At 37.6% G+C, this 108,153-nt stretch overlaps 8 protein-coding genes across 8 annotated transcripts; 4 read left to right on the forward strand and 4 right to left on the reverse strand.

Annotated features, from left to right (window-relative positions):
• Nucleotides 1–36,675: 36,675 nt before the first annotated feature.
• Nucleotides 36,676–44,579, reverse strand: LOC104227171 (uncharacterized). Its single transcript, XM_009779346.2, has 2 exons — nucleotides 44,160–44,579; nucleotides 36,676–37,037 (listed from the first exon to the last, which is right to left on the reverse strand). Exons 1-2 carry the CDS (start codon nucleotides 44,577–44,579, stop codon nucleotides 36,801–36,803), a joined length of 657 nt encoding a protein of 218 aa, XP_009777648.2. The 3' UTR covers nucleotides 36,676–36,800.
• A 1,607-nt stretch (nucleotides 44,580–46,186) lies between these two features.
• LOC104227172 (uncharacterized) lies at nucleotides 46,187–47,044 on the reverse strand. The gene has a single exon (XM_009779347.2). It carries the CDS (start codon nucleotides 47,042–47,044, stop codon nucleotides 46,187–46,189), a length of 858 nt encoding a protein of 285 aa, XP_009777649.2.
• A 7,978-nt stretch (nucleotides 47,045–55,022) lies between these two features.
• LOC138890600 (uncharacterized) lies at nucleotides 55,023–55,733 on the forward strand. Its single transcript, XM_070173998.1, has one exon. It carries the CDS (start codon nucleotides 55,023–55,025, stop codon nucleotides 55,731–55,733), a length of 711 nt encoding a protein of 236 aa, XP_070030099.1.
• A 2,221-nt stretch (nucleotides 55,734–57,954) lies between these two features.
• On the forward strand, nucleotides 57,955–58,493 carry LOC138890601 (uncharacterized). Its single transcript, XM_070173999.1, has 2 exons — nucleotides 57,955–58,231; nucleotides 58,333–58,493. Exons 1-2 carry the CDS (start codon nucleotides 57,955–57,957, stop codon nucleotides 58,491–58,493), a joined length of 438 nt encoding a protein of 145 aa, XP_070030100.1.
• Nucleotides 58,494–69,038: 10,545 nt separating this feature from the next.
• LOC138890602 (secreted RxLR effector protein 78-like) lies at nucleotides 69,039–69,398 on the forward strand. Its single transcript, XM_070174000.1, has one exon. It carries the CDS (start codon nucleotides 69,039–69,041, stop codon nucleotides 69,396–69,398), a length of 360 nt encoding a protein of 119 aa, XP_070030101.1.
• Nucleotides 69,399–74,561: 5,163 nt separating this feature from the next.
• On the forward strand, nucleotides 74,562–78,081 carry LOC104227163 (ATP-dependent zinc metalloprotease FTSH, chloroplastic). Its single transcript, XM_009779330.2, has 5 exons — nucleotides 74,562–76,142; nucleotides 76,731–76,977; nucleotides 77,052–77,235; nucleotides 77,468–77,639; nucleotides 77,728–78,081. The coding sequence occupies exons 1-5, from the start codon at nucleotides 74,844–74,846 to the stop codon at nucleotides 77,947–77,949; spliced, it is 2,124 nt and encodes a 707-aa protein (XP_009777632.1). The 5' UTR covers nucleotides 74,562–74,843; the 3' UTR covers nucleotides 77,950–78,081.
• LOC104227162 (serine/threonine-protein kinase BSK1-like) lies at nucleotides 78,045–83,421 on the reverse strand. Its single transcript, XM_009779329.2, has 9 exons — nucleotides 82,770–83,421; nucleotides 82,425–82,560; nucleotides 81,730–81,863; nucleotides 81,476–81,581; nucleotides 80,724–80,809; nucleotides 80,076–80,264; nucleotides 79,548–79,712; nucleotides 79,349–79,462; nucleotides 78,045–78,470 (listed from the first exon to the last, which is right to left on the reverse strand). Exons 1-9 carry the CDS (start codon nucleotides 83,079–83,081, stop codon nucleotides 78,219–78,221), a joined length of 1,494 nt encoding a protein of 497 aa, XP_009777631.1. The 5' UTR covers nucleotides 83,082–83,421; the 3' UTR covers nucleotides 78,045–78,218.
• A 9,523-nt stretch (nucleotides 83,422–92,944) lies between these two features.
• LOC104227164 (uncharacterized) lies at nucleotides 92,945–94,828 on the reverse strand. The gene is made up of 2 exons (XM_009779331.2): nucleotides 94,354–94,828; nucleotides 92,945–93,810 (listed from the first exon to the last, which is right to left on the reverse strand). Exons 1-2 carry the CDS (start codon nucleotides 94,792–94,794, stop codon nucleotides 93,301–93,303), a joined length of 951 nt encoding a protein of 316 aa, XP_009777633.1. The 5' UTR covers nucleotides 94,795–94,828; the 3' UTR covers nucleotides 92,945–93,300.
• Nucleotides 94,829–108,153: the final 13,325 nt, after the last annotated feature.

Consider the following 108,153-nt stretch of genomic DNA (forward strand, 5'->3'; position numbering starts at 1 on the left):
TATACAACACAACTTCTCAGAATCTAATACACTATCCCAAAACCCAAAAACTCACGGAGCCACAAGCCTTTGAATCTCTAACAGTGTCTAACTCTAGAATATCTAACAAGGAGAAGAAATACAGAAGGGCAAATGTTTAAAAGCTAGAATAGAAAGGGACTACTCGGTCTGCGGACGCGGCAGATATACTTCGAAGTCTCTTGAGCAGTCGCCTCGCCTCACGGGTGGTAGGACTGAGTCGACGTACCTGGATCTGCATATGAAAAATATGTGCAGAAAAGGCATGAGTACACCACAGCGGTACTCAGTAAGAGCCAAGCCTAACCTCAGTCGGGTAGAGATGAGGAAGGTTAGGCTCTACTGAGGTTAAATGAAATATAAAGTTCAACAGTATAGAACAGAACAATATAAATAAGTGCAGCAGTAAAAGTAATACAAGATATAAAGGGCATCAACAACTATTACAGAGACAAGGTAAACACAGAAGAAAATATGGTCCAACACCACAATAACAATCGGGGATCTCCCAGGATACCGTCCTGTAGTCCCAAAAGTATACATATCCAATGGATATCTCGGGATCCCATCCCGTAGTCCACCTCATAGTGCACGGGGATCTACCGAAATCCCGTTCCGTAGTCCCAAATGTAAATACCCAGTATTGGGGAAATCTACCTGGTGCATTCTCGTAGTTCCATATAACTGTGCAGGGGAATCTACCGGAATCCCATATCCGTAGTACCAAAATAAATAGACAAGGGGGAGCTACCGGAATCCCACATCCGTAGTCCCAATGTAAATACACAGCAACAACAGGAAAATATACAGAAATGGCAAATTTTATATTAAGGCAAACAAGTGATTCTAGCCTAGCATGTTGTACAGAATCCAGGTAAGGCAGTTTGAGCAAATAAAGCATTTAAGTCACTTAGACATGTTTTCCTAAGCTAACAACAGGCTTAATAATGCAAGTAATAAAAACAGGAAAGGAAACATACTAGTAATTACTTAATGAAAACCGAACTTCCAACAATTAGCACAAGTACACACTCGTCACCTCACGTACAAAGCATTTCAATTACCAAATATACCAAATCCTAAGGGGAAGGTCCCTCACACAAGGTTACACAAGCGACTTGCCTCGAACCGGCTCAAAATCAACTCGAAACCACGTTCTTGCCACGAGTACTCGACTCAAAATGGCCCAAATCCAATGATCTCCTCTTGAATTTCCTCTCAAAATTGCCCTCTCCCGAGCTCTAAATCGAATTTCCAACTTTTGAAACTAAACCCTCAAAATTTCATATTTCTGCCCAGCTGTTTCCGCATCTGCGGTCCCGCATTTAAGGAACAATGGTCGCATTTGCGACATTTCACTTAAGGCCTAGATTTTCGCATCTGCGGCTATCCTTTCGCAGATGTGGGGCCACTTCTGCAGGCCCCACTTCTACGTTCCCTGTTGCCTTTCCTCCTTTTTCGCTTCTGTGGTAGATCCACCGCTTCTGCGGCTCCGCACCTACGGTCCCACACTCGCAGGTGCGGTTATGACAGAAGAACAGCTAAAGCTGCAATTCTAAAGTCCCAAAATCTTTCCGTTAACCATCCGAAATCATCCCCAGGACCCCCGGGACCTCAACCAAACCTACCAACATATCCCATAACTCCATTCAAACTTGTTCCAACCTTCGGAACGCTTAAAACAATAACAAAACACCTATTTTACATCGGATTCAAGCCTAAGAATTTCAAAAACTCAAAAAATACACTTTCTATCAAAAAGTATATCAAACCTCATCCGAATGATCTGAAATTTTGCACACACGTCACATTCAACACTACAGAGCTACCCCAACTTCCGAAATTCCATTCCGACCCTCGGATCAAAATCTCACTATCGAACCGAAAACTTCAAAATTTGACCCTTCGGCATTTCAAGCCTAAATTAGCTACGGACCTCTAAAATACAATCCGAACATGCCCCTAAGCTCGAAATCACCTAACGGAGCTAACGGAACAATTAGATTTCCATTCTGAGGTTGTCCTTACACTGTTTTGATTACGGTCAACTCTCCAACACTTAAGCTCTCATTTAGAGACTAAGCGTCCCAAAGCTCTCTAAAACTCAAAACTGAACATCCCAGCAAACCAAAATAGCAGAAATAAACAGGGGGGAAGCAATTAATAGGGGATTGTAGTGTTAATTCTTAAAACGACCGGCCATGTCGTTACAGACAGCCTCTTTCCAAAATGCTGAATTAGAAGACGACATAGCTGCTTTAAAAGTTTGAGGCTCATTTTCAAGCAAAAATGTCACAAAATTTGGTCCAAAGGAAGTAGATTTTCTTTGATGTTTACTGCTCCTTGGATCTTCTATACTTGGAGTATTTTCCTTTGGTTCTTCCCGAAGTCGTTTAGGTCTTTCACTTAACGACTCGCATTAAGTTTTATACGGATATATGCTTTCAAAGAATTCAGCATTATCCGATTCCATTACCGTATTAACATGAATTTCGGGATTATCGAATTTATGAACCAAAAATCGGCATGCTTTACTGTTTGTAGCATATTCAATGAAAACACAATCTACTATTTTTGGTCCGATTTAATCCTTTTAGGTAAATGAACTTGTACCTTTGCTAGACACCCCAACACTTTGAAATATTTTAAGTTGGGTTTTTTTTCCTTTCCATTTTTCATATGGAATAGATTGCGTTTTGTTGTGGGGTACTCTCTTGAGTATTCGGTTAGCTATAAGGATAGCTTCCCCTCCAAAAACTCTGCGGTAATCCGGAAATTATTAAAAAAGAATTCATCATTTCTTTTGATGTCCGATTTTTCCTTTCTGCAATTCCATTGGATTGAGGTATGTAAGGTGCATGAGTTTGATAGATAATTCCATATTCCGAACATATTTCTGCAAACGAAGATTCATATTCTCCACCTCTATCGCTTCTAATCATTTTGATCTTTTTATTCAATTGATTTTCTACTTCATTTTTGTATTGCTTAAATGCTTCAATTGTTTCATCCTTACTATTAAGCAAATAAACATAACAATATCGAGTGAAATCGTCAATAAAAGTAATAAAATACTTTTTCCCACCTCGAGATAATGTCGACTTCATATCGCAAATGTCAGTATGAATTAAATCTAAAGGATTTAAATTTCTTTCAACAGACTTATAAGTATGTTTTACAAACTTAAATTCAACAAATATTTATTTCAATGTATTACACTCGAATTTAGGCAATACTTCTAAATTAATTAACTCCCGCAAATTTTTATAATTGACATGTCCTAAACAAACATGCCATAAATCATTTGACTCCAATAAATAGGAAGAAGCAGAAATTTTATTCATACTATCAACAACCATTACATTGAGTTTGAAAAGGCCCTCCGTGAGGTAGCCTTTTCCAACATACATTTCATTTTTGCTTACAACAACTTTATCAAAAACAAATACACATTTGAATCCATTCTTAACAAGTAAAGAAGTAGAAACTAAATTCTTCCTAATAGTAGGAACATGAAGAACGTTGTTGAGCGTTAACACCTTGCCGGAAGTCTTCTTCAGGAATATTTTCCCATAACCTTCAATCTTGGCTGTTGTATTATTTCCCATGGAAATCTCTTCTTCGGGACCAGCAGTAGAGTAAGTCGCAAATGATTCTTTGACAGCACAAACATGTTGAGTGGCTCTAGAGTCAATCCACCACTCCTTCAGATTTCCAACTAGGTTACATTCCGAAAGCATTGCACAAAGATCACTAATGTCATCATTCTTCTCCACTATGTTGGCTTGTCCCTTCTTCTTATCCTTTTTTGGGAGATGACAATTAGGGCTTTTGTGACCAACTTTTCCACAATTGTAGCAGTTGCCCTTGAATTTCTTTTTGTTCTGCTCCTTAGTCTGTCTGTAAGACATCTTCCTCTTCTTACTTTTTGGAGCAGTCTCCTTAATGATATTAGCTCCCATGATCGTTGAATTTACATGAGACTTCTTCTCGGTTGTTTTGTTGTCTTCCTCAATCTTTAGACGTATCACAAGATCTTCCAACTTTATTTCTTTGCGCTTGTGCTTAAGATAGTTCTTGAAATCTCTCCACGAATGAGGAAATTTTTCAATCATTGCAGCCACTTAAAATGCTTCATTCACGATCATACCTTCAGCAATAAGGTCGTGAAAAATAAGTTGAATCTCCTAAACTTGGGTTCCCACAGTTTTGATGTTTATCATTTTATAGTCTAGAAACTTGGCAACCACAAACTTCTTCATGCATGCATCTTCCGTCTTGTACTTCTTCTCAAGTGTGTCCCATAATTCTTTCGAAGTATTCATCGCACTGTACACATTGTACAAGTCATCCTCTACAGCTCTTAAGATATATCCTTTGCAAAGAAAATCTGCCTGCTTCCACGCCTCAACAATCATGAACTTCTCATTGTCCGGCATGTCCGCAGCAGGCACTGGAGGCTCTTCACTAGTGAATTTCTGCATACCAAGTGTGGTAAGCCAGAAGAACACCCTTTGCTGCCATCCTTTGAAGTTGGATCCAGAAAATTTTCCCGGTTTCTCGGTCGGAGGAACAACAGTGCGGCTTGATGAGGCTATCGTTGTTGCAGTAAAAGCCGTAGAAGAATTTCTGTTATCAATTGTCATTTCTCACTGTCAACAACAGAAGAGTTCAATTAATAGAAAAAATCAGAAAAGTAAACAATACTATTGTCACGGCCCGGATTTCCCACCCTCGGGAGTCGTGATGGCGCCTACTAATGTGAGCTAGGCAAGCCAATCCTTAACTGCTTACTTCATTAACAATTACTTCTTTTAACAATTATCAATGATAACATGAAGTAACGGAATTAAATAATTATGCGGAAGACTTAAATTAAAGAAGACAAAACAATAATGCGAGAATCAACATATGTCTCTACCCAAGAACTGGTGTCATACCTCCTTTTTCACCTACACCCCGGGAAGGGTATAATAAAGGGAGTTTTTTCCAATTTAAGTGACAATCGAAACAGGATTATTTTAATTAAAATTCAGAGCCGTCACTTGGGATAATTAATGGTGTCCCAAGTCACCGGTTCAAATCCCGAATCGAGGAAAAGATTGACTCTGTATTATAGTCTGCGAACACAGAAATCCGGGTAAGGAATTCTGTTAACCCGGGAGAAGGTGTTAGGCATTCCCGAGTTCCGTGATTCTAGCACGGTCTCTCAACTGTTATAATTGGCCTATTATTTGATTTTAGTACATGTTTAAAACACGTCTTGAACCTCGTCACATAAATGCACCTGCGGTCCGTGACGTATTTTATCCAACATTGTTGAGATTTAGATTTGGGTCACATAAATGCGCACCCGAGTTTAAGAAGATAAATTATTAAAATAACGCGCCTAAAGTAACTACGCACTTTCAAATTTGCGAGGGCCATGGAAAATTCAACTAATGGCGCGCCTCAATTTCTAAAGTAATACAAGATATAAAGGGCACCAACAACTATTACAGAGACAAGGTAAACACAGAAGAAAATATGGTCCAACACCACAATAACAATCGGGGATCTCCCAAGATACCGTCCTGTAGTCCCAACAGTATACATATCCAATGGATCTCTCGGGATCCCATCCCGTAGTCCAACTCATAGTGCACGGGGATCTACCGAAATCCCTTTCCGTTGTCCCAAATGTAAATACCCAGTATTGGGGGAATCTACCGGGTGCATTCCCGTAGTTCCATATAACTGTGCAGGGGGATCTACCGAAATCCCACACCCATAGTCCCAAAATAAACATACAAGGGGGAGCTACCGGAATCCCACATCCGTAGTCCCAATGTAAATACACAGCAACAACAGGAAAATATATAGAAATGGCAAATTTTATATTAAGGCAAACAAGTGATTCTAGCCTAGCATGCTGCACATAATCCAGGGCAGTTTGAGCAAATAAATCAATTAAGTCACTTAGATATGTTTTCCTAAGCTAACAACAGCTTAATAATGCAAGTAATAAAAACAGGAAAGGAAACATACTAGTAATTACTTAATGAAAACCGAATTTCCAACAATTAGCACAAGTACACACTCGTTACCTCATGTACAAAGCATTTCAATTACCAAATATACCAAATCCTAAGTGGAAGGTCCCCCACACAAGGTTAGACAAGCCACTTGCATCGAACCGGCTCAAAATCAACTCGAACCACGTTCTTGCCACGAGTACTCGACTCCAAATGGCCCAAATCCAATGATCTCCTCTTCAATTTCCTCTCAAAATTGCCCTCTCCCGAGCTCCAAATCGAATTTCCAACTTTTGAAACTAAACCCTCAAAATTTCATATTTCTGCCTAGCTGTTTCCGCATTTGCGGAACAATGGTCGCATTTGCGACATTTCACTTAAGGCCCAGATTTCCGCATCTGCGGCTATCCTTTCGCAGATGCGGGGCCACTTCTGCAGGCCCCGCTTCTGCAGTCCCTGCTGCCTTTCCTCCTTTTTCGCTTCTGTGGTAGATCCACCGCTTCTGCGGCTCCGCACATGTGGTCCCACACTCGCAGGTGCGGTTATGACAGAAGAATAGCTGAAGCTGCAATTCTAAAGTCCCAAAATCTTTCCGTCAACCATCCGAAATCATCCCCAGGACCCCCGGGACCTCAACCAAACCTACCAACATATCCCATAACTCCATTCAAACTTGTTCCAACCTTCGGAACGCTCAAAACAATAACAAAACACCTATTTTTCATCGGATTCAAGCCTAAGAATTTCAAAAACTCAAAAAATACGCTTTCTATCAAAAAGTATATCAAATCTCGTCCGAATGATTTGAAATTTTGCACACACGTCACATTCAACACTACGGAGCTACTCCAACTTCCGAAATTCCATTCCGACCGTCGAATCAAAATCTCACTATCGAACCGGAAACTTCAAAATTTGACCCTTCGGCATTTCAAGCCTAAATTAGCTACGGACCTCTAAAATACAATCCGAATATGCCCCTAAGCTCGAAATCACCTAACGGAGCTAACGGAACAATTAGATTTCCATTCCGAGGCTATCTTTATATTGTTTTGATTACGGTCAACTCTCCAACACTTAAGCTCTCATTTAGAGACTAAGCGTCCCAAAGCTCTCTAAAACTCAAAACCGAACATCCCGCCAAACCAAAATAGCAGAAATAAACACGGGGGAAGCAATTAATAGGGGATCGGAGTGTTAATTCTTAAAACGACCGGCCATGTCGTTACAGATAGCCTCTTTCCAAAACGCTGAATTAGAAGACGACATAGCTGCTTTAAAAGTTTGAGGCTCATTTTCAAGCAAAAATGTCACAAAATCTGGTCCAAAGGAAGTAGATTTTCTTTGATGTTTACTGCTTCTTGGATCTTCTATACTTGGAGTATTTTCCTTTGGTTCTTCCCGAAGTCGTTTAGGTCTTTCACTTAACGACTCCCATTAAGTTTTATACGGATATATGCTTTCAAAGAATTCAGCATTATCCGATTCCATTACCGTATTAACATGAATTTCGGGATTATCGAATTTATGAACCAAAAATCGGCATGCTTTACTGTTTGTAGCATATTCAATGAAAACACAATCTACTATTTTTGGTCCGATTTAATCCTTTTAGGTAAATGAACTTGTACCTTTACTAGACACCCCAACACTTTAAAATATTTTAAGTTAGGTTTTTTTCCTTTCCATTTTTCATATGGAATAGATTGCGTTTTGTTGTGGGGTACTCTCTTGAGTATTCGGTTAGCTATAAGGATAGCTTCCCCTCCAAAAACTCTGCGGTAATCCGGAAATTATTAAAAAAGAATTCATCATTTCTTTTGATGTCCGATTTTTCCTTTCCGCAATTCCATTGGATTGAGGTATGTAAGGTGCAGTAGTTTGATGGATAATTCCATATTCCGAACATATTTCTGCAAACGGAGATTCATATTCTCCACCTCTATTGCTTCTAATCATTTTGATCTTTTTATTCAATTGATTTTCTACTTCATTTTTGTATTGCTTAAATGCTTCAATTGCTTCATCCTTACTATTAAGCAAATAAACATAACAATATCGAGTGAAATCATCAATAAAAGTAATAAAATACTTTTTCCCACCTCGAGATAATGTCGACTTCATATCGCAAATGTCAGTATGAATTAAATCTAAAGGATTTAAATTTCTTTCAACAGACTTATAAGGATGTTTTACAAACTTAAATTCAACAAATATTTGATATTTCAATGTATTACACTCGAATTTAGGCAATACTTCTAAATTAATTAACTCCCGCAAATTTTTATAATTGACATGTCCTAAACGAACATGCCATAAATCATTTGACTCCAATAAATAGGAAGAAGCAGAAATTTTATTCATACTATCAACAACCATTACATTGAGTTTGAAAAGGCCCTCCGTGAGGTAGCCTTTTCCAACATACATTTCATTTTTGCTTACAACAACTTTATCAAAAACAAATACACATTTGAATCCATTCTTAACAAGTAAAGAAGTAGAAACTAAATTCTTCCTAATAGTAGGAATATGAAGAACGTTGTTGAGCGTTAACACATTGCCGGAAGTCATCTTCAGGAATATTTTCCCATAACCTTCAATCTTGGCTGTTGTATTATTTCCCATGGAAATCTCTTCTTCGGGACCAGCAGTAGAGTAAGTCGCAAATGATTCTTTGACAGCACAAACATGTCGAGTGGCTCTAGAGTCAATCCACCACTCCTTCAGATTTCCAACTAGGTTACATTCCGAAAGCATTGCACAAATATCACTAATGTCATCATTCTTCTCCACTATGTTGGCTTGTCCCTTCTTCTTATCCTTTTTCGGGAGATGACAATTAGGGATTTTGTGACCAACTTTTCCACAATTGTAGCAGTTGCCGTTGAATTTCTTTTTGTTCTGCTCCTTAGTCTGTCCGTAAGACATCTTCCTCTTTTTACTTTTTGGAGCAGTCTCCTCAATGATATTAGCTCCCATGATCGTTGAATTTACATAAGACTTCTTCTCGGCTGTTCTGTTGTCTTCCTCAATCTTTAGACGTATCACAAGATCTTCCAACTTTATTTCTTTGCGCTTGTGCTTAAGATAATTCTTGAAATCTCTCCACGAATGAGGAAATTTTTCAATCATTGCAGCCACTTAAAATGCTTCATTCACGATCATACCTTCAGCAATAAGGTCGTGAAAAATAAGTTGAAGCTCCTGAACTTGGGTTCCCACAGTTTTGATGTCTATTATTCTATAGTCTAGAAACTTGGCAACCACAAACTTCTTCAAGCATGCATCTTCCGTCTTGTACTTCTTCTCAAGTGTGTCCCATAATTCTTTCGAAGTATTCATCGCACTGTACACATTGTACAAGTCATGTGCCAGCTTCTACGCCTCAACAATCATGAACTTCTCATTGTCCGGCATGTCCGCAGTAGGCACTGAGGCTCTTCACTAGTGAATTTCTGCATACCAAGTGTGGTAAGCCAGAAGAACACCCTTTGCTGCCATCCTTTGAAGCTGGCTCCAGAAAATTTTCCCCGTTTCTCGGTCGGAGGAACAACAGTGCGGCTTGACGAGGCTATCGTCGTTGCAGTAACAGCCGCAGAAGAATTTCTGTTATCAATTGTCATTTCTCACTGTCAACAACAGAAGAGTTCAATTAATAGAAAAAATCAGAAAAGTAAACAATACTATTGTCACGGCCCGGATCTCCCACCCTCGGGAGTCGTGATGGCGCCTACTAATGTGAGCTAGGCAAGCCAATCCTTAACTGCTTACTTCATTAACAATTACTTCTTTTAACAATTATCAGTGATAACATGAAGTAACGGAATTAAATAATTATGCGGAAGACTTAAATTAAAGAAGACAAAACAATAATGTGAGAATCAACATATGCCTCTACCCAAGAACTGGTGTCACACCTCCTTTTTCACCTACACCCCGGGAAGGGTATAATTAAGGGAGTTTTTTCCAATTTAAGTGACAATTGAAACGGGATTATTTTAATTAAAATTCAGAGCCGCCACTTGGGATAATTAATGGTGTCCCAAGTCACCGGTTCAAATCCCGAATCGAGGAAAAGATTGACTCTGTATTACAGTCTGCGAACATAGAAATCCGGGTAAGAAATTCTGTTAACCCGGGAGAAGGTGTTAGGCATTCCCGAGTTCCGTGATTCTAGCAAGGTCTCTCAACTGTTATAATTGGCCTATTATCTGATTTTAGTACATGTTTAAACCTATGTGAAAATTTTAACTTAAACCGCTTTTCTTTATTTAATTTTTTAAGAAAAATTCAACGTCATCTAAAACACGTCTTGAACCTCGTCACATAAATGCACCTGCGGTTTGTGACGTATTTTATCCAACATTGTTGAGATTTAAATTTGGGTCACATAAATGCGCACCTGAGTTTAGGAAAATAAATTATTAAAATAACGCGCCTAAAGCAACTACGCACTTTCAAATTTGCGAGGTCCATGGAAAATTCAACTAATGGCACGCCTCAATTTCTAAAGGATTAAAATTAGTTATATGCGGGCTATGGATTATGAACAAAATATATTGTGGAAAACCATCTTCAATAGGAGAACTATTGTGGATACATCTGCGGTACATTACTGCTAAAGTAAACATTTGCTCCAATATGTGCAGAAAACAAGCATATCAAAATTGTTTGACATAGGTTCAGGTGAAACCAAAATAGAAGAGATCAAAAGATATTAAATTCTTTATTGACAAAATATCGTGAGAATATTCATAGGATTTAATAATATGAAACATGGCCATTTTACAAGTAGATATACGATACAGCACATCATTCAGGCATCTTAAAATTTAACCGCTAATATAATAAATAAAGGCACTAATTTGACAACTACATACAACACATCGTTAAAACACATCTAAAGGACACAATGATATAAATAGCAATACTTTTCAACTTTAGCTAACAATTTCCATAGCTTTTGTTGTTTACTTTCTAAATAATGAGTTTTAAATTCAAAGGGAAATCATGTACTTCTTCAGCAACCTTCAAATAAATCAAAAGGCCTTCAACTTAAACTCACGTTTCCAACTAACCAAAGATAATAAAATATTTTACGTCAAACAAATACAGGGATGCAAAATCGACAATAACCAAACTAGCTGAGAAGATCAACACTGATACAGTAGTATTATCAAAGTGATAGAAAATAGGAGCTGACCTTATCTTTCAAATTCAAACAAAACAACAGCGGCAAAGTCAAACAGGAACCGCAAGCAAAATCGAGACCTCGAACCGAAAACCTCAGAACTACATTCTTCGACGACCTCGAAACTCGCCGGAACAGTTTTGGAAGTGGACTATTTGGGGCGTTTTATGGGGTGTTTTTCAGGTGGAGAAGATGAGCTCTCATGGCTCTTTCATGGTGGATGTTAAGCTCTAAATGTAGAATTTTTAGGAGGAAGAAGACCCTCTTTTCGTTGGTTGTCCGTGTATATCCAGTGTATATCGATAGTATCTCTAGTGTATATAGAATATATACTGACTGTATATCGAGTGTATACCCCTGTCTCCGTTATATCGAGTGTATACCCCTGACTCTTGCTGCCTACCCCTGTCCGTGATGATCACTTTGGGGATCCCAAATCTACAGATGATATGGGAATGAACGAAATCCATCACTGCCTTCTTGGTTACCGACTTGAAAGTTTTAGCCTCAACCCACTTGGTGAAATAATCGATGGTGACCAGAATGAACCTATGACCGTTGGAAGCTGCCGGCTCAATCGGTCCAATGACATCCATGCCCTATGAAACAAATGGCCATGGTGCTGACATTGTATGCAATTCTATTGGCGGAGAATGAATCAAATCTCCGTGTATCTGACACTGATTGCATTTTCGCACGAAATTGATACAATCACGCTCCATAGTGAGACAATAATACCCTGCTCGAAGAATCTTCTTCGCCAATACATATCCGCTCATATGTGGCCCACAAACTCCCGCATGTACCTCTGTCAACACTGTCGTGGCTTGACCAACATCTATACATCTCAGCAATCCCAAATCTGGTGTTCTTTTGTATAACACTCCTCCACTGAGGAAAAATCCATTTGCCAATCGCCGAATGGCTCTCTTTTGATCTCCGGTGGCCTGCTCTGGGTATATCCCCATCCTGAGGTATTCCTTGACATCATAAAACCATGGCTCGCCATCCATTTCTTCCTCTATCATGTTGCAATAAGCATGCTGATCACAAACCTGGATATGCAACGGGTCAACATGAATTTTGTCTGGGTGGTGCAACATCGATGCTAAAGTGGCCAAAGCATCGGCAACCTCATTGTGAACTCTTGGGATGTGTCTGAACTCCACTGATCGAAATTGCTTACTCAGATCGTGCAAACATTGTCGATATGGTATAAGCTTCAAATCTCGTGTTTCCCATTCACCCTGGATTTGATGCACCAGGAGGTTCGAGTCTCCCAAGACCAAGACATCCTAGACATCCATGTCTGCAGCTAACCATAAGCCTAAAATGCAGGCCTCATATTCAGCCATGTTATTGGTACAATAGAAACATAGTTGTGCCGTAACAGGATAATGATGTCCTGTTTCAGAAATAAGTACCGCTCCTATTCCAACTCCTTTCGCATTTGCGGCTCCATCAAAGAAGAGCTTCCAACCTGGTTCCTTAGACAATTCCAACTCATCTATATGCATCACTTCTTCATCAGGAAAATACGTCTTCAATGGCTCGTATTCTTCATCAACAGGATTCTCAGCCAAGTGATCGGCCAATGCTTGAGCTTTCATGGCCGTCCTCGTTACATAGACGATGTCGAACTCTGTGAGTAATATTTGCCATTTCGCTAACCTCCCTGTGGGCATAGGCTTCTAGAAAATATACTTCAGTGGATCCAAGCGTGAAATGAGATAATTAGTATATGATGACAGATAATGTTTAAACTTCTGTGCCACCCAAGTAAAGGTGCAACACGTCTTCTCAAGTTGAGTGTACTTAACCTCATAGACTGTAAACTTCTTACTGAGATAATAGATGGCTTGCTCCTTCCTTCCTGTGATATCATGTTGCCCTAGTACGCAACCAAATGAATTCTTCAGTACCATTAGATAGAGAATCAACGGTCTTCCTGGTTCAGGTGGGACCAACACAGGAGGGTTTGATAGATACCTCTTGATTTGGTCGAAGGCTTCCTGACATTCTGTCATCCATTCTACCACAACATCTTTCTTCAGTAGCCAAAAAATGGGTTCACAAGTCGCTATGAGTTGAGCGATGTACCTGCTGATATAATTCAACCTTCCCAACAGACTCATTACTTCTATTTTGTTCTTTGGCGGTGGCAATTCCTGGATGGATTTGATTTTTGACGGGTCCAACTCAATGCCTCGCCGACTGACGATGAATCCCAACAACTTTCCAGATGGAACACCAAATACACATTTGGCCGGGTTGAGCTTAATGTCGTACCTTCGAAGTCTTTGGAAAAACTTCCTTAGGTCTGCCATGTGGTCTTCCTGACGCTTAAATTTTATGATCACATCATCTACGTACACCTCAATCTCTTTGTGTATCATGTCATGAAACACCGTAGTCATTGCTCTCATGTACGTTGCCCCAGTGTTCTTCAAGCCAAAAGGCATTACTCGGTAGCAATAAGTCCCCCACGGCGTAATGAATGTTGTCTTTTCTGCATCTTCTTCATCCATCAGAATCTGATGATACCCAGCATAACAATCTACAAAAGACCCGATCTCACATCCGACACAATTATCGATCAAGATATGGATATTGGGTAATGGAAAGTTGTCCTTGGGGCTTGCCCTGTTCAAATTGCGGTAATCAACACACACTCTGATCTTCCCATCTTTCTTCGACACTGGTACCACATTAGCCAACCAATCAGGATATCGAGTGACCCGAATAACCTTTGCCTGCAGCTGCTTAGTTACTTCTTCTTTAATCTTCACACTTATATCTGTCTTGAACTTCCTCAATTTCTGCTTGACGGGAGGGCACGCCGGGTCAGTGGGCAATTTGTGAACCACTAGATCGGTGCTTAAGCCCGGCATGTCATCGTACGACCATGCAAAAACATCTTTGAATTCAATGAGTGCTTTGATTAGTTCCTTCCTGATGTTCGGCTCAATGTGGATGCTTATTTTGGTTTCCCTGACATCATCTGTATCCCCTAAATTGACAGCTTCAGTGTCGTTCAAATTGGGCTTGGGTTTCTCTTCGAACTGGCTTAATTCTCTGTTTATCTCTTCAAAGTCTTCATCCTCATCGTATTTCGATTCATCATCATAATCGACCTCTTGTACAATTAGTTCAGAATCAGATTGATTTTTTAGACTAGGTTGAAGATGCGTTGTGCATGACATGTCATTAGAACCAGTATAAAGAGAACTGTTCAAAAAGAGAAAAGAAGAAAATAGAATTAAAACAAAATAAAGAGAGAAAACTTTCACTTTATTAAAATGTGGGATAACAGAGTTTCACGCTTTTGTTGAATACAAAAATAAAACAAAACTGGATTACAACTCTGGAATAATCCAGAAAACAAGAAAGAAAATCCAGAGCCTACTACCAAGACTCCCTCCGGGTAAGAAGAGGAGTAGCCGTCCAATTGTTGATATTAGCCCTAGGCCCCCACAAACTGTATATCTGCCCTACTGGAACCTTCTCCAGCTTCTATCACATTGACGTCGGCGAACAACCTTTCAAAACCCTGATTCAAATCTCCATCTGACCCAATCAGAGGTCCGAGAATTTTGGGGACTGACAACCTTCCGATACCTGCTCTGACAAAGGATCTGGAAAGACGTGGAACTGGCTTGGGAAGAACCCAAACTTTCTTCTTCAACTTTCGGGCCCGCCTTACATCTACTGCCGTAGGCTTGAATCCTAGCCCAAAAGTATCCAGGTTCTTGGGCAAAGAAACTGGCTGGACCATACCTTGCAGATCAACCCCCAAACCTTTTCCTGGTACAAACCCGTTGTTTAGCATTTCTGAGGCTACCATGAAGGTCGCAGCTGCGATCCTGGGAAGTGGAAGGTCCTCGCCTTCAGAAATTTTATCCACTGAAACCGCGTCGAAAACCTGGTACACCCATGTACCTTTGTCATCATCCATTTCTATGAATGGCACAACGGCATCACTCACAATTCTTGTACCGTCATCCCCGTGCACCACTATCTCCTGCATGTCCCATTCAAATTTCACCATCTGGTGCAATGTAGAAGGCACTGCTTTGGCAGCATGGATCCAGGGTCGCCCCAATAGAAGATTGTATGATACTGCCACGTCTACCACTTGGAATTCCATGGTGAATTCTACTGGACCAATGGTCAATCCCAGTATGATATCACCCACCGTGTCGGTACCACCTCCATCGAAACCTCGGACGCAGACGTTGTTCCTGTGAATCCGGTCATGATCAACTTTCAGCTTGTTCAGAGTAGTCAAAGTACAGATGTTGGCGCTTGATCCATTATCAATCAATACTCGGGTGACCACCGAGTCTTCGTATTTCATGGTCAAGTATAGGGCTTTGTTGTGTTCTGTACACTCTGCTGGCAATTCATCATCAGAAAACGTCACTCGATTTACCTCGAAGATTTTGTGCATTATCCTCTCCAAGTGATTTACAGAGATTTTATCCGAAACATGGGCCTCGTTCAGGATTTTCATCAGTGTTTGGCAATGATCGCTGGAATGGATCAGCAGTGATAGTAACGAAATCTGCGCTGGGGTCTTTCTTAACTGCTCCACAATGGAGTAATCTTGTGCCTTCATTTTCTTCAAAAACTCCTCAGCCTCTTCCTCCGTCACTGGCTTCTTTACCACCGCTGGGTTGGACCTTATTAACTCTACGGAAGCAAAATACCTTCCCGAACGAGTTAAGCCATGGGCCTCACATACTTCTTCCACAACCTCTTTCCCTTTGTACATTACCATCGCTTTACTGTAGCTCCATGGCACGACTTTCTCGCTGGTTATTGGCATCTGCATTACTGGCCTGATGACAACTGGCCCTATGCATGCTGGCTTGCTTGGTAACCCTCGCACCGTTACTTTGACCGGCTCTGGATTCTTTGCAACAACAGGCGAACTCTTCCCCATCACCACTACTGGCTTGACGCCTACCTTTTCCAACTGTACCACTTCTTCTCCACCTATCGACTTTTCTTTTGGGCTGGCACGGATCATCATCACCATCTGTGAGGGTTTCTTTAGCTCCCCTCTTTCGTGCACAAGCTCGATCATGTGGGTTTCGTGGTGTGCTGGCAACGGGTTCTGATTGATGTTGGGTGCCTCCGGTGTCTGAACCTCGATCTTGTTGGTGTCAATAAGATATTGCACTGCACGTTTCAACTTCCAGCACTTCTCGGTATCATGTTCGGGAGCCCCCGAACAATACTCACAGCTTACCGAGTGGTCCATATTTTGGGGAAGGGGATTCGGCAATCTGGGCTCAACAGGACTCAACAAACCTAACGGCCTTAATTTGTGGAACAAAGCAGTATAGGTTTCTCCCAACTCAGTGAATGTTCTTTGTCTCTGCACCCTTTCATTTCTGAAAGCTTGATTCCCCGGAAACCTGGCCCTGCGGGATTCCTGTAGGCCCTTGGTGGTGGATATATGTTTTGTGGAGGTGGATATGTATTCTGTGGAGGTGGATAGGTATTTTGGGGAGCCGACGCAAGCCATTGTGGGCAAGCCGGAGGCTGGGTATATGTCTGGGCTTGATGGATGGAGAAATGTGGTTCTTGTGGTGGGTAGTAGGGCTGTGGGGGGTAATTTAGAGTGTGTGGGTAATTTGGGTGATGGGGTCTGGCTTGGTAGCGGGGGAAAGGACCTCTCGATCTGGACCAATTAGCTGCCTCTATTGTTGCGACCTCTTCTCTTTTCTTCTTCTCGAGCGCACCTCCCGTGCCGCTCTGAATGGCCTGAGTTGTTGCTTTGATTGCCGAATAGCTCAGGATTTTGTTGGACTTAAGTCCCTCTTCAACCATACCGCCCATTTTCACCACCTCGTTGAAAGATTTTCCAACTGACGTCACCAAGTGACCAAAGTAAGTTGGCTCTAGAGTTTGCAGAAAGTAGTCCACCATTTCCCCATCTCTCATCGGAGGATCAACTCTTGCTGCCTATTCTCTCCATCGGAACCCAAATTCTCTAAAGCTCTCTCCCGGCTTCTTCTCAAGTTTCAGTAATGTGAGACGGTCAGGGACGATCTCAAGGTTGTACTAGAAGTGACCTGCGAATGCTTGTGCTAGATCGTCCCAGGTGTACCACCTGCTCGGATCCTGTCTTGTGTACTATTCCAGTGCAGACTCACTTAGACTTTGACCAAAGTAAGCTATTAGCAGCTCATCTTTACCACCTGATCCTCTCATCTTGCTGCAAAACCCTCGCAGATGTGCCATTGGATCATTGTGCCCCTCGTATAGATCAAACTTTGGCATCTTGAACCCTGCCGGTAATTGAACATCAAGGAAAGGACATAGATCTTTGTAAGCTACACTGACCTGATTGCCTAACCTATGTATATTCCTGAAGGACCGCTCCAGGCTTTTAAATTTTCGAAGCACTTCATCCTGCTCCGGGCCCTTAGCCGGCTTTTCAGTTTCCATCGGGATTTCAAAGTGAGGATTATAAGTATATGGCTCGGGTGCTTTGAGGGTAGGTTCAGGGGGTAATATTGGTTATCGTGAGCCTGAAACAACGGCCCACTGGATGATCTTTGTAACGTGGCTGGAGGGGGTGCCACGAAAACAGGAACATTTGGTGGGGGAAGGTTCTGATTGGGTGGTGGAGCTTGGGGATCATAGGGATTTCTTCCCTGATAGTAGTGGTGAATTGGGAAGCTTGTCGAAGGGCCGGGTGAAGGGTATTCCGGCGTGTGTCCTGGTGGGAGAGTAGGAGTAACGGGTGGTTCGGGCCCCTTTTGTACCCTAGCCAGGGCTAGCTGCATTTCGTTCATCTCCAGTCTCATTTTTTCCATTTTTTTCATTGCCTCTTTCAGCATCTGACTTTCCGTCCTTTCCTTTTCACCACTATTTTCTGAGTTAGTCATGCTTTTCGGTATGGGCCCTTTGGATCTTATTTGGTAATGGTAATCTGCCAGAACGTTCTAACAAACTAACTGGTTTGAAATCTCTTAAAAACAACAAACTTGTTAGCGTTAGAGTTTAACACATATTGCAGCAATTGCACGTTGGGGAATGCAATGTTCCTAGGCAGTTTAACCATTTCTAACATGTCTTTGCTCCGTATGCATCATCCCGGCTTATTTTACTTGTGCCTTTTAGGTGTTTCTGAAACTTTCCTTTATTTGCTTTCTCTTTCTCTCTTTTTCTTTCTTTCTTTTCCTTTCTTTTATTCACTTTTTCTTTTAGCGGTGGTCGAATCTTATGTGGATTGCCTACGTATCATATCCCCGCATGAATCAGGTCGTGTGTAGTTCTACCACAAATAAAGACACCAATTTTTGGTAAATTTATTTCATTACTAAAACTTCTATTACAAACTACCCATTTGGAAAAGGAAAACAAAATACAGACTCCGAAGTACTAACATAATTTGATGCCAAAAGGAAACACACGGACAGACAACAGACTTTTGAAAATAGAAAAATACAGATTTGAACTAGGAGTACATTAACGCTTTGAATTTTGGTGCCCACGGGGCATCGTTCAGCCTTTCCGCGGGCTTTGGTGCAAGGCCCCTTTGCAAGCTTTTCAATTCTTCCATGATTCGGTAGACGTAACCCATGACTGAAGCAAAAAGGGTATCACGGGGTATTCCCTCACATGCTAGGCACCTCATGGTGACGTAATGCCCAATCTCCTCAATTCTACCCCTGATTCTATCCCTTTACATGAACAGTTGCTCTATTCGTTGATTCTTTGCTCCCAGTACTTGAGCGTTGTCAGCGAGTTGATCTTGGAACCTCTCCATTTGTTCTTCCATTCGGGCTATTAAATCATAGCAATGCTTCCTGTCCATTTTGGCATCTCGGGCTTGTTTAAAGACCCGATCTTTAAGAGTGGAATTTGTTTCTCTTAATATTTCAATGCTCGCTTCATAATCCCTTCTCACTTGCCGTAAGTGCTTTGCTCGCGCTGTTGTACCTTTTGCCCATCTGGCCCGAATTCTTGCTATGCAGGCCTCTGATCTTGCCAAACCCTCTCGGCTTTCAATGACTTGGTTTCTCAACCCAGTTATCAGACCTTCGTCGGACCGGCTCCTTTGTTGGTTGTCGGCATCCATTCTGACTCGTTGGATTTGGGCTTTCAAGGCCTTTTTTGCTTGAGTCAATCTGTTTTTTTTTCCTGTGTCAGCATTGAGTTGCACGTTATTTTCATATTTCAGATCCTCAATTTGCTGTTTCAGCTTGCCAATTTCAACCCGATAGCCTTCTTCTCTTGCCAGCCAGCCTCATTGTTCTTGCGAGTCATTCGTGAATTGCTGGACATAGGCTCTTTTAGCAGGCCTTTGACGAATTCGTAACCTTTTCCCAAACCATGCATCATACTTCGGGTCCACCTCGCCTTTGGCTAAATCTCGCACCATAGTTTTGGGCTCTGCATTCATGCCACAATTTGCGAATTGTATCTTCCTGGACTATGGCATTCGGTCTTAGCTCGATGATATGCTTGCTCAAATCTTCATCATGAGGGATAATCTAGAACCTTCCCAATTGATGCAATACCCAATGGGGAGCGTATGGTTGGATACTACGGACACCCATCAGAAGAACATAACATTCTTTAGACGACATGTATATTGCTTCAGTAGCGGGCAACCACCCAAACGCCCATTCAATTTGGTCCGTCATTAGTGATCTCAATCGTATAAACCAATCTCCAGTACCCTCGGGGAACGCAACACCCGTTAACCACTTCTCAAACTTTTCAATGCAGTTTAAACCAGTCAGCCCGAAGTTCATATACCCCACTCGATGGCAGAGATGTTCCTGTATACACAACTGAAGTAATAGATTGCAACCTTGGAAAAAACTTCCTCCCTCCTTACACACGGTCAATGCTCGATATATTTCTGATAAGATCAGGGGAACTATAGTGTTGTCAGCCCTTTTCATTGCGACATCAACCATCCCCCCGAGACCTATCTCTATTTTCTTGTCGTCTCGTGGGCAAACCATGATTCCCAAGAATGCCGTTATGAATGCCAAGGTTCGTCTTGCTTCCCATTTACCTCTGTTTTCGGCGTGAGTCAGTCCCAAATTTAGCTCGTCAAAACCCCGCGGATTACCATAATGCTGATATAAGAACTGAAGAGCGCAACATCCTTTTGATAAATCATTATTTTGCATAGTCCGCCTGATATTTAACAAGTCCAGAAATCGGTGTGGCGATACTGGCCTTGGTGACAACAGATACTGACTTCTCATATTCCCATTCATACCCGCATAACCTGCTACTTCCTCCAGTGTGGGTGTAAGCTCAAAATCCGCAAAGCGAAATGCATTTTGGGTCGGGTCCCAAAATGGTATCAAAGCCTCGATGACATCCGTCCTTGCCTTGACATTTAGTAGACTGATGAGACCCCCAAGACTCTGACCACTATTTCTTTGCTGCTTTTTCCCAAATCGTCCTACCACATATGGAGCTGGAGAGGGACCTCGCTAAAGACGGTGAAGGGTTTGTTTTCACTTGTGCTCATCCTGCACATTTATTAAGGCGATTTAAACAAAAGCAAAAAATTATTTGACTCAAAAAATGATTTGACTATATCTTCAGAAAGAAAGATCCGATTTTCCGAACACAGCCTTTCAGCACTTCAGGGATGAAGCCTGTGAGGGTCAACCGATCAAAACTCTAAAGGATGATCAAAAATGGCCATTTATGCAAAGTCAGCCTTCCGGCGTCCCTTTCGGGAACATTTGGCTATTTTTGACAAAAACAGCATCACTTGATTCATTTAAGACTCTTTTCTGGTTTTTCCAAAATAGTAACCCGACATTGAGAACACGGCTTACAGAGCCTCAGGGACGAGGATTCTAAGGCTGTGTGGGCTAATTGATCAAAATTCAAAAAAAATGACCAAAAGTGGCCGTTTATACAAAGTCAGCCCTCCGGCGTCCCTTTCAGGAACATTTGTCTATTTTTGACAACAACGGCACCGCCCGACTTATAATAAAATTTTTGACATTTTCTGGGTATTTTTGCAAAAAGGGGAAGTTGGACCCGATAAGGGTTGCCTACGTATCTCACATCCGGTGAGAATCAAACCGATGTAGTTCGGGCAAATAAAATAGACTATTTTTTTCTAAATAAACTATTTTGAAAACAAGACAAACTAAAAATAAAGACTTTTTTTTGCTTTTTGAATAAAACAAACTATTTAAAATAAAAACTTTTTTTTTCATTTTCTCAAAAAAAATTGGCAGAATTTCGATACTATTCAGGCATTGGTATTTTCAAAACTAGTGATTAACTCTCTTAACCCTCTACACTGTTATTTCTCTTCTTCTTTTTTTCATTTTTCCCAATATTTAAAAGTCGGTCAGCATACGAGTCCGAAACATATAAATGCACATGTAACAAGTAAGATGCATCATGATGGTCTTTTTTATTTCAGGTATACCTGTCCTAGACAGACCCAACCCCTGTGTTGAGTCTCCAAAGTCAAATGCACATGATGCAAACAAACGTTCCTACTAGGGATCCGGCATGTGGTTTTGTCTACTAGGTTTAAAACCTGAGTGTATTGTTCTAAACCTGGCTTACCCGAGCGGACAACTCGAGCCGAGGAGGAGGCATCGTACTGGGAATACAGAAGCTTCACCGGCTTAACAACTTATCCGAACCTCGTTCTAAAAAAATAGGATTGACTCTAAACAGAAAAGAAGTCACACGAAGTGCACCCTTCTTCACGATTTAGAAGACTCAGAGAGAAGATGAGTTTCGTAACAATTTATATACAATTCACAGAATAACAAAGTGGTAAAAGCAACATTTAGCACATTAGATGAAAAAAATGTAATAAAATCAGATAATAAATAAAGCCAATATAACAATTATTCCAAGCTCAAATTTCTAACCTTGAACCAGTGGTTCTGGGTTAACGTCCCCAGCAGAGTCGTCAGAGCTGTCACACCTCCTTTTTCACCTACACCCCAGGGAGGGTATAATAAAGGGAGTTTTTTCCAATTTAAGTGACAATTGAAACGTGATTATTTTAATTAAAATTCAGAGTAGCCACTTGGGATAATTAATGGTGTCCCAAGTCACCGGTTCAAATCCCGAATCGAGGAAAAGATTGACTCTGTATTACAGTCTGCTAACACAGAAATCCGGGTAAGGAATTTTGTTAACCCGGGAGAAGGTGTTAGGCATTCCCGAGTTCCGTGATTCTAGCACGGTCGCTCAACTGTTATAATTGGCCTATTATCTGATTTTAGTACATGTTTAAACCTATGTGAAAATTTTAACTTAAACCGCTTTTCTTTATTTAATTTTTTAAGAAAAATTCAACGTCATCTAAAACACGTCTTGAACCCTGTCACATAAATGCACCCGCGGTCCGTGACGTATTTTATCCAACATTGTTGAGATTTAGATTTGGGTCACATAAATGCGCACCCGAGTTTAGGAAGATGAATTATTAAAATAACGCGCCTAAAGCAACTACGCACTTTCAAATTTGCGAGGGCCATGGAAAATTCAACTAACGGCACGCCTCGATTTCTAAAGGATTAAAATTAGTTATATGCGGGTTATGGATTATGAACAAAATATATTGTGGAAAACCATCTTCAATAGGAGAACTATTGTGGATACATCTGCGGTACATTACTGCTAAAGTAAACATTTGCTCCAATATGTGCAGAAAACAAGCATATCAAAATTGTTTGACATAGGTTCAGGTGAAACCAAAATAGAAGAGATCAAAAGATATTAAATTCTTTATTGACAAAATATCGTGAGAATATTCATAGGATTTAATAATATGAAACATGGCCATTTCACAAGTAGATATACGATACAGCACATCATTCAGGCATCTTAAAAGTTAACCGCTAATATAATAAAAGGCACTAATTTGACAACTACATACAATACATCGTTAAAACACATCTAAAGGACACAATGATATAAATAGCAATACTTTTCAACTTTAGCTAACAATTTCCATAGCTTTTGTTGTTTACTTTCTAAATAATGAGTTTTAAATTCAAAGGGAAATCATGTACTTCTTCAGCAACCTTCAAATAAATCAAAAGGCCTTCAACTTAAACTCACGTTTCCAACTAACCAAAGATAATAAAATATTTTACGTCAAACAAATACAGGGATGCAAAATCGACAATAACCAAACTAGCTGAGAAGATCAACACTGATACAGTAATATTATCAAAGTGCTAGAAAATAGGAGCTGACCTTATCTTCCAAATTCAAACAAAACAACATCGGCAAAGTCAAACAGGAACCGCAATCAAAATCGAGACCTCGAACTGGAAACCTCAGAACTACGTTCTTCGACGTCCTCGAAACTTGCCGAAAAATTTTGGAAGTGGACTTTTTGGGGCGTTTTATGGGGTGTTTTTCAGGTGGATAAGATGAGCTCTCATGGCTCTTTCATGGTGGATGTTAAGCTCTAGATGTAGAATTTTTAGGAGGAAGAAGACCCTCTTTTCGTTGGCTGTCCTTGTATATCCAGTGTATATCGATAGTATCTCTAGTGTATATAGAATGTATACTGATTCTATATCGAGTGTATACCCCCTGTCTTTGTTAATAAGAAGCCATCTTTTTTTCCTCTCTATCTTTTTTAACTTGCTCCCCCTCTTTTTCCAGCTCTCTAATCTCTAAATAGGCATCAAATTAGTGCATCTTCCATTACAAATTATACTTTTAACTTCTTTAATTATCCACTAGTTAGTGTTATTATTTAATTTTCATTAGTGTTAGTTTTACCCTACCAATATAGAAGCTTCCTAATTAGTTAGGTAAGACTCTTTTTTTTATTTTTTAAAAATAAAACCTAAATTAATTTCTATCCCCAAATTATCTTAGACAATTAAATTAATTAACCCTAATAATTATTACAACTAATAAAAAACCAAATTAAAAGAAAATTTCCAAAATTTGGAAATGAAAGAGTAAAATGTAACATGACTATTTTTTATGATCTTTTTTTATTTTTTCAACAACAACTTACTTAATTAATCTAAAAATGTAAAATAAAATCCAAAATGCAGATGCAATATATATATATATATATATATATATATATATATATATATATATATATATATATATTGTTTTGTATTTTTTCATAATCTGAAATACTACATAATGCATTTTAAAATAAGATAGAAATATTTTACAATACCAAAGTTAATCCTAATTAATTAAACTAAATATAAACTATTTTTGTGTTTTGAAATTATATAAATATAAAAATAAGGTACTATTTTTTTTAAAATTATTTTTTTATGAAAAGTACATAAACTAAAATACTTGTTTGTAATTTTTATTTTTCTTGTAAGAAAATAAAATAAAAAAGTTAAAATGAGTTGAAATAGCTATATTAGGCCTAAATTAAATATTTACGTGCTAAAAATATAAAATTTTTGGGGAAGGTCAAAAATCACATGTCTACAACTGGTGTCACATTACTCACGAACTTCTAAGAGTACTAAATACAACCGTTTGAAAGAAAATATAAATTGTTTGTCTCGAATACATGAGATAACAGACTTAAATAAAAGATAGAGGAGACGTCGGGCCTGCGGACGCCTGCAAGGCTACCTCGGTGTCTCACTGGACTAAAGGCTGGCTCCCGCGCTACTGTTGTTGTCCAAGACCTGGATCTGTGCAAAAGAGCACAGAGTGTAGCATCAGCACAACCGATCCCATGTGATGGTAAGTGTCTAGCCTAACCCCGGCGAGGTAGTGACGAGGCTAGGACTAGACTCCAGATAAACCTGTGCAGTTATACAATATATGGCGGAAAAGCAAACAAGTAATAAGTAGTTAAAGCTGGGGAAGGGAAACATGCTTCGGGGATAGCAGTTAAAAGAAAATAACAAGGAATAATAAGGAAGCTAGCAATATAACTTCTATCACAAATGAAGAAAATAAAGGCAACTTTCACTTTCAGTTTCATCTTGTTGCAGGCATGCAACCCGATCCCATTTCTCATATCTCGTGGTAGGCGTACCACCCACTCCCATTTCATTATTTCTCGTGGTAGGCGTATCACCCGCTCCCATTTCATTATATCTCGTGGTAGGCGTACCACCCGCTCCCATTTTATAATATTTTGTGTTAGGCGTACCACCCGCTCCCATTTCATAATATCTTGTGGTAGGCGTACCACCTGCTCCCATTTCATAATATCTTGTGGTAGGCATACCACCCGCTCCCATTTCATAATATCTTGTGGTAGGCGTACCACCCGCTCCCATTTTATCACACAATTACAAGAAATCCCAGCAAGGGAACATAAACGATATAATAACCTCCTGGCGAGGGAACAAAAGCAATATAATAGTTTCCCGGCAAGGGAACAAAGATATCGAAACAATCATCCCGGCAAGGGAGAATCAGCTATAATCAATCTTAACTTAGCTTGTACTCAGCCCAAATAATGACAATGCTCAAACATAAATAAGATCTGCGAGGATAGAACAATTCTTTGTGCAATATAGAAGATCATTAATTAAAGCATCTGAAATGTCATTTAAGGACACAACCACTTTCAATTTAAGACTCACGGTCATGCTCGACACCAACGTATAGATACTTGTCATCATGCCTATACGTCGTACTCAACAAGAAGCAAGTAGCAAATATGACTCCACTCCTAATCCCTCAAGCTAAGGTTAGACCAAACACTTACCTCGATGCCTTGAACACCACTCACGTCTCAATTATAGCTTTACCTCTTGATTCCACCACCAATCCGCTCGAATCTAGTCATAAGTTACTTAATTACATCAATAAATGCTAAATGAGTCAACCCCAATGCATGAAAATAAGTTTTACAAGGTTTTACCCAAAAAGGTCAAAAATGCCCCCGGGCCCATGTGGTCGAAACTCGAGGTTCGGACCAAAACTCGGTTACCCATCCCCCACAAATCCAAATATATGGTTTGTTTTGAAATCGGACCTCAAATTGAGGTCCAAATCCCCAATTTTAGAAAACCTAGATTCTACCCAAAACACCCAATTTCCCCATGAAAATCTTTGATTTGAAGTTGAAATCATGTTAAAAGATATTAAGAAGTGAAGAAAATGAGTTAGAAATCACTTACCAATCATTTTGGAGAAGAAAAGTTGTTTAGAAAATCGCCTCTTACGTTTTGGGGCTTTGAAAAGTGTAAAAATAACTGAAATTCACGAGAATTTATACCCCTCTGAAACTCCCTGTGCGGACCGCACAAAAAGGACCGCGGCCGCACAGGCCTCCCTGAAGACCTGCAGATCATAGCCCCGTGCGGACCGCACAAAGCCGACCACCGCCGCACAACATCCACCGCGGACTGCTCAAAGGCGACCGTGGCCGCACGGGATTTTTTGCGGACCGCGCAAGAGGGTTCAGAGACCTGCAATATTTCCTGAACCTGCAACATCTGATCTTTTTAAGCCTAAGGCATCCCGGAACCTACTCGAAACTCACCCGAACACTCGAAACTCTAACCCAAGTATATACACAACCTCAAAAACATTCTACGAACATATTCGTGCAATTAAATCGCCAAAATAACATCATAAACATCGAATTAAACCTCAAGATCAATGAAATTTTCAAAAACTCCATCAAGTTCAAATTTAGGAATTCAAGTCCGAAACACGTCAAACGACGTCCGATTTTAACCAAACTTTTCAGAAACCTCTTAAATCACATATAAGACCTGTACCGGGCGCCGCAACCAAAATACGGGCCCGATACCAACACTTTCTAATCAATTTTCATTTCAATTTTCCTTAACAATTTCAGAAAATAATTTTACTCAAAAATTCATTTCTCGGGCTTGGGACCTCGGAATCCGATTCCGGGCATACGCCCAAGTCCCATATTTTTCTACGGACCCTCCGAGACCGTCAAATCGCGGGTCCGGGTCCCTTTACCCAAAATGCTGACCGAAGTCAAATTTTATTCATTTTAATATCAAAACTTAGCATTTTTCACAGAATTTCATATTTAAGCTTTCCGGCTATGCGCCCGAACTACGCACGCAAATCGAAGTGACTCTAAATGAGGTTTTCAAGGCCTCGGAAGCACATAATGAGTAAGAAAACAGCTGATGTCCCTTTGGGTCGTCACAACGATAATCAGTAAACAGTATGTAAAAACTAAAGTTTTTATATATTGTTACACAAAAAACGATGAAGCTTTTATGTTCTTCAAATCATTTCCTGAATTTCAATATTTTGATGAAGTTTTTATATCTTCAAATCAGAATAGTAATATTCAGACGGAGTAGAAAACCACAAAGGTTTTAATCTCCACAAACAGAATACAGAATATAATAAAAATAATTTCCTTAAGATTGTTAGTGAAATATGTATTGTTGTAAAATTAATAAAATAATAAACTTTCTGAAAAAACAGAAACAGAAAGTTAGTAGAAATAAATTCTGAAAACAGTATAGTAACTTCAAAATAAATTCTGAAAAATAGTATATGAACAAATCGAGCCCACTGAATACACAGTATTTCCTTAAGGAAATTATTCCCCTCAAGTACCCAAGGTTCTGGAATATATCCTCCCAGGATAGAACGATTTAACTCACCAGCGTATCGGTACCAAAAACGCAGATGAGCAACGAACCACTCGAAAGCTGTAAAACATACTGGAATTTTTGTGCAGAAGAAGAAGAAGTAAGTCGGAAAATTTCGTAAGTAAATATTCTGGGATTTGAAAGAATATTTATAGCTAATTTGGTACTGTTTCTGAAAAGGTTTGCAATCTTTCAGAACAGCCATAGCTGTTGGAACGGGTTTGACACTATTTCAGAACATCCATAGCTATTGAAAATATTGTGGGAAAATAAAACGGATTTAAAATAATCCGAAAAAGAAAATGGGCCGGATCGGACCGGGTCGCGGGTCATGGATTATTTTGGATTGAATTTTTGTTAATTAATTTAATTAATTAATTAGATATTTGAAAAGAATTTTGTCCAAAAAGATTAATCAATCAATCTTTGACCAAATCCGAAGCCGAGCGACGACAACGCGAGACTTGCCTTCTTCTTAGCTCTTTAAGAGCTAAAAGATGAGTTTCTCTATATATACACAAAGATTTATTTTCCTTCTACCAATGAGGAACAATGTGCATTAGTAAAGTGAACTAATTCAAAATTTCACTTCCCTCCATTTCTTTTCCCACCTTCCATAAAATTGTTCATGATATGACGCATGAGGTAAAAATAAGAATAAGAAAGAAATTTCTATATATCCACATGCAACGCATGAGCAATCTAGTCACGTTATATTTCACGAAGATGATTTTACCCATGCATTACCATTTGGACGTTTCTACATGCATCTATTTGTAGCCAAAAACAACCTCCACTTCAAGACAAATCTAGACCATTGCTCTCTTGCACTTGTATTTATAGCTTGATCAATTTGTATTTCACCCTTGGGATAACGCAAACCTATGTAGATAGATAGATCACTTTCACTATTATATCAATCCATCCCTTTTTCTACCTCCAACCACAAACAACTCATCCACGTTATTCTCTTATAATTTTTGCTTCTTCCACTCATAAGGAGCAGCTTATACTTACTTCTCAAGCGAGTTCCACGATCTAGACCAGCAATTCCTCGAGAAAAGTAATAAGTGAAGGATTCGAGTTGCGAATTCGAGTTGTTTGAAATTTTATTCAAATTTTGTTAAGGGTTTTGAGGTTTAGAGCTAAGGCATATTCTCATGAAGAGTCCTACAAAGAAGTTAACTAACATTATAGCCAAATGGAGAAAAAGAAGAAAAGGTCAATTTGTTGTGTATACGAAGGAAGGCAAGAGATTTGTTGTGCCATTGTACTATTTAAATCATCCAATTTTCAAAGTTTTACTTGAGATGGCTGAAGAGGAGTATGGTTCTACAGTCAATGGCCCTTTGAGAGTTCCTTGTGAGAATGAATTAATGGAATATATTCTCTGTTTGTTGAGAACAAAACCTGATGCTGAAATAGAAGAAGCAATTTCCTCTATTTCTACATGTAGAGGAACACATGTTTCTTGTAATTTCTCACCTCTTCAATGCGATAATCTGGTTGAAATTATATCATAACATCCTTAGGTTTTAGTAGAAAATAGAGTAGAAGATGAAGATTGATGCAATTAATATTCTTGTATTGTGATACTTTAAGATACTTTACTAGTTGTAATCAGCAGTGGCGGAGCCGCCTTATAGGAATTCCTGGGGAACATACACTATGTAGACAGGTAAAAAAATAAATTATATGTATATATACTATATTGACTCCCCTTAATTTTCTCGTATATTTATTTTTATATATTTTGACACCTCATGACGAAAATTCTGACTCCGCCGCTAGTAATCAGCATGAGTTTCTTCTGTTTCCCTTATATTCTCCAAAACATTTGAGTAACATACTTACTAATGGAGTAGTTGTTGAAGACTCAATAGGAGTATATTACTCTAGAAGCCATTTATGAATATTAATGGGATCTTTCCACAATTAACCGCCGAGATTCACTGTTTACTTTTCGTAGTTAGTATACATAAATTATATACGATTATATACCTATTATATATAAATTATATATTTACAACTATTTTTAATTTAAACGATTGGGTAGGCGGCTATTTAAGTTAATTCTTCTGTTAATAAGCTAACTTCAACTTATGCTACTACAACTCGGTCACCATACCATTGATTCAAACTTTGAAATTTTTATTTTACAACTTTTTCCGGGAAGAATTCTTCAGGCTAAAGTAATAAGAGGAGGAAATCGACAAGGTTATTATATTGAATTGTAAATGTTTAAACTATTAGAAATTTGACATTTTTATTTATTTGTATTATTTATGTAACACACCCTCTTCACTTTTGAGCTTAATGTATTTCTCTTGCGCTAAGCATGTGAAAATATCGTATTGATGTAAGACATGATATACTATATTGTAGCCCACTAGGATAGATAAGATTAGAAATGAAGATACTCGGGAGAAGGTGGGCGTGGCCCCTGTAGATGACAAGATGCGGGAAATGAAGCTCAGATGGTTCGGGCACGTGCGGAGGAGAAGCTTGGATGCTCCAGTGAGGAGGTGTGAGCGGTTGGCTTTGGTGGGTACGAGAAGAGGTAGAGGTCGGCCTAAGAAGTATTGGGGAGAGGTGATCAGGCAGGACATGGCACGATTGCAGATTTCCGAGGACATGGCCCTTGATAGGAAGGTCTGAAGGTCGAGCATTAGGGTTGTAGGCTAGGATGGTAGTCGAGCTTCTCCTTCTCTATTCCGGGGGTGAAGCGAGTTTGAGTAGGTTGGTCGTAGACGGTTTGTGGTTAATGTAGCACTACCCTTACTGTTTTCCATAGCTCCGGACTTTAGTTGTTGGTTATTGTTATTGCATGTCATCTATTTTATGGTTTTTAGGATGATATCACTATTTTTATGGTTATGTTGACGATACTGATGAATTATCTTTTCTTATTTTATTTCCATCTTCCTGAGTCGAGGGTCTATCGGAAACAGCCTCTCTGCCCTATCGGGGTAGGGGTAAGGTTTGTGTACAGACTACCCTCCCCAAACCCCACTTTATGAGACTTTACTGGGTCGTCGTTCTTGTTGTTATATTGATGTAAGACATGATATACTAATAATTCAAATACTTTTATGCTTTAAAATACTATGTTCCTCCCATTAAATAGTTCAAACTAGGCAATATGTCTGTGCTTTGAAAAGAGTGGTTTAGCGATTAATATATGTAAATATTGTGCTCCAATATTTGAAATTTAAATATGATTTGAGAAGTTTTTAAAGTGAAATAGTATCCAAGGGTGTGGTCTAGTTGTCAATGAGCTTGGTTGCGAACCATTCGATCTAAGATTCAAATTTAATCGAAGGCAAAAACACGAGGTGATCAAAACGCAAGCTAGTCCGAACACCATAATTATATGAAAAAGTTTTTCAAATAAAAAATTTCAACTCACAAATCGCTAATTTTGACATACTTTTTCAAGTGAAGTTATGTCCAAACCGTAAATTAATTAGTATTTCTATTCAAATATTTATTTTTTAACATCGACCAAATAAGAGGGATATTAAAAGTAATATAACCAAAAGCGATGGATTAAATTGACTTCTTAAAATATTTCAGGGACTTGTAGTTAATTTCACTCTTTTGGAAGAGAAAACAGGCCCATAACCCGAATAGTTCTTCTTCTAACAGTTTATTCTAGAAGTCACCGATTCAGCCACTGAGAGAACTGAAGCATTTCGAGAAAGGAAGAGAGAGATGGGAGGTGGACACGGACATGGCGTGACCTACAAAGGAATTACAATTCATCAACCTAAGCGTTGGCACAGTGTCACCGGAAAGGGATTGTGTGCCGTCATGTGGTAATTTCCCCTAACCCTAGCCCCATTTCTCTTTTCATTTCATTTCCTCTTCTCGACTGAATTTACGAAGTATGAATTTGATATTGTAGTGTTGTTGGATCATAGATCTACGAATTAGATTAGACTGCTTGGAATTTGAAATTGGAGAACCTTATGGAAGGGGGAAAAAACGAGTTGTAGGTTTTTACCTTAGATACATATGATTTCTCGTTGTTGAAATGAAATGGATATAAAGGATTTATTTAGCTGGCGCCAACTAGTTTGAGATTGAGGTGTAGTTAGGTTGGTGGATTGATGTTTGATTTGTTGTTAATCAATCTGATTTCTGTTTGGTCAAAGGCTCCTAAAAATTGAATCTTTCTTTTATGGGGTTTATTGTTCTTCTCTGCATTGAACTATATATGTGGAAGTGTATAGCAACATGTGTTGATAGTTTTTGTTTTTGGTTGACATTTTGGGGTTTGATTGGCTAAGATATGATGCTGATTGTTTTGCATTTGAGTGAAGAATCCTCTTGCTCTTTAATCATCTCTTGCCAGTGTTAAAAATAGCGTGAAGCGAGGAAAAGCGGCAACCCCCATTTCACGAAAAGCGAGAAGCGAAGTGCCCACTTTTTTTAAGTGAAGCGGAATTTAAAAAAAAATTAAAATAAATAATTGGGCAGAAATTGGGCATAATTTTTCTGAAAAAAATTCGCCAGCATTTTGGCGTTTTTTGGACGTTTAGAAAGAAAAAGAAAAAGAAGAAGAATGAAAATAAATCTGGAAAACATACCTGGTGAAACTAAGTTGTTGTTGTACTGTTGAAATCTTGAAGAAGAAGAAGAAGAAGAACCCTAGTTTACTTGTACAAATCGCTGCTTGAAGTGAGGAAGAAATCGCTGGTTTGAAGAACCCTAGTTTGCTGCTAAAGAAGTCGAAGAAGTGCTAAAATAGAAACAGCAATTTGGGTCTTTTAATTGAAAAAAGACTGGGTCTTTTAATTGAAAAATCGTCCGCTTCGATCGCTTCTGCGCTTCACCGCTTCTCGCTTTTTAGAGAGAAGCGGTTGCTTATGCATACCTGAGCCGCTTTTAACACGGGTAGCGATACCCCTCCCGCTCCGCTTCGCTTCTCGCTTGCCCGTTTTTTTAACACTGTCTCTTGCTTCCTTGATGTGGGTGAAATTGTAATTTAGCTCCCAAGGTTTGAGATAACGGCATATTGGGTTGCTTTTCAAAGTAAAGAAATTGTCGGTTTTATCAGGTCAAGGGGCATAACAATCTACTGTTGGATGAGTGAGATAGAAGAAAAACTAGATTATAGCTTAAAGTTATTGGCTTTGAAGTATTACAAGTTGCTATCACAAGGACAAGCGAGGCGTGATTTGGTTATCTCAGAGTGTAGTTTACATGTTCTACTTATCAAAAAAGAGTATAGTTTACTGTGTTAATTATAGGTTTCATTCCCCCTTATCTTCTCCCTGGTCTGATTTATGCCCAATATTAATTTGCCGAATTGTTTATGTTCTAAAATTGAATCCTGGATATTACATAACTCTATAAACAAAAATGTGTTCAATTATAGTGATGGTATTGCGAGAGAAGTCGCTCTACATATCCAAACTTGGCTAGTTGTGAAGAAAAATTATATTCTATCTAATTTTTTTTCTTGATCATGCATGATTAAGAAATGCAGTGTACGATGAAGTGATTACCTCGTTTTCTTATATAAAATACATGTCTAAAAGGAAAGTTTATATTTTGAAATGTGTTTTTTCCAGCGTTGAGGATGACATTTACTCTGAACGAAGTTCAACTGATTTATCTATTGTGCTTAGCTCGAACTGTTTAAGACCTGTTAAATGTATTAAACTTAAAGACAATTACAAGGCTCGTAAGTGAGTGCATATGTTTAGCATTATATTGTCTGTAATGTGGCACGCATAAATGTACGCAAGTAGCATTGAGCATAAGTCTTCCTCACGAAAAAGTGTCTGGGAAAAAAGGATCAATTACAATACAACAATAACAATAACATCCCATGCTAGTTATGGTCAGCTATATGAATACTCTATCCGTTTTGCTTCATTTGGACAACCTGTATTCTGAGTGTCTATTGAATTGACACTAGTTCATGAGTTGGATATGGAAGTGATATTGTCTCTACATGGCCATGTGATGAACTTGGAATTATATTGAAGTGATACTGTTCGCTGTTCCAGCTTGTGTTCAGTGGGCTTTAAAGATGGAAAGGAATTGAAGATTCCTCGTGGGGATAACTCTGCCTATACATAGACTGAATTTTATATGCTTACAGAAGTTAGCTTTGCTGTAAATAAAAATATATATGAGAGAGATGATATGATTGGATTTGTAAGTACTCTATATGCTTAGCGTGTTTCCTGTGCATTTGTATATCAGTACTTCCTGTGTGCTGTTTTGTAGTAATGAAATATTTATCTTACCTATCAAAAGAAAAAGATTCATCAGGAATGGACTATTTTCACGCTGGCCATCAACCTACTACAACCCTCCTTCGTCTGGGGTTGAGATTGGCAATATGGCCAAGTTCACCCCATGCAGAGTTATACCAATTGCAATAAATAAATAAAATAAATAACAAACCCAGTGTAATCCCACATGTGGTGTCTGGGGAGGGGTAGTGTATACGCAGACCTTACCCCTGCCTTGTGAAGGTAGAGAGATTGTTTATGATAGATCCTTGGCTTAAGAAACAGTGAATAGGAAGCAACAACCAATAATGACAACAACAAGAAATAAACAAAAACACTACGTGTAATAACAAAGATCTAGAAATAAGAAATACAAGAATAGCACTAATACAGGAATACTACTGGTAAGAATAACACTACGTGGAATAACAAAGATCTGGTACTTATACCACTTGCAATATGATTTCAAAATTAATGTTCTTACTGCAATATGATGAGAGGCTTATACCAATTTGATTGGGGATTAACTTGTGAAATATGGCTTTACCTGACATTATCTGAACTGCTAATTTTGAAACTTTTGAAGCACTTTCCTTAAAGTTTTGCATTTTTGGTTTACGTTCATATGGTAAGCAATAGCCAGAAGGTATGCAGCAGGACAGATATCTTCAATGCTATATCCCTTAAGTATGAACTAATGTGCTAATATGCTCTGTAAATATTGGTAGGAAAACTCATTACTAATATATAGAGAACGGTGCATGAACTGTAGTCTGCATTTTTGTGGTATAATAATGGGAGAGCTTATATATTGGTATACTTGTTTACAAGGTTTGTATTGAATTACTTGGTATATACCTATACCATAATCTTTGTGTTGTTTCAGGTTTTGGGTTCTCTACCGGGCCAAGCAAGATGGTCCTGTAGTGTTGGTGAGCCTCAATATTGTTTCATCATTTCCGACCTTTTCGTTTGGTTATATACCATTTAGGTAATTGTTAATATGATTTTTGCTGCTTAGGGCTGGAGGCATCCCTGGGACGGCCATGGCCATGGTCATGACCATTAGGTAATGTTTTTGCTACTTTAGTTGTGACTATGGAATGTGGTTGGGTTTTCTCACATTATGCTGGCTGGTTAGATCCGTCTTATTTTTTTTGTGCTAAATGATGCTTCTCATCCAAAACCTTTTGTTTAGTCAATAACTTAACATTTATCTTCATCTAAATGACATTAGGAAGAAGTTTGCAAAACAGCAACTAGTTGGGAAATGGTAATTATATAAGCAAAGAGATTATTCCTTATTTTGTCAAAAAAATAATCATAGGGAGATTCATGTCAATATTGTTTTCTTCGAAGAATGACTGGTTCATCTGATGAGCTTGATTGCTGCCAGATCATATCACCACCACCAGCATATTCCCACCTTTTGCACAATCTCTACTTATTTGCTATGATCAAATGTTCACTGCTAGTATTGAGATGTTGTTATCTTCAAGTAGGATGCTATTAAGCATCAAAGTCTTGAGCTATCATCCACTTAGTTTAACTAAGCCGTTCTGCTGAATCATGCTAATTGATTTTGCAGATGTGCTGGGGAAGCTGTGGCAGGATTATAAACCAATATGCTCAATATCGATGTATTTTCTTGGAAAACTCTAATGAATATCTTTCAAAACAGTTGTGTTTTGTGTTCAATAAATCCTATAAACTGGAGAACTTTTTATGGATGTCACTTGATTCATAAGATGCTTGGTTTAATCAACTCTTGAATCATATTTTGCATTATGATTGAACTGCTTTGCTTCTTTTGCACTGTTCAGTTCTCTTTGTTGATTTAACATCAGAATGGTGCATCGTTGGGCGCCTTAACAGGGTGATGGTGTATGCCTTTTGAGGGATATAGAGAATGTGCATCGAAAATTCTAAGCGTAATTTCATGGATTAGTTTAAATAGAACTAGTTGGCGCTTTCTAGTATTTTATATTTGTAGCGTCAATTGACTCAATTCTAAAGAAGTCTTCTATCAAACATTAACAGTAGAAGATGATGTTAATATGAAGATTTAATTTTTATACATTACTAGTGCTCTGTACTAGTAGGTTAAAAGTTAAATTTAAGCGCGTGTGAGTATATAACTAGAATTTATATCAAAATGGATAAGAACTATGTAATTAAAAAAAAAAAAAAAAGGTAGCACGGTGCAAAAAGCATTTCGCATTTGGGGTTCGGGGAATGGTTGCACGTTTTTGCATTCCGCATTTAGGGTCCGGGGAATGATTGTATCACAAGGGTATGATATAGATAGTCTATCTTAATGCATGTTAGTGGCTAGTTTCACATGACTTGTAGGTCACACAGAAATAATTTTACCATTATTCCAAGCCTCCTCTTCGTAACCTAAATTTGAATTGTCCGCTAAAAATTTAAAGCCATTTTGGGACAACATCAAAGGCTCCTAAAGTAGTGATGCTTAATAAGAAATGAACAAAAGAGAGTTAAAGTTATAGTATCTTCAAGTTTAGAATTAAGAAGGCACAGGAAGGCGTTTAATATATGTAAAAGGGATTAGCTATATTTTACTGAGAAATAAATAAAAGAATTGAGTGATACAATTAGCTAAGTGTAATCAGTTACAATTAGTTTAATCTAAACTCTGAATATCAATCCAGTATTAGATTCACCATCTGCAGTCATTGCTTCAATTGAGCTCTGCAGTGATCTTATACTGGCATTTCTAATATGTGAGTATATTGAGAAGCGACACTTTTGTCCGAATAAGCCGTCGAATAATACACTCTAATTCTCCTTCAAGATCTTCGATGGCAATTTCCACTGCTAATTCCAATCTTTTATTCGCATATTGCAGAGTCATTTCATCACATGTAGCCCATGAACTAAAGCTGTTAACTCTCATTAACTTTGATCCAAAATATACTTTATTTGATTTCTTATTATTCGGACTTGGCATTGACATAAGTGGCATCGAGCATTTTTAACGATGTCTCAGAAACTTCGAGGACCCATTTTTCTTGTCCGTAGTACGCGATTTCTCGTTTGATCAGTGGTGAATGAAGCAATAAGTCGTTGGCTGAGTCGTGCATGTCTCTAAGAGCATCAAAATTTGCTAGTGCCATTGTATTTCTTTTCGTGCAATTTCTTGAAATAGACTAGAAAATGGCTAGGTTTGAACTTCAAGCTTTTGAATTGGGATGAGACTGGTTAGATTAATACTTTGCACTTGTACCCTTTTTATAGTTTATTATGTAGAAATGGATTAGAACGTGATTTCTAAAGGAAAAGGATAGGAAGGATCCTTCTTTGTACGGATACTACTTGTCTTCTAATTGGCAACAGCTAAGACAAAAACGAAGGAAGAAATATATAAATTCGCTGATTGATTAGTCCATAGTATATTTTGTTGTTCAAAAAGTAAGTTAGAACAGTTACTTTGGGCTCCGATTAACTCAGATTCACTCCGCGTATTATCGGACTCGAGATAAGCGCTCCTTGTCATTTTTCAATTTCAGGACTCGAATCCGACACTACTCGTTAAGGATGGAGGGATCTTATCTATCCCAACCCTTAATAGTGCTTGACTAAATTGTTGCATGCAGACAAATAAACATGTTTGCAAAAATATTGAAGACTAAATAGGGGGCATTATGAAATATTAATAATTAAGCAACATGATTAGCGAACTTCAACATGGTTTGAGAGTACATACAACTGTTAATGTTTTTGTTTTCTCTGTTAATTAAGACATGAAATCTTCCATTAAGATTATATTCTAACCATGCATGCGTGCGGACAGCTTCCAAGAAAACTCTTCCAACATCATTGACTATATTTTCTCTTGTTTTTTTTAGTGAAACGGATATTATAAGTTCTTGCTTTTCTTTTTATTTTCCTTTTCTCGAATATGATGCGTTGACTGACTTGGAATTCCTTGCTTATGAGGCAGGAGAGCAAAAAGAGTGATAAAAATTAAAGTGATGCAAAACAATCCAAACAACATTGCTATTATAGATATGTAGGGAGCGCTACCCCAAATGGAGCCTTACCCGGCGCGAATCTGGATATAGTCGGGCTCCAATGCGGGTACCGAACATCGGATGAGAAACCAAAAAAAAAGGAAAGCACCCTAAGTACAACTTCAATAAAAGACTTAAATACAACCTAAAGTTGCTATGTCGATAGTTGGAAGCTGGGACGGATTCAAGATTTGATTACTACGGGGGTCACTATTTTTACTGCAAACCTACTATTACCGAACGGGATTGAATTAGAGTGTATATTTTTGTCGGCTGAACTCATATTGATTTAGTTCGGTTCATTGTGATTTATTTTGAAATAATTCAATTTAATTTACCAGAGTTTTGGTGCATATAAATACGTGATCACCAAACAGAATAAGTTTTGTCCAACTCTATCTAATTTATTCAATTCAAATTCTATTGAATATGAATAAAAATATAAAATAAAAATAAAATTTAAGTTAGCAAATACACCTATTCAATCTACATAAAGCTAGATTAATATTATGTTTATCGATGTCGTCACTTTAAATATAGTAATGAAAATATAACATTAGATGAATACAACAACAATAATAACAAATTCGTATAACCTTACAAGTGGGGTCTGAGAAGGATTAGCGTGTACGCAACCTTACCCCTACCTTGTGAGATTGTTTCCAATTGACCTTCGGTTCGTTGTTGTTGTTGGTATTGTTGTTGTTTAGTTTCAACTTAAAATTTGGCCACTTAATACTAACAATTTTATGTTAAAAATCTTGAGTGGTAAAGTCATTCTTTCAAATCCGAACAACAGAAATATTGAGAGAGAACCAGAGAAACAAAGGTGCGAGAACAATTTTATGCATATTTGGCATTTCCTTGAATTCTCTATGATTACATTGTATAAACAAATATTGAGATACATGATTAGTGGTTGAGAAGGTTGAGGAGGGAAACTCTGGTTTTTACTGTAAGACTAGTTGAATGCCAAAATGTCCCACATCGGCTGAAGGAAGAAAGTTGTTGGGAATTTCACCCTATAAAAGGAGACCTAATGTTAGGATTTAAACATACCTCTCATTTGCATTCTTATCTTCTTAAGGTATTTGTATCTTTTCTCTTTAGTATTATTTCACTTGTATTTTGGAGTGGAATAAAATATTGATTGTGTCCGAGGAAGTAGGCAAAATTGGCCGAACCTCGTAAATTCTGGTATTCCTTTTATTGTTGTTTTATTATCTTATTTATTATTTGGTGGCTGCCATAATTTTTTGGTATAGTAGTTGTGACTCATTCACACTATATACATTTGGCTTCCGCAACAATTGGTATCAAAGCCAAGGTACTGTCTAAGTATGCTCTGTGGTTGCAACATAGTCTGATCTTTCACATCAGAAAAGATTTATCTTGATAACTGAGTTAAGGTTCTGTCTGAGTATGCTCTGTGGTTGCAGCTTAGTCTGATCTTCCAAACCAGAAAGGAAATAATCTTGATTTGTATCGTTAGCTATTAAATAATATTTGTGTCAAAGATGGGAGACAATAAACAAGAAGAATCTACATCAAGTGTCAACAATACCTCATCATTGGCATCTTCGCTTATGACAAGAATTGTGTCAAATGCGAAATTTGCGGTAACAATTTTTGACGGGTCATGACATTTTGGGATGTGGCAAGGTGAGGTTTTAGATGTCCTTTTTCAACAAGGGTTAGATCTTGCTATTGAAGAAAAAAGACCAGATGTTATTGGAGAAGAAGATTGGAGAATTGTCAACCATGTTGCTTGCGGTACCATTCAATCCTACCTTGCTAAAGAGCAGAAATATCCATACACAAAGAAAACTTCTGCAAGTAAATTATGGAAAGCGCTGGAGGATAAATTTTTGAAGAAAAACAGTCAAAATAAATTGTACATAAAAAAGAGATTGTTTCGCTTATGTTCCTGGTACCACGATGAATGAACATATCACCAATTTCAATAAGTTGGTCACAGAAATATGGATGCAACTTTTGATGATGGTGACTTGGCCTTGATGTTGTTGGGGTCACTTCTAATGAGTACGAGCACCTTGAAACTACTCTATTCCATGGAAATGACGAAATTTCTCTCAAAGAAGTTTGTTCAGCTTTGTACAGCTATGAACAAAGAAAGGGAGAAAAACAGAAGGGCGGAGAAGGAGAAGCACTGGTTGTGAGGGGTCGTCCTCAAAATCAATTGAGGACAAAGAAGGAAAGATCCAAGTCAAGATTTAGACTCAGCAAAGATGAATGTGCCTTTTGTCGAGAAAAGGAGCACTGGAAGAAAGACTGTCCGAAGTTGAAGAATAAGGCCAAACATAACAATGGAAATGTCATTATGGATTCAAATGTAGCTGATTGTGATGATTCAGACTTCTCATTAGTTACAACAGAGTCATCAACATCATCAGACATATGGTTGATGGACTCGGCTTGTAGCTATCATATGTGTCCCAACAGGGACTGGTTCGTGGAATTTCAAGAAGGAGAATATGGAGTCATCCACACAGCGGATAACAGCCCTCTTACCTCATATGGCATTGGTTCAATACGATTAAGGAACCATGATGGAATGATCAGAACATTGATAGATGTTCGATATGTACCGGATTTGAAGAAGAATCTCATCTCTGTGGGAGCCCTAGAATCAAAAGGGTTCAAAATCATTGCAGAAAATGGAGTGATGAGAGTATGCTCCGGTGCACTAGTGGTAATGAAGGCTAATCGGAAGAATAATAATATGTACCGCTATCGTGGCAGTACAGTTATTGGGACAGCGACAGTGACATCCAGTGACGACAAAGAGGCAGAAGCAACCAAGCTATGGCACATGCGCTTGGGACATGCTGGAGGAAAATCCTTGAAAACTCTATCAGATCAAGGATTGTTAAAAGGAGTAAAGGCTTGCAACTTGGAGTTTTGTGAGCATTGTGTCAAAGGGAAACAGACAAGGGTTAAATTTGGTACAGCGATCCATAATACTAAAGGCATTTTGGATTATGTACACTCTGATGTTTGGGGTCCTTCCAAAACACCTTCATTGGGTGGGAAGCACTATTTTGTAACCTTTGTTGATGATTTTTCCCGAAGAGTATGGGTGTATACAATGAAGAGCAAAGATGAAGTGTTGGGAATTTTTCTCAAATGGAAGACGATGGTGGAGAATCAAACAGGCAAGAGGATCAAGTGTATTCGCACAGACAATGGAGGTGAATACAAAAATGATCATTTCAATAAGGTCTGTGAAAATGATGGCATCATCCGACACTTCACTGTTAGACATACACCACAACAGAATGGAGTGGCAGAACGTATGAACCGGACCTTGCTGGAGAAGGTACGGTGTATGTTGTCCAATGCTGGCTTGGGCAAAGAATTTTGGGCTGAGGCAATTACATATGCATGCCACCTCATTAATCGTCTACCATCTGCTGCTATTGATGGCAAGACACCATTTGAAAAATGGTATGGAAAACCTGCTGTAGATTATAACTCTTTGCACGTGTTTGGCTCAACTGCATATTATCATGTGACGGAGTCAAAATTGGATCCAAGGGCAAAGAAGGCTATTTTTATGGGAATTACTTCTGGAGTCAAAGGATATCGCTTATGGTGTCCTATGACAAAGAAAGTAATATTCAGCAGGGATGTTACCTTTGATGAATCTGCTATGGTAAATAAGGTAACAGAAGATACCAAACAAAATGAAGGTGCTTCTAAGCAGGTGGAGTTTGAGGGAAAATTTATTTTTCCTACACAAGAAGCAGAGGAGGAAACAAATGAAGATTACCCTCTGGAAGGAGAGCCAGTAGAGGAGATTCCAACTCAGGAACCTCAACAACAACTTGAATCAATAGCAACCAGCAGGCCAAAAAGAACAATAACGAAACCTGTTCGTCTCATAGAGACAGTTGCTTGTGCAACCTCAATTGTAGCTGATGATGTTCCTACCACTTATAAAGACGCAGTCCAAAGTTCAGAAGAAGATAAGTGGAGGATTGCCATGAATGATGAAATACAGTCCCTTCATCAGAATCATACATGGAGATTGGCCAATCTCCCGAAGGGAAAGAAAGCAATTGGGTGCAAATGGGTATTTGCAAAGAAAGAAGGATTTCCTAACCAAGTAGATGTTCGCTACAAAGCAAGATTGGTGGCCAAAGGATATGCTCAAAAGGAGGGAATTGATTACAATGAAGTGTTTTCTCCAGTTGTAAAACATTCCTCCATTAGAATTATGTTGGCTTTGGTAGCACAATTGGATTTGGAACTAGTTCAGATGGATGTAAAAACTGCGTTTTTACATGGAAACTTGGAGGAGGAAATCTACATGACTCAGCCAGAAGGATTCAAAGTTGCTGGAAAAGAAAATATGGTGTGCAAACTTGAAAAATCATTGTACGGATTGAAACAATCTTCTAGACAATTGTACAAACGATTTGACAAGTTTATGTTGCGGCAAGGGTACAAGAGAAGCAAGTACGATCATTGTGTGTATTTGCGCAAGCTTAAAGATGGTTCCTTTATATATCTTCTCCTATATGTTGATGATATGTTCTTAGCTTCCAAGAATTCGAAAGAAATTGATAAGTTGAAGATTCAACTGAAGAAGGAGTTTGAGATGAAGGATCTAGGTGAGGCAAAGAAAATTCTTGGCACGGAGATAATAAGATATAGACGTTCAAAGAAACTATGTTTATCTCAGAAAGAATATTTGAAAAGAGTACTACAATGTTTTGGCATAGATGAGAAGACTAAGTCAGTTAGTACTCCACTTGCTCCCCATTTTAAGCTAAGTACTACTATGTCGCCAAAAGATGAAGCTGAACGAGAGTATATGTCAAAGGTACCATACGCAAATGATGTTGATAGCTTGATGTATGCAATAGTCTGTACGAGACCTGACATTTCACAAGCTGTTGGAGTTATTAGCAGATATATGCATAATCCAGGAAAGGAGCATTGGGAAGCTGTGCAGTGGATTCTACGGTATATTCATAATACTGTAGATGTTGGGTTAGTTTTTGAGCAGAAATGCAATCAGTCTGTAGTTGGATGTTGTGACTCAGATTTTGCGGGTGACCTGGACAAATGAAGATCAACTACTGGTTATGTGTTTACTTTTGCAAAGGCACCAGTTAGTTGGAAGTCTACTTTGCAGTCAACAGTTGCTTTGTCTACAACAGAGGCAGAGTACATGGCTATTACAGAGGCTGTGAAGGAGGCAATTTGGCTTCAAGGATTGCTAAAGGAGCTTGGTGTTGAACAAAAAGGTATCACAATTTTTTGTGATAGTCAAAGTGCTATTCAATTAGCGAAGAACCAAGTTTATCATGCAAGGACGAAGCACATTGATGTTCGGTATCATTTCGTACGAGAAATCATAGAAGAAGGTGGAGTCACGGTGAAGAAAATTCATACTACAGAGAATCCTGCTGATATGCTGACAAAGGTGGTGACTGCGGTCAAGTTTCAACATTGTTTGGATTTGATCAACATTGTTGAACACTGAAGATTGAAGATGAAGACACAACCAAAATTTGTTATTGAGAGAAAATTGAAGATGTGGAATTTTGCCAAGGTGGAGATTTGTCGAATGCCAAAATGTCCTACATCGGCTGAAGGAAGAAAGTTGTTGGGAATTTCACCCTATAAAAGGAGGCCTAATGTTTAGGATTTAAACACACCTCTCATTTGCCTTCTTATCTTCTTAAGGCATTTGTATCTTCTCTCTTTAGTATTATTTCACTTGTATTTTGGAGTGGAATAAAATATTGGTTGTGTCCGAGGAAGTAGGCAAAATTGGCCGAACCTCGTAAATTCTGATGTTCCTTTTATTGTTGTTTTATTATCTTATTTATTATTTGGTGGCTGCCATAATTTTTTGATATAGTAGTTGTGACTCATTCACACTATATACATTGACTTCCGCAACAAGACTAACTTCTTCAACTCCTTTGTTTAAGCTAATCGATGATGCTAAATCAGAGTCTTCTATCACTATTGTGTAATTCTTCTCTGTGTGGTTCAAAAGATCTCTGGAAATATTTACTGATTACTTTGTTTAGTTTCTTATTGGATGCCAAGTATGCATCAACTTCATTAGATAAGCTGGATTCTCCACCTCTTTTTCTACGGAGAGATGATTCGAGTAGTTGAACACGTCCCTTTATCTGTGAGAAAGCGTCTTTAACGACGCTACAAGTATCCAAAACATTGAGGGACACATCAGAGATTTGTTCAAGTAATTTGACATGTTTTTCAAGGGAGAGAACATGTTGGTTGATTGGCAAATGGAGGACATCATCAACGCATTCGTATAATTTTCTAAGACCGTCCAATCTTTGGAATATTTTAGAGCGAGAAGATGTGGAAGTTAATTCAGATGACTTCAACCTTTGCAACTGCTCCACTGCACTTGCAATAAGAGGATGAGTTGCAGTAGGCAAACTCGTGGAACGAACATGGTTTGTCGCCATTTGATTTTCCATTTGAAGCTCTTGTCTTAACTTTGCTAGTGCAGATTGATGAGTTTGAAGAATGTGGATGATGAAAGGTTGGGTCTTGGAATGGTTTGGATCAAGATGTTAACAATTTATATATAGCTAGTTGAAGACAGAGATAATAATTTTACATGTTTAGCCAAGTTGTCATGTCTCTGATCCTCTGAATGCTCCTTCTTTTATGTCAATATTGTTTTCTCATTCATGTACATTGTTTTGATAATAAAATACTTGAATATTCTTTAACCACCAGGGTTACCACTCAGTTTCCGAGCAAAACATTGCAGCATTATTATATGTCCAATATGTATGTGAGCCGAAGGGGAGCCTTGGAGCAACGGTCAAGTTGTCTCCGTGTGATCTATAGGTCAAGGGTTCGAGCCATGGAATCAGCCACTGATCAGTGTAGGCTGCCTACGTCACACCCCTCGGGCTATGGCCCTACCATGAACCGTGTATGAACACGGATGCTTTTGCATCGGGCTGCCTTTTTATGTATGTGAGCTGATTTTAGAGATTTGAGGGAGCAATAAGAATCTTGAAAGTCTGTCATATTTAATTTATATCAATATCACACGTTTGAGATATATGTAATCTGCTCAAATGCCAAGGGGCTAGATTTGTGTACGGTTCTGTGTACCAGTCCTTGAATCTATTCATTATATGCAACAGTAAGCTTGTGCGACTACAAACAACAACAACAAACTCGGTGTAATTCCACGAGTGGGGTCTGGAAGTTTGTGCGACTGTTTCTTGGAAATGGCATTATAACATGCTTAGGTCGAATGTGAAGTCTGATAAAATTGGAATTTTTTTTCTTTAGGATTGTCACACTTGCAGTGGAAGGTCCGTTTGGACTACCTTTTGAAGTTTTCCAGAAAAGCTTTGCAAGACAGGCCATAACACAGAAATGAGAAGAAATGACTGTGCCGTTGGTCTACTTGTGAGGAAACAAGTGGAATCCTTTCAGTTCAGTAACAAATGACAAACATTAATTAATTGATCTTTATGTTTTAGCAATAAGTATTAGCATACAACTAGTCAAACGTAACAGCCTCGTTTGTTCTGATATTTTTTGACTGCTATGGTGAAGTGTTGTCAGAGGCGGACCTATGCTATATAATTAGGGGTCACCATCACTCGTAAAGTACCGCAAAAACTACATATATATATGTATGTCTTTAGAAAATAGTAATATATAAGTAGTGGCACCCTATATTCAAGCAGATTTTTGCTGAATCCAAAAGTGCACCCACGAGCTTCAAATCCCGGATCCGAAAAACTCGACCTTTATAGTGAATGGCTATTATAAAAGGATGTTGTTATAAAGAGGTCTGACCGTAATTCTACAATAGTTTGTTTCCAAGGAGAAGGTTTGAAGATATCAAAAATATAAAATAGACTATTGATCAATATTATCTGCATAATTTTGAAGGATAGTTGCTGGCAAAATTTGTTACACTTGTTGTATTCCATATGACAAAATTATATATCCAAGACACAAATTTTTTACATTTCTAACACTCTCTAGGATAAAATAGTATACACAAGATTGGAATCCCATATACTAATCACAGCACAAATTAGTGACTGAGAATGTTGAGAAGGGAAACTCTATTTTTCAATAGAAGCCTAAAAATAGCTCCCAACCCATCCTCCAGTTCTTGAATGCTTGACTCAAATACCTGCAGTTTTTTAGCTGCATTTAGTATCTGTGAATGATCTATCTTCTCGTTTCGTAGAAGAAGCAACAACTCCATGTTTATCTTCTCTATTTCAATATCAATTCCTTCACATGAAACTCTCTTTGGCTTCAATAACTTTGAGACCAAAGACCAACTATTCTGTTTTGATATCATCTTTGTATGGGAAATGAATGATGAAGTTGACTCCAATACCATAAGAGTAACATCTTCAACTCCTTTAATTAAACTAACCAATGATGTAAGTTCAGAGTTTTCTACTACTATTGTCTGATCATTTTCTTTCTTATGCAAATTTCTGAATCCTTTGCAAATCACTTTGTTCAGTTTCTTATTAGATGCTATGTACACGCCGACTTCATTGGATAAGCTGAATTCTCCACCTCTTCTTCTACGTAGAGATGATTCGAGTAGTCGAACACGTTCTTTCATCTGTGAGAAAGCGTCTTTAGTGATGCTACAAGTATCCAAAACCTTGAGGGAACTGTTAGAAACTTGTTCCATTAATTTAACATGTTTTTCATAGGAGAGAACTTGTTGGCTAAGTGGCAAATGGAGGACATCGTCAACACATTCGTATAATTTTCTGAGACCATCCAATTTTTGGCATATTGTTGAATGAGAAGAAGAGGAAGTTCCTTCGGATGACTTCAACCTTTGCAACTGCTCCTCTGCACTGGCAATGAGAGGATGAGTTATCGTAGGCAAGCTCGTGGAACGAACGAGATTTGTCGCCATTTGATTTTCCATTTGAAGCTGTTGTCTTAACTTTTCTAGTGCAGATTGATGAGTTTGAAGAATGTGGATGAGGAAAGGTTGTTTCTTGGTGAATGGTTTAGACCAAAATGTTGGAAGTTTATTTATATACAAACTGCAAAGACAATAAAACAAAGAGTAATATTCTAAACTGTTTAGCCAAGTTGTCATGTCTCTGATCCTCTGAATGCTCCTCCTATTCCGCCTTTGTCTCATACCATGTATTTAGTTTTTAATAATGTCGTACTTTAATATTCCACAGCAACCAGGTTTTTTGAGATTTCATGGAGCAATAAGGGGTGCCTTGGCGTAACTTGTAAAATTGTTGTCATGTCATCATGAGGGCATGGGTTCGAGTTGTGGAAATAGCCTCTTACAAAAATATATAATAAGTCTGCGTACAATAGACCTTTGTGGTCCGACCCTTCTCCGAACCCGCGCATAACCGATGCTTAGTGCACCGCACTGCCTTTTTATTTTAGGGAGCAATAAGGATCTTGAAAGCCTGTCATATCTAAATTATATCAATTGCACACGTTTGAGATAAATGTGATCAGCTCACATGTCAAGGGGCTAGATGTTTGTACGGTTCAGTGTACCAATCCTTTAATCTAATTCATTCATTACTCCAATATACAACAGTTAGCTTGTGAGACTGTTTCTTGGAAATGGCATTAAAACAGGTGTGATTTAATTGGATTTTTTTTTTCCCTTCATATCTTCACACTTGCAGTTGAACATTGTCCCTATGCACTTATTCTAAAAACCTTGTAGGCTATATTAATGGACGAAGTGCACAAATAGCTGTTTTTAGGAAACCCCCCCCCCCCCACCACCACCACCACCACCACCACCACCACCACCACCACCAATTTAAAGAATAGCCTAAGTTTACAAATTTTTTATAATTTAGCTACCTTAGAATCAACTTCAGAAATACAGATATGAAAACTAGACTGATAGAAAGAAAGGACGGGGCAACAGGTACTTCTCGACCCTATCTCCAAGAGACAGTTGAACCAGCTACTCATGAATGCTGCCGGGTTGGACAAGCCAATAACTCGAAGGCGTTCGGTCTGTTTTTTGAGCAAGAATACCAATAATTCGAAGGCGTTCGGTCTGTTTTTTGAGCAAGAATACCAATAATTCAAAGGCGTTCGGTCTATTTTTTGAACAAGAATCATTGCCTTACCTTTTTTTCACCATGATACGGACTTCAAGTTATCATGGCAGAGTACAAGGAAGTTTTCAAACTCAGACCTTCAGGTCTAGAGTTGGGCTCTTCTCTGACTTTTCAGACTTCACACCTTCGGATATGAAGTTAGGATTTGGCTAGCCCAACTTCAAAAGGTTCATCTGAAGTTTGCCAAAATTAGGTAATGTTACATAGTTTTTAAAAACTGAATATGTTTTACGAAAAAGGTCCTAATATGCACTTGTGCTATATAAAATTGAGCACATTTTCCCTTCGTTAATATATTAGTACATATATGTCCTTATCGTCACATAATTGGTCCATATATGGCCTTGTACTATACGAAATGGAGCACATTTGCCCTTCGTTAATACTTTAGCCCATATATGTCCTTGTTATCACATAGTTGGTCCATATATGCCATTTTCTAAACGGAATCCACCCAAACTAATTAACTCTTTCGTTAACTATATTAAAGTGCATTACAAACACCATTTTCTTTTTATTAGTACTTTTTAATTTTTTTCTTTACCTTTCTTTTTTCTTTTCTTCTATTTTTTTTCCTTTTTCTTTCTTCTTTTTTCTTTTCCCATTGTTGATGTCTTCTCTATTTTTGTCACCAATTTCACTTGACAAAACTCATAAATTCCTGCTAATTTTACTATCACAAACCCCATAGATTCTTTTGACCGGAAGGAGATGAAAATTGTTGGAGAAATTTCTACCTTCACCAAATTAACCAAATTAACACCACTGATTTTTTTTTCTGGTGGTGCTAATTTTATTAATTTGGTGAAGGTAGAAATTTCTCTGACAATTTTTATTCCTTCCGGTCAGAAGAACCTGTGGGGTTTGTGATAAAAAAATTAACAGGAATTTATGAGTTTTGTCATGTGAAATTGGTGACCAAAATAGAGAAGGCATCAGCAATGGGAAAAATTGGATATGGGAGAAGAAAAAGGAAAAAAAATAGAACAAAAGAAAAAAAAAGTAAGAAAAGGGATAGGTAAAGAAAAAACTAATAAAAAGGAAATAGTATTTGTAATGCACTTTAGTATAGTTAAAGAAAGAGCTAATTAGTTTGGGTGGATTCTGTTTCGAAAAGGGCATATATGGACGAACTATGTGACAACAAGGATATATATGGGCTAAAGTATTAACGAAAGACAAATATGCTCCATTTCGTGTAGTACAAAGGCATATATAGACCAGCTATGTGACGGTAAGAGCATATATGTGCCAAAGTATTAACGAAGGGCAAATTTGCTCAATTTCGTATAGTACAAAGGCATATTAGGACTTTTTCCGTATGTTTTAAATAAGGATGCTACAAGCAGTGGCGGTGTCACATGTGTTTAAGGGGTGTCAACCGACACCTCTTTACGGAAAATTACATTGTTTAGTTAAATAATTTATTTAAATATATATATGATATATATTGACACCCATTGGCTTCTTATGAGTTTATTTCTTTATATTTTGGCCCCTCTCCCCCTAGTGAAAATTTTGGTCCCACCACTGACTACAAGTGGCTACTTGGTGTCATTTCTACTACATTAAGACGAGAAATATTAACTAGGACATAGTAACACAGATCCCTTCCCTTGGACTTGGGCCACTTTCTTATGAATGTTCCAATGCACCTTTGTAGGGAAAGTGCATAGATAGTCATTCTCAAGGATGCTATTTAGAGATTAGCTAGAACTTTGTTTACCCTCAAAATCGGATAAAAATTGAATTTGCAAGTGGTTTTAAGGATACGTAGATTAAATTGATACAAAGCAATAAATTAAATTGTGATTGAAATGAAGTATGATAAAGTAAATTCAAACCCCATGAATTGAACAGTTACAGCCTTGGGAGGTGAGCCATCCTTGAGTAAAATGTACTTCGATTAGTGTCAAGACACAATTGAACAAGAACTTTAAAAAGAAAATAACAGTATATAGCTTTTGAATGTGTATAACAATGTTCTTTATAAATAATCAGACCCCTTTTATATAGTAGGGGAGTCTTACTTTGGTTACAATTCTAAAAAAGATAAAAATCTGCTGATTTGCTGATTTGTCGATTCCTTATTGATACGTGGCGATATTCCCGCCGTAAAAATCGACCAGTCACGAATATTTCGGCCTTCTGTTATTTCTATATTCCGTTGGTTACACTGACAATGTTTTCTCGAGCTCGTTTGGGATCGGGGTCGATTCTGGGATCATGGATATAATGTTCTCGAGGACGGACATTCTAACCTTGTGTTCCATCTCGATAGGTCTTGGGGTCGATCTCCAACTCCTCATGTTCCGAGCCCGATCTCTCGTATAGTAGACGAGTTTTATTTCGACCATATATAGATAGTTCACTCATTTTTCAGAGAGTAAACGACGAGAAACAATATGAGCTGTCGATTCTTACCTCAGTACTCTGCGTCAGAAATGATAAAATGAGTGAAACATCTCGTTAGTCATGTCTTAATGGCATTAAATGCTTGTCATTTGTTGGTCGGCCACTCCTGTATTTGAACCGTCATTTGAAAGCTATAAATAACCCCTTCTTCATTCATTCAAACTTTACATTCAAACCTTCTCTACTCTTGTTCCTTAGAAATTTCCACATTTTCTATCACTTGTATCATGATTTCTTGAGATCTTTGTAAGAACTTTTGCTTGTCTTCGTTACAAACCATCAAGTGTATCCTTTTAACTTCCTCTTTTCATATTTTACCCTCCATTTAAAAGAAAATGTGAAGACTTTAAAAATAGTCCCCCAAAAAGAAATTGCTTCTACATCACGGCCGACAGGCGAAGAACCAGTGGCGGAACCTCCTCTTAGCACGTTCATTCCTGGCGGGTGCTCGATGACTGCAGATTTTAAGGTTGAAAAACCTTCAGCCGTACCGGGCCGGGGTGAGAAGGTCTCGAGGTAAATCTATTCGATCACTAAACAAATTCTCCCCACAATTAAAAGGGATTGTCAATAGGTCGGCAAAGACGTGGTGGTTCTCGGTCCCCACTACCCACATCGAGGGATACTTAATTGTTTACACTTATCCCTTTTTGCTGGGCTCGTTGGACCCGGTAATCATCCATTTCTGCGAAAGGTATAAGGTGGGCCTTGGTCAGATCCACCCTTCGTTTTGGAGAATCATCATCCTTCTCCGGTTCTTTTTGAGAAAGATCGACGGATGCTTGTTCACCGTTGACCACCTATTATGCCTATACAGTCCCCGATTCTTTCGGGGGAGGGGGAGGGGACTGATCGCTCAAGAAGGAGTGATCTAAACTCAAGGACAAAAAAAGACACAAAAGCTTAAAGTGTGGACCGCAAATTATGAAGAAAATCATATCAGAGATCTGTGCAAAGTGCGGTCCGCACATGAAATGTGCGGCTGCAGAATCTGGGCAAGAGAAAAAGTTCAGAGAACCTGCATCTCAAGTTCAATAGAAGTGCGGACCGCACAATTATTGGGCGGCCGCAAAAGATCAGCTATGCGGCCGCAGTCACATTTGTGCGGTCCGCAGAAGAGCCATGTGCGGCCGCACTCAAAAATGTACGGACCGCAGAAAGAGAGAAGTACCGTTGTACTTCAGAATTATGCGGCTGCAAGTTTCCAATCCTGTCAGGCCTAAGTAAAGTGCGGATCGCACGTAGAATTGTACGACCGCAGAACCTCCGAAAGGGCATTTTTGTCCGAAAATTCCAGCTGTGTATAAATAGAAAAATTTCACTTTTTTAGGTAAAATTTTGACATCAACAGATACAGTAGTCGTTTCTCTTTACTCCTTTTAGTAGTTTTTCATCTTTTGAGTTATTTTAACATAGATTTTCTCATTTTAAATTTACAATATGAGTTTAATTAACAATTTTTCTTCTATTTCTTCTATCTTAAGCATGAGTATCTAGATTTTCACTAGGGTTGTGACCCAACCCTAGAGTGTAATCTTAATAGGTGTTTGATTTATTGTTTGTTCATGGTTGGGCTTTTACTATTTAGCCTTGTTCTTGCTTTTTCTTGTAGAATTAATGGTTGCAAACATTAGTTCATGCCGATTTGACCTGGTCTCTACTTGAGAAAGAGAGACTTAGTCTAGGAAAACTTGGCTAACAAGAAATTGGGTAAATCAAGAGATTGGTAGTACGAATTAAAGGGTTGAACCTAGAGATAGTAAAACCCGACTTGAGCTTTGTATAAATCGCTTTGTTCAATACCCATTTGGACTTGAGAACGTCAAATTGGGCAAAATCACTTCCTGACCGAGAGGTATTAAGTGGGTACTCAAGTGTTGATAACTATAATACACCCTAACCAGTAAAATAAGCTTTAGAGTTTACAACCCGTTAGGTAAACACCTATGTGAAGGTCATAACCCTAGGCCATTTATATCGCTTGAAAAAAAAACAAAAACAATTTCCTAGTTTCATTTCTTAATCTTGCAATCTTAGATTAGAATAGACATAGAACAAATACCAATTTGTGGAAGTACAAATAGAGATAGTTCATACTCATCATGGGCGAAGCCACCTTTAGCAAAGGGTGGTCAACTGACCACCTTTCGCTGAAAAATTACAAAAAATTACACTGTGTATATAAGTAAAATATTAATTTTAGATATATAAAACCTATATTGAACACCCTTTGTCGGAATTTTTTTCTACTTCTTTCAAGTTTGAACACCCTTGGAAACATTTCTGTCTTCGCCACTGATACTCATACATTGCAATCTATACTCTAAATCCTACGTATAGCTCCCTGTGGAATTCGACCCCGACTCCTTGTTGGGTATTACTATTACAATCGACCATTTTATAACCTAAAATAGAGGTGTGAACTTGGACAAGATCAATTTTTGGCATCGTAGCTAGGGAGCTAAATATGGATTTGGCTATATATTTGGTTTTATGTGTGAATTGTCTTCTTTTCCTTCCGTGTTACTGATTTTTGTGAATTAATTGTAGGTGCAACAATGGCCCTCAATAATGATCAACTCGAAAACATGCCTTTGAGGGATGTGGACGTTGATGATGACCAAGTTGAAGAGGTTCCTCTTGATCCTCAAGCAAATAGAAGAGGCTGAGCGCCTCAAGACAACATCCTAATTCCATCTCCACCTCCACCAAGAGCTTCTCCACACTGGGTGTTGTTGAATGAAGGGTATGCATGTGCCATAGTCCCACCCCGTATTAGGGCGGACAACTTTCAAATCATGAATGCAATTCTCACATTGCTAGAGCAATAGGGATTCTTCATCGGGGCTCCGAGTCAAAATTCATACAAATACTTGAAGGGGTTTGTGGACACTTATTGGAGGAGTAAACAGAAAAACGTCTCCAAGGATGCTTTAAGGTTGAGGCTATTTCCTTTCTCTCTACGAGGGAAAACCTTGGATTGGTTAGAGAGACTGCCAAACCATTCCATCCATACATGGGATGAATTGGCGGAGAAATTTATTTCTAAGTTCTTTTCTCCCGGGCATATGGCTACTCTTAGAGACGAGATTCTACCATTCAAACAAGCGCCTAATAAGTTGTTGCGTGAAATATGGGCGAGGTACCGAACAATGGTCAAAGAGTAACCCAATAATGATATGAAGGAGGCTATGATTCAACAAATTTCTATCGGGTGATCAATACAACTAATCAATGCGTGGTTAATCAACTTTCTGGTAGAAATTTCATGACAACACCATATGCGAAAGCTTGTGAGATCTTAGATGAAATGGCAGATACTTCATCGGCATGGCAAAGCAGAGTAAATGTTCCTCAAGGTGATCCGAACTTGATTCACCTACATAAATAATTGCATGATCATGGGCAAGCCATTGCCGAGTTGACCACCACAATGATCAATTAGCCAAGGCTCAACTTTAACAAGTGCAAAGTCCTAAGCAAGTCAATGCCATGGAGGGAGTTAGTATGATGGCAAACAAAAGAAGGCCTAAGGGTCCACAAGTGCAAAACCGTGTGAAGAATTATGTGCAAGAAGATAGTAGGTTTGACCAAGATGAATTTTACAATGAATAAGATGAGGAAGTGCAATACGTGAACAACTTTCACGGGCCAAGAAACAACTCTCAAGGCCTGAATCAATAACAATGGCGACCTCAAGGTAATCAAGGTAATTGAAGTGGTGGCAACAACCAAGGGAATTGGAATAAAAATAACAACCAAAGAAATTGGAGTGGTGGAAATAACTAAGGCAATAGGAGTGGTGGAAATAACTAAGGCAATTGGAGTGGCAACAACCAAGGATATTGGGGAGGCAACAACAAGGGGGGATAGAACAATAATCAAGGCAATCGGGGGTCGGGTTTTCAAAGGCCCCCGATGTATCAACAATTGAGCAACCCACTTCATTATCCTTCCCATGGTCCAAGTTCTTCCAACAATGAGATGGGATGAATTGAGAGTATATTCAAACAAATGATAGAAAAGAATGTCGACTCCGATGCCCAACTAGCCTCACACAACACATCAACTCACAACTTGAAAATTCAAATGGGGCAAATCTCTCAAGATCTAAACACTCGTCCTAAGGGAGCACCAACAAGTGACACAGTGGTGAATCCAAAGGGTGGGAACAACACGGGACATGCCATGGACGTTACTACAAGGAGTGGAAAAGGTAGGGATGTACCCATCTCAAGTCAAAGGAAACTTGTGGATGATGAGCAAGTGGTACAAGAAGATGAGACCCCGAACAATATGGTGCAAGCAAATGATGAACTGCGGATTGATATTGATGACAATGTATAAGAGACTCAAGAGGAAATGAACCCATCTAGGGATCACATTATGCACATACTGGAACCGGTAGTGCAAAAGGCTAAGGCGCCAATGCCTAGGCCTCCTCCTCCATATCCTCAAAGGTTTTCCAAGAAAAATGGCGAAAATCAATTCAAAAGGTTCATTGACATGATGAAGAGTATGTCAATCAATGTGCCATTGTTTGAAACCTTTAAGAAAATGCCCGGTTATGCAAAGTTTATGAAGGATTTGGTGACAAAGAAGCGGTCGATTAATTGTGAAACTATAAAAATGACTAATCAAGTGAGTGCAATTGTGTATTCAATGGCTCCCAAACTTGAAGATCCCGGTGCTTTTACAATACCTTGTATAATTGGAAGTGGCGAGTTTGCTAAAGCTCTTTGTGATGTTGAGGCAAGTATCAATTTGATGCCCTATTCGGTTTTCAAGACTTTGGGAATTGGGCAACCAAGACCCACATCTATGATATTACAAATGGTCGATCGTACCATGAAGAGACCATTGGGAGTGATTGAGGATGTATTGGTTCATGTTGATAAATCCATTCTTCCGGCAGATTTTGTCATTCTTGATTGTGAGGTTGACTATGAGGTACCAATTATTCTTGGGAGACCTTTCCTTTCTACGGGGAAGGCTCTAGTTGATGTTGAAGCTGGAGAACTTACTTCTGGGTTAGTGATGAAAAAGTGGTTTTCCATATGTGTAAGTCTATGAGGCAACCCAATATCAATGAGGTGTGCTCTTTCGTGGACTTGGTGACCGATGTGATTGTGGATGAATCAAGTGCTGTGATGAATATTGATGATACATTGGAGTCCGTCTTGCTCAACTTTGATGATGAAGAGATTAGGGCTTCGTGGAATGTGTGAACTCTTTGCAAGTAATGGGGTCATACACTAATGAGCCCCATAAATTATCCTTGGATCTTGAAAATAGAACAACTCCTCCAACAAAGCCTTCAATTAAGGAGCCTCCCATCTTGGAGTAGAAACCATTGCCTCCGCATCTTCGGTATGAATTTCTTAGTCCTTCTTCTACTTTACCGGTTAATCTTTCCTCTTGTTTGACTAACGTGCAGGTAGACTCTACATTGGCAGTGCTACAAAAGAGGAAGAAGGCTATTGGATAGACATTGGTGGATATTCAGGGGATAAGCCCCGCCTTTTTCATGCACAAGATTAAATTGGAGGAAGGTGCCAAACCATCTATTGAACATCAAAAGAGACTCAATGAAGCCATGCAAGAGGTTGTCAAAAAGGGGATCATCAAGTGGTTGGATGTCGGGGTTGTCTATCCCATTTCCGCTAGTTCGTGGACTTCTTGGTTCAATGTGTCCCAAAGAAAGGGGGCATGACGGTGGTCGCCGATGATAAGAATGAGTTGATTCCTACAAGAATGGTGATCGGGTGGAGAGTGTTTATGGACTATCGTAAGCTCAACAAAATCACAAAGAAGGACCATTTTTCGCTTCCCTTCCTAGAGTAAATGCTTGATAGATTGGCCGGTCGTGCTTTCTATTGTTTCTTTGATGGATATTCCGGCTACAACCAAATTCTTATTGCTCTAGAGGATCAAGATAAAACTACTTTTATATGTCCTTATGGTACATTCTCCTTCTCGCGGATGCCATTTGGGTTGTGCAATGCACCGACGACTTTTCAAAGGTGTATGATGGTGATCTTCACGAACATAGTGGAGGATTACCTTGAAGTCTTCATGGATGAATTCTCGGTGGTCGGGAATTCTTTTGATGATTGTCTCACAAACTTAGATAAAGTGTTAGCAAGATGTGAAGAAACAAACTTGGTGCGCAATTGGGATTAATGTCATTTCATGGTCGAGGAAGGCATTGTCCTTGGCCATAAGATCTCAGAGAATGCATTGAAGTTGACAAGGCAAAGATTGAGGTAATTTCTAAACTTCCACCTCCAACTTCGGTGAAAGGCGTGCGGAGTTTCTTAGGTCACGCAGGATTTTACCAGCGTTTCATCAAGTATTTCTCTAAAGTGGTCAACCCATTGTGCAAGTTTTTGGATAAAGATGCTAAGTTCCATTTCAATGATGATTGCATGAGAGTTTTTAAATTGCTAAAGTTCAAGTTGACTACTAATCCCATTATCACCACTCCAAATTGGAGTGTTCCTTTTGAGCTCATGTGTTATGCAAGTGATGTAGTGGTAGGGGCTATTTTGGGGCAACACATCAATAAGATTTTCCATCCGGTCTATTATGCAAGTAAGACCATGAATAGTGACCAAGTCAACTACACTGTTACATAGAAAGAGCTTTTTGCCATTGTGTTTGCTATTGATAAGTTCCGCCCGTACTTGATGGGTGCAAAAGTGATTGTCCATACGGATCATACGGGACTTTGTTATCTTATGAGCAAGAAAGATTCCAAATCCTGTTTGATGAGATGGGTGCTTTTGTTGCAAGAGTTTGATATAGACATCCAAGATAAAAAGGGAAGTGAAAACCAAGTGGTGGACCATTTGTCTCGTTTGGAGAAGGAGGGGAGGCCGCATGATGACCTTGAAATCAATGAATCCTTCCCCGATGAGCAACTTTTGCCTATTTCAATGAAAGAGGTGTCATGGTTCGCGGATCTAGCAAATTTTCTTATAAGTGGCATCATCCCGGATGAGGTCTCTTCAAACTAAAGGAAGAAGCTCAAACGGGATTGTCAATACTATTATTGGGATGAACCGTACCTTTTTCGGACTTGTACAGATGGAGTGATTAGAAGATGCGTACCGGAGGAGTAACGATGTAAAATTCTTGGGGTTTGTCATTCTTCGTCGTATGGTGGTTACCATGGTGGAGCAAGAACAGCGGCCAAAGTTCTAAGTTGCGGCTTCTATTGACCCACTCTATACAAGGATGCAAGCATTGTGATGAATGTCAAAGGGCTGGTAGAATCTCAAAGAAAAATAAAATGCCCCTCACCACTATTTTGGAGATTGATAGTTTCGATGTGTGGGCTATTGACTTCATGGGTCCTTTTGTGAGTTCTTATGTAAACACCTACATCTTGGTCGCGGTTAATTATGTGTCCAATTGGGTTGAAGCCATTGCTTTACCTAACAATGAAGCGAGGAGTGTGGTGGCGTTTCTGAAGAAGAATATTTTCACAAAATTTGGTACTCCAAGGGCTATCATAAGTGATGGGGGTCGCATTTTTGCAACAAAACTTTCAATACCTTACTCACCAAGTATGGTGTCACTTATAAAGCCACGACTCCCTATCATCCACAAGCAAGCGGTCAAGTGGAAGTCTCCAACTGGGAGATAAAGAGTATTTCGTCCAAAACAGTGATTGCTAACCGGACGGATTGGTTCAAGAAACTTGATGATGCTTCATGGGCTTATAGGATGGCTTACAAAGAACCTATTGGAATGTCTCCATACCAGTTGGTATTCAGAAAAGCTTGTCATCTTCCGGTGGAACTTGAGCACAAAACCATGTGGGATTAAAGAAGTTGAATCTTGAGTGGGATGTCTCCGCCAACTTAAGGGTGGCACATTTAAGTGAGTTGGATGAGTTCCGATACCATGCATGCACAAGCTCGTCCTTATACAAATAGAAGATAAAATACCTTCATGACAAGTACATTTGGAACAAAGAGTTTAAAGAAGGTGATCTTGTATTGTTGTTCAATTTTCAGTTACGAATGTTTCCCGAAAAATTAAAGTCTAAATGTAGTGGCCCATTTGAGGTTGTGGTATGACACCCTTTGGTGCATTGGATTTGAAGAATAAAAATGATGAGGTGTTTAGAGTCAATGGTTACCGGGTGAAGCATTATCTGGGAAAAGTTGGTGATAGCCACGTCGTGGTAGTAATTCATTACAAGTGATGGTAACATACGTCGTTCCGGGACGTTAAATCAAGTGCTTCTTAGGAGTCAACCCATGTTTCTTTTTCTTTTTTTTTCTTTTCTTCTTCTTTAGAGAGGTCTTATTTTGTGCTAACTGGATTTGAAGTGTGTTGCAGGAATAAGTGTGATTTACAGGAACTGTGCTAAGAATAATTGGCTAAGTATGGAAAAAATGTGGACCGCACAATTTTGAATACTATATTATAAGGCAACTATGACCGCACAATTCTTGTGTGGACCGCACAACTTGAGATGGAAAAATGCAAACTCTCTGAAGTTTGTTTGTCAAGGACAAAAACAAACATAGAAGCTTAAAGTGCGGACCGCTGATTATCATCTGCTGCCACAGATTGTGAAGAAAATCATATCAGAGATCTACGCAAAGTGTGGTCCGCACATGAAATATGCAGCCGCAGAAACTGGGCAAGAGCAAAAGCTCAGAGAACCTGCATCTCAGATCAGCTATGCGACCGCAGTCATATTTGCGGTCCGCAGCAGAGCCATGTGTGGCCGCACTCAAAAATGTGCAGACCACAAAAAGAGAGAAGTGCGATGACAGTTCAGAATTATGTGGTCGCAAGTTTCCAATCCTGTCAGGTTGAAGTAAAGTGCGGATCACACATGGAATTGTATGGCCGTAGAACCTCCGAAAGGACATTTTTGTCCGAAAATTCCAGCTCTGTATAAATAGAAGAGTTTCACTTTTTTAGGTCAAGTTTTGACATCAACAGCTACAGTAGTCGTTTCTTTTTACTCCTTTTAGTAGTTTTTCATCTTTTGAGTTATTTTAACATAGATTTTCTCATTTTAAATTTGCAATATGAGTTTAATTATCAATTCTTCTTCTAGTTCTTCTATCTTAAGCATGAGTAGCTAAATTTTCACTAGGGTTGTGACCCAACCCTAGAGTGTAATCTTAATAGGTATTTTATTTTCTGTTTATGGTTGGGTGTTTACTATTTAGCCTTGTTCTTGCTTTTTCTTGTAGAATTAATGGTTGCAAATATTAGTTCATGCCTATTTGATACTTGAGAAAGATAGACTTATTCTAGAAAACTTGGCTAACAAGAAATTGGGTAAATCAAGAGATTGATAGTCCCAATTAAAGGGATGAACCTAGAGATAGTAAAACCCGACCTGAGCTTTGTATCAACCGCTTTGTTCAATACCCATTTGGACTTGAGAATGCCAAATTGGGTAAAATCACTCTCTGACAGAGAGGTATTGAGTGGGTACTCAAGTGTTGATAGCTATAATACATCCTGACCACTAAAACAAGCTTTAAAGTTTACAACCCGGTAGGCAAACACTTAGGTGAAGGTCATAGCCCTAGGCCTTTTATATTACTGGAAAAACAAAACAATTTCTTAGTTTCATTTCTTAATTTTGCAATCTTAGATTAGAATAGACATAGAACAAACACCAATTTGTGGAAGTGCAAATAGAGATAGTTCATACTCATACACTACAATCTATACTCTGAAATCCTACGTATAGCTCCCTGTGGAATTCGACTCCAACTCCTTGTTGGGTATTACTATTGCAATCGACCATTTCATAACCTCAAATAGAGGTGCGAACTTGTATGAGATCACGGCTCAAGTTCGAGCAAAGGATATCATCGAGTATGCAAAGCGGTAATCTCGAAGGGAGGCCCTCGAGGAAATCCATGCTCGGGATTTCGACTTATCAGCTGAGATTGAGAGTGCCAAGGAGCTCAAAGTCGAGGCCAAAAAAGTGGCCTATCCCGAAGATGATGAAGATTCTGAGGATTTGGGCGAGTTTGAGGGTGGAGGAGACCCCGAGGATGACGAGGCTTCCCCAGCGAAGATGTGGCCACGTAGGCTCTTTGCAAATGCTTTTGTTTTTTGTTTTTCGTATTAACTTTTGGTTGAGGCCGCTTGGACTCTTTAAAATTTTGTATCGAGGTCGTTTTGGCCCATGTAAAAATCTTTTGATATGTATATAAAGCATTTTCCCCTTCAGCAATTTCGGAGTTTTTTCCTTTTCTTTGTCATTTTATATTTGCAAATATTAAATGCCTTAGCATGAAATAGTTAGGTTATTCTCGGAGGTTCGAACAAGCCTGCCTTCAACATTATTTTATTTTTAAGGCATCGTGGGGTTTCGATGTGACCAAAAAAAATTCCCCAAGTACTGATACTTTTTTAGATTATAGCTTGTCGAGGGTAGCTTTTAGAACTGGTTAGAAAATTTTAAGTCCTTGTTGTTTTTGTTACGAGTGTCAGACATCTCTGAGCCATTAAAATTTGGCCATAGCCTCTTTAGTTCGGGTGCTTCACCCTGAGTTTTCCGGACTTGTCTAGGATAATAGTCCCCCGTCTTGTGCCCTCAAGCCTTGATAGCCCGGACCGTCCGAGTTTGTTCTCTGGCGGCAGTCCCTGGGTAACAGTGATTGTTCAAACTCGAGTTAAGGTGGCCCTTGGGATCGACACCTTTAGGGGATCAGATGTAGGAAATTTCTTGAGAAATGCAAAAAATAAAAAAATAAAGGACAAAATATTTATCGCAAGGAAGAGACTTGTTTTTATTCTTGTGCATAATAGTTATACATGTGTACATGCTTTGTTCTAGGGCTCGAGCAGTCTACGCGGGCACGGTTCATTTGACCATTTGGACCTTTCAATAAATCCTATCTATAAAGACCATTCAATCACGAAGTTTCTTTCCTTGCTAAAGTCAATATCCGAGGATAATTTCCCCTAGCATTTGAGGTTGATCATAGAAAGAAGGCATGGATACTATTGATGCAATCTTTAACATTGGTTCAAGAACGACCTTCTATTCTAATTTAGCATGATCCATTGTTGTTATTTTATTATGCATTTTTATGGTACTAATATATCGGCTCCTGTTACTTTTTTTTTTAGCCGAGGGTCTCCTGGAAACAGCCTCTCTACACTTCGGGGTAGGGGTAAGGTCTGCGTACATATTACCCTCCCCAGACCCCACTTGTGGGATTATACTGGGTTATTGTTGTTGTTGTTGTTGTTGTTGCATTGTTGCCTCGTTAAAAACCTTGGTGGAATACCTATTTGGGACAAAATCGGTTCAAGGGAAAAATAGTGCAACACGTGCTTTCAGACCTAAAAATCTATTTTGCTTCTTGTTGGTTACCTGCACATGTTAGTTCAAAAATAAATAAAAAGGAAATGAATGGGGACGTACATTAGCAGTAGTATCGATTCAAGTGAGTTATGTTCCAGTTATTCAGTAGTTGTTCATTGCCCTAAGTTTGTACGATCCTTTTTCGGTGATTTCGAGAATTTGGTACAGTACTTCCCAGTTCGGCCCCAACTTCTCTTTGTTCGAGTTTCGGGTGTTCAGTGTGGCCTTCCTTAGTACTAAGTCCCCGGTATTGAAGTGTCGAAGGTTGGCCCTTCGATTTTATTATCTCTTGACCTGCTGTTTTTGGGCGGCCAATCGGACAAGGGCGGCTTCTTGCCTTTCATCTAATAGTTCCAGACTCGTACTCATGGCCTTGTCATTCGATTCTTTGGTCGCATATCAAAACCTGAGACTTGGTTCTCTGACTTTGATCGATATCAGAGTTTCGGCGCCATAAACTAGTGAGAACGGGGTAGCCCCGGTACTGTGACTTCGAGGTCGTATGGTATGACCATAGGACTTCAGGCAGGATTTCCTTCCATTTTCCTTTGGCATCGGTTAACCTCTTTCTGAGGTTTTGGAGTATAGTTTTGTTTGTCGATTCTTCTTATCGGTTCCCACATAGGGTGTTGATAGGATCCTTTTGATATTATGATCTTCTAAAAACTTGCTCATTTTGCTACCGATAAATTATTTTCTGTTGTCATGCACGATCTCGGATGGCATTCCAAACTGGCATATGATGTGGTACCAAATGAAATCAATGACTTCCTTCTCCCTGACCTTCTCGTATGCATGGACTATTCATTCACAAACAATATAAATTGAGCCTTACCGGGCTCCCATGAAAGAGGGCCAACAATGTCCATTCCCCACTTCATGAATGGCTATGGTGACAAAACTGAATGCAGCAGCTCCTCGGGTTAATGAATCATCGGAGCATGTCTTTGGCATTCATCACATTTTCATACAAACTCCTTCGCGTCTTTTTCCATGTCGATCCAGTAATAGCCGGCTCTGATTACCTTTCGAACCAATGATTTGTCGCTTGAATGATTTCCGTAGGTGCCCTCGTGAACTTCCCTCAAAATGTACTCGGTATCTCCTGGTCCTAGACATATTGCTAGTGGGCCATCGAACGTTCTTCTGAACAAGGTTCCGTCTTCGAACAAGCTAAATCATGTTGCCTTTAGGGTCCTCAATTTTTTGGGGTTCGAGGGCAGTTTCCCAGTCTTCAAATATTCTACATATTTGTTTCTCCAATTCCAAGTCAAGCTTGTAGAGTTTATTTCGGCGTGACCTTCTTCCACTACCGATCTCATGAGTTGTACGACTGCCCCCGAGTTGAGCTCGTCGTCCTCGACCGACGATCCTAAGTTAGCAAGGGCATCGACCTTGCTATTTTGATCCCGAGATACGTGTTACAATGTCCACTCCTTGAACCGATGTAATGTCACTTGCAACTAGTCCAGGTACCTTTGCATTCATTCTTCTCTGACCTCGAATGTCCTATTAACTTGGTTTACCACAAGGAGGGAGCCGCACTTAGCTTCGATCACCTTCGCTCCCAAGTTTTTGGCTAGTTCGAAACCTGCAATCATGGCCTCATATTTGGCCTCGTTGTTAGTTAATTTCACAGTTCTAATGGATTGTCTAACTGCATTACCTATTGGTGGATTCAATACGATGCCAAGTACGGGCCCTTTTACGTTTGAGGCGCCATCCGTAAACGGGGTCCAGATCCTCGAAGGGGTCCCCAAGTTTACCAACAACTCTTTTTCGACCTTGGGTATTAGGGCTGGTGTAAGGTCAGCCACAAAATCTGCCAAAATTTGAGATTTAATGGTTGTTCGGGGTCGATATTCAATATCGTACCCGCTGATTTCCACGGTCCATTTGGCCAAATGACTTGAGAGCTCGAGTTTATGCATTATATTTTGCAATGGGTAAGTAGTCACAACACATATAGGATGACATTGAAAATACGGTTTCAGCTTCCTAAAGGCACTTAGCAAAGCGAGTGCCAATTTTTTTAGGTAAGGGTACCTAGTTTCGGCCTAACTTAGAGTCCTGCTAACATAGTAAATTGGAAATTGCATGCCTTGCTCTTCCCGGACTAGGACTCCACTTACCGCTATCTCCGATATTTCCAGGTATAGGTATAGTTGTTCGTCTATCTTCGTAATGTGAAGCGACGGTAGGCTTAATAGATACTGTTTGAGCTACTCCAAGGCCCATTGGCATTTGGAGGTCTATGATAAGTTATTCTTCTTTTTTCAACTGTGAAAAGAATCGGTGACTCTTATCGAAGGACCTCGAGATGAATCGCCCTAGGGCGGCTATGCACCCGGTTAACCTTTGCTTGGCCTTTACGTTGTCCACCACTGTGATATCTTTGATGGCTTTGATCTTGTCGGGGTTGATCTCAATTCTCCGGTTGGATACCATGAACCCGAGGAATTTACCTAATCCGACTCCGAACGCACACTTCTCTGGGTTCAGCTTCATATTGTATTTCTTCAATATACTGAAGGTATCCTGCAAAATGTTTTAAAAGTCCCTTTGCTCGCAGAGACTTAACCAACATATCGTCAATGTAAACTTCTATTGATTTTCCTATTTATTCCTCGAACATCCGGTTTACTAGGCGTTGATAAGTGGCACCAGAATTTTTTAATCCGAATGGCATTATGTTATAGCAGTATGTGTTGTACTTAGTGATGAAGGAGGTTTTTCCTGATCATCCAGTTTTATCCATATTTGGTTGTACCTGGAATAGTTGTCGAGAAAACTAAGGATCTCGTGGCCGACTGTGGCATCAATCATGCGATCAATGTTGGGCAAAGGGAAAGAATCTTTGGGACACGCCTTATTCAAATCCTTATAGTGTACACACATTCTCAATTTGTTCCCCTTTTTAGGGACTACCACTATGTTTGCTAACCAATCTGGGTATTTCACCTCCCAAATTGATCCTATTTTAAGGAGTTTATATACCTCATCCTTGATGAAAGCGTGTTTGACCTCGGACTGGGGTCTCCTCTTCTACTTGACAGGGTGAAATTTCGGATCTTGGCTTAACTTGTGAGTGGTTATCTCCGGTGGGATCCATGTCATATCAAGATGGGACCAAGCAAAAAATCTATGTTAGCTATAAGAAATTGAATAAGTTTTTTCCTGAGCTTGGGAGTTAACCCCGTGCCTAGGTATACCTTCTGATCGGGTAGATGTTCGATCAACATGACCTGTTCCAGCTCCTCGACCGTTGATTTTGGGGCATCAGAATCATCAGGGACTATAAAAGATCTGTCGAACTTCATCGTCCTCATCAGTCCCTTGTTTATCCGATTGGGTCATAGCCAATGTCGATAATTGCTATTTAGCATGTTGCTTTATATCCGATCTTGGTTCCTTTGATGTTGCGAGTGTTGATATCAGAATCACTTCTTTGACTGCAAATATTTCCTTTGCGACTGGTTGTTCCCCTAGATTGTTTTAATCCCACCTAGCGTTGGGAACTTTAACACTTGGTGAAGAGTCGAGGGCAATGCTCTCATGTTGTGGATCCATGGCCTCTCGAACAGGGCATTTTACCTCATGTCTCCTTCGATCACATAAAACTTGGTTTCCTGGATGGTCCCAACGGCATTCACTAGTAATGTTATCTCTCCCTTAGTGGTTTGACATTCCATGTTGAATTTGTTTAGAACTCGAGCTACAGGCATGATTTGATCTTGTAGGCCAAGTTGTTCTATAACCCTCGATCAGATGATGTTGGCCGAGCTACCTTGATCAATTAACACACACTTAACTCGAGATTTATTTATGAGTTTAGATATTACCAATGCATCTTAGTGGGGTTGCACGATCCTTTCTGCGTCCTCATCATTGAAAGACAAAGTTCCTTCTGGTATGTAATCTCGAGTCCATTTTTCCCTTGTGATAGATACTTTGGTGTGCTTTAACATTGGCCCTTGAGGAACATCGACCCTACAAATGATCATGTTAATAATGTGTTGAGATTCTTCTTGTTCGGTCTGTTTATTAGAATCCCTATTTCTAAAATGATTTTTGGCTCGATCGGGGTTTGGTGGTTGAGTAGTATAGTTGGAAGAAGTACGTTATCGTGACTGACTTTTCTCTCTCCCCCTTCTAACGTCCCCTGCCAACGTTCCAATCCCTTCCCCCACACCCCACACACCGCAACGGTAACACAGCAGCGTCACTCTGGCATCTTGCTGCTTCGCCGTCGTTGCCGCATGTGCAGGAACATGTAAGTTCCCTCCTCTCTTCCGTCCCCTCTCTCCCTCTCTTTCTCTTTCTCTCTCCTCTTTTTCTCTTTATCTTTTTTTCTAGTTGCTTCTGGTCCTTCTCGTTGTCGGGATCGGGACGTGCATGTGCAAGAGAGTTGCATCAAGTCCGGAAACCCTTGTTTTCCGGTGACTCTTCCCGTTCTGCATTTTTCGGCGACCCCTACTCCATCTTCTTCTTCCTCGCTCTCTCTTTTTTCCTTCTCTCTCCCGCCTTGTGTGGGTGGGTGTGTTCTATTTTTTGGACAGGTGCAATATTTTTCCGGCGAGGATTTTCGGCAAGTTACATTACTTCTGGCGACTCCCGTTCAGCTTTCCGGCGGGATGTAGCAGAACTACCGGTTCCGATAAACTTCAGGAAAACTTTCTCTAGGTTCTTTCATTCTATAGATTGTATTCGTGATATTGGTATTTTATTTAATTTAATTTTTTTCATTGTTAATTTCCATTTTTGCTTGCGGGTATCCTTGACATCCATAGTATCTTGTTTAAATTATATTTAGTTAGACTTGTCTGCTTATTCAGTCTCTGTCTTTCCCCTTAGTGTTATAGTCGATACATTGTTGGTCCCTGCTTAGTCGGGTCCCTTACTAGTACCTTGTGTACCTGTAGGTTCTATTTAGTTTATTTTGTAGTTTATTTTTTTATTTTATTTTTTCATTTTTGCTTGTCGGTATCCTTGACATCCATAGTATATTGTTTAATTTTTTTAATTAGACTTGTCTGCTTATATCGGTCTCTGTCTTTCTACTTAGTGTTATAGCCGATATATAGTTGGTCTCTGCTTAGTTGGATCCCTTATTAGCACCTTGTGTACCGGTAGGTTTTCGTTGAGTTTATTCCTTTCTAGTCTACCCTTTTGTAGCTTTGTGTTGGTCTAGTGGCCGCGCCGAGTTATGATAGAGTGAGGGCATGTCCTCGGGGGGAGCGAGCGGAGCGGGGGTAGGGAGTAAGGGTGGAAGGGGGGTAATGCACCTTCTAGGCTGAGAGTGGGGTCATGGAACATAGGGACTCTAACTGGAAAGTCTATAGAGTTAGCAAGGATACTCCATAAGAGGAAGATTAACATAGCTTGTGTCCAAGAGACTAGATAGGTGGGGAATAGGGCTCAGGAGGTGGATGGTTTTAAGTAGTGGTATTTAGGGAGGGTGATAGGGAAGAACGGGGTAGGCATTTTAGTTGATAAGGATCTAAGGGAGCTAGTGGTTGAGGTTAAGAGGGTGAATGATAGGTTGATGGCCATTTAGATAGTCGTGGGAGGGTATACGCTGAACGCAGTTAGTGCTTACGTGCCTCAGGTGGGTTTGGGCGAGGAGGTTAAAAAATGCTTCTAGGAAGAGTTGGATGGGTTGGTGCGGGGTATACCGTCCACCGAGAAGCTTATTATAAGGGTGATTTTAACGGTCACATTGGGAGGTCGTCTAGGGGATATGATGATATGCATGGTGGCTTCGATTTTGGAGATAGGAATGGTGGAGGTACTTTGCTGCTGGAGTACGCCAAAGCTTTTGAGCTGGTGATCGCTAACTCATATTACCCGAAAAAGGCGGAGCACCTGATAACTTTTTAGAGTGCGGTGGCCAAGACCCAGATTGATTACCTACTTCTCCGAAAATGTGATAGAGGTTTATGAACGGATTGCATGGTCATCCCGAGTGAGAATCTTATGACCTAACATATGCTTTTGATTATGGAATTAGAGATCAGGTGGATGAGGAAGAAGAGGGTTATACCTTGTATACCTAGGGTCAGGTAGGGTGCATTGACTAAGGAAAAGGCCTAGGAGTTTGGGGAGAAGTTGCTGGTTATGAGGGCCTGGAGGAGTAGCGGGGATTCCAGTTGTGTGGGGTCTATGACAGCAAATTGCATTATAGGGGCAGCGAGAGAGGTGTTAGGGGTCTCAAAGGGTTTTTTGGTGGCCATAAAGGGGACTGGTGGTGGAACGAAGAGGTTTAGAGGAAAGTGGAAGCCAAGAAAGCAACATATTTGAAGCTAGTAGAGAGTATCGACGAGGGGCAGAAGAGTGCTAACAGGGAGGGGTATAAGAAGGCTAGGAAGGAGGCGAAGTTGGCGGTTACTGCAGCTAAGACCACCGCGTTTAGTCGTCTATACGAATAAATTGGGGATAAAGGCGGGGATAGGAAGTTGTACAGACTAGCGAAGGTGAGGGAGCGAAAGGCCCGGGATCTGGACCAAGTGAGATGCATAAAAGATGATGAGGGAAGAGTTTTATTGGAGGGGGCACAGATTAGGCAGAGATGGCAGTCTTACTTTCATAGGCTCTTGAATGAAGAGGGAGATAGGGGCATTGTGCTGGGAGAGTTGGAGCACTCGGAGCGGCATCAAGATTTTGGGTACTGTAGACGTATACGAGTGGGGGAGGTTGTAGAGGCTATGCACAAGATGAGTAAGGGTATAGCGATGGGGCCAGACGAGATCCCGGTGGAATTTTGGAAGAGCGTGGGTAAGAAGGGCTTGGAATGGCTTGCTGGGTTGTTTAACGTCATTTTTAGGACGAAGAAGATGCCCGAAGAATGGAGGCAGAGTACGATGATCCCGTTGTACAAGAATACGGGGGATGTCAAAAACTGCAACAACTATAGGGGTATCAATTTGTTAAGCCATACGATGAAAGTGTGAGATAGGGTGATTGAAGGAAGGTTAAGGAGGTGTGTGTCCATTTCCGAGAACCAGTTTGGTTTCATGCCGGGATGGTCAACCACTGAGGCCATTCATATTGTGAGGAGATTGGTGGAGCAATTTAGGGCGGTGAAGAAGGATTTGCACATGGTGTTCATTGATCTGGAGAAGGCCTATGACAAAGTCCCCAGAGAGGTTTTATGGAGATGTTTGGAGGCTAGAGGAGTGCCTGTAGCGTATATTAGAGTGATTCAGGACATGTATGATGGAGCTAAGACACGGGTTAGGACAACAAGTGGAGACTCGGATTACTTTCTGGTTGAGATGGGGTTGCATCAGGGATCAGCACTTAGCCCGTTTTTGTTTTCCTTGGCGTTGGATTCTTTGACACGTCACATTCAGGGTGGGTGCCTTGGTGCTTGATATTTACGGATGACATAGTCCTGATTTATGAGACACTAGGTGGCGTTAACTAGAGGTTGGAGGTCTGGAGACAAACACTGGAGTCTAAGGGTTTCAGGTTGAGCAGGACCAAGACAGAATACTTGGAGTGCAAGTTCAGCGGTGTTACCCAGGAGGCAGACGGGGATGAAACTCGATACGCAGGTCATTTCTAGGAGAGAGAGTTTCAAGTATCTGGGATCTATAATTCAGAAGGATGGATAGATAGATGAGGATGTCACACACCGTATAGGAGCAGGCTGGATGAAGTTGGGGATCGTTTCCGGTGTCTAGTGTGATAAGAATGTGTCGTTGAGACTTAAGGGTAAGTTCTACAAGGTAGTTGTTAGACCGACTATGTTGTATGGGGCAGAGTGTTGGCCAGTCAAACCTCTCATGTCCAACAAATGAGGGTAGCGAAAATGAGGATGTTGAGATAGATGTGTGGGCATACTAGGTTGGATAGAATTAGGAATGAAGTTATTCGAGACAAGGTGGGAATGGCCCCTGTGGAGGCAAAGATGCGTGAAACAAGGTTGAGGTGGTTCAGGCATGTTAAGAGGAGAAGCATAGATGCCCCTGTCAGGAGATGTGAGGGGTTGGCCATAGGAGGTGTGAGGAGGGGTAGAGGTAGGCCAAAGAAGTCTTGAGGAAAGGTGATCAAGAGGAACATGGCGCTATTTAAACTAACCGAGGACATGACTCTAGATAGAAGGGTGTGGAGGTTGAAGATTAGGGTAGAAGGTTAGTAGGTAGTTGTCCATCTCCCTTTATCTTCTCTAGCTCGATAGTATTAGCGCTAGTTCGGTACCCTTTTTTCCCTTAGTTTTCTATATTCGCATGTCTCGTTTCGTTGTTACTTGCCATTGGTAATCTCGTAGTTTGTTAGCAGTACTTTGTTCATATTCTCGTCCGCTGCCTTGGAATTCGTTTTCTGAATATGTTATCTTGCTGCTACTTATTATCAGTACCCCTTTCATATTACCTGTTGCTATCCCCGATTTAGTTTTCTAATTATTGTTTTGTTATTACTTGCTACCAGGGATTCTCTCACCTTCTGTAGCCGAGGGTCTATCGGAAACAGTATTTCTGCCCTTCCAAGGTAGGGGTAAGGCTGTTTACATCCTACCCTTCCCAGACCCCACTTGTGGGACCATACTGGGTTATTGTTGTTGTTGCTCGATCGCTCAGGAATTCTGGAAGATGCCCGTTGTTTAATAACAAGGCTACCTCATCCCTCAACTATCGGCAATCATCTGTTCTGTGGCCGTGCGTACCATGACATTTGCATATCTAGTTCAGATCCCTTTGGGCTGGGTTGGATTGTAGGTGTTGAGGCTATTTGGTGTCTTTGATGCGTCCGATAGCCGATATGATGGTAGCAACATCAACATTAAAGTTATATTCTAATAACCGTGGTGCTTCTTTAGGCCCGATAGGCCTGTTGAAACCGTTCTGGCTCATGAGTCCCCGGCTGCTCTAGCCTCGGTCATTTCTCCTTTCATTTAGCATAGAACTCCGTCCGGTCTCGATACTTCTTTGATCCCCATTATACGACTAGTATCGATCCATGTTCGAACTTGGTTCTCGGTCGATATCTCTCTTGACTTTGTCAATAGATCTAACAGGATAAACGGACCCGGAAGGAGCCCCAGTTGATCATCTTCGACTCTGATTTCCGATTGATATCGGTTATGCACATCAATCTAAGTAACAGCCGGACACTCTATTAGATTCTGCTTCAACTGTTGTGAAGTAATCGAACTTCGAACATTGAGTCATTGAGTGAAGGTGGAACGGACCAATCATCAGCGACTGGTGGCAGGTCCATCTGTTCCATTTAAAATCAGGACATGAACTGTCTAAGCATCACATTATCCTTTTGTCTTACTCTGAAGAGGTTTGGCTTCCTGGTCTCGACCTTGATAGCCCCAGTGTGTGCTTTCACGAAAGAGTCTGCAAGCATAGAAAATGAGTTAATAGAAATATGAGGTAAGTTGTAATGCCATATCATAGTTCCTTTTGACAGGGTCTCTCTGAACTTCTTCAGCAAGACGAACTCGATCTCATCATCCTCCAAGTCGTTTCCTTTTATGGCGCATGTGTAGGAAGTGACATGCTCGTTTGGTTCAGTCGTTCTGTTGTACTTAGGAATCTCGGCATGCGGAATTTTTTAGGGATCGGCTTTGGAGCCGCACTCGGAGGGAAAGGTTTTTGTACGAACTTCTTTGAATCCAAGCCTTTCAGTATCAGCGGTTCTTCCAGGATCTGGTAGACCCTAGAATTGTAGGTTTCCACCTTTTTGTTGTTTGCTTTGATTTTCTTCTTCCCTGATTCTATCCGCTTCGTCACCTCCTCGAGATTTTTATGATCTCGAGGTTGGTACCCGACTCGTTTTCATTCGACCTCTCTGCGACCAATTATTCCCTGCAGGTTATTTCCCAGGACGGATCGAGTTCAATTCTGCTCCGTGCGCGGCTTTGGTTCTGTAACTGAGCTATCGCCACATGTTGAGCCTGTAACATTTTGAAGATCATCTGTAGATTGATCTCGTCTCCTACATTGTTTTGAGTTTTTTGCTATGTCGATAGGGATCCACCACTGATGATATTCTCGGGGTCAGTAGGCAGGTTTGTATTGATAGCCACATGTGAGTTAGCGTCCAACGGGTCTGCAACTAGAATTTCGACGGGGTCAACGGGCGCCACCTCGTTACCAGGCACTATATTATTATTTTCACCGTGGCGACCAGACTCATTGTCAACAAGTAGGGGTGTTAATTGTGAGTTTAACATTTTGAGCTTAAACCTGAAATCAAAAACATTTCAAAGAACAAGTGTAAAATAGTGTGTCTTATGAAAATCTTTATCAAATAATCACTATTATCCTTAGTCTCATGGTGGGCGCCAAACTGTTTACCCTTAAAATCGGATAATAATTGAATTTGCAAGTGATTTTAAGGATATGTGGATTAAATTGATACAAAGTGATAAATTAAATTGCGATTTAAATGAAGTATGATAAAGTAAATTCAAACCACACGAATCGAACAGTTACAGCCTTGGGAGGTGAGCCACCTTTGAGTAAAATGCACTTTGATCAGTGTCAAGACACAATTGAACAAGAACTTTAACTTTAAAGAAAAGATAACAGTATATAGCTTCTGAATGTGTGTAACAATGTTCTTTAAAAGGTAAAAATTTCCTGATTTGCTAATTTGCCGGTTCCTTATTGTTACGTGCCGAGATTCCTACCGTAATACTCGGCCGGTCACGGACATTTCGGCCTTATGTTATTTTGGTCTTCTATTGGTTACACTGATAATGTTTCCCCGAGCTTGGTCGGGGTCGATTACGGGATCATGTATACAATGTTCTCGAGGACGGACATTCTGACCTCGTGTTCTGGCTCGATGGGACTCGGGGTCGATCTTCAACCCCTCATGTTCCGAACCCGATCTGTCATGTAATAGACGAGTCCGATTTTGACCGTATACAAACTTATTTTGTCCTCAAATTTTAACTAAAAATCTTACCTTTAGGACAACTCAGGACATTTTTGTCCTGAAAAATTAAACTGAAAAAACTAAAATTCAGGACACACTGGCTAATTCCTAAATAGCAGCCCCTTAGAGTGGCTACCTGGAGTCATTTCTACCTTAGAGATGAGCATGTTATGGGCCTTGCAAAACATGCTGAAACTACTGCTTCATAGTACCCCACCTGTTGTATTTTTAAGAGAAACTTTCAGAAACCACTATGTTTTAGTGGTTATTAGCTAGTAGTAACTACCATTTACTATATTATTTCTTATAGCTATGTTTTCAGGTTTTTTAGAGTATATTTGATGTATTTAAGTTAGACAGTAGCATTTCTTGGCGTGAAACGGGGGATTACAGCTAGATATATTATTGTATTCGACTGTATTTACGGCGAGAAACAGGGGATTACAACTAGATAGATTATTATATTCAACGGTATTCGACTGTATTCACGATATGTATTTGTGAATACAGTAACGTAAATAGCACAATTCATGGTCTATTCAGTTGTTTTTAAACGGAAAGTGAATCAATTAACACAAATAGACTTCTAATATAACTCAACAAACTAAATTATAAATCTGAATAAACAAATACATCTGAATACATAAATTATATTAATTAAAAAACATATGAATACATTCATGAAATATAGCGAGACAGTGAATACAATGAAATATATGGAATATAGCGAGATACATTGAAATACAATGAGAAAAAGACAATGAATACAATAAAACACATAGAATACACCGAGATACATTGAAATACAATGAAAGCCATATTTATTATATCAGCTCAATTCGAGTACTTTTTCTTGTTTGCCACTATTACACCACCACCGACGCCGACACCAAACTGATAAGATATTTGTTTACAGATTTACAATTCAAGATATTTGGCAATGTGTAACTAACTATCTCCACCGCCGTCAACAGAAATTGTGCCTTCGTTAAAGGAAGAGCGGGAGGAAAACGATTGAAGGACCGGCACAAGAAAGTTACACCAAAAAATTCTTGGAACTTGAAAAATCTTTGAGTAAAATGGTCTATGCCCTCCATGTGATATAAGTATCTCTAATTCGATTCACAAGATCCTCAAAAGACCGGCACACGAAAGTTGAAGGTCGTGGTCGGAGAATCCGGATGTCGGCGACCTGTGCTGCTAGAATCTTCCAATTAACACGAGAACTAGACCATAAATCCGACGGTGAGACTAATTTATCAACGCCGAGCATGAGATTTGAAGCCGGTATCTGAAGTAGGCCATGAGATCTGATTTGTTAAAACAAGAGAAATTTTCGTTGAGAGAGAGGGAGTGTGGAGAAAAATCTGAAAGAATAAGAGAGAGAAAAATAATACAAAACGTATTTTATGGTTTAAGGATAGGAAGTGATCATAAATAGATATTTAGCTACAAAAATTAAAAGGTAACTATGTAATATAATTTTTTAAAAAGGTATTTATTTAAAATAAATAAGATATTAACATTTGCTATAGGTAAAAATTTCTATTTTTAACCCAATTTTCTTGCTATAAGGTAAGCTCGAGTCTCTTGCATTTCCACATAACTGTTCACTGATTTTTTGCGGGCTCTTTATTTTCCCACGTAGAAAGCATAAATATCAAAGACTGACTGGATAACATTTATAACACGCACAACTATCCACGCAACATCCAAATCTATGGCTTCTATTCAACACATCTCAAAGAATTAGCAAACACCAACTTAAAGCTCTCCATCATTCCCTTTTGCATATATAATTGCCTTTTACCCCGCTGTTTTAGAAGGAAAATAAAATCTCCATATTCCCCAAAATTTAAGAACAAGAATTGATCAGCAATACAACTAAAACCAAATCAAACAAACACCTTCCAAAAATAGTTATGGCCAATTCTCTCCTCTCTTCCAACTTCATGGGTTCTCAAATCTTTGTCTCTCCTCCCACCCCTAAAACAACAAAGTATTTCCATTTTCACTCCAAAAGAAAGTCTTTAATCCCTCAATCAATTCTCAACAAAAAACCCAATTCAGATAATTCAAAGAATATTCCTTCAAAAGCTGCTTTAGCTGCTTTACTCTTTTCTTCAATCACTCCACATGCCTATGCTCTTGATAATACTACCCCTACAGTACCAACCCCTCAAGTGATTCAAGCTGAAGCAGCCAATCCCACCACTTCAAATCCATTCTCTCAAAATATAATCTTGAATGCTCCAAAGCCTCAAGCACAGACCAATCCTGAACTTCCAGAAGTTTCTCAATGGAGATACAGTGAGTTCTTGAATGCTGTAAAGAAGGGTAAAGTTGAAAGAGTCAGATTCAGTAAAGACGGAACTACCCTTCAGCTTAATGCTGTTGATGGCCGTAGAGCTAGTGTAATTGTGCCTAATGACCCGGATTTAATTGACATTTTGGCTATGAATGGTGTTGATATATCAGTTTCTGAAGGTGATTCTGGTGGTAATGGGTTGTTTAATTTAATTGGAAGTTTATTCCCTTTTATTGCTTTTGCTGGATTGTTCTATCTTTTCCAGAGATCTCAAGGTGGGCCTGGTGGGCCTGGTGGGCTTGGTGGGCCCATGGATTTTGGTAGATCAAAGTCCAAGTTTCAAGAAGTTCCTGAAACTGGAGTGTCTTTTGCTGATGTTGCTGGTGCTGATCAAGCTAAATTGGAGTTACAAGAAGTAGTTGATTTTTTAAAGAATCCTGATAAGTATACAGCTTTAGGTGCTAAAATACCAAAAGGGTGTCTTTTGGTGGGACCACCTGGTACAGGAAAGACACTTTTGGCTAGAGCAGTTGCTGGTGAAGCTGGTGTACCATTTTTCTCATGTGCAGCATCAGAGTTTGTTGAGTTGTTTGTTGGTGTTGGAGCTTCTAGAGTGAGGGATTTGTTCGAGAAGGCGAAGTCGAAAGCGCCTTGCATTGTGTTTATTGATGAGATTGATGCTGTGGGAAGGCAGAGAGGTGCAGGAATGGGAGGTGGGAATGATGAGAGAGAGCAGACTATTAATCAACTCTTGACTGAAATGGATGGTTTTTCTGGAAATAGTGGAGTAATTGTTTTGGCTGCAACCAATAGGCCTGATGTTCTTGATTCTGCATTGTTGAGACCTGGGAGGTTCGATCGACAAGTGACTGTCGACAGGCCTGATGTTGCTGGTAGAATCAAGATTCTTCAGGTTAGTGTATTCTTCTTCTCTTGGCTTCAACTTTATGCTTGTTCTTGTCTAGTGTTGGTTTCCTCATTCATTATCCTTTGGAAAAAACTCAAAAGGAGTCATATGTAGTGATTGAAATTAGCAAATTTGCAATTTCATTATGGACATACTTCATACGGTAGACAATAATGTGATATGCTGTACCTTGAGGTAATGTGAGTGTTAAAAATGCATTTGCTTGATCTATTGAAAAATCGTTGTAACTTGGTGAAAGTGTTGCTGAACAAGCCTGAAGAGTTCCAATTTGAAAAGCGTAGTATTTTTCTTAAATATTTTTTTATTACATAGGGTTCGGGGAAGGGGAAATGGGGGAGGGGAATATAAGGCGGAGAATCGAGCCCTCACCAACAAGGTGAAAGTTCAGGTAGCCAACCAACTATACTACTAAGATATCCCCTAAAAGTGTGGTTTTTACAGGTGATATATCAAAAACTGAGTATACTAATGTTAAACACAAGTCCAGTCCCCATATCTGGAAAACAGACTTCTGCTTTCTCGAAAAATATTTTCTGTTTGTTGAACTGCTTGTCTTACCATTATGCATGACAGGTGCATTCTAGAGGAAAGGCCCTTGCAAAGGATGTGGACTTTGAGAAGATTGCCAGGAGAACACCGGGTTTCACTGGTGCAGATTTGCAAAACTTGATGAATGAAGCAGCGATCCTTGCAGCTAGGCGTGAACTAAAGGAAATAAGTAAAGATGAGATATCTGATGCTTTGGAGAGGATAATTGCTGGACCGGAGAAGAAAAATGCTGTTGTCTCAGAGGAGAAGAAGAAGCTGGTAGCTTATCATGGTATGAAAAAAACTAAATAACACACTTAGTTAGTAGTCACTCTTTTTGATGGTGTGTTTACATTTGGATTACAGAGGCCGGCCATGCCTTGGTTGGTGCACTTATGCCCGAGTATGATCCTGTTGCCAAGATATCTATTATTCCTCGGGGCCAAGCTGGTGGTCTTACCTTCTTTGCCCCTAGCGAAGAAAGACTTGAGTCGGGCTTGTACAGCAGGAGCTACCTAGAGAATCAAATGGCAGTTGCACTTGGTGGAAGGTCAGATTTACCTATTGTGCAATGTTTATGTTCATCCTTTTGCACCTGTTTAGATGTTTATTACTCCAGTGTATCTTGAAGTTAGTTATTTGCCCCTTATAATAAGACTGAAGTATCAAACTGCACGCTATTTCCTCCTTGTATAGTTGCTTCTAATAGATCGGAGTGCTGGGTTCTTAGGGTAGATGATCTTATTAACTCATCCATTTCTCGACTTCCCCTGCTCTTCCAGGGTTGCTGAGGAGGTTATTTTTGGACAAGACAACGTAACAACTGGGGCATCTAACGATTTCATGCAAGTTTCACGAGTGGCAAGGCAGATGGTTGAGAGATTAGGGTTCAGCAAAAAGATCGGACAGGTTGCCATTGGAGGAGGTGGAGGAAATCCTTTCCTAGGTCAACAGGTACAATCATCATGCAAGTTATCTTTTTCGTTTCAGTGCTGCAAGAATTGTTAATCATGCCTTAAACATTTTCGTTGTTTAATTTCAGATGTCAACCCAGAAAGACTACTCCATGGCAACAGCCGATGTGGTTGATGCTGAAGTAAGGGAATTGGTTGAAAGAGCATATGAAAGGGCAACACAGATTATCACAACACACATTGACATCCTACACAAGCTTGCTCAGCTGTTGATAGAGAAAGAAACTGTTGATGGTGAAGAGTTCATGAGCCTTTTCATCGATGGCAAGGCCGAGCTATACATTTCATGATTTCACCAATATATCCTCATGAATCTGTTGTATTAACAAAATATATACATACAATTGTACACATTGAGAAATTTTCATATTTTGACAAGTTAGAGTGAAAAACTTGACATGCGCATTTACCAACCAAGCAAATGATTCTCTTCCTTTGTCATACATAGTTCTAAGGCAATCACACTCAAACAAATGATACAAGAACTTTAGGCTAATTTTGTGGTGACAAGAATAAATGATAGAACCAAAAGAATGATACAAGTCGGGTATTATCAAGATCAAGATCCTCTTCCTCCTCGTTTTTTCTCTTCGAGAATTGCAGCCTCATTCAACATGTCAGCTGCATCTTTGTGCATGTCTAGCTTGGAAAGTGCAACTGCTTGCATGTAAAATGCTGTAGACCAATCTGGGTAGACACATTGTGATTGCATTGCATCTCGAAGGGCAGCATCCGGTTGATCACACATGAGATAACAAAGACTTCTCCGTGCATAGACAGTTGGAGACACCATTGTTCCCACATCTACGAACTGCAATGAGAAATGAAAATAAGCAAATTGCCCTAATGTATATTCATTCATCTTATCCAAATAAACAAGCCAATAAACACACTCTGTTAACCTAAAATCAGCTAGATCATCATTTACTAGCTAAAAACAATGAAGTATAACAAGAATTCAAGAGACCTATACTACTATTGCAGAAAAGGTGATCGAGTAAAACTGTAAAACATCAAATGGAGCTGCAAATTTCTCCCTGCCAAATCTGCAGTAATCTCATTCTCAAAAAGGCAGTTTACGTCGTGCTACAATATTAGCATAGAATGGGCCTCTCCATTGGATGTCCCATTTAACATGGCAGATTTTACCACTCACTCAAACAACCAACATGTCACAACCCGGTGAGCTAGACCAGCTAGAGTATAGAATTACATGTCAAGAATGCATTGAGTCTATTACTTGGATTATTGGCCAAGGATGACTCACTGGTCAAACAAATAACCAAAATGTCACCAACTTGGTGAATGAGGCCACGTACAGTTAGATGTGGAAAAGTCACCATAAACACAGGCCCCATTCAGATATTGGTCTTCTGTTAAATGGTTGAATTTAGATGGCTTTAAAGGAAACTGAAACTTCAAGGAGATGCACCAAGTTTGAAATTCCAAATCAGATACATAATAGATTTGGGGAATGTCAATGAACCCAACCAAAAAGTGGCACAAAACCTGCCATTCCCACCCAAAAAGGAGACTCATGTCTCTATCAATCAAGGGAGTACTAGTTATGGCATCGAATTGTATAATGGTTTTCCGGAGTTAGTATGAATCATATTCCGGTCTAAAGTCTCGACTGCGTCAGAGTATCTTTATTGCCGATAACGACCTTACTAGAATGAATGCAAATACCTGAGAATAGCAATCTATGGCCGTTTTAAAGTCCTTGTCCCGAAATGCCAAGTCTCCCCGTTTTCTTGCCTCTAACATATCCCTCATCTGCTGAGTCCACTCTTGGAAAGACAACTGCATCATTGGGTGTCCAGCATTAATATAAGGATGTCAAAGAAACAGACACTTCTGCAGTGGCAGTTTGGGTCAAAAGAATTACCTCATTTGTCCCTTCATCGTCTTTATAATGTGTCATTACCAAAATCTGATGAATAGCTGTGAGATCCATTCTCGAACAAGCATCACCCATTGCAGAAAGAGGGTGCTGTGGAGTTGGTGGAGCTTCCTCAGGCTTAGGAATACCCAACATTACATGAGATGCGACCTGCAACCAGAATACCAGCAACTCCTTTCAACCTCTAATTGAATAAGACAAAGCAATCGATAAGAGTCTAGACTAATGAAAACAGAGTCAAAGTTCCTGCCAGAAGCAGTTGCTCATAATTGCCCATGACAAAAAGAACAGAAGATGTGCATACATTCATACAGAAAGGCATGTGGGGGCATCTTAAGATAGAGGAGAAATGAGGAGGCAAGATTACATACACGACATGAGGTAATTTTGCTTGATGAAAGACCAACAAAATTCAACGACAATATGAGCTTTTTTCGCATATCTTTTGGAAGGGGGGAGGATAGAAAACAAGACATCAAGAAAAATAGAGTACATTATGGCGGTAGGACTAACATCAGGTTTACTTTGCAATGGACCAAGTGTTGAAACGAGGTCTTTGGTATTTGGTCGCTCCCTGGGTTCATACTGCAAGCAGCGTGAAGCCAGATCAAATACAACGGTTGCCTCTTCTGTCGAGAAATTTCCCTCCAAATGTGAATCCATTAATAGAAGAATGTTTTTGCCCCGTATCATATCAAGTGCCTGAAACATAAAGGAATGAACTGAGCACATAAATTTCAAAGTTGATACTTAAAACAGTTGCATAAACGGGGAGAAATTATAAAACAAAAATAAGGTAAACACAAATAAGGAATGCTCTTCCGAGAGAAAGTGAAAGAAATATACTCAACATGAATGTTAACGTCACACGAATTTCTTCCTCTTCAGTTAAAAAGTTAAGCAAAGGTACATAAAAAGCATGTGGATGTTTAGCTTAGTCAAAACAGTTTCAAACTCCATTCCCGGCCTAATGTCCAACTGCCCTCCTATTACTAGTCCAACAACAAAAGTCGTATATGGTCCCTTGTATCAAATAATTTCCAGAGCACCAGCACATAAATGCAGCATGAAGTGTTCCCATCATCATGAAGTGGCACTCCCCGAGACTTGCAGCAAAAAGAAATGGATGTACAACTGACAAACAGACTCTTAGAAACTTACATGACCAGGAGGAATATGTTTTCCACTTAGCAGATCCAAAAGGACAGTTCCATAGCTGAAAACAACACTTTCTTGAGTAACTCTTCCTGCAAATAGACAAGAAATTATTCCTCCCCTAATATAAGTTAACAATGAGAAAGATGATAAATAGAAAGCGTTAGATATCAATAGAATCACTAATGCAGCTCATAATGACATCTTGCCTTTTTCAATTGTCATATTTAAGTTCCATCTCCCCCTTCTCCCGAAAAAAACATACTGAAAGCAGGAATGTAATAGAACTATCAGAACATAATAGTATAACACCAGCATCCCATGAGTAATACATGGTTATGTAGGATTGGAATTCCAAAATCACTCTAAGGGTCTGAGATACATGAAAATCTCTTCTTAGTGAACAGCCCTACGGGGTTATCGTCCCATCCCCACCGCCACCACCCAGCTACCAATTTCAAGTATCAGACTAGTGATAGTACTTGACCATCAAGTAAAATCTTAAGTGATCATCTGTCAAAGAGAAAATGAAAACACCAACGGAATCCGCATATATAACACACATGGAATCCTCATCTCTTTTCACATAAGTGCCAACTTCCAGCCAACAGGACAGAATGATTGTATTGTGTGAGGAGATTTAGCCAACCCCCAAAAGTTCCGATCCCACATAACATCAGTATCCAATACTCAGGAGGTGTATAAGCTCAAGTAAGAAAAAGTTAAAACTCAACCGAGAAAGAAGTTAGAAGCTTTACCATTTCTTAAATACTCAGGAGGTGTATAAGCAAGGTTCGTGCTATAACTTTTACCATCCCTGCTATTTTTCATCAGCCCAAAACAAGAAAGACGGGGATCGCCATTCTGCCAAATCATTTACCAAATTAAGACATTGGTACAAGTAAACTCAGAAGGCCAGATTACCTCTTTTATTCACTGGAGGGAGGGGGGGGGGACCCTAGAATGTAAAGAGGACAGTTCAAGCTCAAAAAGAAGGGGTCCATCAAAACACCTCGTCGAAGAGAACTCTATATGCGTTCAAGTCATGGTATAGTGGTCGACCTTCACTGCTACAGTAATCCAATGCTTCAGCAATATATAGAGCCACCCTTAAACGCATGGCCCATTCAAGGGTTTGATTCTCCCCTGCAGAGAAGGAAAGAAGCAAATGCAGTTCGCAGAAACCATGAGATGAAGGAATATATAAATTGCATCAGATTAAATAGGGACGAAACTGCATGCTAAAACAAGTATATAACCAGGAGGTATATCACGAAACTTGTGTATCAAAAAAATAACCACACACGAGACATACAGATATAAACCTCTTCAACACCCTTCTCGCATTTCCATGCTTAAAAATGGAAATGTCGTGCTCGTAGATAAAGCCCAGCAAATGTCTCAATTTTCCAAGTAACGTCTTTCATCACAAAAATTTAAGTTTTTAGTGCCCAAAACAACCATCTGCCTCTCTAATGCGCAAACGAAGATCATAACTATCAACTACTAAGATACAAGTTAGTCGATAAATCAAAAAACAAGGTTAATATCTCCAAACACTTATCAGAGAATGCAGTTAATGTTAACTTAAGCTTTTCTTCAACTATGAGCAATCAAATAATCTTGATTTTCTCCCTTCGTTCCTATTGAAAAGCAGCAAGATTGAAGCTAAAAAAACAGAAGTAGCAGTAAAAGATAAAGGCATACAGTGAAACAGATGTTTAGCAAGTGTATCATTTGGCATGTACTCAGCTACAAGCAGCCTCTCATCCCCATCAGAACAGTACCCAATCAAATTAGCCAGCCGTTTATGCCTCAATTTCCCAACACCTGATGCTTCATCCTGTAGTTACAACAAACAAAAAAATCAAATAAATTCACATTAAACCAACAACAAGAATTAAGCCTCAATCTTAAACTAGTAGAAGTCGGCCATATCCATTCCGCTCTATTTGGGTTCATTTCAAATAGACATTAAACCCTAACTTTAAAAAATGAATAAGCAAATGACGACTCCCAAAAAAACAAATATATTGAAGAAAAGTCCAATACCGCAAACTGTTTAGGATCAGGCCAAGCCGTTTTAGTAAATTTCTTAACAGCGATCCAACGCCGATTCTGCAAACGGCCCTTGTAAACCATATTAGGTGCCTTTTCACCACTTTCAGAAACTATAAACTCTGAGCTGAAGTTATTCGTAGCTGCTTTGAGCTCAGAGAGTGAGAACTCCGAAAAAACCGGTACACCACCATCACCCACGGCGGCGCCGGTGCCGTTGGAAGCGCGTGGGTGGCTCACTCCTCCATGGCGCTGATCCTTCTCTGAGCTTAACTCTTGCAGGATTGAAGATTGACAACAACCCATTGATAACTCGTTCGAGTTGACTCAGTAACAACTCACTCACGAACTCCTTTCAATTACTAATAAACACCATAACCAAATAACAAAATACTAGTGCTATGCTACCAATCTTATTCCTCAAAAGAAACCCAAAAAAAAAATAAAAAAAAAATACAGCTTTATATGAATAAATTAATCAGATAATAGCTTGGCTTTTTGTTTTTTTTATTTTTAATATACAGCTAGGAAAAAGGGGATTTGAGCTATGGAAATGATATGAAATGGAAGAAAGCAAAGTGAAAGTGAAAACACAAAGCTTTGATTTTTCATTGACCCATTTGTCTTTCTCTTACACCTTTTCTGTTCTGACACAGCTTTCTGTGTTTACTTTGTACCTTGTTTTGTCCTGAAAATAATTCATGAGGGTATTTTCGTCCATTTATTACTGTTTGAGATTGTAAAAATCCCGCGATAAAGAATCTTATAGATTATATTACTGTGTTTACATAAATAGCACCGTTATCAGATTTTGTTGGGTTAGTTATTGCGGTATTAGTTATTTCATCCTTCCATGGGTATAAAAAATACAAAAATTTCGAGATTAATTATTTTTCTACTAATTAAATATAGAATAAATTCTTCTTAAATTTAGTTTCGAGATTAATTATTTCTTGTCCCTCGTACCAAACGAGCCCGTATAGTGCAAATAATTTTTGGCATAATTCTCGATTATACAGTTATATTTATCAAATAAAGATTTTTTGTTTGTCAGGGCATATGGAGATAAGAATTGTAAAATTTTAAAAAAAAGTTTTAAAAAAATTCAATTAAAAATAGTATTTAAAAATTAGAGTTGTGTTTTGACATTAATATAATTTTGAGTTTTTTTGAATTTTTCTGAGTCATCTGAGTGAATAATTTTGAAAAATAACTTTTTAAAGTTTTTAAAAGTTTTGAAAAATTTAAAAATTAATCTTCAAGTGAAAATTAAAAAATTTATGGCCGAACACTCATTTTGAAAAAAATAATTCTTTTTGGAAAAAAGTGAAAAAAAAAAATTGATGGCCAAACGGGGCTCTTAATTTTGATAATTCATTACTTCATACACTAGTTAAAGTTAGCATTACACTGGACCACACATTATTTACTTATCTAATAGGCAATGACAAGCAAATTTATTGACAAATTATCACTCAATTTATTGCGTAAAGTAAAACATAATATATTAATGTTTCCTTAAAAGCAAATTTAATTATATAGCTAAGATGAGAGGAGTTTGTTTGATTATCTTGTACTTATAATCAATATCAGGTTAGATAAGAAAAGTAAGTGAAAAACCATTAGTATTAATCCCTTGAGGTGGAACAATTTAAAAAGATATAGAACCAAAATTTTAAAATTAAAAGGAAAAATGTTACTATTTGATAAACGCGTGTTCACAAGTGACGGTGACGTGGTAGATTTTATCGTCCATTTTAGTTATATGGTATTATTTATTTTAAGTTCAATTAATAGTTTATACCGTATTAACCTTCACTTAATAACTCTTAACTTTATCTAATTAATCAAAATCCTAATTTTGATTTGGAGACGAGTGAATTTTTACATTTTTTCACCTATTCACCTACATATTTTTGGGAATTCACACGTGACACGTCAAACAATTTTTATATTCTAGTACCTTCACGTGCATTTCCTTTTACATATTTGACCTTGTGACTCATGCAAACGCAAAATTTCTGACCCACGTGGGCTTCGTCCTTCTGCAGCGTCTTCATAGGGCCGGGAGAAATTAAAAAATGGCCAAATTTACAAATAATAATTGAAAAATAGTAACTTTTAAAAAAATTTAAATTTAGTCACCTTTCATGTCAAAGATAAATTTAAACAATAATACTGTTTAAAATTCGTAAAATATTAAAGCATAATATGCTGGAGTTCGAATTTTTTACATGTGAACTTCCACCATAACATACTGGAATTTCATAATGTGCTGAAGTTCCAACATAATATGCTGGAAATCCATACACAAGTGCTCTAATCTCCAGTATATTATGCTTGAATTTTTCGTATGCTGGAGTTCCTACATAATATGCTGGAAGTTCATACACAGGTGCTCCAATCTCCAATATATTATGCTGGAACTTTCCGTGTTGCAGCAAAATAGTGGCTATTTTTCAATAACTTCATAAACGCTACCTATTTTTTAATTATCAGTTCGAAAACTGGCTAGCCCGTGCTATTTTGACCGTAGGATCTGTGTGCAAAGACAGTAAAAATGGTGTGTAGTAGCCACTAATTAAGGGTATCTTTAATTTTTATCCACTAATTATAATACTCAGCAAAAATAACCACCACTAATAGAAAAAAGACAATTTTACCCTTTCTTCCTCTCTTTCGCGTTGCATTTTCATCTGGAATACCCAAGGTGACTTCATGGTCGGCCTCCTCCATGCTTGGTCAACAGCATCAATCCCTCAATCCCTTATATGTGCACATCAATCCCTCAATCTCTTATATGTGCACATCAATCCCTCAATCCCTTATATGTGCACATCAATCCCTCAATCCCTTATATGTGCACATCAATCCCTCAATCTCTTGTCTCTCTCTCTCTCTAAAAGAAAATGTCGGAACCCCTCTTCATTTCACACACTATTGTTGTTTCTCTCAAGCACAAACTTCAACTTTCAAAACCCAGAAACTTTATAATAAATCCATGGATGAATTGCAGTTCAGTTCGACTCACAACTACTGCCACTGCCACTAAGTGTAGTGGAAAAGTGAATAGATGGTCCCTTTATAGCATGAATGCTCTTGTAACTGGTGGCACTCGAGGCATTGGGTACTTTTTCATTTGCTAGTTCATGATTTATGTTCTGTTTCAAGATATTTATAGTGTTCAGTCCATCTACAATTAAAAGCAACTATTATACATATTGTTTCCATCATACAAGTCAAGAAAATGGGAAACAAAAGACATATGTTATAAAGTAATCCTTGTAGAATTAAGAACAGGTGTACTGTAAGTGCAAGACCAAGATAATGATTGTCTGTCCTTAACATTTAAACATGGAATTAAAAGTTAAGGACTTTCAGTCCTTAACTTTTGAACAAGAAATTAAAACTTAAGGACTGTCTGTCCTTAACTTTTGAACCAAAAATTAAAACTTAATGACTGCATGTCCTTAACTTTTGAACCAGAAATTAAAAGCTAATGATTGTCTGTCCTTTAACATTTAAACATATAATTAAAGTTAAAGACTGTCAGTCCTTAAAATTTAAATATGGAATTAAAAGTTAAGGACTGTCAGTCCTTAACTTCTGAACCAGAAATTAAAAGCTAAAGATTGTCTGTCCTTTAACATTTAAACATGTAATTCAAGTTAAGGAATGTCAGTCCTTAACATTTAAACATGGAATTAAAAGTTAAGAACTGTCAGTCCTTAACTTTTGAACAAGAAATTAAAAGATAAGGACTGTCTGTCCTTTAACATTTAAACATGGAATTAATAGTTAAGGACTGCTAGTCATTAACATTTAAACATGTATTTAAAAGTTAAGGACTGTCTGTCCTTAATCCTTGTAGAATTAAGAACAGGTGTATTGTAAGTGCAAGACCAAGATAAGGATTGTCCGTCCTTAACATTTAAACATGAAATTAAAAGTTAAGGACTTTCAGTCCTTAACTTTTGAACAAGAAATTAAAACTTAAGGACTGTCTGTCCTTAACTTTTGAACCAAAAATTAAAACTTAAGGACTGCATGTCCTTAACTTTTGAACCAGAAATTAAAAGCTAAGGATTGCATGTCCTTTAACATTTAAACATATAATTAAAGTTAAGGACTGTCAGTCCTTAACATTTAAATATGGAATTAAAAGTTAAGGACTGTCAATCCTTAACTTCTGAACCAGAAATTAAAAGCTAAGGACTGCATGTCCTTTAATATTTAAACATATAATTAAAGTTAAGGACTGTCAGTCCTTAACATTTAAATATGGAATTAAAAGTTAAGGACTGTCAGTCCTTAACTTTTGAACAAGAAATTAAAAGCTAAGGACTGTCTGTCCTTTAACATTTAAACATGGAATTAATAGTTAAGGACTGCTTAGTCCTTAACATTTAAACATGTATTTAAAAGTTAAGGACTGTCAGTCCTTAACATTTGAACCAGAAATTAAAACATACAATTTGAAACTCAAGCTACAGGACTTTGTATACAGAAGAACAACAACAAAGTGAAGGACATTTTGTCCTTAAGTTTTTTTATTCAATTTGCAAAATGAGGCCAGTAGAATCAAAGTTAAGGACATAGTGTTCTTATTTTTTTGAATTCAATTTCCAAAATGAAGACACTATGTCCGGAATACAGAATTATCATAGGAGGCGGTGTCTATAAATTTATCAATCCTCAGTTGATCGCCGCTTTGTGTAACTGCTGCTGCTGCTCGTTTCTTCTCTTTGTGTAACTGCTGCTTGTGTTGATAGCGTAGGTATAAGTTATACCAGAAGGGTATTTTCGTCCAGTCAGGTATAAGTTTTTTAAAGGAGTGGCTAAAGTCTAAATACATTGAAAACAGTGGCTTTAAAATAAAAGCCACTGCTTTTAGTGGCTATTTGTGCCGTTCGCCCGCAAAGACAGCATTCGCAGTTTCCGATTTTTCACGCCCCAATAGAGGCCCAATTGCTCAATTCAAAACAAAATTGGGCTAAATATTTTGGTCAGAGTATGGGTCTAAGCCTAGTCCAGTCAAATTACGCCTTACCTCAACCCAATTCTGAAAACAAAGACCATTAATCTTTCTTCTATGTTTTAGAAAAGCAACAACAATTGTTTGGGCTAAACCATCATTGTGTACTTTCTATCTTGACTAAAGACTCCAAATTAATTTGTTAAATCGGGGAATAATATGCTTATTCACTTTCTTTTTTCCTTCATATTTCTGTTTTCGTACACGTAAAACTTTTAGTTTTAGCAAATTAATTTTGTTTTCTCATATTGTATTTTCTTAGTAGAGCAATGACGGCTTGTATGAGGCGATAATATGCTCGTCTTAGACTTGGTCATGTCTTGATTGATTAGACTCATGCAACACGTAGCGCCATTGAGGAAATGTAGGCTAAAATGAGCCTAAATAAAGGACATGATGGACAATGAAAGTTTATATAACTAACTTCAATTTGTTGGGATTGAAATATACTACTCTCCGTTTCATATTAAATGAGGAAGAGAAAAAAAAAAAGACTTTTGAAATTTGTGGTCTTAAAATCTTAAGGGGTAAAAAATTTGTGGGACCATGACATTTGAGTGGCTATAAAAGCTTTTCATTAAGGGTAAATGAGCAAAATGAAAGAGTTTAAAGTTGCATTATTTCCAAATTTAGAAATATGTCATTTATTTTGGAACAGACTAAAAAGGAAAGTATCTCAGTTAATATGAAACGGAAGGAGTAATAGTTGTTGCAATAACTGCTTGTATACGGTGCGTCTTGCTTTTTTGGTCGAAGCTTATCTTCATGGACGTTGCCCCGTTTCACAATTAAATATTTGGATGTGAGGAAGCCAAATGGGCGTATGGCCTCCACTTGTTTGACCTCTTTTTAACACTAGTACTAATTGTTGTTCAAGTTCCACGGTCAACGGTTGATTAAAGATGGCAAAAATGAACTTATACTAGTAATTAGCGTCTTTGAAAAATTTCTTCCTCTAGGGTTTTAAGTCTATTAAGTTGTCCTTTCGGGATGCCCAGTTGATTTGGAGGACGATCATCTATATATATGACTTGGGATCGATCCCCCTCATTGATAGACAAATCCTAATTAAACGTAATGAATTGTAGATCTAAGATTAAGATATATCAGTGATATGGGACCATGTTCAAGAATAATAAATATCACGTATATGCTCAATGATTGTCAATGAATATGAGAATAATTGCACGCAATAGATGTGTCAAATGGCAATAAATGTAAGTAAAAGGAATTTATCACCCAAATATTGAATGAGGTGGAAGATTTATTCTTCTGACAGCAATGTGTGACAATAAACTATGAAGATGGACAAAGTGATCTTGGATCTTGTGAGTGGAAAAAGAGAACAAACAATGAAATCGAACAGGAACGACAAGACAAGCTTTCGTATATACTCTTGATAGTCAACTTCTTACAAATATGTTCTTATCTGAAAGGTGAAGAAATGATGGGCAAATTCTAGTTAAACATAATGAATTCTAGATCTAAGGTTAAGATATATCAGTGATATGAGACCATGTTCAAGAATAATAAATATCACGTATATGCTCAATAATTGTCAATGAATATGAGAATAATGGCATGCAATAAATGTGACAAATGACGATAAATGTAAATAGAATAAATTTATCACTCAAATATTAAATGAGGTGGAGGATTCATTCTTCTGACAGCAATGTGTGACAATAAACTATGAAGATGGACAAAGTGATCTTGGATCTTATGAGTGGAAAAGGAGAACAAACAATGAAATCGAACAGGAACGACAAGACAAGCTTTCGTATATACTCTTGATAGTCAACTTCTTACAAATATGTTCTTATTTGAAAGGTGAAGAAATGATGGGAAAATTCTAGTTAAACGTAATGAATTCTAGATCTAAGATTAAGATATATCAGTGATATGGGACCGTGTTCAAGAATAATAAATATCACGTATATGCTCAATAATTGTCAATGAATATGAGAATAATGGCATGCAATAAATGTGACAAATGACAATAAATGTAAATAGAATGAATTTATCACTCAAATATTAAATGAGGTGGAGGATTCATTCTTCTGACAGCAATGTGTGACAATAAACTATGAAGATAGACAAAGTGATCTTGGATCTTGTGAGTGGAAAAAGAGAACAAACAATGAAATCGAACAGGAACGACAAGACAAGCTTTCGTATATACTCTTGATAGTTAACTTCTTACAAATATGTTCTTATTTGAAAGGTGAAGAAATGATGGGCAAATTCTAGTTAAACATAATGAATTCTAGATCTAAGATTAAGATATATCAGTGATATGGGACCGTGTTCAAGAATAATAAATATCACGTATATGCTCAATAATTGTCAATGAATGTGAGAATAATGGCATGCAATAAATGTGACAAATGACAATAAATGTAAATAGAATGAATTTATCACTCAAATATTAAATGAGGTGGAGGATTCATTCTTCTGACAACAATGTGTGACAATAAACTATGAAGATAGACAAAGTGATCTTGGATCTTGTGAGTGGAAAAAGAGAACAAACAATGAAATCGAACAGGAACGACAAGACAAGCTTTCGTATATACTCTTGATAGTCAACTTCTTACAAATATGTTCTTATCTAAAAGGTGAAAATCCCCTTTTTGTTCTTTATCTCTTCCTATTTATAGGAGATATTCCTGAGAAACCCTAAAAAAGTACAACTAAAAGAATATTCAATGGAATATTCCTTCTTTCTATTCTAAACTTATCCTACCGTTATTTTCATACACCCGTTGCACGACCTCGGCACTAATCTTTCTTAAGACGACTCCTCACCCTTATGCCGTGGTCGGCTTAATCTTCGACCACGTCCATTTGCAGCTATTAAGCCAATACAGGGTTTACCTAGTGCGCAAAAGAGTGTCCAGCACAGAGTGCTCACCCGAAGGACATAGACTATAACGACTGCGAATTTTCCTGGGTTCCAAAAAAAAAGTCTATTAAGCTCGGTAGTGAGCATATGAAAATACTCCAATTATCGAAGACCTTATGATAGTCCTTTAATTAGCCAAATAATAGAAAAATACGCCCTCAAGTTCGTATTATTTATATTTTAAAAGGATAATTTTGTAGCCCGTAAAATAATATATTTATAGGGTTAATTATCAGTGTATTTGTCTAAACAATCATCAATCCTTTCTTAAGCTTCTCGCTTAATCAATATTCTACTCATTAGAAATAAGGGTAGATTTTGAAAGAAAAAAGAATGCATTAAAGGACTTCATATTTTCTTACAATGTAAATATTCAATACTTTAAAATAAATTCAATTTATCAAAACGACCACTAATATTTGGGATTGTAGAAAAATCAACCTACTGCTCACCGAAAAGATTGCACCTGGTCTTGTTCACTAAGGACAGATCTAAAATATCTTATATAATGAATATGAATGTGATAAAATTAGAAAAATTCATTTTCTTTTTCATGAAATATCTTCTAAAAGACACTCACAGTGTTCTTCCAGACACAAAAACATGAGTCCATGTTTCTATCTTCTTTTTCTGTTTTTTTTTTTGTACCTAACGAAAGATTATTGTAGTGTTTTTTTTTTAAAATCCCACCCAAATTAGAAGGATCTATAGTGTTTTCACGCTTTCCCTCCAGCGTAACCCGAACTCAGGACCTAACGGTCGTGGGCGGTGGCGAAGCCAGAAATTTTTCTAAGGGTAAAATCTAATATTTTACCTATACATACAATATAATTTTTCGACAAAGGATAGTCAATTGACAATTCTTATAAGATTCTAGCTTCGCTCATGGTCGTGGGTGGAGGTGCTTTACCAACTGAGAAACCCTCACTTATCAAGATTATTCGTGTTAAAGTAATTATTAAGACGATAACAATTATTCTTTGCATCTTCTGGCATTTATTCCGACAAAGGATGGACATATCTGCAGATTATATTTATATTTAACTTGGATATAAGATCTCTGCAATAAGCAGACGATGAGAAATCCAAAAAAGAAAAAGAGAAATGCAAGTTGTAAAACCAAGAAACCAGAGCCAATTCACGTTGATTCCTCATGAGACTGCATTATGCGAAGATAAAGCTAACATTATAATGAAGAAATGATTGGTTCATTATTTTGTAGTAATTGATGAAAAAAAATGAGTAGTTCTCAATTATACGTAACAAATCATGTGCAAGTTGCTTTTGTTCATTATTTTTGCATCTATTTTTTGAGGATTAATTTTGTGCTGTAGATGAATAATCCAGTTCACATGTCGAATGTCGACTTAAGAATAATGGGCAATTTACTAATTAATGGAAATAGTCACTTATATATATAAATCTTAAAAGCAGAAGTCTATAGTTCATTCAAAGAATTGACGATCAAATATATAGGGGAAAAAAAACTAATTCTTGGTTTGCATAACTTATACTGTTAATTACTACTATACATTTCTTACAAAATGGTACTATCATCTAATTAAGGACGAAAACTATTTCTCCATTTGCTTTGAGTCGAATAGTTAGATCTGGATTAAAAAAAAAAAAGATATCTTTCTGAATTGCCGGTCCTCGTTTAATTTAGCTGGCGTTTGGATGTAGATTTAGTTAAAACTTAAAATATATATATATATATATATATATATATATATAAATTGTGTTAAAAAATAATTTTGAAAGTTGAGAAGTTGTATTTAAACGTGCATTTTATTTGAAAAAAATTAAAGTTTTATTAATGAAAGAAAATATTTCATCCAAAAGCTGATTATATTCCATGAACAAATAATATTTTCAAATTTTTTTTGAGAAGAAAAAAATCAAAATCTATGGCCAAAAGAGATGTTAGACAATAAAGTGTATATAGTTGTTTTTAAGTCGTTTAGAATTAAGGTGTAATTACTGTTTTTATAAAAGTATATATAAAGAAAAACTATATGGTGGAACTAGGACATTGGAAAGTTCATGAATTACTGTCTTAAGATGGACTTATTATTCCAATGTATTACCCCACGTAAAAGGTGTCAAATTCAACAAAAACAACTACAATTGGCATTACCTTTAGGAAAAAAACTCGACAAAATTTTTTCAAAGAAATGCAGATTAATTATAAACAGTAAATTCAATTACCTCACTTAAAATGCTATAAAATTAACAAGAATCTTCAGTATATATTTAACAGTAAACTTGTCTTCTTCCATTAAACAAAACAAAGAATTCCGAAAAAGTAACATTTCAAAGACGATCTGCGATGAAAAATTAAAGAAAAAAATATATATCTATGCATCATTATTTAATCAGAGAGAGCCTTGGAGCAACGGTAAATTTGTCTCCATTTTACATATAGGTCGTAGGTTCGAACAGTGGAAGTAGCCACTAATGCTTGCATTATGGTAGGTTATTATGGTAAGTTGTCTACATCACATTTCTTGAGGTGCAGCCCTTCCCCGAACACTGCATAAACGCGAGATGCCTTGTATACGGGGTATCATCATTTCTTTCGCCCTCTATTGTGTGAATACATTGAGCAATGAAACTCTAGCATTAAGTAAACTCCTAAACACTTTCTCTCCACCACTTTCAATTCCACAAATACAATCTTCCAATTCATGCATTTTTTTAGACACCATTTTCACTTCTTCATCACCTTTTTTTCTCAAACCCCACAATAAACTCTCCAACCCCATTTCTATAAATTCCACAATACCTTCATTTTCTTTCACTTTCTTTATTTTCTTTCCTAATCCAATCCAAGAGCAAGTTGGTTTTGGAAATGCCATTGATACCCCAAGTCCATTAAAAAGTGCAATTGAAACCAATTCTGTCACTTCTATTATATCTTTCATGACTTCTGCTAGCTCTGCATCTCCATCTGGCACTGCTACGCATTGTTGTGGTACAATATATTTTCCCATACATTGCACGTTAGACACAAGTTTTTCCATTTCTTTAGCCATTTTTCTCAAAGCTTTTGCATAGGAAGCAATCTTGGATTCATCTTTGCGCCTTACAGCTACCTGTTGAAACATAATATAATTAAAAGATTAAAAACACACTCCATTTTAGATACGACGATCACATAATTCAACATGCTATCAGAGTGAACAAGATCGATTATTTGAATTCTATAGCCTTTTTGAGGCTACTCTTTATTCTATCTCCTAAAATCATGTGGGCTAAATTTTGCCTTTAAAATAGTTGGATGATTTTGTTTTTCTTTTGTAGACAATTTTAACTCACTCAACTAAGTAGGGGCCAAAATTTAAAGAGTAGTCTAAAAAGGTCATTTGTGTCATGCACCGACAGGAAATTTTGGTTCAAATTATACGCGGGAAAGGGCGGGACTGCAAGGTTCTATCGTACGCAATTTTACCTGTACGTATTTCTGTAAAAAACTGTTTCCATGACTCGAACTTGTGACCTCTTGGTCATATGACAGCGTAACTCAAAACATAAAAAAATACTTTCATGTGTATACTTATGAAAAAGAATCAAGTTCACATGCACAGGAACGAGTAAAGACACATCAATTTTTTTTGAAAAACTTAAGTTTAAACTACCTGAGCAGTTAAATGCTCTTCTTTGAACGTGAGAATCAATGTCTGAAAAATTCCATAAACGTCAACAAAGTGAAGGAAATCATCTAGAAGCTTCTCGACCAAATCAGAATGGCCATGTAGAGATTCACGAGTTTGTGGAAGCTGAAGAAGATCATCAAGAGACTCATGAACAATCTTGAGTTGATTCAATCCATCACAAAGCCAAGCTGAAGTTCGATTTTCGGGCTTTTTAGCCCATGATTTAAGCTCGTTTAAATCATCTTTGAGCTGAGAAATTAAAGGATGAGATCGACAAGGAAGACTAGCTGATCGGACGTGGAAGGTTTTTTTGGGTTTATTTGAATGGTTAGGATGATTTGGAAAAGAAAGAGATCGACGGAAATTGGCCACCATTTTTGGTGTCATTGTTCTTGATTTTGATAGTGTTTTTTCTTTTCCCATTTGGAGAGAGAGATGGGAATTTTGTGAACAAAAAATGAAAGGGGTTAGACAGTTGAGAGTGTTTATATATAGGGACAAAGAGGTTTTGGATCTATAATTTTAGATCATGGGTGTAATGTATTATTGTCCTAATTAACTACTTCCATCTTTTTTATTTATCACTTTAGCCCCAAAAAATAATTTGATCCAAATAATTTTCACTATTGAAAACTAAGAATGAACTATTGTTTTTTCTCAAAGTCAATCATATTCCTTCAAGAAGGTATGGAGTAGTGATTAATTACTCGCTACTTAAAGAAAGATAAGTAGTAATATTATTATTTAGCCAAATATTCTTGACTCGACAAGTGAGGTTTGCTCAGTTGATAAAGTACCTCCATCCACGATCGCTAGGTCATGGATTCGAGTCACGTTGGAGAGGAAGTGTGGAAACACTATAGATCCTCCTAAATTGGGAGGAAATTAAAAAATTTAAAAATGATAAAAAAAAAAAAAAAAAACTCAGGGTATATGTAGAGCCAGATCTAGAATTTCTTGGAATTGATCAATGTTCCTCTAGCTAATAATTTAGCATTCAACCAAGTACATCATTCAGTCTTTTTGGAGCATGTGGGCCAACATATAATATTATGCATCAATATAATTCTATAAAATACCTAATTTAACAGAAAATCCATAGGTTCGCATGCCCTATATTTTAAGCAATACATACGCTATGTATAAATATGTAAAAAATTACAAGAAAATTAAAAAAAATATTACATTTAAACATGATTTCAAAAACATAGTGAGTTTGATAGTAAAAACCTAAATATTAAATTCATCAAATCAAAACTTTAATTTAGATCATCTTCAGCTAACCCCAAAAGTAAAGTAAAAGAGCATATATATTAAAGAGAATAAGGTATAATAGATCAAGAAATAAATCCAGCTGTTTGGGAAGGCAAAAAGGCAAAATCCCGTTACAAAAGCTGCATGGGAGATTGGAGATGATCTGTATTTTGTAATTCACAGGTTATTCTGGTTTTCCTGTTGTGCTGGAGCCTAGACATCACGTGCAACTCACACCCTGTCCTCTTTAATTTACTGTTTTATACTTATCCAACTGTTCAGAGCGTGGCACATGGAGGACAAAATGCGGGAAGTAAGACTCATATGGTTCGGGCACATTCAGAGGAGGAGCATTGATGCACCGGTGAGGAGGTGTGAGCGACTGACTGTAGTGGACACGCGGAGAGGTAGAGGGCAACCTAAGAAGTATTGGGGAGAGGTGATCAGACAGGACATGGCGCGACTCAGGATTACTGAGGACATGGCCCTTGACAGGGAATTATGGAGGTCGAGCATTAAGGTTATAGGTTAGGGGAAACTTGTGAATATTTCTACAGCACAATAGAGTGAGACTAGCCAGTTAGGAGTTAGACTAAGAATGTCATTGGTCGTCTATTGATGCAGGGCTTTACCTGCTAGTTGTACTATACCAACCATCTATTTCGTATTTCGTATTCTGTATTTCATATCTCTTATATTGCTGGTATTTTATTATGCATTTTTATGGTACTAATATATCGACTCCTGTTGCTTTTTTGAGCTGAGGGTCTCCTGGAAACACTCTACCCTTCGGGATAGGGATAAGGTCTGCGTACATATTACACTCCCCAGATCCCACTTGTGGGATTATACTGGGTCGTCGTTGTTGTTGTATACTTATCCAACTGTTCTAAGCTAAAACCTTTTGTTGCTGGTAGAGCAAACAAGTCAAATTAATTTCCAGAATGTCATTCTTGTACTATACTACCACTTGTGTAACAATTATTGGCTGTTGCGTTATTATAATATTTCTGATTTTTTTTTTTTACAGACTAAACTGTTAGTATGGAATATAGATACTGCCCATATTATTAATATTTCCTTTAATATGTCCTGGTTTATTTGGCGTTATAATTTGGAAAATGATAAGGGGAAAAACGAAAAGTTTTTCTTTTTTTTCTTCATATAGTTAACATAGAATACAGTCAAACATCTCTATAATAGCATCCATATATAACAATCATTCAATATAAAAGTCAAGTTTTTTCTCGAAATCGATTTTTATATTATGTTTTAATATATGTCCTCTATACAGGGGCGGATTTATGCTTACCGAAGCGGTGTCACGCGACACCGCTTTGTCGGAAAATTTTACTAAATATATATATATTAATACTCTACGGAAACAGATAACTAGGAAAAAATGACACCACTTGACATAAATTGTGTTTTGCTGTGTTGGTAATGTACTTGATTTTTCTCTAAGAGGTCAAAGGTTCAAACCTCAACTAGTATATTTTTCTTTTGCAAATTTAATTCTTTTATAAATTTCGACACCACTTACAAAAATTAATTGAGCAGCGGTTCAAAATTAATTTCTGGGTTGTGAGTCGCGTTGTCTTTTCAAAATAAAGAAAAAGCTTCGTATTTACGTGTTGAATGCGGTGAAATTAATAGTGGAATGTAGACCTAACTCACGTGTCCATTTATATAGTTGCAGCAATCAAAGGAAATCAAATAGCATACATATATACCTTTTTTGTGATCTCTTCAAAACGTGTGTATTACATTAGGTTACATGTAGGCAGGGACGGATTCGGGATTTTAATTTTATGAGTTTTGATTTTGGAATTATGACTTCAAGTGTTAATAACTGGATTTTGAATTTAATATTTATACATATTTCATGAATATAAATCATCAAACATACTATTTGAGCAAAAGTTACTAAGTTTGATCGAATCCGTAGGGCGGCTTGTGCCTCCGCCCCTGATTGTAGAACTATACTAGGTTTGTTTTGTTGTTATACGCTGAAAAGGAAACAAGAACGTACAACCGTTGCTAGTCTAACGAATTGTCTTTCCAACAGAAAATTTCATAATAGTATTATCTTAAAGGCATTTTCGCTCCTAAATATATAATTTACAGCTAGGAATTTAGGAAAAGTCAATCATTTTATGTCTATTCACATTATTGGCTACCTAGCAATAACAAAGGACGTTGCATGCCCCATGCAGTTTAATAATTGAGTTAGGTAATAAAGACCTTTTTGGTTAAAGATCGTTCGAGAAAGAAAAGCTCTTGTGGTGGTATCCTTTTATTTTGAATTTCTTTGCTTAGCAGTTGAAATTAATTAGTAAAACACATATGATTGAAAACCATAAACAAGTTTTTGGGATCCAAAGTGTAGAAAAGGAAAATTTGCGTCACCTTAGCAAAGAAGAAAAGGTTTGGACATGCAAATATAAAAATAATAATAATAATTAAAAAAAAGAGCGTGAAAATCAAAGAAATATCATACATAGAAGTCCTTCCTGATTATCCTTCGTTTGTAAGCCTGATCTTTTACTTCTTTTATACTACTTTCCTTTATTTATTACGTATCTCTTAAATCTTTGATTGAATTATTTAATTATTCACCCACTTTTACGATTAATTCAGATTTACCTTACGTAGGATTCATTTAATAGAATTCTCTATGAGAATTTCTAAATTCCTAAAACTCGAGCGGAGACTTTAGATAAGAGTAAAGAGATTCTTATCCATTCCATCACATTTCCGTGATGACTAATGAGTGGAATAATTTCGTCCATCACCCGAATAACCGTTGCATGAAGAAGATCTTTTAGGATTATGTTAGTGCTTAAGTTGAGGCCATTAATGCCCCTTAATTTGATCTTATCTTAAAATCAAGCTAAGCCACCATTTTAGGGCTTTTTACTTCAGGAGGCTTTGAGTGCAAAGAATCAGAATAAGAACAACCTGTAATCTCAGAAACGTTACAGTTGAAAATATTTTCCTTTGGTGGTCCTGTTGGAATAATAGTCATCGACGAGGCACTAAATTATAAGAGTGTATGCTCAAAAGTCAAAGCTCAAACTATGATTTGATTTTGAGTAAAATATATTAGCAGTTGAATAATGTTATAACCAATTCTGTCAACACGTCGTAATACTAATATGGTAGCAATATGCATGCAGGTTCAATAGAATATATTTCTGAATTTCGACGTCCGAATTCGGGATTTTCATTAAGAGGAGTCAAAATATAAAGAAATAAACTCACCTAGAAGTCAAGGGGTGTCATTATATAATATATATACATATTGTAAAAAAAGAAAAAATACCGAGCGAAACAGTATAATTTTTCGACAAAGCATATGGCTCTGCCACTGCATCCTACATGCCAAAAGCAAGTAGAGACTCAGAATTCACGACGTTTAAATTCAATATACGTCACTGCTGACACAATATCCAGCGAAAAAATGTAAGTACTATCGCAAATTAAAATTTTATTTTCCCTGAGTAGTGTAACTCGGTAAACTATAGTTGGCTGCCAAAAAAGTTAAATATATGCTCCACTATCAAGGGCGGAGCTAGCATATCCGTTAAAGGTTCAACGAATCCAATAATTTTGATATGTACCTTGTATTTGTCTAAAAAAAATTATTAAAAATATATAAATCGTTAATTTAGAATTCCGTAAATTAAAAGGATTAAAATCTAAAGCTGATATTTTCAAATCCTAGCTCCACCTCTGCCCACAATTTTATGTAGACGATTTGATTATTAATTATTTTTGCCCTTCTAAAAAGCTCCCTATTTTGCTCCTCTGATGATTCGAACCGACAATCTCAGGGTCGGAAGTGGAAGATATTTATCACTTAGCAATCCTCTCATGTGGCCAGGGGCGGAGCTAGCCCGTTGAGTACGGGTTCGATCGAACCCAGTCGTTTTGGTCTCATCCATGTATGTGCCTTAAAAATTCTATTGAATATATACAAATTATTAATTTAGAACTCAAAATCTTGAAAGGATTAAAACCTCGAACCCATAAGTTTCAAATCTTGGCTCCGCCTCTGCATGTGGCCGATTTTGGCGTGTATAATGAGCTTGCATGAGAACTAGTATGAAATTTGTTCACAAAAAAACAAGCGTTGAGAGCTCAGCTGGCAATGTTGGCTATTAAGTCTACATATGTTTAATGCACAAGGTGTGGATCACCCTGTCAAACTCTTATTATAGATTTTTAGTTCGACTTTCCTTTCCTGTCTCCATTTGTTTAGATATATTTAGGTGGTTGAAATTATTGGTTCTGTTTTTGATATTTGAAAATAAAATAACACAAATATACAATCCACCTATATATATTGCAGCAGAATAATTCAGTTATAATTTTGTAAATTTGTAGCCCATTAACAATAGTCCAATGTTTGAAAAATAAGCGTTTTTTTTTTTTTGCAGATCTTCAAGCACAAAAATACGGTGATTTTTTTATTCTTCTTCCCCAAGTTTGTATATATTTCTATTCTAGCTACAAAAATTCAAATTCATATGTAATGCAACTTGAAAACTTTAAATTTTCTTTTTTTCCAAGTTCCAAATAGCATAAATAAAAAATAAAAATTGAAAAAATTATTGTACGTTCATGATTTTGCAAATAAATCAACAAGAAAAGTCGATTTATACATAGATTGAACATATAAAATTTTAATTTTAGATTTAACTGCACATGTGCATTACATATATAATGATGTATAACAAACTTGTATATACAACCTCTAATAATGTATATCAGAAAAATAAGATAAAGACGAAGAAAAGAAGAAAGGGTCAAACATCCATGGATGTCTATTATACACGTACAATGTATATACACACTTATACATTAAAAATATATCTAATTTATACAACATCGTATGCATATATACACACTTATATATATTTATACAACATTGTATAAGTGCATATAAACACTACTTATAACAAATTTACACCAAAAAACACCTTTTGTCCATCACCACATTACAATTTTCGGTGGTTGCTGGTGTTGAATTTTTCCGGCGAGATTTTGGCATTCAAATCTGGGCTTCACCAGTAGCAAAGGATGAAACAAAAACTAAGAGAAATAAGAAAATATGAGACGAGGTCGCTGGAGATGCTCTTTTAGGCAAGATCTGATAGTTTTAGGCCAGATCTGATAGTTTTTGGACTGATATGCCAAATTTTATTGTGGTTCCTTAACCTCTCTTTGTCAATTAACTCAAAAATCGAAATCTAATTGACATAGAATGCGAGGATTATCACGAGTGTGTACAAAAATTCTGTAATTTTTAGGGAGAATGAAGAGAGATTGAGTATGCTAGGAAAGAAGAAAGAAGAAAAGAAAAAAAACCCTAGAAGTATGTCTTTAATAATGGGCTAAAGCTATAAGATTTTTTTCAAATTATATACAACCTGGACCAAATCAGATAAAGACTTCAAACCTAGGCCATTTTTAGTTGGGCTGTTGTGCCAAGTGATTAAATACGTAATTCTTTCTTCTTAAAAAGTTTTCAAAGGAAATTTTTTGGATAAAAATAAATTACAAGTGTAAATTTGTATTTGATAATGAGTTTCCTTGAGAAAGATTTTATGCAAAGGCAGATATAGAGTACCGGTTTTGGACTCATATGTCATTGGCGAAATCAGAATTTTTATTAAGGGTATCAAAATATATAAAAATTAAACATACAAAAAAATCGAAAAGAGTCAACATATAGTATATATATGCATATAATATTTTTTTGCTTACTTACGAAGCGTATATTTTCCACGAATGAGTGTAGATTAACACCCTTTGCTATAAGGTGGCTCCGCTACTGACCAATGCTTTTGATGCGGAATATAAAATTTATGCGTAAAATTTATAAAATTGGCAATAAATAACAGATATAACACATAACTTTACAAATACAATGAGTTTAATGCTAAGATTATCAAAGGTTAAACCCGTAATAATGTGTAAATCCTGAATCCGGTTAATGCCATCTTCAGATGATATTGGAATATAATTTGAATTTATCTCATTTGAATATTATACCATTTATATCTCGGGACATCCGATACAATTGAAACAATAATATAAAACTGTAATATTATTTTACATTTGCTTTAAGAGTCAACTTAGCACAATGAACTAATACACACAGTATACTATATTTGCTTTAAAAATTTTGACATAGTGAACAAACTCGAAGAAGTTACGTGGTTGGAATTTATTCTCCCTAGGAGTGGAGTATGGGTTGGCAATTAAAGTTGAAACAAAGTAGGCGACTTTTTTTTTTGTTGTACTAGTATTAGTACCCCCACAATATACGAATACTCTTGTAATCCCATAAAAACTTTATAAACTTTATATACATAAATGAATAACTATTGGCAGAAACTCAAATATTATAACCTCACATATATAGAGTAATATTATATGGAGTAATAATTAAAAAAATATTTAGTAATATCTTAATTAAAATTATAAAAATATATTCTATTGTTGTCGCAACATAGTACCTCTCACAATATCAACTCACACAATTTATTGCCTTTAGGGTTCCTATGATAAGAAATATAAGAATAATGTTGAATAGGGTGTATTAGTAATGTTGAGATTAGTTATGCTGACACTATTTCTTATCACTGTTTGGTTTGGTGTACTAAAACATTGCATAATTTTTTTAAAAATTGATTGTTTACAAAAATACCTTTCACATTCTTTAACTTTTTACACTATTTATATTGCAACATTTTTATTACCCTCCGCATTCTTTACTTTCTCTAAATTCATCTTCTTTTACATGAGAGCAAAATTAAAATAGAAAACTAATTGAAATATTGGAGTTAAAAGAGAATAAAAATTTAATTTCTATGACATATAATATAACATAACAATTATTTAAAAAAATGGGTAGATTTTAACAAATAAAAAGAACTTCAGTTTATACTTTGAACGAATCAAATGTAGGATTACATATGATATTATTTTGATTATAGTAGAATACTAAAGAAAAAAATTAATTAAAAGATCACAATATAAAAATTATACAAAGGATTTGGAGGGGTAATTATGTCTTTAACCATGTTTATGCAAGTATAAAATCCTTGCATTGCTAATATCATGGTTTGTTATAGGGGTGTACATAGGTCGGGTTGGTTCGGATTTTATAATTACCAAACCAAACCAATTGTGTCGAGTTATTAAAATCTAAATACCAAACCAAACCAATAAAACTCGGGGTTTTCAATCTCGGATTTTCGGGTTATTCGAGTTTTTCGGATTTTTTTCCGGTAAAATCTTTGTATAATAAAACATATAACGTATGCTCAAAATATTTCTTTAATCCTAGTAAGATACAACTATATAAAGTATTTTTCAAGAAAATAATATAAAATATGAGATGTGTCATGGCATTATCCAAAAATATTCAACAATAAAGACAATAAAATTTTGTAATATAATTATTGCTAATTAAAAAGCTATAATAAAAATAAACATAATCTAAAAGTATTAAGTCATGCTAAAATAAATAGACTAATAAGGGAGTATTAATTACATGACTAAACGTTAAAGAAAAATACAAATAGGTTATGCATTTTTATCTAAATTATTGCAAAAAAAAAAAGATATTCAATACATTCTCGTTCGTAATATTGAATTGAATGTCTTTTATTAGCATTAGTATTGATTTAATTTTGGTTTGGGCTTTTGTTAGCGTTATTTAATTTACTAATATTAATGGCTATAAAACTTATTGGAGCATTCAAAAGTTCTAAGTCCAACCTTGTAATACCTTAAAAGATAAAACTATAATTTTTTTTAATAAAAATTTATAAATTACATCACAATAAGTATATTTATATATTAAATATATTTAAAATTTCTATATATGTAATGTCGGGTTTGTTTGGTTTCGGTTTAACTTTCTTTAGTTAAAACCAAACCAAACCAATTATGGTCGGGTTTTTTTTCCAATACCAAACCATAGTCGGTTTTTTTTCTGGGTTTGACTCGGATTATCGTGTTGGTGCGGTTTATCGGTTTCCTTTGTACACCCCTAGTTTGTTATGTATTAGTTATACATAGGATAATACCAAATATGATGTATAATTATTATACTTATATTAGTTATACATACGTTAAAAAAATATAGTACCAAATAAATGATTAATAATACACAAAGCGAATGCTTGTAATACACAAGTAGCTTCATTTTTTAAAATATTATCCCCACAATACATTGGTGTATAGCTTGATATCAGTTCCGATTGTTCCTATGTACATTTATAATCGATTAACTTTCTTCCAACATTATTGGATAGTTGATCGAATCAAATTACTTGCCCATGACCATTCTCTTTTTTTAGAATAACTTTAAAATTGTCTGAATCTACACTATCTCCATCTCACATTTTGATTCTAAAAACTGAATGCTAATTGGTCAAAAACTGCATGCCAAATGACTTCTAATTTCTATTGAAATTAACTAACAGTGAAAATTTCATTAAGCGGAAGAAATATAGTAAAATATCTGAAATATGAATCTAATACAATTGTTTAAACAAGACTACCTAGAACTGGAGCCACAGCTTCACAGTCGGTCTAAGAGTACTACAAATAAGGTTTGAAAGAAATAAATACAATACTGTCTCTGGAAATATATGAAAGAAACAACAATAGTAGACAGAAGGAGACGCCAAGGCCTGCAAAAGCCTACAAAACTACCTCGAGTCGCTTGATAAACCAGAAACAGCAATCTCACTACGGTCCGAAGTCTATAACACTGGGATCTGCACAAAAGAGTGCAGAGTGTAGTATCAGCACAACCGATCCTATGTGCTGGTAAGCGCCTAGCCTAACCTCGGCGAAGTAGTGACCAGGCTAGGACCAGACTATCAAATAAACCTGTGCAGTTTAACTATATACAACGGGAAAAAAAAGAACAGTAATATACAATCAAGTATGGGGAGGGCGGTAACATGCTGCGGGGGCATCGAATAACAATAGAAGAACAACAAATAAATATGAGGATCACCACATTTCAATTGAAAGTAGAGAGGGGAGATCATGTTGCGGGGTACAACAAGTATCAGCAGGAAACCAGCAATTTAATATAGAGAAACTGTAACTCAGTTATCAATAAAAATCAGGAAAACAAAGACAAGTGCATGACATCACCCTTCGTGCTTTAACACTCTCTCACCAAAATAATACACGGCATCACCCTTCGTGCTTTAACACTCTTTCACCAAAACAATACACAACATGACTCTTCGTGCTTTACACTCTTCCTCACCCAAGCAACAATCACAAGGCAAATAGGGTAAGGGAATCTATAACATCGAAATAAATCAAGTGACAACAGAAAATCAGTAAATAAACGGAAAGGACAACATAACTCAATTATTAGCAAGAATCAGGAAAATCAAGGACAAGTGCACGACATCATCCTTTGTGCTTTTACTCTCATCCTCACCATATAATCAAGTAATGAAAATGTGCACGGCATCACCCTTCGTGTTTTTACTTTCATCCTCACAATATAATCAATATAATCGACACGGAATGGTACATCATGTGGCACGACATCACCCTTCGAGCTTTACACTCTTTCCTCACAAATCATACACGGCATCACCCTTCGTTCTTTAACACTCTTACTCACCCAAACAACAATCAGAAGAAATAAGGGCAAAGAAATAAATGAAATCACAATAAAATCCCGGCAAGGGAACAATAGTACAACAATCAAATCCCGACAAGAGAAACAATATCAAAATAATAACATCCTCGCAAGGGAGACAATATCATGATTCTCTCTCTCCTTTCTTCTTTCACATTTACTTTACAACTCAATACACAACTTGAGCCAATGCTCTATAACGTTCATACATTCATACATTTACTTTGCGAGCGAGGCTTCGCAAATGCAAAGCCTGCAGGCATGCAAATGCACAACTGAAAGTCTGCAATTTCTATAGTCCAAAATCTACCTTGTGGCCTATCCAAAACTCACCCAAGCCCTCGGGGCTCCAACCCAAACATGCTTATCAACCTAAAAATATCATACGGACTCGCTCGTGCATTCAAATCACTAAAATAACATCAACAACTATGAATTTAACATCAAAATCATGAAATTTTCTTAAGAACATCAAACTTCCAATTTTCTCAAAAATAATCCGATTCACGTCGTTTCAAATCCGTTTCTTACCAAATTTCACAGACTTATCTTAGTTTACATATAAGACCTGTACCGGGTGCCGGAACCAAAATACGGGCCCGATACCATCGACTTCTAATCACAATTCATTTCCAAATCTCATAAATAATTTCAGAAAATAATTTTCTTTAAAAAATTTATTTCTCGAGCTTGGGACCTCGAAATTCGATTCCGGGCATACGCCCAAGTCTCATATTTTCTTACGGCCTCCGGGACCGTCAAATCACTCGTCCGGATCCGTTTACCCAAGATGTTGACTGAAGTCAAATTAATTCATTTTATAATCAAAATTTATTATTTTTCACAGATTTTCACAAAAATGGCTTTCCGGCTACGCCTCCGAACTGCGCACGCAAATCAAGATGATACTAAAAGAGGGGTTTTAAGGCCTCGAAATGCAGAATTCACTTTTAAAACAAGTGATGACCTTTTAGTTAATAAAATTAATATATTAAATAAATAATACTAAAAATATTATTGATCAATTTAGACAATAATCTGAGTAGTAGAATAAAAGACTAAAAGCAAATAAAAAATTTATTACAAGAAAAAAACTAAATTCATCTCTAATATATTACAACGGGAGTAGCAAACGCAATATGGATAATTTTATGTTATGGTAATGCAATAACATGGACAAAGAATTAAAAAAAAAGGAAAAAGTTATGTAAATAAATAATTTCAGTATCGAGATATATAGAAGAATAAGACTTATTTGATCTCATTTACTAAATTAAATCTTTTATTATTCAATTATGTTTTGAATCTTATATGGCAATTTTAAATTCAATTTTTTTATGGATCTTTATTTATTTCAATTCTGTTTAAGCTCCTTCATTACAGTGAATATTATCAGTTGAAAGGAAGACTGAGATGGATTTTGACTCTTATATGACACAAGTTTGATTTACCTTGAATACGGTATCTTGCAGGTACATATTTTTTTTAAATTGGTATTTGATTAACCATCTATATTTATTAGAATTTATCCAATACGTTTAATACAAATAATTTTATTTTTTAGATTAGATAATACATTACGTTGATTGTAAGAAGGAATCATGATTAAATAAATTATTTTTATCGGCAACAAACCAAGCGGCAATTTGATTTTATTTATTCAAATGAATTAAACTTAAATCGATCCATAGATACTAATAGCAATATTATTATTATTATTATTATTATTATTATTATTATTATTATTATTATTATTATTATTATTATATGCACTTCTCTTTTTAATCTATTATTATATTAAACACCAAATAAAATAATTATATAAAAGTTTTATAGTAGGAAATATAATATATAAAAAAAGGAAGAGAGTGTAAGTTTTATACTTTGAATTAAGTTTATAATAAAATTAATATATTAAATAAATAATACTAAAATATTATTGATCAATTTAGACAATAATCTGAACAGTAGAATAAAAGAATAAAAACAAATAAAAAATTTATTACAAGAAAAAAACTAAATTCATCCATAATATATTACACGGGAGTAGCAGACGCGATATGGATAATTTTAAGTTACGGTAATGTAATAACATGGACAAAGAATCAAAAGAAAAAAAAAGAGAAAAAGTTATGTAAATAAATAATTTCAGTATCAAGATACATACAAGAATAAGATTTATTTGATTTTTGAGAAAAGAAAATTTTTCAAATAATAATGAGAGAAGTCATACTATATGGATAAGATACACATATCTAAAAATATTATGATAAATAAAACTAAAACAAAAATACAGACATTTGACATAATTTGAAGAAATGGTCCAAAACACAAAAACAGAGAGGATGCAGCAGATTTCGAGCCATATGAAGATTCGTGAGGGACGAAGATGAAGACAATATGAAGATGAAGAACAAGATAGTTGTAATTTGAGCCCAAGAAACCCAAGAACTTTTTGGGAATTCCAGTTTCACGAAATTTTGCAGCAGTTTCCTCTACTTTTAGAAAATCTTGGCCTCGATTTACTTCAATCAGTGCCCTCTTCTCTTCTGCTTCCCTGTGAATTACAACCATCTTATTCTTCATCTTCATATGGCTCGAAATTTTGTTCTTCATCTTCATAAAACTTGGAGACAGTGAATTTTGAGCCAGAGGAAGACAATATGAGGGACGAAGATTTGCTGAGTTAATGGTTTTTGCGATGAAAAGAGTTGTTGGTTCTTGTTTTTTACGCTGTATTTTTATGTATGCCATTGTATTCATTGTCTTTTTTATCATTGTAATTCAATGTATCTCGCTGTATTTCATGTATTTCATTGTATTCACTATTTTTT

The sequence above is a fragment of the Nicotiana sylvestris genome, chromosome 4, assembly GCF_000393655.2.
Source record: "Nicotiana sylvestris chromosome 4, ASM39365v2, whole genome shotgun sequence".
Classification (NCBI taxonomy): domain Eukaryota; kingdom Viridiplantae; phylum Streptophyta; class Magnoliopsida; order Solanales; family Solanaceae; genus Nicotiana; species Nicotiana sylvestris.

Coding starts and splice junctions, on each gene's coding strand:
- LOC104227171 (XM_009779346.2), bottom strand. CDS start 44,579: ATGGCGACAAACCATGTTCGTTCCACGAGTTTGCCTACTGCAACTCAT. Junction 37,038..44,159: donor CCAATAAGAAACTAAACAAA/GTAATCAGTAAA, acceptor ATGCCACTTATG/TCAATGCCAAGTCCGAATAA.
- LOC104227172 (XM_009779347.2), bottom strand. CDS start 47,044: ATGGCGACAAATCTCGTTCGTTCCACGAGCTTGCCTACGATAACTCAT.
- LOC138890600 (XM_070173998.1), top strand. CDS start 55,023: ATGAACCCATCTAGGGATCACATTATGCACATACTGGAACCGGTAGTG.
- LOC138890601 (XM_070173999.1), top strand. CDS start 57,955: ATGCCCCTCACCACTATTTTGGAGATTGATAGTTTCGATGTGTGGGCT. Junction 58,232..58,332: donor TTCAATACCTTACTCACCAA/GTATGGTGTCAC, acceptor CGTCCAAAACAG/TGATTGCTAACCGGACGGAT.
- LOC138890602 (XM_070174000.1), top strand. CDS start 69,039: ATGCCGGGATGGTCAACCACTGAGGCCATTCATATTGTGAGGAGATTG.
- LOC104227163 (XM_009779330.2), top strand. CDS start 74,844: ATGGCCAATTCTCTCCTCTCTTCCAACTTCATGGGTTCTCAAATCTTT. Junction 76,143..76,730: donor GTAGAATCAAGATTCTTCAG/GTTAGTGTATTC, acceptor TATGCATGACAG/GTGCATTCTAGAGGAAAGGC. Junction 77,640..77,727: donor ATCCTTTCCTAGGTCAACAG/GTACAATCATCA, acceptor GTTTAATTTCAG/ATGTCAACCCAGAAAGACTA.
- LOC104227162 (XM_009779329.2), bottom strand. CDS start 83,081: ATGGGTTGTTGTCAATCTTCAATCCTGCAAGAGTTAAGCTCAGAGAAG. Junction 82,561..82,769: donor CTGATCCTAAACAGTTTGCG/GTATTGGACTTT, acceptor TTGTAACTACAG/GATGAAGCATCAGGTGTTGG. Junction 79,463..79,547: donor ACGATGAAGGGACAAATGAG/GTAATTCTTTTG, acceptor CCAATGATGCAG/TTGTCTTTCCAAGAGTGGAC.
- LOC104227164 (XM_009779331.2), bottom strand. CDS start 94,794: ATGGGAAAAGAAAAAACACTATCAAAATCAAGAACAATGACACCAAAA. Junction 93,811..94,353: donor AAGAGCATTTAACTGCTCAG/GTAGTTTAAACT, acceptor ATGTTTCAACAG/GTAGCTGTAAGGCGCAAAGA.